Source organism: Notechis scutatus, chromosome 4 (assembly GCF_049901735.1).
Source record: "Notechis scutatus isolate UNSWTSFEM ecotype Mainland chromosome 4, rNotScu1.2, whole genome shotgun sequence".
Taxonomy (NCBI): Eukaryota; Metazoa; Chordata; class Lepidosauria; order Squamata; family Elapidae; genus Notechis; species Notechis scutatus.
Genome location: NC_142012.1, coordinates 24871713 through 25015891, shown reverse-complemented (window position 1 = coordinate 25015891; position 144179 = coordinate 24871713). Strand labels below are relative to the sequence as shown.

The 144179-nt window shown below is 38.4% G+C and overlaps 1 protein-coding gene and 1 long non-coding RNA gene across 2 annotated transcripts; one reads left to right on the top strand and one right to left on the bottom strand.

Moving 5' to 3' along the window:
- The first annotated feature begins 73454 nt into the window (after positions 1-73454).
- Positions 73455-143792, top strand: ELOVL6 (ELOVL fatty acid elongase 6). Its single transcript, XM_026668690.2, has 4 exons — positions 73455-73899; positions 122985-123116; positions 132946-133097; positions 136492-143792. Exons 1-4 carry the CDS (start codon positions 73811-73813, stop codon positions 136914-136916), a joined length of 798 nt encoding a protein of 265 aa, XP_026524475.1. The 5' UTR covers positions 73455-73810; the 3' UTR covers positions 136917-143792.
- LOC113412841 (uncharacterized) lies at positions 94792-102505 on the bottom strand. The gene is made up of 3 exons (XR_003370977.2): positions 102323-102505; positions 102078-102149; positions 94792-96988 (listed from the first exon to the last, which is right to left on the bottom strand). It is a non-coding gene; the product is annotated as an uncharacterized LOC113412841 (long non-coding RNA).
- Positions 143793-144179: the final 387 nt, after the last annotated feature.

Genomic DNA, 144179 nt, shown 5'->3' with positions numbered 1-144179 from the left:
TTATAATGCCTTGGTAAGGCTACACTTGGAATACTGCATTCAGTTTTGGTCACCACGATGTAAAAAAGATGTTGAGATTCTAGAAAGAGTTCAGAGAAGAGCAACAAAGATGATTAGGGGACTGGAGGCTAAAACATAGGAAGAACCGTTGATGGAACTGGGATGTCTAGTTTAATGAAAAGAAGGACTAGGGGAGACATGATAGCAGACTTCCAGTATCTCAGGGGCTGCCACAAAGAAGAGGGAGTCAAGCTATTCTCCAAAGCACCTGAGGGCAGGAAAAGAAGCAATGGGTGGAAACTAATCAAGGAGAGAAGCAACTTAGAACTAAGGAGAAAGTTCCTGAAAGAACAATTAATCAGTGGAAGAACTTGCCTCCAGAAATTGTAAATGCACTGGAATGCACAAAACGCTGGAAGTTTTTTAAAAGGTGTTGGATAACCATTTGTCTGAAGTGGTGTAGGGCAGGGGTCCCCAACCACCGGGCCGCGGACCGGTACCAGTCCGTGGAGCACTCTGTACCGGGCCGCAAAGAAAAAAAAATTTAAAAAATGGCGGCTTTCTTTGCCTTCGGTGAATGCTGCTGGGATCAGGGATCAAGGACACAAATGAAAGAAGGGGAGGGAGGAAGCAACCAAAGCCTGTCCTGCTCTCCGGCTCAGCAGCTTCGGTTTCCTCCCGCCTCGTTCCTCTCTCAGTCGCTCTCTCGCTCCTCCACCAGCCCAGGAAGAAACTGCTTCAAAGAAGCCGGGGGGTGGTGGCTTTTCCTGTCGCCGCAGCTCCTCCGAAGCGCCCGTTCACCCCCACCCCGCCCGCCCGCGCGCGGTTCAATCCAGTGCTCCGTTCTGCCTGCCTGCCTGCCTTCGTTTCTGGTTGATTCGGAGCAGCTTCGGCTGAGAATAATAACTATTCGCCTCTTTTTATCAGCCGAAGCTGCTCCGAAACAACCAGAAACGCAGGCAGGCAGGCAGGCAGGCAGAATGGAGCACTGGATTGAACTTTGGGCGGGCGGGTGGGGGTGAACGGGCGCTTCGGAGGAGGTGCGGTGACAGGAAAAGCCACACACCCCTGGCTTCTTTGAAGCAGTTTCTTCCTGGGCTGGATGTTAGAGGTCCATCGTAGCTCTGAATGATCCCTAAACAAGGACTACAGGAGCTTCCTAGGGAAAACACACTGACTAAATGCTCCTCATTCAATTCCTGTTTTCACCAAACAGAGATAAGAGAAACATCTGCATGAAATTTTGTAGCTACACAGCTGGGCAAGACCTAGAACTAGAGAGACTGCAGTCAGGTGTCTTTAATGCTAGTTGTAGGATAAACATAAAGTTTTGGAAATGGAAAATAGAATCCTCCCCCTCCTTGAAAAAGTGTTTCTGCTTGAAACTGGTCCCTGGTACAAAAAAGGTTGGGGACCACTGGTGTAGGGTTTCCTGCCTAGGCGGAGGTTGGATTATAAGCTCTCCAAGGTCCCTTCCAACTCTGTTATTCTATTCTATTCTAAATGGCTGTCCAAATGTCAATCTATTCTTCAGTTTGGGATAGATATTCTGTCTGCACAGCAGTTATTTATGGATTCTGCTTGGTTGATTCCTCTGGAATTTTTACTCCTTCCACTTCTATGAAGAAAGCAAATGTGATTGCTTTTCATGAGTGAAGGATCTGCCATTAAGAAAAATGTTTTTACCCATTCTCCCTTTATCTACATGTCATATTCTCCATCTCTTCTGAAAGAAAATATTAGTTATAAAGTAGTTCATGGGAATGAAAGACCTATTTCGGAATAAATGATGAGTGAACCACTCAAGGACTAAGATTTACTGCTCTCTGACAGGGGGAAAAATTCCTGCATTTTTTTCCTGCTACGACTTCTTATTCAGTTGGATGAAAGAGTATTTGCTTTAAAAATTATTCAAAAAAGTCAGGGACGTTTCCCTGTGTGGGTCATGGTTCGCTCAAAATTTATGATGAGGTAGCCCAGCTGCGTGTGTGAACATCCCATCTTTCATTGCTTTCATTGCATTCCTCTCTCACGGCCTGCAGTCTTTTTGCTTTCAACTCTTCCCCAAAGTTGCAAGAGAAACTTTCATGAGGAAATCTTCCAGTCAGGCTCTTTTCAACCAGAGAAGCTTCAAAGTGAGAAAAGGCCATTAACAGAAGAACCAAGTACCACTTCCAACATGAGGATAAACTTAAAAGCACAGCTAACAGAAATATTTTTTTAAAAAAAAATCCTGTACATCAAGAGGCTAACAAAGCCAAATAGAAAAAGAAGAGATCTGAGAAGCTGCAAGGTAATATATGTTACTAGGAGTCAAAGTTAAAATGAGAGAGACATTCCTTTACCAAGACACAATGAAAGATCCTTGAAGGATTTCATTGGTATTCATTTAGTGGAGTTATTTTAGATTCTTGGGACATCTTAACATTTGTTACTTTTTTTTTTTCCAAAAATTGCATTTTTTTAATCCACCAAAAAGATTTGATGGATTCATATAAGATTTCTTTTTTTTAAAAAAAGGACTTTTCTAAAAAAATAGAAATTTAACAAAAACAGAAAGATATGAATTTCTGCTATATTTCTGGCGAGCTTTGGGTTTTCTGTTTTTCCTGCTTGCCAGTTGAGTTACATCTATGAATCTTTGAAAGGCTGATCACTTAGCTGGAAAGAAATATGCTTTTTTCCCCTTCCTTTCTTTTTTTGCACAATTTTATTTATTTTATTTGTCAAGCGATTATAAGATAACAGGTATAAGTATAAACATAGTTACGAATACATGAAATGAATACATTGAGGGAAGGAGTTGAAACAGTTTATGTCCGGGATGTGAGGGGTCTGTAAATATTTTCACAGACCTCTTTTTGACTCCTGCAGTATACAGGTCCTTGATTAAAGGCAGGTGGGTAGTAATTGTTTTTCTGCAGTCCTAATTATCCTCTGAAGTCTGTGTCTGTCCTGTTGGGTTGCAGAACCAAACCAGACAGTTATAGAGGTGCAGATGATAGACTCAATAATTCCTCTGTAGAACTGGATCAGCAGCTCCTTGGGCAGTTTGAGCTTTGTGAGTTGGCGCAGAAAGAACATTCTTTGTTGTGCTTTTTTGATGATGTTTTTGATGTTAGGTGTCCTTTTTAGGTCATGTGATATAGTAGAACCTAGAAATTTGAAGGTCTCTACTGTGATACTGTGTTGTCTAGAGGTGGTAGTATGGGAGGGTTTCTTCTAAAGTCTACCACCATTTCTACAGTTTTGAGTGTGTTCAGTTCCAGATTGTTCCGGTTACACCACGAGGTAAGTTGTATAACCTCCTGTCTGTGTGCAGATTCACCGTTGTCTCGAATAAGACCAATCACTGTTGTGTCATCAGCAAACTTCAGTATTTTAACAGATGGATCATTTGAGATGCAGTCATTGGTATATAAGGGAGAAGAGAAGTGGAGATAGCACACAGCCTTGGGGGGCCTCTGTGCTGATTGTACAGGTATCGTATGTGATTCCGCCTAGCTTCACCTGCTGCTTCCTGTCTGTTAGGAAGCCAATGATCCACTTACAAGTGTGTTCAGGTACCGCTAGTTGGTTTAATTTACTTAGAAGAGCGTCTGGAATGATGGTATTGAATGCTGAACTGAAGTCTACAAAGAGGACCCTTGTGTAGGTATTTGGAGATTCAAGGTGTTGTAGGATGTAATGCAAAGCCATGTTAACAGCATCATCTGTCAATCTATTTGCTCGGTATGCAAACTGCATGGGATCTAACAGCAGATGCGTGATGGTTTTCAGGTGGGACAGAACAAGCCTTTCAAAGATTTTCATAACTACAGAGCAACTGGTCTGTAGTCATTCAGTTCCTTGATGGAGGGCTTCTTTGGCACTGGGGTGATGGTAGAACATTTGAAGCAGGAAGGAACATAGCACATCTCTAGTGATCTATTGAAGATTCTGGTGAAGATGGGGCCAATTGGTCAGCACAGACTTTTAAGCAAGAAGGAGTTATCTTGTCTGGCCCTGGTGCTTTTCCTGGCTTCTGTCTGTGTAATAGATCTTGCACTTCTTTTTCTGTGATCACCAGAGACTGTAAGCCCAATGGATTGGGGACAGTTGTAGGAGGTTTGGCTGTTGTTGGTGTGTTTGAAATGTGGGTTGTGGAGATAGGTGGCTGTAGTTTCTTTTCAAACCTGCAGTAAAACACATTCAGGTCATCTACTAGTTGTTGATTTCCTTCTGCCTGGGAAGGAGGTTTGCTGAAGCCAGTGATGTTTTTAAGAGTTTTCCACATGTTTGCTGGTTCATTTGTTGATAATTGATTCTTTAACTTTTCAGAGTAGCTTCTTTTTTCTGCTCTGATCTTTCTTATTAATATGTTTCTGGCCTGGTTGTATAGCATTCTGTCACCTTTTCTGTAGGCTTCCTCTTTGGAATGACACAGCTGCTTAAGTTTAGCTATGAACCAAGATTTATTGTTACTATATATTTGCAGGTTTCTTGTTGGTACACATAAGTCTTCGCAGAAGCTAACATATGATGTTACAGTATCTGTGAGCTCATCTAGGTCTGGAGAGGCATTTTCAAAAACATTCCAATCAGTGCAATCAAGGCAGGCCTGGAGTTTCAGCTTTGCCTCATCCAACCAAGTCTTCACTGATTTAATTGTTTAACGGTTTTAAGTCTTTGTCTGTAGGCAGGTACAAGGTGAATCATGCAGTGGTCAGAGTGTCCCACAGCTGCTCATGGTAAAGACCTATAAGCACCTTTTACTGTTGTGTAGCAGTGGTCTAAAGTATATGAAATGGATACATAGAAGAAGAAAAAACCAATAGGACAGGGGGAAAAACAATGTAATGGTATTTCCCATTTCATTTGGAAAAAAAAAACCCTTTAGGAAAAATGCACACTGGGATATTTATACTGGTTTTTGCTGTTCTCCCTTTGGCCTTTGCATTCCCAATTTATTACCCTTCATTACAAATTTATTTCCATCCATAACAGTATAATTATGTTTAGTGGCAAATGATGATAATGTTCTTCAGGATGTATAAACATGATTGCCAGGGGGCAAAGCCACAAACATAACATGGAATTAATCTAAAGAACAACACATGGTTTTCTTGGCTGTCTTTTTGATATAAATAATATTGGCATTTTATCCAAAGATCTGGTTGTCTTAATAACTTAATCATTTACATGTTCTCATCTTTTCATTCCATTTTTTTCTTTCATGATACTGAATATTTCATTCCATTATGTATTAATATTTTATTCCATTATGTATCTCATGATAACATGCAGCTGCTTTTTGCATACTTCTTTATTTGCTGAATTTGTGTGCAATCTCAGGACTCTCAGGATTCTCAGAAGCATACAGAATATAAATTAAATCAGCCATGATAAGGTTTAAACACAAACAATAGGAAGACAAAATAAAATTGAAAAAAATAATGTAAATAACAAGTAAAAAAAACACGGTAGGTTAAAAAAAGCCACTGGAATGTTCTTCCAAACAACTCAGTTTTGAAGACCCATCATAAAAGCCATCAGGGACTTAACAATGTCCTGGACTCCAGCGGGAGTTCAATACAGAAGTGTGAGATCACTAGGAGTTTGTTCTAGCTGTAGTAGATCAGGCCAATACCAGTTGGAGGAAGGAGCCAAGAAAGGGTGTGAATCCTGACCATGGGTGGTGGAGCTCAAAGTAGCAAGGACTCCTGTCTACTTACTCATGTTTGACCAACTTTAACTCCTTCCAGATAATCAAGCTAGAATGTACTTCACTCACTTCCATTGTATCTACCAGTCATAGTGAAACCTGGAACAAAATTGAGCAACTCTGTGTAACAGATGCCTAGAAAAGTCTTCACAGTGATTCTGTAAAATGACCTTCCTTTACCCAGTGACCTTCCTTTACCCAGGAGGACCTTGGGCACCCAAAATGGGGCCACTGGCCAGTACCTACAGATATAATAAGGGCAGAGAAGAAAGTATCCTTTATTGTTCTTACCACTACAAAGAAACTCTTGCTAAAGGCTTTGACCTGTGTCCAGTCAACCATCTTTTGTCTTTCTGCTATAGTACTGTAGATGTTTCCTTCATCTCCCAAAGCTCCTATGTAAGCCAGGGTGCTCTTTTCTACAAAAAGAGGACAACTGACTGTTTAAATATTTAAAAGATTTATATAGGGCTAAACGTATATAGTTACTAAAATAATTTATTTATTTATTTATTTGATTTGCCAATTGTTTACAAGATAATAAGTATAAGTGTATACATAGTTGTGAATACATGAAATGGGTACATATAAGAAAAATAAAAGAAGAATAAGAGAAACAATAGGACAGGGACGGTAGGCACGTTGGTGCGCTTATGCACGCCCCCTACAGACCTCTTAGGAAAGGGGTGAGGTCAATAGTAGACAGTCTAAGGTTAAAGTTTTTGGGATTTGGGGAAGAAACTACAGAGTCGGGTAGAGTATTCCAGACATTGACCACTCTATTGCTGAAGTCGTATTTCCTGCAATCAAGTTTGGTGCGGTTAACTTTGAGTTTGTATCTATTGTGTGCTCTAGTGTTGTTATGTTGAAGCTGAAGTATTCATTGACAGGTAGGACATTGCAATGTATGATTTTATATACCATGCTTAAATCAGACCGAAGACGGCGTAATTCAAGGTTTTCTAGTTCTAGAATATTCTAGTTCTAGTTCTAGAATACATAGGATTAGGTTAACAACTCTTAATGCCTTTTTGGCTATGTAGTTGCAGTGGGCTCTAGCACTTAGATCATTAGAGGTGAGTATTCCAAGGTCCTTTACAGAGCTTGGGTCATCAACAAGATCTTGACTATTCAGCTTGTATTTTATTTTCTGATTTTTTTTGCCAATATGTAAGACAGATATGTAAGACAATATGTAAGACAATTGATCCCATTGGAGGTGAATAGAGGATCTACTGAAGAGGTTAGAAGAACTAACACACCCCTTATCTATAATGCAAAATTTCTTCATTTCATTTGGTTTCTATACTCTCATAAGTGACTGCAAAATCAGGAGTCCTATGAGGGTTCCTCCAGTGTCTGATAAGTTCCTCAAATCTGCTGTCTTTATAAAAATCTAAGCGCATCTCCTGGAGATGTGAGCTAAGCCTTGCAGAATACAAGTAGTCCTCATTTAACGTCCACTTGTTGAGTGATTGTTCAAGTTGCAGCAGTACTGAATTCAGGGTACAACTTCATTGTTGTGGCTGCTGCAGCACCCTGGCAGTCATGTGATCCCCATTTGCGAACTTCACTGCCAGCTTCTGAAAAGCAAAAGTCAATGGGGAAGGCAGCAGGAGATTGTAAATGGTGATCGCATGACCACAGAATGCTGTGACTGCAGAGGATTCACCTAACAAGGGCAAATTGTAAATTGGTGCAGTCATGTGACATCATTCCTTACAACCATGTTGCTTAGCAATGGAGTTCCCAGTCCTAATTACCATTGGTAAATGAGAGCTACCTGTATAGAAACTTACATATGTCTTACATATTGGCAAAAAAAATCAGAAAATAAAATACAAGCTGAATAGTCAAGAACTTGTTGATGACCCAAGCTCTGTAAAGGACCTTGGAATACTCATCTCTAATGATCTAAGTGCTAGAGCCCACTGCAACTACATAGCCAAAAAGGCATTAAGAGTTGTTAACCTAATCCTACGTAGCTTTTTCTCTGGTAATATCACACTACTAACCAGAGCATACAAAACATTTGCTAGACCAATACTCGAATACAGTTCATCAGTCTGGAACCCTCATTACGTATCTGATATTAGCACAATTGAGAAAGTCCAGAAATATTTCACAAGGAGAGTTCTCCACTCTTCTACTCGTTGTAGAATACCTTATGCCACCAGACTTGAAATTCTAGAACTAGAAAACCTTGAATTACGCCGTCTTCAGTCTGACTTAAGCATGGTATATAAAATCATACATTGCAATGTCCTACCTGTCAATGAATACTTCAGCTTCAACCATAACAACACAAGAGCACACAATAGATACAAACTCAAAGTTAACCGCACCAAACTTGATTGCAGGAAATACGACTTCAGCAATAGAGTGGTCAATGTCTGGAATACTCTACCCGACTCTGTAGTTTCTTCCCCAAACCCCAAAAACTTTAACCTTAGACTGTCTACTATTGACCTCACCCCCCTTCCTAAGAGGTCTGTAGGGGGCGTAATAAGTGCACCAACGTGCCTACCGTCCCTGTCCTATTGTTTCTCTTATTCTTTTATTTTTCTTATATGTACCCATTTCATGTATTCACAACTATGTATACGCTTATACTTATTATCTTGTAAACAATTGGCAAATCAAATAAATAAATAAATAAAAATAAATAAACTGTGGGAAAGTGCCTGCAATCCTCCATCTTGGCTTTTTCAAGGGCCACGCTACTATCTGGTGTAGACTTCCCCAATGTAAAAGATTAAAGTGCAGGAGCTATGGGCTGTAATAGACCCAAAGTTTCCTTGGATGGATCATATTTGCCTGTTCAAACCAAATAACTTAACTAGTGATCATCCTGTTATTATATCCTGGAATACTGAAAAGAGGAAGGTCTGAAGTAAGGATCTATTATTTCTGGCATACTTCTCTATGGTAAATTCCCCACCCCCCAGGAAGCAAGACGGGTACATGAATTGACCTTACAGGGGTTTAAGACAACCATATTAGCTGTGCCTGAAGTAGTCAAGGAAGATATCTGAGGTTTTAGGCACTTTAATTTTCACCTCTCTACAGGCTCGAATAGATAAAAGAACTTTAGATCATTTATCAATTACTGTGATTATGAGATATTAATAATATATTTGCATTCCAAATATGGTACTTTGGTGGAAAGCAGAAGTCAATAAACTTAAATCCAATCTTTGGGTAAATACTGGCTGAAACTACTCCACAACTCTGTTTGATTCGTTCAACCTATTCTGGCAGAAAATTTCAAATTTTCTTGGGAAAAAGCAAACTAAAAGAAATTGAGGCATTATGGCTTTTCCAATTATGCTATTTTACTATCAAGGCACATCAAGTTAAGCTAGGCTGAAGAGAAAGGATTTTAGATAGAGAAGGTTAGATAGAAAGTGCTGCCTTCCCACAAGATATATTTATAAATATGTGAATTTTAATTCTCAGATTACCTTCATACCTCAGATTACCTTCATATCCACACCCTATTTCAAACTCTAAATGCAGGAGAGCTTAACTCTTCCCCATTTTAATGTTGTTCCCACAGCTGTTTTGGAAGGGAGATGTAAGAGAAATCCTTTTGAAGCAAGATAGCACTCATGTAGCTGGACCACACTCTGGTTCATTGTCAGATTTACAGGGATATTTGTCATCAACTGAACATTCCTCTTTTAAATTTCCTAGACATTCTGGTTGTTATATTCTGGGCATGGGTGCAAGGAACAGAGATGAGGCTGTGAACAGTGAACTTCAACTCTTTATTAACGATCAGGAACAGAGCAAAAACCCTGGGCAGCAGCAGCTCTTTTATAGGGCTGGCTGCTGTCCCATTAACCAATGACTTACGTTAAAACGTTTAAATTGTACCCAATGAGAGACGTTCCGCTAATAGCCAATCAGGTTGCTCCGTAAGGACCAATCCCAGCTCGCTATCCACGGACCAATCAAAAGTGCAGGATTGCGAGCCTGCTTTTCTATCAAGGTTGTTAAGCTTTATTAAAATACGTTTATGTTAGTTCATAACACTGGTAATTTCTATTTACATTATCTCTTATTTATCAAGATGTCTATTGCATCTACAGGTAGTCTTCAACTTATGACAAGTCCAAAATTTCTGTTGCTAAGTGAGACATTTATTAAGTGAGTTTTGCCCCTTTTATGACCTTTCTCGTCACAGTTGTTAAGTGAATCTCTGTGTTTGTTAAATTAGTAACACAGTTGTTAAGTGAATCTGGCTTCTCCATTGACCTTGCTTGTCAGAAGGCAGCAAAAGGTGATTTATCACATGACTCAGGGACTCTGCAATCATCCTAAATATGAGTAGTTGTCAAGTGTTTGAATTTTGATCACATGACCATAGGGATGCTGTAATGATCATGAGAAAACCAGTGCTGTTTTTCTCTTTTTTTCCTAGTGCTGTTCTAACACTAACACTAACAATCACTAAATGAACTGTTGTAAGTCGAGGTCTACCTGTTTTTAAAAATAGTAAAATATTATTATGTTGGCCAATAACAGCTATTGACATATTTAGGTGCTATTTTTCCTTTAAAATACATTAAATGTACTTTTAAAAATTCTGTATATGCTATTATGTCTATGGACATAATAACATTTTAATTTGATTTGATTTGAAGCTGATAAACTTTGGAAACGAGAACACATATACAATGTTCTCAGAAATGTCAAACAACTCTACCAGATCTCAAGTACTGGCATTTTATAATGTCAGCCAATGTGCTATTTCAGATGTTCATGTTAGCATCACTGGAATCAGGCAGTGTATTGCTTCAAGGTCACAAAGAAGAGATGAAGTCAATAACCTAGTGTTTAAAAATATTTAGCAATCCAGAAATATGGTGTGCCTGAACTGAGAAAGAATGTAGGAACAATTCTTAAAGTATCTGTAAAAATGGGAATCTTATCAACTGAATACAGCCTGCAGTTATTGCCTGCCCTGATACACTGCAAATACATAGAACAGATACCTAGTCTACTCTTCTAGAAACTATCCTCGTGCTGAATATTACCCAGGAAAAACAATGTTGATGATTTGCCTCCCAACATCCAGTAAAATATCTTGGTTCAGATTCAATTTGACTTTTAGAAATAGTCTTATTTCATGCTCCAATATTTATATCTGATTGCTTTCTACACTGTTCACTATACTGCTTTTGACTCAATGCTGAACTTTATACAATATGACCAACTATTGCATGCATTCGTTCAGCTTTGGTGGCGCAGCGGTTAGAGTGCAGTACTGCAAGATACTCCTACCGCAATTTGGCAGATCAAATCCCACCAGGCTCAAGGTTGACTCAGACTTCCATCCTTCCAAGGTGGGTAAAATGAGGACCCAAATTGCTGGGGGCAATAGGCTGACTCTGTAAACTGCTTAGAGCATGGATCGTCAACATTTGGACCTCGGGAACCACCAAACTCATAATTTTAAATCCCGCGGAACAGAGACCCTGGGAAAATCCCCAAAAAAGGCTGCAGGAAAATTCCCCACCCCATTTTCCTACCGATCGACCGTTCTTTATTTGGGATCACAGGACACCATTTCCAGCTTCGTTCTCAGGGGGAGAGAGAGAAAAAAAAAGACTTTTGGTTTCATGCAAGGAAAGCAGCAGAAGCAGCAGAAGTCTTTCTTTCTCTCCCCCAAACTCCACCAAAAATGAGTCTTTGCCAGCGCAGCCTCTTGGAGCAGGATGCCTTGCAGGGTCCCAAAGACTCATTTCTGGCAGAGTTTGGGGGAGAGAAAGAAAGACTTTTGCTGCTTTCCTTGTGTGCAGTCAAAAGCAGAAGAAGAAAGAAGTGGAAAGAAGCAGCCCAGTAGCCAGACAAGGTGCATGGGGCAAGTGGGGCAGGTTCCCCCAATCCGCTGTTTCCCCCCCTTCCCTCACTACCTCATGTTGTTCGCAATGCAAGAGATGCAAGCCTTGTATTCCCCTGGGCCATATGGGCGGTGCAGCCTTGTGGTCCCGCGCAGCCTGGATTAATTGCTTTGGGGGTGGCATTGCTCTGTGGACCACCAAACTTTTCTCACAGACCACCAGTGGTCCCCGGCCCACTGGTTGGTGACCACTGGCTTAGAGAGGGCTGTAAAGCACTATAAAGCGGTATATAAGTCTAAGTGCTATTGCTATTCAACATTATTTGCAGAAAAAAGAAGACTTATCAAAGGGATAAGATCTTTAGGCTGACAGAATTGTTCTTCCAGCTCAGATGAGATTAAATGGTACAAGAAGTACCGGAAACACCTAAATTTGGTATATCTTCCTTTTCTTTTCTTTTCCTATCTTTTTACTTTTTTACTTTTTATATTATTTTTAAGTTTTTATTAGTTTTTTTCTTTGTATTTGTAAACTTTAATAACAATTATTGAAAAATTTACATGGCTATCAAAAATTATTTTTTCTAGCAGTTGAAAACATAGCCAATCAATTCAGATCAGCTGCTATGAAGCACTTTGAAAACATGAGTTAGATAGACATATCCTGATAAACCAATAATGTCAGGGCTGTCAAAATCAAGGCCCAATGGCCAGATCTGGCCCACAGAGTGCTTAGATCTGGCCCAAGGGGCCACCGTGGAAAGAATGGACTGGCCTGTGGTGCCTCTGCCAGCGAAAACAGAGCTTGTTTTCCCATTTTCTCCAGAGCTCCGTTTTCGCTGGTAGAGGGTTGTAGGAGGCCATTCCAGCCGAAAGCAGAGCTTGGGAGTCAATTTTCGCTGGCAGAGCACTCAGGCCACCACAGGTGCTCCCCCACACATGATGTCAAGCTGGCCACACCCATCCTGACCACGCCCGCCCCAGACCCTCAAGGTCAAACACTATCCTGATGCGGCTCTCAGTGAAATTGAGTTTGACAGCCCTGATCTAAGTTCACACAAAAAGATCCCAATGATCACATATTTATTTATTTATTTATTTGATTTGCCAATTGTTTACAAGATAATAAGTATAAGTGTATACATAGTTGTGAATACATGAAATGGGTACATATAAGAAAAATAAAAGAAGAATAAGAGAAACAATAGGACAGGGACGGTAGGCACGTTGGTGCGCTTATGCACGCCCCCTACAGACCTCTTAGGAAAGGGGTGAGGTCAATAGTAGACAGTCTAAGGTTAAAGTTTTTGGGGTTTGGGGAAGAAACTACAGAGTCGGGTAGAGTATTCCAGACATTGACCACTCTATTGCTGAAGTCGTATTTCCTGCAATCAAGTTTGGTGCGGTTAACTTTGAGTTTGTATCTATTGTGTGCTCTTGTGTTGTTATGGTTGAAGCTGAAGTATTCATTGACAGGTAGGACATTGCAATGTATGATTTTATATACCATGCTTAAATCAGACCGAAGACGGCGTAATTCAAGGTTTTCTAGTTCTAGAATTTCAAGTCTGGTGGCATAAGGTATTCTACAACGAGTAGAGGAGTGGAGAACTCTTCTTGTGAAATATTTCTGGACTTTCTCAATTGTGCTAATATCAGATACGTAATGTGGGTTCCAGACTGATGAACTGTATTCGAGTATTGGTCTAGCAAATGTTTTGTATGCTCTGGTTAGTAGTGTGATATTACCAGAGAAAAAGATACGTAGGATTAGGTTAACAACACTTAATGCCTTTTTGGCTATGTAGTTGCAGTGGGCTCTAGCACTTAGATCATTAGAGGTGAGTATTCCAAGGTCCTTTACAGAGGTTGGGTCATCAACAAGATCTTGACTATTCAGCTTGTATTTTATTTTCTGATTTTTTTTTGCCAATATGTAAGACAGAGCATTTATTTGTTGAGATTTGAAGTTGCCATTTGTTTGACCATTCTGATACATAGTCAAGATCTTTTTGTAGGGTAGCAGTATTGTCTGTGGTATTGAACAGCTTTACATCATCAACGAAAAGAACGCAATTGCTCTTAATATGATCACAGAGGTCATTTATGTAGAGTATGAAGAGAGTTGGTCCTAGAACACTGCCTTGGGGGACATCACTATTGACAGGTACAGAATTTGATAGGACGCTCCCAATTTTGACCATTTGTTGTCTGTTTGCCAGGAATGCTTCTATCCAGTTATTCAGTTGTCCAGAGATACCATAGGATTTTATTTTTAGGAGTAGTTTGTCGTGTACCACTGAATCAAAGGCTTTACAGAAGTCTATGTAGATTGCGTCTATTGCTTTGCCCTGGTCGAGTTGTGTCGTCCATATGTTTTTGCAGTGTAAGAGTTGCAGATTACAGGATAGTTTTTTTCTGAAACCAAATTGTTTATTGGAGAGTAGGTTGTTTGTCTCTAAGTGGAGGATGATGGATTGGTTAATAATTGATTCCATGACTTTACAGGTGACGCAGCATAAGGAGATTGGTCTGTAATTTTCAACTAGGCTTGGGTCTCCCTTTTTGAAGATGGGGATGACTGTGGCTTGTGACCATAGGTTAGGCAAGGAGCTGGTCCTGAAAGATTTTTCAAAGATTATGCTTAGAGGTTTGGCTATGGCAGTGGATAGCTTTTTTAAGAAGTAGGCACATATTCCATCCAGTCCAGTAGATAGAGATGGTTTTAGATTGCATAGTGCTTTTTCAACATTGTCTTCTGTAAAATCGATATGTATTAGATCATTGTTGTTATCTGTGGTACGGCTAGGAAATACTGGGCATGATCCATTGCTGTTTACAAATACTGAGCCGAAGAATGTGTTAAAGATGTTGGCTTTAATGGTGTCGTCGTTGCAGTCTTTACCATCAGGTCCTATCAAGGGTGGGATAGACCTTGATCAAGGGTGGGATAGACCTTGATCAAGGGTGGGATAGACCTTGATCAAGGGTGGGATAGACCTTGATAGACCTTGATAGACATATAGTTCTAGCCACATGCTATCTGCTCTTGATCAAAGGGAATGATGCTTTAAATCAGATGCTGATACTATTTACTTAGACTTTGGTTTGAAGCATAAAGTTTAACTTCTATGTAGTCATTGCCAATTGTTTTTAATGGCATTGGTCTTTAATTAGAGAGTGCAAAGATTTGTCCTGTGACTCAAGAATCATCCATTAGTAAGCATCTAAGAAATATTTCACAGTATTGGATGAACAACAGAAATATTTTCTGTCCAAAACAATGGCTACACATGACTTCATGGTAGGTTCATGTCCACACAGCTTATGGTAACTACTGCACCTGTTGAAGGTCCCAAAGGTGACTTCCCTCCCAACAAAAGGCAACTGCACTTTCTTGGTTTGTTTCTTTAAAAACATTTCAATGTTTCTCATGGAAGAAGTTAAAAGTTAAGTTAGAACAGGAGAAGCTTCTTGGATGAAAAGTGAAATGTTTTCTTACAGAAAAAAAACACAAGAAAGTGCAGTTGCCCTTTGGTCGGGGGGGAAGCATGTTTGGAAGAACCATGTCCTGGATGATTGAAAATCTCCACAGATACATGTTGAAGGATAACTCAACGACTTGATATTGTTCAAACTGGGTGAGTGCCACACCCAAACTTCCATACAAGAACAAAGCTGTGCAGGTGAGATTCATGAAGTGACAAGGTGTTTCCTTTTTCCTTCATAGTCCTAGGAAATGACAGCATCAAAATACTTTCTGATAAATTTGTAGGTACTGCAAAAGCAGATTTCTTTTACAAGGAGAATGACATTCTTTCTTTATACTTTTGAATACTATTTTTTGGCAGGCAACAATAATTCTGTAGGCAGCCAGAGAGAAAGTTGTCAGCTGGAATAAGTCTTGGAGATGGGCTGTTTCTCCACTTGGAACAATCTTCTTTTCACCTCCAGTTTTGTACATTAAATTATAGCCAACCCAATCACTGGGGACATTTTTTTCACATAGTCTGTTTTGGATTATGTCCATGGAATTGTCACATTCCTTAATGCTGTCATTAGCCAAAAATAAACTTCATAACCATCAAGCTTTGGAACAATTCTTATCCAGAAAAGGTAAATAAACTCTTCGGGTGGGAAATTCTGCAATTCAGCAGATCTCAGAGTTAATTATATTTAGAATATTAATTTCATTAGGTGTACTGTTAATATTATTTATGTTTATGCCTGAAAAGTACATAATGGTCTTATTACAGGATATAGCTTGCCTCATATAAAAAGAGCTGATGCTATGATGCAATTATTTCAAAAGAGTGTGGTAATGTGTGTAGTCCATTCTTCAGCCTTGTTTTTGCATAATAGGAAATGGTCACAGGTCACAAATCTGTACTTTCCCATGTATAAGTAGTCCCCAACTTATGATCACCATTGAACCTTAATTTTATGTTGCTAAGTGAGTTGTTAAGTAAATTTTGCCTCACTTTATGACCTTTCTTGTCACAATTGTTAGGTGAATCAGTGCAGTTGTTAAGTTAGCAACAGAGTTGGTATTACTTTTGGAGGCTTTTAGACCATTGTATTGATATTGCTTTGACTGAATGAGTTATAGCTGAACTTTATATTCTTTATTTATTTAATGGTGCTGTCACCCTCACTCACTCACGTGTGAACACCCACCCACCCACAATGGTGGTTTAGTAGTTTTCTTAATATTCCCCAGCAATTCCCTTCACCAAACACTCAGAACCATCGCAGCTGAATCCAGGCAAAAGCAAACCAACATTAATCTACAGAGCAATAATGAGTCCACAAGGCACATGAAAGTTCCCAACAAGATAAATCCACCAGACAAATTAAATCCACAACACAATAGGGTTGAAAAGGCAAGAAGACTCCAGAGTTCTGAGGCATGATCTGAAGTGAAGGCACAGTGTCAGTCCAAAGTGTTCCGTATTAGCAGGCTTGTAGACCTGCATTCCTATTGGTCCAGAAAAGCCGGGCCGTGATTGGACGTTGTAAAGCACTCTTGATTGGCTCGTATGGGGTCTGCCGCGATTGGGCAAAACCAAGCGCAGCAAGCTCAAAAACCTGTCATTGGCTGCCAAAGCCACGGCCAGCTCTATAAAAAGAGCTGCCGCAGCTAGGGCGGTTGTCTCAGAATCTATTGGCTAAATAAAGAGCTGTTGTTCACTACTCGAGCCTCATCTTGCTATGGGACCCACCGACCATACTTAACACTGGCGACGAGGGTGGGATTCTGAGACAACAAGTGTGGTCAGCACGTGGCAAACAGCACAGAGACGACCAGCGAAATGGCCAGCAGCGCCGCGCCACCCGCACCATTCAATCCAGCCAGCGAGGACTGGGAGTCCTACATTGATCGTTTCCAAATGTTTTTGGAATCCAACAACTTAAAAAACGCTACCGGCAGCAAAAAGCGAGCGGTCTTTTTAACGCACTGCGGGCCCGCTGTTTTTAAAATGGCCAAGGCACTAGCAAAGTCAGCAGATGTCAAGACAATGGATTGGGACAACCTAGCTCCCATCCTCTGAAACCACTATGCTCCGGCTGTACTGACTCTTATCCAAAGGCATGATTTCTATCAGCGAGATCAGCGCGAGGGTGAGAGCATCGGTGAGTTCGTAGCCGACCTGAGGGACCTAGGGGGTTTGTGCGGATTCGCTAACTTGGACGAGGCCATGCGTGACCGGGTCGTCCTCAGCCTAAAAGACCCAGCACTCCAAAGCAGGTTGATGGCCAAGGGTGACATCTCCCTCACCGACGCCATAGCTGAAGCCACCGCAGCCGAAGCTACCCGTAAATCAACGGCGCGAATGCGACGTTCAAATGGAACTGATCGCCAATCAACCAGCGAGGCGACTACCACACCGGAAAAACTCGCAGCCTCCACCCACCACAGTGACATCGAATCCCCTTCTGACAGTGAAGAAGAAGAAATTCACAGATTTCAGTCAGAACGTGATCGGTGAGACCGGCGAGGTCGTAAGTTGGGGTACCAATGTGCTGGCTGTGGAGGAAATCACCCGCGATCCAAATGCAAGTTCCTGGATGCTATTTGCCATTTTTGCGAGAAGCGAGGGCATATCGCAAAAGTATGCCGCAATAAGAGAAATTTCAGCCCCCGGCGTCAGGGAAACAGCCCGAGAAGGCAAGATGGCACCCCCACCAAAAACCGGGACCGCCAGACTGACAGCCGATGGAGCCAGGACAGCCGAGCCAAGAAGTTCAACGATGCACCATGAAGAGAAGAAACGCACCAAACAGTTATCATCGGTCACGCTTCATCAATAGACGCATGGAAGATACACATTGAGGTCGGTATCGAAAACCAACCATGCACCATGGAAGTAGATTCTGGCTCCTACCTCTCTATGGTCTCCTGGGAGACCATAAGCGTCTAATACCCAGCATATGCGCCAAGAACTAAGCGACCAGAAATTGATTTTGAGAGATTATCAAGGGAACCGTATCCCAGTCGCTGGTATAGGACACTTCAAGATCTCTTTCAAAAACCGTACCACCATTCTACCACTCACAATCATTGATAAGGACCGCCCCAGCCTACTCGGGTTGCAATGGTTCACACCGCTGGGAATCGAGATGGCAGGCATCAACCACACAGATGATGATGACTGGGAAGCAACGCTCATACGGGACTTCCAAGAGGTCTTCGATGACACCTTAGGCAAGTACAGGGGGTCCCCAATCTCCTTTAATCTTAGCCCTGACATCGCTCCCATCCGTCTCAAACCACGCCGAGTGCCATTTGCACTCAAGTCTAAAATAGATGAGCAATTAAATAAGCTCATAGCGCAAGGCGTATTAGAACCTATTGTTAGGAATAACATAGGTTACCTAACTTAGTTTGGGTAAAAATAATATATATAGACTATGATTGTGTTTGTCACTTTAAATGCAAAGCAATATGTAAATTTTGGGTGCGGCTGTAAATCGCCATAAGAGGGAGCAAGAGAACCTTGCTAGCTTACTGTTTGCTGGTTTACTGGATTCCTTGCTGACGATGATGGATTGTTAACTGCGTGTTATCTACTGTTGCTGAAAGGAGAAAAGAGTTTTTACTTCTTCTTATCTCATACTGCGAAGAGATAAAATACTGAACTGATATTGTAAGTTTAATGAACTCTTTTTTGACACTGGACTTTGCAACTGATTAATCCCTGGACGGACTGAACTAAGTGTATGATATATGGACTGTTTGACTATGCTAATAATCTTACTGGAATAAACTATTTAACTAGCACTGTGTATCTGTTTTACTGAGTGTAAACTACAACAACGTTTATCTCATATATTTGCCTGCCTGACTGACTGCCGTGCGGATTCTGCTAGGGTGTATATCCCTAACACTGGTTATGGGTCCAGCTGCACAGTCAGACTAACCAGGATATAACAGGCTTATATAAAGTGAGAGTTTTGTGTAGTTACACAATACTGTAAACAGACAGCTGTGTTTTATTAATTATAGTTTAATATCCAGAAAAAGATGGCACAAGTCAATTTACAAAGTTTGTCTCTAATATCCAAACTGGATGGAACAAACTATGTTTCATGGTCTATGAAATGCAGCCTACTTCTACGCAGAGAAGGTTTGTGGAGTATAATTCAAGACCCACCAGAGGTAGATGCATGGGATCCGTAAGATGAGGATGATGCCCAGAAAATACAGGAATATAAACAGAAGAATGAGCAAGCTCTCTGTATAATAGGACTGACACTTATTTATTTATTTATTTATTTGATTTGCCAATTGTTTACAAGATAATAAGTATAAGTGTATACATAGTTGTGAATACATGAAATGGGTACATATAAGAAAAATAAAAGAATAAGAGAAACAATAGGACAGGGACGGTAGGCACGTTGGTGCGCCTATGCACGCCTTGTCCATATTCGTGGAGAAGAAACAGCTGTGAAATGTTGGGAGAATTTAAAGAAGATTTATGTTCGAGACAGTGTAGGAGCACATATAAATCTTACACGTAAACTGCTCAGAACACATCTTCAAAAGAATGGAGACATGCTGACTCATATAAACACAATGAAGAGAATTTTTCAGGAACTGCATGAAAAATAACTTATCTTCACAGAACTGCATCAGGTTTATATAATTTTGTCTTCGTTAGATGAGAGTTATGATGACTATGTAACTTCACTTGAAGTATTGCCAAAAGATAACCTCACATTAACTGACATTACTGGCAGATTAATTGAAGAAGCCAGGAGAAGGCTTGAAAGGGATCAACTCAGAAGGGAACAACCTCAAGAAGATAAAGAATCTACGACAGCCTATATAATTAGAAAATGTTTTAATTGTGGAGGAAAAGGCCATTTGGCTAGATTCTGCAAGAAAGCAAAACGCCACAATGCCAGCCAGAATGCTAAAAGGCATCAAAAGGATGAAAAATGCATAGAGTTAGCCATGTATAGCAACGAAACTGTGAATAATAATTTATGGGTTGTAGATAGTGGAGCATCGCACTGCATAACGAAAGATAAGAAAAGATTTGTTAAGATGTCCACGAGTTCAGAGCAGATATCGTTAACTAATGGATGGAAAATGAAAGCAAAAGGTGAAGGTATTGCACATTGTTCTTGCATAAAAGAAAATGTAAAAATGTTACATGTACCACAACTTAAGTTTAATTTGCTTTCGGTTAGAGTTTTGGTTAAACTAGGTTATGTAATTACCTTTAGGGGAGAAAACTGCATAATAGAAAAGGAAGGTAAAAAAGTGACTGCAACTTTAAAAGGTGAATTGTATGTGTTAAATGATAATTCATTAGAGGTAGCTAACACAGTTTATAATAACGTTAAACCTCATGATAAATGCATACATTTGTTACACAGACGTTTAGGGCATATAAATTTTAAAATGCTCAAGCAAACGGTTGAACTGTCTGAAGGTATAAAACTAAAGACTTGCAGTAAGTATTTGCACTGCAATGCTTGCAGTCAAGAAAAAAGCAAGGTAGGACTTCCGGTTTGTCAGCTTCACGAGCGGCAGGGATTTGCGAAGCTGCGCGATCCCTGCCGCGCTAGCCGTTTTTGGGGCTCCGACCCAGACGGGTACGGAGCTAGCCACCCTGCAGGGGCAGCTGAAGGTAGGGGGATCCGGAGAAGGGTTTGGGGTTTTGCAGACCCCCCCGGCCGGCAGAACCCCTTTCCCAGGACGGTGCAGCGGCAAATCCGTAATGGCCGCCACAAAGAAGCTGGCAGCCGGGTAAGAATGCGCAGGAGGAAGTGGAGAAAGTGCTTGAAAGGAGAAAGTTTTTCTTGGCTCCTAGGACTCTAAGACATATTTAACAAAATTCCTGAAAAGTATGACTTTCTGAATGATACCTTCGAGAAGAGGAAAAAGCGGCAGTTTAATGGTGCTGAAAGGATAGCTTACCCTCTTTTCTACGGAATAAAAAGTGAATATTAAGAAATCTATTTTTTTAGGTGAAAACTGGCTTTAAGCGATGAGTGGGAAAAGAGAGGACTAAAAAAAATATTTGTATGCTAAGACTTTGTTGGAGGAGATGCCTTAAGGATTGAAAGACTAAAATATATTGCAATAAGATTTTAAGAAACAGATTTGGACTTTCTTTTTCTCTGATTGATACTACCCTAGGAGGAGAGAGTGGAACTCTGTCTTGGTTTGGACTGACTGATAACTTTGGGATTGTCTTATTTTTCCTTTGGAATATTCTGACTGTTGTAAGAGAAAAGAAAAGAAAAGATTTATAATGGCTCCTTCTTTGAGGAACTGAGAAAAGATTATGAGCAAGCAAAAAAAAATGGTAAAGCTGGTTTGAAAGAAGCCTTCCTTTTTTTAGAAATGGCGCTTATTAACTATCAACAAACATTGCAGCAGATGAAGACAGCAGAAGAAGAAGAAGGAGAGGAAACCATCTTTAATAAATCTCAGAACTCGACCAAGAGGGAAGGAAGAGGGAAGAGAAGAGAAATAAAGGACTTAAGATTTAAAAACATTTCAGAAAGGGAAAAACAAGGTGCAAAATCAATATAAGGATGGTAAACAAAAGGGAAGAGGAATACGACAGAGAAGGGAAGCCAGTAAGGCAGAGGCTAGAAGAAGGGGGGTAGAAAGGTTTGTTGGGAGAAGAAAGAAAGGGAAAAGGTGGAGAAAAGCTACAAAGTTTTGAAATTAAATGGGAAAAAGGAATTTTTTTAGGATAAAGGATAAGTATAATTTCTTCAAAGAGATTTTGCAAGGTACATAAGATGATATGGTAGTATTGTATTAGAAATAGAAAACTTAAATGGCTTAAGAGTTGATAAGAGATTAAAATGTTGAAATGTTAATAATGATTGGTTTTAAAATATAATATGAGGGGAGATTTAGAATATTGAGCTTTAATTAAAGAGTTTAATAAGATTATGGGATTGATGTTATTATAAAATTTTCATTATAGTATTTGTTTTTAATATTTAGATCTATTGTTTAACTATGTATTTAATTATTTTGGATGTATTATTCAGTTAGAATGTACCAAGCAAAATCGGATTGGGTATTCTAAAGATTAATTTGATTAATTTAGTCGGGAGATAGAAAGGCATCATACTCTGATTAGTGATTTCAGGAGAAATTTCTTTTTTTTTTTATAAGGAATGAGACAAAGGTACAATAAAGAATGGACAAAAGATACAAATATAATGACTCAAATTAAGATGATTAATTAAGATAGAATTAAAAAGAGTGAAATATGGGGAGAAGTTAATATAGAAGATTTAGAATGGTAAATAAAATAAGTAATGATATGTAAGATGAGTATGAATACAGTTGAAGTCCATGAAGAAAGAAATACCTGGGTCCAAGTTACTTTCCAAAAAGATCTTTTTTATGTTTTGTGTGTTGTGTATATATGTTTTTTTTGGGGGAGAATTAATGAAATCTTGCAGAAATATAGAATGAGAATAATGGTAACTAAGTCAGAAAGAAATAGATGAAATAATAATAATAAAATGGAATAAGAGTAAAGAGAAAGAAAGAGAAAATGGATAAGAGGTTTTTGTATGTTTATATGGAAATGGTTTAAAACAGAATTATAGTTTATCTGACTTGTTAAATTTATAATGGAAAAAGGTTTAAATATGTAATGGATAATGATGACTTGTGTGTTTTGAAAAAAATTAATAAAACTTGTTTAAAAAAAAGAAAGAAAGAAAAAAGCAAGGTAATACCAGCAAATAGAATAAATGGATTTAAGACAAAGGAACCTCTAGAGGTCATATTTGCTGATATTATAGGTCCTAAAAAACCAAGTGTGGGAGGTGCTCGTTATATACTAAGCATAATGGATCATTATTCTAGATATGGTTTCTGTTATTTAATGAAGAGTAAAACGGAAACATATCAGAATTTCTTTAATTGGTTGAAGTTTGCAGAAAGAAAAACTAAAAGGAAACTAGTAACTCTTGTAACTGATAATGGTACGGAATTTATAAACAATAAATTCCAAAATAGACTGAAGATGGCAGGTGTTGAACATAAAAAGTCTGCACCATATAGGCCACAACATAATTCCTTTATAGAAAGACGAGGCCAAACAATACAAGCAATGGCTCATACTATGCTGTCAGATTCAGGATTACCTGAAACTTTGTGGGGAGAAGCAATAATGTGTGGTAATCATATATTGAATAATGTTGTTAACTTAACAAAAGGTGAATTACCATTCACACGGTGGCATGGTAGAAAACCTGACCTAAGCTACATGCACACATTTGGAGCACCAGCATGGGTGCATATTCCTACACAACTGAGACACAAGGGGCAGCATAGGGCTAAGAAGTTATTCTTTGTAGGTTATGAATCTAATCACAAATCATACAGATTCTGGGGAAAAGGTACACCTAGAGTTTACTGTAGTGCTAGTGCACAATTCCTAGAACATGTAGGATGGGAAAAACTGGAACAAGATTCAAATAAGGAAGTAATCATAGAAACCTACAAAAGACCAAAAACACATATCAGTAATAAGAAGAGTACAATTAAAGAGGAAGTACAGGAAGAGCCAATAGGACCAGAACAGGAAGAAATAGGTGAACAGGAAGAAATAGATAACCAGGAACAGGTAGTACATGAAAGTCCACCTGTAAGCCCTGTAATACCTAGACGGTCAACACGTGAAACCAGACCACCTGACAGGTACCAAGCAAGTGTAGTTTGCCAAGTTAGTAAAGTTCCAACTACTGTTGAAGAACTTAGAATGTATCCAGAAAAGGAACAGGAAAATTGGCATAGAGCAATGGAGAAAGAATTAAATTCATTAAAACAAATGGATGTTTATGAGAATGTTAAATTACCTCCAGGTGAAAAGTCCATTGGCTGTAAATGGATATTTAAATTAAAAATAGGTAAAAATGGGACTGCTACCCATAAGGCTAGGTTGGTAGCTCAAGGATTTAATCAAACTGCATATGATTATGATGAAGTATTTGCACCGAGTTTAAAAGCAACAATCTTAAGAGCAGCTTTAGTGTGGGCAGCTAAGAAGAATTATATTATAAATCACTTAGATGTAGAAACTGCCTATCTGCATGCACCATTGCAGCACACTATATATTTAAAGAAACCTATAGGAATCAAGGATGGCAAAAATAATAATGACTGTTGGAAACTTAAAAAGAGTCTCTATGGATTAAAACAATCTGGTTACGAATGGAACCAATATATTGTTAAGGAATTAAACAATATAGGGTTTAAAGCAGGTTTAGCTGATCCATGTGTATTTAAAAGAGAGAAAAATGGAATAGTGTCATTATTATTGTTGTTTACAGATGATATTGCCTTAATTACAAAAACTAATAATGAAGCTACTGAAATAATATCATTATTAGGTAAAAGGATAAAATTAAAGCAATTAGGAGAGATAAAACAGTATCTCGGATTGACAATAAACAAAACCAAAAGTGGCTATAAGATATCTCAAGAAGATAAAATATATCAATTACTAAAAACATACAAAATGGAACTTTGTAAGCCGGCTAAAACTCCAATGAGTCAGGAATTTGGCCACACTGATGCTCAAAGTCCAAAATTTGATAAGACTATTTATCAATCATTAATTGGTAGTTTATCGTATATTAGTAATTGGTCAAGGCCTGATATTGCCTATGGAGTTAATCAATTGGCAAGATTCAACACTGAACCCACTGAACAACACTGGCAAGCAACAAAATGAATATTAAGATATCTTAAAAGGACAATGCACTATGCATTGTATTTAGAGCCAAAAGATGATCTGATTTTAAGTGCATATGCTGATGCAAGTTTTGCAACAGACATAAACACTAGGAAATCAACTTCAGGTACGGCTATACTATTAGGAAAAGCACTGATTGGTTGGAGGTCAATTAGACAGCAACATATAAGTATGTCCACAATGGAAGCAGAATTTTCATGTCTATCTTTATTATGTACTGATTTAATTCTGTATAAACAGTTGTTATTAGATATGGGAATAACTGTTAATGATTCTATTGTAGTTTATGAGGACAATCAAGCAGCCATACGGTTGGCTACAAATATTGCTGTGAAAATGAGATCTAAGCATACAGATCTTAGATATCTGAATGTAAGACAATCTGTAAAAAAATGGTTTGATAAGATTGGAATATTGCATGACTGAAGAAAATATTGCTGATCAGTTTACAAAAGCCCAAGGTGCAGTCAAACACAAAGAAAGTTGTGACAACTATGGTTTGAAGATGTAAATAGATATATATATATATTATTATATTACCCAAAAGGGGAGAATGTTAGGAATAACATAGGTTACCTAACTTAGTTTGGGTAAAAATAATATATATAGACTATGATTGTGTTTGTCACTTTAAATGCAAAGCAGTATGTAAATTTTGGGTGCAGCTGTAAATCGCCATAAGAGGGAGCAAGAGAACCTTGCTAGCTTACTGTTTGCTGGTTTACTGGATTCCTTGCTGACGATGATGGATTGTTAACTGCGTGTTATCTACTGTTGCTGAAAGGAGAAAAGAGTTTTTACTTCTTCTTATCTCATACTGCGAAGAGATAAAATACTGGACTGATATTGTAAGTTTAATGAACTCTTTTTCGACACTGGGCTTTGCAACTGATTAATCCCTGGACGGACTGAACTAAGTGTATGATATATGGACTGTTTGACTATGCTAATAATCTTACTGGAATAAACTATTTAACTAGCACTGTGTATCTGTTTTACTGAGTGTAAACTACAACAACGTTTATCTCATATATTTGCCTGCCTGCCTGACTACCGTGCGGATTCTGCTAGGGTGTATATCCCTAACACCTATCGACCATGCCCGATGGGAAACACCAATTGTCACCCCCATCAAACCAGATGGCTCCCTGAGAATTTGTGGAGACTACAAGGCCACCATCAACCATGCCTTGCAGCAGAGTGCCTACCCTGTGCCAGTAGTCCAGCATCTCCTACACTCACTAGGGGTTGGCAGAATCTTTGCAAAGCTCGACCTGGCACAAGCCTATCAACAACTGCCGGTCGATGCTGAAACCTCTGAGGCTCAAACAATCGTGACACATCGAGGGGCATTTAAATGCAACCGACTCCAATTTGGAGTCAGCGTCACACCTGGGGTTTTCCAAAGTCTAATGGAAAGACTGCTGCATTGAATTAAAGGAGTCGTACCCTATTTCGACGACATTTTAGTAGTGGCCTCCAATAAAAAACAATTGGAGAAACGACTGAGAGCAGTCCTACAAAAATTTAAAGACTCCGGCCTCAAAGTAAAAAAAGAGAAGTGCCAATTATGTACTGAAAGGGTTGAATTCCTCGGATACCTCCTTGACAAACAGGGAATTCACCCTACCGACAAAAAATTAAAAGCCATCAAAGAAGCCCCCAGGCCGAAAAATAAAACAGACCTCCAAGCATTCCTTGGACTCATTAATTTCTATAATATTTTCCTACCCCAGAAAGTGACTGTCGCGGAGCCCTTGCATAGACTCCTGGATAAAAAGGCATCCTGGATATGGGGACGGCGAGAGGAACATGCGTTTCAACAAATAAAAAACCTTTTGACTTCAGACGCAGTCCTCATTCAGTATAACGAAACCCTACCGCTGACTGTTATATGTGACGCATCTCCTTTCGGTGTTGGGGCAATCCTAAGCCACACCTTGCCGAATGGCACAGAGGCTCCCGTTGCATTTTTTTCCAGAACCCTGTCCAAGCCGGAGAGGAACTACAGCCAGCTGGACAAAGAAGCCCTCGCCATCGTCTCCGCAGTAAAAAGATTCCACGAATACATTTATGGTAGGACATTTTCAATTATTATGGACCACAAACCCCTACTTGGCATATTGGCTGGTAACAAACCCACTCCACACATCCTGTCACCTAGAATGACAAGATGGTCTGAATTTCTTGCCGCTTATAATTACCAATTAATTCATCGACCTGGCAAATATATCTCACACGCCTATGCTTTAAGCTGATCCCCACTACCAGACGTGCAAGATGACCCAGCACCCACATTATCAATTTTACAAATAGAAACAGTATCCACGCTACCATTGACCACGCAAGACATTGCCCGTGAAACAAGAAGGGACAAACGCTTGGCGCGAGTTCTCAGCTGGGTGGACAGGGGTTGGCCAGAAAGCGAGAAAAATGAACTCTTTAAACCATTTAAAAACCGACAAACTGAACTTTTTTCACAAAGGGGGTGTATCCTATGGGGGGACCGGGTGGTAATACCGGAAACGTTACAGAAAACAGTTTTAGATATGCTGCACGTCGGGCACCCAGGCATTGTACGCATGAAAGCCTTGGCCAGGAGCTATGTTTGGTGGCCTGGCATGGACAAGCAAATTGAAACCTGGGTCGCCGCATGTAGCAGATGCCAAGAGACTCGCTCGGCTCCCCCAAAAGCTCCACTGTTAGAATGGGAGACTCCCAGAGGCCCTTGGTCGCACATCCATATTGACTTCGCAGGCATAAAGGCATACCTTTTTGATCACTGTTGAGGCTTACTCGAATTGGCTCGAAGTGAGCAAAATGAAAACAACCACCGCGGAAGCTGTCATCAAGAAATTAAACAAACTTTTCACCACGCATGGTCTGCCAGATGTGATAGTATCTGACAATGGACCCCAGTTTACCGCAGTGGCCTTCGAGCAATACTTGGCAGACCGTGGCATCCGACACGCATTAACATCGCCCGCTCACCCGGAGGCGAATGGAAGAGCTGAATGCATGGTTCAATTTACAAAAAAAACTCTCCAAAGGATTGAACATGGCAACATCCATGAAAAAATCACCAAAATGCTTCTAATACAACACATCACGCCCAACACCACTACCAACAAAACCCCAGCAGAATTGCTCATGGTCAGAAGACTCCAGTCACCCCTAGATCGTCTGCACCCTGCTTACACTCCAGAGAAACCACCAGGCTCCACTAGCAAACACCGCGCCTTCAACGTAGGAGAAACTGTTTTCGCAAAAAACTTTACTGGGGACCCACTATGGCTTCCTGCAAAAATCACCCAAATCACTGGCCCTCATTCCTACCGGCTCGAGACCACCGATGGTAGGTGCTGGAAACGTCATATTGACCAGCTAAGGTCCAGGCTGGCCACCCTTCCCCTAAAAGACTCTAACCAAGAAATCAGAGGGGGGGGAACCTCAAGCTTAGAAAAAGAACCGGTATCTGCGCAAGCAGAACACCCCACACACACATTAAATAAAAACCAAACATTAAACCAACAATACTTACCAGCTAACAGGGAACCGTGGCAGACGGGTGCTTAGCCTGGAAGCAGCAGCCAGACAAGCTCTACCAGCCCAGAAAACCCAGGCAGGAGCAACAGAGCGAATGACTCGACCGACCCGGATTCACCAGGTGGGAGTCGCAGCTATAGGCCTGGCTCACCCTTCCAGGCGGTTCCATCGAGGAGCTTGAGAGCGACGCGGAGCCCGTCCAAACCTGACGACGACCAGAGACATTATGAACCGCGCAAGTCAAGTAGGCAGGTCCAAAGACCCGCCTACTTACGTAACTATGTAACCCTGCCCCTTGGACGAAACCAAGAGGGGAGGGGTGTTCCGTATTAGCAGGCTTGTAGACCTGCATTCCTATTGGTCCAGAAAATCTGGGCCGTGATTGGACGTTGTAAAGCACTCTTGATTGGCTCGTATGGGGTCTGCCGCGATTGGGCAAAACCAAGCGCGGCAAGCTCAAAAACCTGTCATTGGCTGCCTAAGCCGCGGCCAGCTCTATAAAAAGAGCTGCCGCAGCTAGGGCGGTTGTCTCAGAATCTATTGGCTAAATAAAGAGCTGTTGTTCACTACTCGAGCCTCGTCTTTCTATGGGACCCACCGACCATACTTAACACAAAGCAAGGTAGGAATCACGATGATCAGGAAACACATTGTTCCCAGCGTCAACTCCATCTGTTTATTGTGCTAAGTAGCCAGCTTCCAAAACAGCCCATCAAGAGGGATGAGGCTATTGCCTCACAAGTAGTTGGACTGACCTTTCACTGCTCCTTGTCTTTTCTTTGCCCTACATGTTCTTGGATCAGGTGCAGAAGGCAGTTCCTCTTCCTCATCATTGACCAGCTGCTGCTGTGTGCTTTCTCCACCAAAGCCTCAGGGGCTGTCCTGCTGCTGCTGTGCCCCAGCCAAATCATTCTCAGCCATCTGGTTACTCTGCTATCGACTGCTCCACTCGCTTGGACTCACAGCCCCCTGCCTCAGAGCCATCAGCTGCCTCCCCTCCTGATGTGCCCAGGACTGGCACATCTTCCTCTGAATTAACATCCAGAGAGGCATCTTGTGGAAGCATCTGGGGAAATGATCATATTAACTTTCTGGAGGAATTCCTGGTATGAATATGCTTTCTTTTTCAAGCTCTGTAAAAGTTGAGTGACATAAAAATCATGTCACAATTTCTAAAGACATACATTTTCAGAATTAGGAATGCCATAAACCTTGTTGACAGCTCAGCCAAGCTTACCATATGGGTAATTGCGTTGATCTTGAAGCTGTTGCCATAAATGTTTACAGATCTCTGCCATTCATCAAGTCTGAAAGAAAATCATAGGTAACTTTTAACTGAATGAATCTTTCACTCTTTCCTTTTCTTTCATTTTCTCCCTCTTGGCAGTTATAAATTCAATTCTGATTTTGTATCCACAGACAATTGGTTCGGGAGAGTTTTGTCTTTATTTTTCATCAAGGGCTGAAAGTCAATTAATTTGTTTAGACATTATCTGTCACGACAAAAATGCTCACTGGAATAAAAAGCTGTTTATGAGGATGTCTTGACTATGGGCAATTGTGTAGTACAGAAAAATGAATAAGCATACAGCTGGGAGAATAAATTAGATTGTACAGTACGTGCTTTAGGTTAATTATTACCAATTATTTTAACATTTCAAACCTGAAAAACAGCATCACAGCAAACCAATAGTACTAAATTATATGAACTATGCTAAATTAAGCCCAAAGTTTCTTTAGTTTTGCCATCTGTTTCTAGATGTAGTCAGTCATAAATGTTATAGATATCTGAAATACTGTACTGTAGATATGATGGGCTAGATCTGAAGTAAATTAATAATTAAAGTGAAAGTAACATGAAATGTTAATCATTACCAACAAATCCATGGATTTTTAATAGTATACTGGCACAATTAACTTAATAAAAATCCAAGACAATAGTGATAGTTAAGATTGCTTGTTTGTTCCCAGCATCTAGTAACATCATAATGTACTTCTGCTGCATTTATAGTTTAAACTGAACCAATTAAATAATTAATGGCTATAAACTAAAGCAAACTGCATGAAGCTACTAACCCTATTTCAAACAACTAGAGACAGACCTTGCATTAATACCTTTCATAAATTAAATTGGAAAAAGAATATCCTGTCTTAAAATGAAAAGCTGTATCAATCTGAATAACAAAAATGGTACAATTTTGTCACCCGATTTGCCCAATAAGCATGTCTTTTCTAGTCTATCTTTAGATCTGAGAGAGGCAATATATAATACACACGGATCAGAAAGTAGAGAACTTATTTTCATTTCAAGTCTGCTGAAGTAAAGCAATTAGTATTTTAAAATATATTTCAACAAATCTGAAAAGGCTTGGTTTTATGTTCCTTTTAGAATGAGGAATATTTTTAACCTCTTATACAGTTCTTATCTAGCATATTCTTCTCTGATTCCTTTGCTCATCATAAAGTTCACTGTAGAAGCTACTATCTGAGCCTATATAAACGTTTAGATATATGAATGTCTCAAAGTTCTTCCCCAAAACAACTGTATTTGGTATTTTGCAAGACCTGGATTCAAAGTGTTAAAGAGAATGATATGTTCTGGAAAAGTGAAGTGTGAAGCTATAAACAGAAGAATTGTGATCTGTGTGAATACAGAGTGATAGTTGTCCTCTAGCTGTTAAGAACATTTGTAATGCAATTCAGATACAGGTAAATGCTTTATCTTTTTACTTAATACTTTTATTTGGGTACACCAAAGCTATTTTTTTTTAAAAAAAATGTGGATCATGGAATCTTTTCTTGCAATAAGTTGTACAAATGCAATGTTGCTGGTTTTTTCCATAACACTAACACACACACACACACACACACACACACACACACACACACACACACACACACACACTGCAACAACAGAGATCCATGGCAATCTGGCTTCAGACGTGAGCAAAGGCATATAAACTGTGTTGGGTTCTACCATGGATGACTTGGGGCAAGACTTGAATCATATCCTGCCATTACCATCCTTGTCTTCCAATAGTTTCAGAATCCTGAATATATTCACTTTCATCAATAACAGGGGTGTCAAACTCAATTTCATTGAGAGCCACATTACGATTGTTTAACTCACGGGGGGCATGGCCAGCATGATGTTACTCTGTGGGGGGGGGGCACCTGTGGAGGCCCGAGTAGTGTGCCAGCAAAAACGAGCTTCTGAGCTCTGTTTTCGGCTGCGATGGCCTCCTACAACCCTCTGCCATGCACAGCCCTTGTGAGCTCCATTTTTGCTGGCAGAGGCGCAGCGAGCCAGTCCTTCACTGTTTCCAGGACAGGCTTGAGGGCCAGATCTAAACATCCTGCAGCCCGGATCTGGCCCCCGGTCCTTCTGATCTATAGGATTATGATTTAGCAATATTTTAGAAGGCTCTTTTTCCTAACCAATACATGGTTAAATGAAAAGAGGTTGGGCCTACAGGCACTCTTTAACATCTTCATGAAGCCATTGGAAGAGGTCATACACTGTACATCAGCTTGGATAATAGTTATACATCTTCATCCCGGCCCCAATGAAAGATGTGGTGGAAGTTCTGACTCAATAAGGGTCTAGATTGGGAAGAACAGTTCAGACTCAACCCTAGTCAAACAGTTGTTAGGTTGGCTGAATTAAAAGGAGGTTCAAAAAGATCAAGCTATGTTTCCTCCAAAAGCACATTATTTAGTTGAAATATTTCAATAATAGATGCTCTAACACAGGGTGGTCAAACTCACGTCATCACAGCAGTATCACGTGACATATTGGGACTTTCCCCCCTTTGTTAAACTGGGTGGGGACGGGGCCAGCACTTGACACATCCGGCCCACAGGTTGTGAGTTTGACCCCCCCCCTCACTCTAACAGAACACTTAATTCCTATCAGGAAATGTACCATTACAATGGAAAAATTACTAAATTTCCTCTAATTAGTGGACTTCTCCCTGCTGAACCATAAACAAACTAATTATACAATCAGCAGAAATTCTTATGAAATGCATTGCAGATATGATGCTCAAAATAGATGCATTGTTAGCCTAAGGAAACAAAAGAAAACAAGGTAGAATACCTATCAGCCCTGAGTTCAGGGCTGGGATTCTACTGGTTCTGACCGGTTCTATAGAGCCCCTTGTTAATGTTCTAAACAGTTCAGAGAACCGGTAGTTAGAAGAAATCTCCTTTTGTTTTTTCCACCCTTATTACATTCTTGGCAGTATGCCTAGACTTACTATCTCCAAAGGAGTTTTGTTTTTTGTTTTTACTTTCTTAAAGGGGAAGGGTTATTTTAAGCTTTTTATACTGCTGTTGGGAGGACACACTCCCCTGGATATACTTCCAGCCACATGCAACAATCAGCACTTTGAAGAAATAATTGAATAACCGGAAAGGAGCTTTTAATGACAAGGAACCAAGATGAGTGACATTCAGCAAGGCTTCTTGGCTAGGTAGAAAGATTGACATTCAAATGTGAGTTTACAAACCCTTTCTGAGTTTTGGTCTAAAACTGTTTTTTGGTGAAGTTTAATTCTGTCCTTGGTGACGTTTAATCCTGTGTTTATTGATTGGATAATTTTCCCTATTCAGCTTTGTTTGGAAGGAAAAAGGTTCCTGAAAATAAGCTGGGTTGAGAAATCTGGCTAGTTCCTGTGTCTATTTGTTCTGGTAATTGGTTTAACAAGCAACAACTACTATTGTGATTTAATTATTTGTATTGTGTTTGAATTTTTTCCTGCCTCATGGTTTCTTTTTCTATCTGGGGAGGGGGTCTTCCTTCACTGCTTTAGTGGTACCTGGAGTTGTCCTTTTGGGGTGTACTTCCAAGAGGCAGGATGCAAGCTTGGCACTTATTTTTTTTACTGCCTTTCTGGGGGGCATGTTTCCTTAAATCTGGATGATTTCCTTAGGATATCTTGTGAGGTGAGACCAGCTAGTATCTTTAAGTGGTGCAAATGGTTCTAAGGATTGCTTTTCCTGGGTGTGCTCTTTCTGTAGAGTTTAAATGACCTCTGGGTTTCACTTTATCAGCAAGAGTTGGCTGCTGATAGTTATCATTGCATTTTAACTATTTTAATTTCTCAAGGTGCTCTGGCACCTGCCTGATTTGTAACTCCGGCTTGCAGGTATTTGTAATCTAATGATTGGTATTTAGGGCAGCGTTTTGCAAGCAAAGCAGCTTTTGTATTTTTGTACAGGTAATCCTTGACTTACAACAGTTCATTTAGTGACCATTCAAAGTGACAATGGCACTGAAAGAAGTGACTTATGTCCATTTTTCACACTTACGACCATTGCAGCATCCCCACAGTCACAAGAAGCCAGGCGAGGAGAAGTACCCCTCGACGTGAGTGACAACAAGTTGGCCACACCCACCCAGTCACATGACCATCAAGCCACACCCACCAACTAAGCCATGCCCACAGAACCATTTGTTAAAAAAATTGAATCCCACCCCTGCCTGAGTTCCATATAGGATATTCTTAGACAGTGCTCTATGCTTTTGTTTGCCCTTCCTTTTTAGGCACAATCTAAACTAACACAGAACGAAAGGGCAAACGTTCTGTTTCTGGTTCACTTTCGTCCAGGCTAGAACAGTGGTCCCCAACCTTTTTGTACCAGGGACCGGTTTCAAGCAGAAACATTTTTTCAAGGACCGGAGGGGGAAAAGAATCCAAGTTTGGTAGTTTGCTTGCAGTCGTTTCATTACCTGACTAGGTAACATCTGATGTTGTTACCTAGTCGGGTAATAAAACGCGTCTGCCAGCAAACCACCAAGTTCAGGAGCGCCTCGGCCCTGCCTCCCCAGCCCCATCCCTCAGGTGTCTCCCTCCCTCCCTCCCTCAGGTGTCTGCCTCGTTCCTCTCTCAGTCACTCTATCGCTCCTACAGCAGCCCAGGGAAGAAACTGCTTCAAAGAAGCCGGGGTGGGGGTGGGGTGGCTTTTCCTGTCGCCACAGCTTCCCCAAAGCGCCCGTTTCACCCCCACCCGCCCGCCCGCTCACGGTTCAATCCACAGTGCTCCGTTCTACCTGCCTGCCTGCCTGCCTTCTTCGTTTCGGAGCAGCTTCCGGCTGATAAAAGGAGGCGAATAGTTATTATTCTCAGCCGAAGCTGCTCCCAAACAACCAGACAGGCAGGCAGGCAGGCGGAGCTTTACTGTGGATTGAACCGCTGAAAGCTGGCGGCGACCCAGGGTGGGGGTGAAACGGGCGCTTCGGGAAGCTGCGGCGACAGGGAAAGCCACCCCGCTTCTTTGAAGCAGTTTCTTCCTGGGCTGGTGGAGAAAGCGAGCGACTGAGAGAGCTGAGCCAGAGAGCAGGACAGGCTTCGGTTGCTTCCCTCCCTCCCCTTCTTTCATTGTGTCCTTGATCCCGATCCCAGCAGCATTCACCGAAGCGAAAAAGCCGCCATTTTTTTTCTTTTTTTTTTCTGTGCTGCCCGGTAAAAAGTGCTCACGGCCAGTTCGGCACGTCCGCGGCTCCCGGTGGTTAGGGACCCTGGGCTAGAAGACTTCAAGTTTTGGCAATTGCTGACTCCTAATGCAAGCCATAGTAATTGTTGGCTTCTAATGTGAGCCTTTTGTATATTAAAGGTGCAAACCTTAAATAACAACTTTAAGGACTGAAGAATAATTTTGGATCATCGTGGATCTTTTTAGTGTTTTTTTCCTGTCTTTTTTGTGTCTTGGATTCAGATTCAGCTTCTTTAAGCTTCAGTCAAATGTTTTGACTGTTTTGTTTTTCTGCCAAATGCAAAATTGATTCTTCATTTATAGCTGTGCTAATAATCATTTGTTCCTTTTTGTTTATTGCTTCCACAGTTGAGAATTGTGTGCTTTGTGGCCTGCCTCACAATTTGTTCGATTTATCTTCCTGTAACTTCACAAACTTTGGGAAAGAGTTTCAGATCAGCTTATTGTTAGCCTCAATATTGTGAAATTGAAAATACATTAAAATCCACATAAAAAGTCTGGTTGCTATTTAGAACATCTTAGCATTTGCAAAAAGAGGGTTGCAAAATTTTAATGTAATTAAATTGTATTTAAAAACTAGGGAAACAATACTGAGCTGGTGTTATTTAACCTGTGCAGGTAATAAGGACAGCCTGGAAGCCAAAATACAAGATAATGCAAAAAATTCTCTGCTCATGGGAAAACGGCCTTTTGCAAAGATTTGCAGAGCTCCGGCATTTCTACTTGTAAATCAGTGCAATGCATTTCCTGTAGAACTGCAGCCAAATTGCAATAAATCATCTGAACTGAGACTTATCAAAGGAGAACATGGATATAGCAAAAGTGTTATATATGCAGGTGCCTTAAATGTTATTATTTCAAATCATTGTCAAGCGAATGGTTGTAAGTCAAGAACTAGCTGTAGCATATTTAATACAGCAAATTTTGGTAAGTGATATTTCTGATAAGATTTTAAAAATAATAAGTGATATTGAATAGAAACAGAATTAATAAATTCAAAAGCTTTAATGTAAATACCACTATTTAACTTGTCCAAGAAATGCAAAAATTCTCAAAGTGAGATATCTTCATATTTTCCACCTTAAAGAACTGATTGTCTAGTTATTCTTGTTTTATGAAAAAAATAATCCATGTAAATAAATTGGAGAAGATAAAATACACGAAATCTTCAGTATGTTACTCATTTGGGGCGGGGGGGGAATGATGTCTACAATAAATTGTGTTGTGTAATAAAACTGCAGCTTATTTGGTTAATGATGTTTGAAAAGGAAAAGATAAAAAAGCTCTGCATGTACTACAAGGTTAATCAAAGTAAATTACTTATGTTTTTAAATCAGTCATCTACAATACATAAAATGTTCTGGTCTTTGTTCAAATTCCTCCTATTCCATAATTCTTGACTTTTCTCCAGCTTCTCATTAAATATTTCAAAGTTCACTTGGTATCTCATGGATATCTGCAAGAATTTAAAAGCAAAAGACACATAAACAAAAATGCTGAGCACATCAGTCAATAAAGCCTTCTTAATAGAGACATATTTTGTTTTGCCAAAGTACTGGAGAAATTGCACTTGATTTTCTCGGAAAAAACAGTGATGTGCAACTTTATTATCATTTCTGAGGTCTGCTTGTACTGGAAATGCCAGACTTCTTTAAAAAAAAATCAAGCAATATGGTGGCTTTGCTTCACTCTTGTGGATGAGAGTGAGCGTTGCTGCATGAAGCAGCTTTAAAAATTGATTTGAGAAAGTACAAGTTGAAATGAAGCAATCGTTTGAAACGGCACAGCCCTACGGTAAAAACAATTCTTTCATTTTTCCACTAGGTGGCCTTGCATAATCAGCTGACCTCAGAAACTCCTGTGTTGATTTTTTTTCCAATAGCAAGACAACTGCAAGAAAGCCATATTAAATATTTTCTGAAATACTCAATATACACAAAAATACTTCCAGCTGTATCATTTTTTTATAAGATTGAAATAGTCTAATTCAATGGCTTAAAAAAACATGTCCACCTTTATATAGGAATATCACATATACCTAATCAGAAGAGAATTACTGTGTGTCATATGCAGATTTAAAATTGGTATGGAGTGTTCAATCAGTTTAAATAATTTATATATCAAACACCAAAGAAGAAAAAGAAAACATATTTGTGAGACTTATAAAACAGATTAAGAGAGGGAACAGATGATATAAAATAAGAGGTAAAATAAGATAAATTCAATAGGATAAAGTATTTTATATATATTTATAGCTACAAGAGTAAATAGCATGAAATTATTTTTATGGTACCGCCAAACACCCAATGCTTAAGACCCAAAGAAGTTTGAACTCATTAGCTTCTGATATCAATTGCACAAGAGCAGGGGTGTCAAACTCAAGGCCCATGGGTCAGATCTGGCCTGCGGAGTTCTTAGATCTGGCTCACGGGACCACCCTAGAAACAGTGGACTGGCCCACGGGACCACCCTGAGTTCTTAGATCTGGCCCATGGGACCACCCTGGAAACAGTGGACTGGCCCACGTGGCCTCTGCCAGTGAAAACGGAGCTTGGGAGGGCCACGTACGGCTGTCCCGAGCTCTGTTTTCGCTGGCAGTGGGTTGCAGGAAGCCGTTGCAGCCAAAAACAGAGCTCAGGAACCTGCTTTCGTTGGCAGAGCACTTGGGCCACCACAATAGCCCCTGACACGAGTGATGTCGAGCTGGCCACACCCACCCTGGTCAAACAGAATCCTGATGCGGCTCTCAATGAAATGAGTTTGACAGTAAAATCCAGCAGCTCTGTCATAATGCACTCAAGGGTTGAGAGAGGTGGGAGTCATAACAGCAGCAGCAATAATGGACATCCCCATCCCTTTTCATCCATGTGTGATGTCAAGTGGGGCTTCATTTTCAGGGGTGTCAAACTCGCATCGTCACTGCGTTGTCACATGACATATCGTGACTTTTCCCCTTTGCTGAACTGGGCATGGGCATAGCCAGCATGTGACAAATCCAGCCTGCAGGCCACAAGTTTGACAGCCCTGATTTACATTGTCTTGACCACTATCTGAACACTTCCTGCCAGGTGTCTTCCAGAGTTAAAATAAATGTATATACATAAATTATTGCTTTAATTTCAACAAGCATATTCCAACTTTTCTTTTCATTCTTTATGACTTCTTTCTACTAACTTACACCTTTAAAATATACTTGTAGTTCTTTTTTTTTCTTACTTACTCTTATACATTAGTAGAAAAAGCTTCTAGTATCCTCAAGCTAGGGATCCTCTAAAGCCATGATGGAGAACCTATGGCACGCGGGGTTTACAAGAATGCTAATTAACTGTACAGAACAATGGCGAACCTATGGCACGCGTGCCACTGGTGGCATGCAGAGCCATTTGTGCAGGCACGTGAGCCCCAGTCAAACTTACCTGTATTGCACATGCGCATGCCTCCCAGCTGATTTTTGGCCTGTTTGAGGCCATTTTCACCCTCCCGAAGGCTTGAAGAAACCCTCAGCAGATTCGGGAGGCCGAAAAATGGGCCAAAATGGGCCCGTTTTCAGCCTCCTGGGGCTCCAGAGGCTTCCCTCGAACCTCCAGGAGGGCAAAAACGGCCTTCCCCAAGCTCCAAAGGCCCTCCAGAGGCTGAAAATGGGCACTTCTGGTATTTCCGGAAGGACTGTTTTTTTTTGGCCTCCTGTGGCTGCAGAGGCTTCCCTCAAGCCTCCGGGAGGGTGAAAACAATCTCAAACAGGCCGAAAATCAGCTGGGATTGCACTGTGCAGATAAGGGGGCAGGCGGGGGTGTTGCGCATGCATGCGCCGGGGGACAGGGTGCATTGCATTGTGGGTGCCAGCATGTGCACACTTTCGGCACATAACAAAAAGGTTCGCCATCACTGCTCTAAAGGAATCAGCACATGTTATCGGTATGTCTTCTGCAAGTGGCTATATTGTATATAAGGATGGAATATAACATCATCATTCTGGATAAAGCATAAAGTTTTACTGTGAGTTTTACTTTTAATCAGTGAGAAATGTAGTAAGATTGATGGGTGGTGGGTAGCATTTGGCAAATGTATGTAGCCACTCACAACAGTTTTTGAAATTGGAATTTTGAGCCAAAATCATAGCTGGGCACAATTGCTTAAAAGTTAAGACTTATTGCTTAAAATAAGTCTTAGAATATTTTCAAATGACCACAGGTCTGTAATTCATTTTTATATGGTTACTATTCATCAGCTTTTAAATTCTCCTTAGGATCAAAATTAGCAAGAAGACATATTTTAAAGCAGGATGTCCATCCTTTCCCCATTAATGTGATGTCCATTGTTACCCCATTGTACCCCAAATTAAATTAAGACTTTAATATTTTTGAAAAGTTAATACCCATAATTGTATGAAATCACCATATCTCATGAGTTCTTATCTAGGAATATTAAAGTTTTGGGAGGATTTTTCTGGCATTCTTTCATGAGACTTTCTTGTGAGATTACAAGAAATAAACAAGACATAGCAAGCATGTGAGATTTCACACAATGTTTTGCAAAGTAAGATTATTTTTAAAGCCTGCGGCCTAAAGACTTAACCAACACCTACTTTGAGCTACATTTCTTCATGAGTTCTGCTACTTTAAAAAAGTGGTTCAACAACTCCATAAATCTACATTATATGAACACCATTGGTGAGATGGGTGACTATATAAAATTTAAAAACATATGTTTAAAGAAAGACTGTTATTTCCTAGATAATGATTTGTTGCTGTCACTGAAATCTGTATTTATGTTGCTTTGAGGGTAGAATGAAGAATGGATTTGGTTTCTAGGTTTTGAAAGGATATACAGTCCTAATAGAAGTTTAAAAATTTGAGAAATATAGAAATTTCTTAGCGTAGCTAAAATCTCTAAAAATTCATTTTAGGAAAGAAAGGAAAATAGAATTCTGTGTGAGTGAAAACTACCATAATTTTTTTGGTACAACTGTAATTGTTACTGTTGTTAAAAAGAAGAATAATCATAACTGAAAGCAAATACTGTATATTATACCATATTTCGACATATTCTGTTTGAGAATGATTCCATTTTAACTCCGCTGGAAAAATGAAGAGGTGCATCATTAACCTTATTAACAAGAAAAAAGCCCAGGGATAAATAGGCAGCTTGGGGGAAATGAAATAGTAATTTAGAAAATATTACCTCAGGTTACAAACCAGCAAACCTATTTTTACAAGTGAAATATTACATCCATTGGGCCATTAGAACATTCTTGATAAAGATAACTCCGGAAGAAATTATAGACCATCATTAATTGACTTAATTTGAGAATGAGTACAAAGTTTCTCCATTCCTGTCTCCCAAAAATAATTCTGATGCTAGAACAACTGTACCCATGGATAAGCACTATGAAGTGAATATGAATATGGATAAGCACTATGAAGTGATAGAATAAACTCAGTATGTTTAATTTTAAGAAAGTGAACTAGTTGGCTTACTTCAAAGATATCACACAAAAGACAAGATTCATTTCCTATTATTCTAGAACGCAGAACAATAAATAAGGAAGTTACAGGAATACATTCCAATGAATATTAGGAAAAAAAACATTGTAGCAAAAATAGTTCAACAATGGAACTAGTTATCCAGGGAAGTAGGGTGAGGGTCTCTTTCATTGGATATGTTGAAGTAAAGACCAAGCTGTTGTGAATATTTTAAGTTGGATTTCCTCAGTGTGCAGTACACAATGGCTTAAACAGCTCCTTCTGTCAAAGAATACTAGGGGTCTACCTCAGTATCCTTGCTTTCTAATGTCAAGCTGTAGGAATGGTTGCAGTCAGGAATCAATGTTGAGTAATATGGGTTCTTATGCAACAGAAGATATGGAACCATGAACAAGCAGCAAATGTTTATGACTTATTTAAGCAGTTTCAATGATTAATTCTCCCTCATTCATGCACAATATCATGTACTGTTCCATGAACAACTCGATTATAATTTGATCTGGGGAAGGCAGGCAAGAGGAGATGAACAAAATGGGTCCCAAGTCTTATACCAAGTTTCTTGATTCCATCTTCCTTTAATAACATTCTTTTTATTGCTTCCTCCATAGTGGCATGCACTGTTTACAGACTTTGGGATACTTCCTTTTCCATGTACTTGCTAGTCTCAAAAGAATTGGTTTTCTGCTCCTATTATGAATTCTTACTTTCCTTGTGGTGACAAAGAATTCAAACTAGCTCTCTATTCGTTCTTCCCCTAGCCTGTTTTTAATACTTTGAGCTTTGTGATTCTACAATTGTATAACATGGGAAGAACTGCTTAGATTCTGATATATATGCAACTTGAGTGTTACAGGAAGCTACAGGAAGCTACATCCACTACAGGAAGCTGCTACAGCTCTGGACAAGTCTAGTTAAGACCAAGATTCATTCGAGAACATTAAAGTACATCTATTTATCACTCCCACAGGTGAAGACCTCTAATGTTCAGTTTAACTTAAATGATAGTATGGAGAAAGTTCTCTTAGAGCTGCAAAAATGTGAACAATCTCCAAGATTGCTGCTTAAAAGAAATAAAAGAAGAACTTAAAATATAAATAATTAAAGTCAGGAACATGTAAAGCCCAAGGATCCCTATAAGTGTTTTATTTTAATGGAAACCATCAGATTAGATTGCAATGATATGAAAAAAACTGTAAAATAAATATGTACACAATTTGCATTTGAAAGAAATAATTCCCATTCAGTTTGTATCTTTCTAGCACTTCGTAGACAATAAATGGCAGAGGCTTGGTTAAGGAAATACCTATTAGTAATGGAATAATGGAGAAATCATATTTTCCCCATTAATTTCTCTAAAGGCTCAGTGTGAAAATGATCTGTTTATAGGCCTGTTTGTCAGTTGAATACATTGTGTAAATAATCCATAAAGAAGCAAACAAATTAGCATGTAACCAAGTATGGTACTACTAACTTCTAGTTAAGTATTTAAGATGAGGGAACAACAATTACCTTGGAGTAGTTTTTGCTGTTACTACATAAATCCCACAAGGTGCACAACTAGTTGCTTATATGTCTGTTTCCAAGATGTGAAATTGTTTTAATTCTATGCCATTATCTTCAATGTAATCTGTGTTAATAGTGCAAAGAATGGTTTGGAGGCTGTGTAAAACAAACTGCCTATTCCAGGAACACCTTTGGGATTAACATATATTGATACCGTCAGCAGATTTAAAGTGAAGTCCATTGAAATAAACCACACCTAAATTGTTACTTTGTTTTTAGACATTAAAATCATTACCTAATACAATCCTTTGAGTTAGCTTCAATAAAGAGCATATTGAAGCAATCTAATTATAGAATATATTTTATCAATTATCTTCTAATCTTTCCCACTGCAAATGCCAGAGAAATGTCTCTGCATCTTCCAATTGTCATTCATTTTGATAAAAAAAATTTAGGCGTTTTTTTTTTAACAAGAGAATGCCAGATAGTTTCTCCTAGGCCAAATCATATTCTTACACATACCAGTCCTTGGTTATGACGTAGCCAAAGGAAGGTATAAAAATAGCCTTTTTAATTGTCTTTCTTCTAGTGAAATGTTAGTCTGCTTTGCCATATACATAGTCCGCAGCTTATGACCATAATAAGCGTAAGACAGTCCTGAAAAAAGCAACTTACCACCAGTCCTCAATTTATGACTGCTGTAGTGCCTTGAGGTCATGCGATTGCCATTTGTGACTTTCCTTGGGGCTTCCAACAAGCAAAGTCAATTGGGGAAGCTGAGTCACTCAATGGCCATGTCAAAAAAGGTCATAAAATCAGGTCTGACTCACCTAACGACCACATTGCTTAGTGATGGAGGTTCCAGTACTGATTGTGGTTGTGTGTCAAGACTATCTCTACTTCAGTCAAGTCCCAAAGCAAAGAATGAGGGATTTCCTTTCAGAGTGGGCTCTGTTATGACAGTGGTAATTGTCACTGGCGCAGGTGATGATTTTCTTGCCCAAGAAATAGTTGAAGAATTTCTCCTTTCCCTGGAGATACTATCCATCCAGTTTCTTTGCACACAGTTGTCGATGATAGAATGAGTCTGGCTTATAATAAGTACCTTGTTTCCCCGAAAATACGGCTTGCCTTGAAAATAAGTCCTAGCTTGATTTTTTACATGTGCAACCAATATAAGCCCTACCCCCAAAATAAGCTCTAATTTAGATCTCGCCCACTGGGTAAAAATTAAGCTAGGGTGGAGATGGGGGTGATGGAGTTGCCCTACTACTTACTTTTGGACAGTTGTAGCCAGGCCTCGTACAACCCGACACCTGCCTTGCTGGCCCATTTCTTCTGCATCTGGGAAGGCTGGGAAGGTTTTCCTGAAGGCCTCTGTGGCTGATAACAAAGCTTCGGATTGATCCAGAGCTCTGTTTCAGAAAAGACTTGACAGCCGCAGAAGAAGTTCCAGAAGACCTCTGACAGCGAAAAGGAGGTCAGGGGCAACACACGCAAGTGAGGTTAGTTAGTGGGTGACATCCCCCCAAAATAAGACCTGGTGCCCTTTTTTGGTGGCAAAAAATATAAGACAGGATCTTATTTTTGGAGAAACACAGTATCTAGTTTTAGCCTATGGTTAATCATCTTGTACCATGAGACACAGAGTACTACCTTTAAAATTGCATAATTATGCCTTTAAAATTGCATAATTGTTTATAAACAGATTGTCCTCATTGACAAATAGAAACCAACCAATCCGGTATAATTTACCCCAAAGGACAGAGAAAGAAAAGTCTTTGCTAAAAAAAAAAAAAAAAATCTGCTACATAGCAGTGTGATATGTTACTACTCCATGGATACATACCGCAGGCAAGGCATTTCTGCTATGCCCCGCCAGATAATATACTTATTAAGCAAAATATTAACATCGTGCCCTTCTAGTGCATATACACATCACTTAGAGAAGCCACCAGGAGTAATTAAAATCATTCAAAGGAAGAAAAGGAAGAATTAAGAAACAAGCAGATCTGATAGCTAAAAAGTTATGTGTTCAATATAAACTATGTTTTATCACATGGTGAAAAAACTACCATGGGATAAAAGAGGTGCAATATTCAGATTGCTATCTCTGAGAAGGTATTTGTCCTCTTTTCCTCAACCAGGCTTCTCACATTAAGAACAAATGAACTGTTTGTGCATCTGGTTATGGGCACCCACTTCTACATTCACATCCACTTGAGATAATTTTCTTGGTCACAGGAATACAAATTAATAGGAAGATATTCACGTCCTGGGTGGATGGATAGCCATCTTAAGATAAGGCCACAAGTAAATCTTATCTTTCATTGTGAGTCATTCAATGGCCCAGTAGATATACCAAATAAACAAAAACAGGGAGGCAATTATCTTATTCCACTGTTGCACCCCAGTAAATTATTTAGGGCATGCTCCCTTATGTTGGAAATAATGTAGAGCAATCACAAAACTTCTATTAATTTGGCCAACCCCTTTTCAAAACCTTCCAAATCAACGACTACTGCCATATTTGATGAGCAGGACATTCTGTTTTTATTATTTATAACTAATGCTTCCTTTTGTGAACTACAATGGAATTCTCTGTCATTCTAAACAAAGGAGCCTTCTTTTGTTTATACATTTCCCTTACAAGCCCCAGGCATTTTTTAAAACTCATTTTTAATGATGCAAAAACACTTGGGACATCCAGTGAAACTAAACAGGTGGAGTCACAATATTTCTAGAATTGTGTTTCTCAACCTTGGCAACTTTTACAACAGGAAGATTTCAATGTCTAATATTCCCAAGTCAACAAATTCTGGAATTGGAATAAATACATCTCGCGGTTGCCAAGGTTGAGCAATAGTTCCAGAATGCCCTCAGCCCAGCAGGTCTAATTGGGTGTATCTTTTTCTCCAGGAGATTCTCAATCGCCCAGATCATGGCTGCCTCAAAGGTGCTTTTCAAAAGGCAACTAGATTTTATTGGGGTTTTTTTTTTCCTTGAAAACTTTTTGCTTCCTTGAAAATGTTTTGCTTAATTTTTTTCTTTGAAAACCTTTTGTTTCTCATCCAAGAAGCTTCTTCAGTTCTAACTTAAAACTTCAGCTAGAATTGAAGAAGCTTCTTGGATAAGAAGTGAAATATTTTCAAACAAAAAAAACCCCAAGAAAGTCCAGTTGCCTTTTGGAAAAGCACCTTTGGGACAAGTCTACACCTATAGTTTCCCTAATGATCTTTGGATTCCCTTTCTTTTCTATTTTTCTTGTAATTCTGTTAAAGCTTACAAGGACAAAGTTAAAAGACTAATGTAAACTAAGGAAAACAGAAAAAGAAAAGAGAATAGAGAGAAATAGAAAGAAGAAATATAAAAGATGATTCCTTTTTCTCTCCAGAGAAGCATAAACAATTTTGGTAATAACACCTTCTCTGGTATTTCAATGGGAAAAAAAATATCCCAACTCATCCCTTACCAATAATCACATTTTTTAAAAAATCATTCAATCCTAATCAGCAATGTTCCAATCTGTTCTCTTCTCTTCTATTCACATTCTTTTTTTTAATATTTTTTTTTAATTTTACTATATAAAGAAAGAGCAACAGTTTCAATGTCTATATGACCAGTGTGTTGTCTGGTTGCAATTAATTTGAGCAATGATCATCATCATATTAGCATTCTATTCTAACATTCTATTAAGAGCTATCAAACATAGTAATAGTTATTCTTTAATTTGTGTTTTGCTTAACACAATCAAATGAATCTATTTTGTAATACAATTTATCATTTACTCTAAAAAAATAAAGCAAAAAATAAGTATCTCCCTACTTATCAACCAATCTTTAAAACCTTCATTCAGTTCTGGTCAAAAAGAAATCCCATTAATATCTATCAGAAACCACAACATATATAATTTATCTGGTAAATTCACATGGTAAATGTTAAGTATGGAGAATAACGGAGACCAGACATCTGACCAGTGACTTCAACTCTTTAATAAAGTGATAGAACATAACAGAGCAATGCTATGGGCAGCAGTAACCCTTTTATAGGGTTAGCTGTTGCCTTATTAACCAATGAAATGTGCAACAGGTTCCCACTACTGACCAATAAGGACAGTCCCAAAAGTGGCCAACCAGGGACTGGTTCTGGCCCAATCCCAAGTTGTTGTATAAGGACCAATCAAGTGTGCAGGTTTTCAACCCCTAATTTGCATTTAGGTTATACACTTTTATTGATTCACAACAGTAAACCTATTTACTTTTTAAAAGTTTGATCCTTGTTTCCATCAAATAATGACCCATAAATTGATTTATTATCAAATTCTCTTTGTCTCCTTCCAGGGACAGCTTCATTAGTTTTAACACATTCCTTCTGAAAATTCAAGAAAGAATGTTTTCCACATCACGCTCTTGATTTATTATTTGTATGACTCAGAGGTGGTATTCAGCAGGTTCTGACCAGTTCTGGAGAACCGGCAGCAGAAATTTTGAGTAATTTGGAGAATCGGCAAATACCACCTCTGACTGGAGATTTTACAGTATCCTTCCCCTGCCACAGTCATCAAGCCATGCCCACAGAACCGGTAGTAAAAAAAAAATTGAATCGCTCCACTGGTATGACTCCTTTAACTATTAAGACATCAGCTGATTTCATTTGTAAATGATGCCATTTTGACATTATTTTGTATATCATTCTTATATTCTGGCATTTTAAAATCCATTTTCAGATGCACAACATCTTTTTCCATATCATTTTTGTTATTCAGCATTTTTTTAAAAATCCACATTCAAATCAATCTCTGTCTCTGTTTTATCCAATACTCTTACAGTATTAGACAATCTTGTATGTAATTTCTGTTCTCAAACAGCCTTAATTTCTTCTATAGTTAAATAGTATTGCTCTATATTGTATAGATGGATTTCTTCTCCTTTATTTGTAGCCTTTTTTTTCCCCTCTGGTTCCATTTCCCTGGCACTCAATAAAAATTAAACTTTGAATTGAGATAGATACCTGCAACAATTGGAATTAAAGTTAAGGTTGAAACACTGACAAATTTAGACTGGTTAACCAAAAGAAAAGCTTAAAACAATTTATTATGAAAAACTACATCAGTGTTAAATATTATGAAGATGCAAGTAACTTTAGTCAGCATGTTTAATTAATTAAAAGATGATAATGGAGAATGTTGGTGGTAGAAAATAGATAAAAATAGGCCATGTGCTCGAGAAGCAATGGATTAATCCTAAGGAAGAAAGCAATGACAGACAGAATTGCAAAGAATAAGAATATTCCAAGGATAACCAACTTCAAAATAGTACAGCAGTGTTTTTTCTGGTGTCAGTGTATGGCTTGGAAAGTTGAGCCTTGAGAAAGAGTGATGAAAGATAATCTGCCTTCAAATTATAGATCTGAAATCCACAAGACTGGACTGCCAGAACAACCAATTAACTGTGGTCAAAACAGATTTACAGCTCCCTTGATGCAAAGATTGACAAACAGAAACTCATATATTTTGAATATGTGGTGCAAGTGGATGATGGATTAAAAAACTTTGATGGGAACAGCGGAGGAAGGAGAGTGAATGTTCTTTAGTCGTTCAGTCTCTTTGGACCGTGACCCAGAGGATATCCTGTCAAAAGGATTGTCTCAGTAATTGACGGGATTTGGAAAAAGGGGGACACCGGAAGAGCTACAAATTATTATTATTAAATTCACTGTATGTTTTTAAGTCTGTGTACTTGTAGTATATATAAAAACCAGCACTACTTTGTTTAGATGTGACAGTAGCACAAGTTGTTCCAGAAAGGAATTTACCATTACCCTTCTATATGAAGCTATTCATCCACTCTGACTAGTATTAAACTGTGCAAACTGAAAAATATCCCATTATAATTGGATTAGCACACAAAAAATTAAATATGCTGCATCAAACTTATGAAATGTATCAATTGGCATTTTTGAAGTTCTTTGAATCACGTTTAGTGAATGGTTAATTATTAAAATCTATGTGTACTTTAACAACATTGAGCTTCTAATATGTTTACACTGATTATTTTATTTGAATTGTGGAAGATTACATTTGTGGAAGATTTGATCTACAAAGTGGTTAAAGACATGGGGGATTCTGGATAGAAAGTTCTTAGTGCTATCATTCTAATGGAAATTTGAAGCTATTCCATCTTTTTATATATTTTTAACAAAAAGAAAAATTTGAAATGGTACAGTAGTAGAAACACATGGGAGTAATAAAGTAGGTAATAATTCCCTAGACCTAACACAAATAAAGAATTACAGGCCAATATCCCCATTAAATGCAGATTAAAAAATAATTGCTTCAATAATTGCTGAAAAATTAAAAAGATTTTTGATTAAGTTTATACATTCTGATCAAAATGGGTTTTTACCTAAGAAGCAAATTAGAAACAATGTTAGAATAACTTTAGACACATTGGAGTATTATTAAGTACATAATGAAAAACAACTAGCATTAAACTTTTTGGATGCCCAGAAAGCATTTGATAATGTAAATTGGCAATTTATGATGCAACAATTAAAATGCATGGACTTTGGTGAAAAAATATGATAAAGGCAGTTTACACGCACCAGAGAGCTAAAGTGATGGTGAATGGAGATGTGATAGAAAATCTTTATATAAACAAAGATACGAGACAAGGCTGTCCATTATCCTCATTATTATACATATTAACATTAGAAGTTTTAACTAGAAATATTAGACAAGAGCCAGAAATAAAAAGGAATGGAGATCAAAAAAGAAAAATATAAATTACAAGCATTTGCAGATGATTTAGTTTTTATATTAGAAGAACCATTAGAAACTGGTTCTTAATTGATAGGGAAAATTGATGAATATGGAGAAGTGGCAGGGTTGAAAATAAATAAATAAAAAACTAAAATAATAGTTAAAAACCTTACAAATAAACAGAAAAAAGAATTGACAGAAAAATAGATCTTCAGATAGTAAAGAAAGTTAAATATTGAGGCATCTATTTAACAGAAAGATGAGCAACAATTAAAGATGATAACTATATAAAACTAATGCAACAAATTAAGGTGGACTTGGAGAAATGGAAGAATCCTTAATAAGGAGAATAGCCACTATAAAAATGAATATATTACCGAAAATACTTTTTTTATTCCAAATGATACTGATAAAAATTGAGAAAAAATATTTTGAAGAATTAAATAGAACAATCTTGAAGTATATCTGGCAAAGGAAAAAAGCAAGAATAAAACTGAAAATGTTACAGGAATCTAAAAACAACGGGGGTTTTGGACTACCAGATTGGGAGCCATATTATCAGGCATCAGTACTTACATGGGTAAAAGAATGGATAAATTTGAAACATAGAAGATTATTATTATGGGAGGGACATGATCTCTTTTTTATAGTATGGAAGGAGTATGATATATAGATATTTTCAAAGACACTATGTGATGAATGCTTTGCTTCAGGTATGGGAAAAAATAAACTATAAAACTATATGAAAATGTGGCTCTCCACAACGGAAGCATTGATACACACAAATCTTATTAATTTGGAAAAACAATATTGTATAACGACATTTTAAATGAGAATGGTGAGCTCAAAACTAGACAACAACTACAAAACCAATGGGTGGACTTAGCTTGGTGGCCGCATCTGCAAATACAATCGAGATACGAGAAAGATGCAAAAACATGGGGTTTTTACAAAGAACCAATAACACTTATTAAGATATTATTAGGAACAGATGAAAAACTGATCAAAAAATATAATTACTTATTAAGTTATAAAATGGAAAAGGAACAAGTCAAACAAACAACGATTGTATGGGCAATTTTTTTTGGTTATACTATAGAATTAGATAAATGGCAAAAACTATGGGATAGGAGCTATAAACTGACAATGACTACAGCATACAAGGAAAATCTCTATAAAATGTTTTATAGGTGGCACTTATAAAGAATGTTTAGCAATATGTCCACCAAATGTTGGAAGTGTAATCAGACCCCCAGGTACTTATTATCATATGTTGTGGACTTGTATGAAAGCAAGAAAATATTGGACGAAAATACATACATGGTTAGAAAAGGTTATCAAGCATCATATAGATCTGAAACCAGAAATATTTTTGTTGGGTATAATGCCAGAGGGCTGTGATAAAGGGTATCACCTTTTGTTGGGTATAATGCCAGAGGGCTGTGATATATCTAGTTTTTCATGTATTGACAGCAGCAAGGATTGTATTTGCACAATACTGGAAAAATGAGAACACTCCATCAGATGAGGATGTAATTTGGAAAATATTAGACTGTGCAGAAATGGATAGATTGACATTAAAGGACAAAGAAGATACAGAATATTACTTAACATGGAATAGATTTTACGAGTAGTTAGAGATAAGAGGTAGAAATAAGATGAAGTAAGATTATTGCTATGTATGAACTAAATATAAAGCTGGTTTATAAATATGCCTATATAATTAACAGAACTACAAATAAGCTAACATGAAGAGAAATCTAGTTTAAAACTATTTTGTTACGCTATTACTATTGTTACTAGTATATATGTTAATATTCCTTTTTGTTCTTTCTTTGCTTTTCTGTAAATGATGTGCCCTGACAATACACTCAGTGGTGGGATTCAAAAAATTTTACTACCGGTTCTGTGGGCATTACTTGGTGGGCGTGGCATGGCTTGGTGGGCGTGGCAGCAGAAGGTTACTGCAAAATCCCATTCCATCCCCATCCCACTAACCTGCTTTCCACTCTGTTCTCCTGTGCAGGGCAACAGAAGAAGACACAGTTGATCTGGGACTCAGGAGGCAGAGAATAAATGGGGGTGGGGCCAGTCAGAGGTGAAATTGGCTAGTTCTCCGAACTACTTAAAATTTCTGCTACCGGTTCTCCAGAACTGGTCAGAACCTGCTGAATACCACCTCTGAATACACTGTATTCAAAATGTTTATGAATAAAGAAAAAGGTAGGTAATAATTCATGTAATGCACAATTAAGGCAGGCTAAGTATATAAGGAAAGCTTGTGTAACATTCTAGAAATGTTACTCATATCCTTATGAAACCAATGTCATATATTGTTACCAATCAGAACATTAAAATATGTGATTCAAAAGTAATTATAGACCTTCCACAAATCTTATATCAATTAATGAAGACCAATACATCTATTGTAAACAGCTATTGGCTGTTTATTGGGTCAGATTGATAGGCGTATTATGAGCTATTCACATATGGCTTAGCACAGGGGTCCCCAACCGCCGGTCCGCGGACCGGTACCGGTCCGTGGAACAAGTCTTACCGGGCCGCTGGTTGCTGGGCGCCGTCATCTTTTTGTAAAAAGTGCTTCCGGTGAGCTTTTCCGGGTAGAAAGCTCACCGGGCTTTTCATCAAAAGATGGCGGCGCCAGCGCTCGGTGAGTTTTTCCGGGTAGAAAGCCATTTCTACCGAAAAAGCTCACCGGAGTGCTACGCCGCCATCTTTTTCGTCAAAAAAAGATGGCGGCGCCCAGTTGATGCCGGTACCGGGCCGAGGCGCCCAGCTGATGCCGGTACCGGGCCGCGGCGTCAAAAAGGTTGGGGATCACTGGCTTAGCAGACAATAACAACTAAATTCCATGGGAGTAACTGTTTATTCATTTCTATATGATTTTATATCTTATTAATTTTACTGGTGAAGGACTTTTTAGGGACAAGTCCAACACTTACTTACATGTACTTTAAAATAATCCGTTGATCTTAAACAGAACAAATTACTTGTTGGATCTATCCCTTTTAATTTTAAGAAATAAATACACTGAGGTTTTTCCAACCTATGGCCTTTTAGGAAATTTCAGAAGATCCATAGTGTACGTAGCAAAATAAATTAAAATGGCGAAAAGTTTGCAAAATTACCAAATTTCACAAGGCTTTGATACTCTTTCTTGATATCTTACAGAATTTGGCATTTAAAGAGGTTCTGCACTTTCATGCAATTTGGTGAGCTCACCTGATTTCAGCCATCACAACACATGCCTGTGTGTACGTACACATATATATAATTTACATTTCATTTTAGAATGCTACCTATAGGACATTACTTATGACATGATATTGAAAAGCCCTATACTCCCACACTTGGTTTTATATGGTGGATCCCAAAAACCTTTCAGTGTACTGATTTAAAGAACCGTACTGCTGGTTTCATTACAGATGCCAACAGTTTTTTTTTAAAGTAAAATAGTTTCACAACAGAATCTCTTATCATTCTAGTTTTGTTACATAGCAAGAGAGCTTTGTGAAAATCAGAAATGGCATGTATTATATTTGTAGAAGAACTCCGTATGTTCCATCAATTCACAAATGATTCAAAGTTTCAATTAAGATATATAATCAAGCTGTTATTCAGAGAATCCTGCAGTTCCAAGGACACTTAACTTGATTCCTCTCGGTAAGAAATAACAATAGATGCTTTCTTTTTCTAAGATAAAATATGGGCCTAGTTAAAAATCTAAGTTTAATGAAATCAAGTTGTAATAAAGCTTAATGATGATCAAATGGTTGTACGATGACGCCAAAGCATTTGTATCGTATTTTATTATAACCTGGAGAAACCCAAAGGCAACTGGGCTTTCTTGGGTTTTTCATTTTGGTAGTTCATACGATACATCTAACCATAAACTACGAACTAATGGCAAAATATTCATTAATGATTAGTATTATAATGTGTTTGGATGATAGTTTTTGGTCCTGAGAATTATACAAATCTGGGTATCCATTTGCTTTGCCAGATGCAAAAGGCAGCACCTGATCAAATTTTGATGTTTATTTCTAGTCAGCTTTCAGATGGTGTAAACAGAATGAATGAATCTGTGATTCTGTACTACCAAATGCAAAGCAAACACCCCAAAAGACGGATGGATGGATGGATGGATGAATAATCTAGATAGATAATATACTAATGTATTGCTCTTATGACCATAATATAAAAATGTTCTGTAATACTGAGGAAAATTTTTGTTTCTCATTAATAACTTTCTCTAAAATTACTACATAGTTTAATCCTCATTTTTTTATTTTCCTTTTACTCTTTCAATACAGAACAGCCAACTTCTTTTACCATATAACCAATGTGTTACCCAGCCAACTAGAACACATTTCATAAAAGACATTCTAAAGATTAGCAATTAACTTTTTCTGGAATCTTTGAGGCAACATTTAGTGTATATTGTGTGTATGCATTTAAAGAATCTTATACATGTGTATATAGTGTAAGATCCTCTCTTTAAATTTCCCACTATATCTGACCACTCTCCTCTCCTCACCCCACCCTGTCACACTCACCTAAAGTCTACACATCACACCCACATTTACCCTGGTACCACAGCAGACTAACAGTACTGCTGTAGTCATATATTATGTTATTGATGCATTGGCACTGACTGTTGTTCTGTACACTGTTTAAAGTTATCTAACTGAAGAGCGTATATAAATTCATAAATAAATACACTAACTTAAGCCTATGTCACAAATGGGTTATGAATTAGATGACGGCAATGTCATGGACAGATGGCAAAACAAGGGGCTAATATATTTATATATTTGGTTAGTTACAAATTGGGACACAGCCTTACTGAGCCTGCAAGAACAGATTTAATGTTTAGAATAAACCTGAATAAGTAAATTCTAAGAAACCCAAATAAAACGGAGCTACCAAACTGTTCACATTTCACGAGTTACTTCCCTTGGGATATTCTTCTCATGAAGGCACTCGACAAAGTCGCAAAATACTTCTTGGTAAGCTGGAAAAAAGTGGGATGATAGCATCACCATCAGATGGATTTGTAACTGGCTGACAAACCATACTCAATGAGTAGTCCTTAATGGTACTACGTCTACATGGAGGGAAATAAGTAGTTGGGTACCACAAGGTTCCTTCTTAGGCCCAGTACTCTTCAATATCTTCATAACAACTTAGATGAGGGAATAGAAGAGGACCTTACCAAATTTGCAGATGATACTAAATTGGCAGGAATAACTGTTACGAACTAAGCTAACACGTTCATTAACAACCCTAATAGTTTTACTTCAATAGCAGGCTCGTAATCCTGCACTTCTGATTGGCCCGCGAATAGCGAGTCGTGATTGGTCGTTTCTGGCCGATCTGATTGGCTGACAGCGGGTCGACTCTAATTGGACATTTCTTAGAGCGGTAAACTCAAATCATTGGTTGTTTTGACAGCAGCCAGCTCTATAAAAGAGCTGCTGCTGCCCAAGTATTTTGCTCTGTTCTGAAGTCACTAATAAAGAGTTGAAGTCACAGTTCAATGCCTCGTCTCCGTTCCTTGCGCCCATGCTCAGGACTTAACACTGGCGATGAGGATGGGATACGGAGAAGATAGAGCTGACTGAGCACTCATTGAACAATACAGAGCACGTGGCTGAGGGCGCAAACAACAAACGGCAGGATGACCAGCGGCGCCATACCACCCGCTCCATTTGACCCAGCAAACGAAGACTGGGACTCGTATATGGACCATTTCCAGATGTTCCTGGAGACCAACAATCTGAAAGACGCTACGCCTGGCAAGAAACGAGCGGTATTCCTGACCTATTGCGGGCCCGCCGTTTTTAAAATGGCTAAGGCGCTTGCAAAACCCGCGGAGGTGAAGACAATGGATTGGGATACCCTCGCGCCGATCCTCCGGGCCCATTATGCACCCGCGGTGCCAACACTCATACAAAGACACGAGTTTTACCAGAGGGACCAACGGAAAAACGAGAGCGTTGGAGACTTCATCGCGGACCTCCGGAACCTGGGACGACTCTGTGGTTTCGCAAACCTCGAGGAAGCCATGAGAGACCGAATAGTTCTGGGATTAGATGACCACACGGTACAGAGCAAGATTATGGTGAAGGGAGACATCAGCCTCACAGATGTCATTGCCGACGCTACTGCAGCAGAAGCAACCAGGAAGTCAGCTGCTCGAATGCGCCGAGCGAACGCACCGCACCGCCAACTCGCGAGGGACAGTACACCTTCCTCTGAGAGGCACACTACTACCGCCCATCATGAAGACCTCGAATCCTCATCAGACAGTGAGCAAGAGGAGGTCAACTGACTCTGGTCTGAACGTGACCAACGAGACCAACGGAACCAAAGACTGCCACGCCAATGCGCTGGTTGCGGGGCAAACCACCCGCGATCAGACTGCAAATTCCTCGACGCACTCTGCCGCTCCTGTGGAAAGAGAGGCCACATCGCAAAGGTCTGTAGAAGCAAGCGAGGGTCCAGTCCAATCAGGAGGGAGAATAATCTCCGCCAGGCTACATGCAACCCACCTGTAAATCGGGACCGCCTGAACCACCAATGGAACAACCACTACTACAGAAATCGAGCACCTGCCGCTTCAACTAGACGAGAAGAGGCACACCAAACCATCACTATCGGCCACGCTTCGTCCCTGGATGCAAGGAAGATCCGAGTAAAGGTCGCTATTGAGAATCGACCTTGCGTGATGGAAGTCTACTCGGGGTCGTCCCTATCGATGGTCTCCTGGAAAACCCTCAAACAGCTGATCCCTGCCATCCATCGCCAGGACCTCAGCACTCAAAAAATCATACTAAAGGACTACCAAGGAAACAGAATTCCGGTTGTCGGCTCCAGCCACGTCCAAGTATCCTTCAAAGGCCGCACCGCATCGCTACCTCTGACCATCATCGATCGTGACCGGTTTGCTAGGGTTACAGTGGTTTGCCCCACTCGGAATTGAACTAGCTGGCATCCACCAAACTGGAAGCGATGACTGGGAAGAGGCCCTCGTCCAGGAATTCCAGGACGTTTTCACAGAGAAGCTAGGCAAGTACAAGGGGACCCCTATATCATTTAACCTCAGCCCTGATGTAGCTCCTATCCGCCTTAAGCCTCGTCGGGTGCCCTTTGCACTCAAGCCAAAGATTGATGAGCAACTGGACAAATTAATAGCCCAGGGTGTGTTGGAACCGATTAACCACGCCCGATGGGAGACCCCAATAGTAACACCCATAAAGCCAGATGGATCGTTAAGAATTTGTGGGGATTACCGGGCCACCCTAAATCACGTGCTTCAGCAGAGCGCTTACCCGGTACCTGTGGTTCAACACCTTCTTCACTCCCTGGGTGGCGGAAAAATATTTGCGAAATTGGACTTAGCTCAGGCATACCAACAGCTACCTGTAGATGCGAAGACTGCAGAAGCCCAGACTATAGTCACACACAGAGGTGCCTTTAAGTGCAATAGACTCCAATTCGGAGTAAGCGTGGCACCGGGCATTTTCCAAAGTCTGATGGAGAGACTATTACAAGGCATAAAAGGGGTCGTGCCTTATTTTGATGACGTCTTAATAGCTGCCCCGACTAGAGAAGTATTAGAAAAATGACTCAGAATGGTTCTCCAAAAATTTAAAGACGCTGGCCTGAAGGTAAAAAAAGACAAGTGTCAACTTTGTACGGAGAGGGTGGAGTTCCTTGGATACCTTCTTGACAGACAGGGAATCCACCCCACCGAAAAAAAACTAACTGCAATCAAAAACGCCCCAAGACCTAGAAATAAGACAGACCTCCAAGCCTTCCTGGGACTCATTAACTTTTATAACATCTTCTTGCCCCAGAAGGCGACTGTAGCTGAGCCCCTACACAGGCTACTCGACAAGAAGGCTTCCTGGGTCTGGGGACATTGGGAAGAACGAGCATTCCAACAAGTAAAAGACCTCTTAACCTCAGATGCTGTATTAATACAGTATAACGAGACTTTGCCTTTAACTGTCACCTGCGACGCTTCACCGTTTGGAGTGGGAGCCATCTTAAGCCACGTCCTGCCAAATGGCAATGAGGCACCTATTGCATTTTTCTCAAGGACCTTATCAAAAACTGAAAGAAACTATAGCCAACTCGATAAAGAGGCTCTCGCTATTGTGTCTGCCATTAAGCGTTTCCATGAGTATGTATATGGCAGACCATTTGCTATAATCACCGATCACAAACCATTGCTTGGCATTTTAGCGGAAGACAAACCAACTCCCCATATTTTATCGCCAAGAATGACACGTTGGTCAGAGTTTCTAGCCGCATACGATTATCAACTGCGACACCGCCCGGGGAAAGCCATTCCCCACGCTGACGCCTTGAGTCGTTCCCTGCTACCTGAAGCCATCAACGATCCAGCTCCAACCCTGACTGCACTCCAAATTGAAACTCTTCCCTCACCACCGCTGACTGCACGAGACATCGCCACAGAAACAAAACGGGATCCTGTCTTGGCACGAGTCCTCAGCTGGGTGGAACGAGGTTGGCCTGACAACGAGTTCAACGACACCTTTGCGCCTTTCAAACATCGGCAGATGAAGCTGGCTGAGGAATTCTGGGAGTTGAAGTCCACAAGTCTTAAAGTTGCCAAGGTTGGACACCCCTGTCTTAGAGTCTTACAAAACTGTAGCTCCCCTAGAAGCAGTCTGGTTTAGCCTTAAACCAGATTAGATTATTTCTCTATGTAAACCCTTTTTTTGTAGTCATTCATATTGGGAACAGACATCCAGATGAATCTTATATCAGAGATAGAGAATCTTCCCTCTTCAGAGGAGGACTAATGCCGGTTCTGACTGGTTCACCTGTACCTGTATTCCGATCACTGGCTGGGCCCGCCCACTTGCCCTGATCCTATCCCATCCTATATATCTCACTCTCTGGCTCAGTTATCCTGCCCACGCAGGCCAGCTGATTTCCATGTCTTGCCTGCCCTACTCATTGTGGCTGCTTGAGGGGTGCTGGAAGCCATGCACATGAAATCGTTGTGTGTTTGAAGCCGCACGCAAGCACAGAAGGCCCAGGCATGCACTCACATTTTTGGTTCTGCACTAGGCAAACCAGTTGTTAAATTATGTGAAGCCCACCTCTGCCCCTGTTTAGGGAGTTCTCCCTTTATCTAGAGAATAAGTTCTATATCAAGAAAGTTAGTTTTATAGCTAGAACATGGACTATTAGTCACTTAGAGACAACAAAGCCAATTTGACGTCCTGTTGTTATTTATTTGTTCAATATATAACCTGTATTATACAACAAACTAAAGCAATAAAACTGTAAGAAACCACGTACACACACCTTCTCTCCCTGTCTCTCTTGAATTCTTTTTTAGGACTTTAAACGTCGGGCATTAAGGGGAACCAGAAGAAACTAAACATTACAATTAAAGGTGAAGAACTCTTAAATTTGAAAAGCTTATTTTGCATAGCTAAAACCTAACTAAGTCCCCGCAAAAAAAAACTCATGTTGAATTAATAAACTGATTTGTCTTCAGCACACACCGTGGTCAACACAGTAACAAAATACTGTACACTTTTCTGACTATTGCTTTGAGGCTTCTTAATATACCTACAGATTAAAACTGGCAATCTATCTGCCAAGTGCAAGCAAGAAACCAAAATATTCTGGCAATTTAAAAGCTTGACTGGAAAGATACACTGTCTGTAGTGCATCCATGTATTCCTCGTTTACTGACTGCGTTTAATGATCATTCAAAATTATGATGGAATAAACTAAAAGCTTTGTTTTATTTATTTATTTATTTATTTATTTATTTATTTGATTTGTCAATTGCTTACAAGATAATAGAAATAAGTAAAAACATAGTTATGAATACATGGATACATATAAGAAAAATAAAAAAATAAAAGAAACAATAGGACAGGGACGGTAGGCGCTTATGCACGCCCCCTACAGACCTCTTAGGAAAGGGGTGAGGTCAATAGTAGACAGTCTAAGTTAAAGTTTTTGTCAGGTAGAGTATTCCAGACATTGACCACTCTGGTGCTGAAGTCGTATTTCCTGCAATCAAGTTTGGTGCAATTAACCTTGAGTTTGTATCTATTGTTTGCTCTTGTGTTGTTATGGTTGAAGCTGAAGTATTCATTAACATGTAGGATATTGCAATGTATGATTTTATATACTATACTTAGATCGGACTGAAGGTGGCGTAGTTCTAGGTTTTCTAGGTCTAGAATTTCAAGTCTGGTGGCATAAGGTATTCTGCAACGAGCAGAGGAGTGGAGAACTCTTCTTGTGAAATATTTCTGGACTTTCTCAACTGTGTTAATATCAGATATGTAATGTGGGTTCCAGACTGATAAGCTGTATTTGAGTATTGGTCTAGCAAATGTTTTGTATGCTCTAGTTAGTAGTGTGATCACTCCATTATTGCTATTAGGGTGTTTCACAAATGGCACACATTTATGTCTGTTTCCTATTGACCATCCCCGTTTGTGTGCTTTACAACCAGCTTCATAAAGCAGAGTTAACATGGGAAATAAAACTGCAGGTTGCAGTCAGGTGCAATAAGTGTGGTGACTCGCTTAACAACTGAATGGAAAGTGACACTGTAAGTCTGGTGCAGTCATGTGATTTTTGCTCACCAACATGGTGATTACTTAGCAATCAAGTTGCTGGTCCCAATTGTGATTACTAAGCAAAGACTATCTTTTGCATTTCTTAACCTTCACGAAAGAAAACAAAACTCATCGACTACAAGATTTACTTCTTGTAATCAAACCAAACAAGATTTACTTGTTGCAATCAAATAAAAAGATCAATAAAGTTATCTACAGGGCAGGCAGAAATATACACTCATCTGGTTCATCCTCTCTGCCTGTTAACTCAATCCATCCAATGAAAACAGAGGGAGAACCCACAGATTTCAATCTTTTTTTAAAAAAAAAAAAAGCTAACCACAGAGCATTTCATGTTCGCATTGTCAAGGTTACATAGTTATCTTATATTCTTCCCTTTTTAATATTAATTGAATTCTTGAATTATACTCCGCTCTGAGACAAATCCTTATTTAAAAATATATATGTCAGTAATTGAAAACATACATTATTTCATTTCTGTGTCTAATTATTTTTTTCCAAAACAACATAAAATCACATGCATTATATTTTTCATCTTTGAATTAGAGCTATGGTGGTGCAGTAGTTAAAATGCAGTATTGCAGGCTAACTCTGCCCACTGCCGGGAGTTCAATCTTGACCAGCTCAAATATGATGCAGCTTTCCATCCTTCCAAGATTTGTAAAATGAGGCCTGGGATTGTTAGGACAATATGTTGACTCTGTAAAATGCTTAGAGGAGGCTGTACAGCAGTATGAAGCAGTATATAAGCTATTGAAGAGAAATAGAAGGACATGCACCAAACAAAACAGTAAGTCAACATACACTTGTTAGAAAACCTTAATGCTAGTACACAGGTAGTCCTCAATTTACAACAATTTGTTTAATGACCATTTGAATTTACAACAGCACTGAAAAAAGTGATTTATGACCGTTTTTCACACTTACAACAATTGCAGCATCCCCACAGTCATGTCATCAAAATTTGGATGCTTGGCAACTGGCACATATTTATGACGGTTGCAGCATCCTGGGGTCATGTCATCCCCTTTTGCGACCTTCTAGCAAGCAAAGTCAACAGGGAAGCCACATTCACTTAAGAACCGTGTTACTAACTTTTAACAACAGCAGTAATTCACCTAACAACTGTGGCCAAAAATAATAATAATCATAAACTGGGACAAAACTCACCTAACAACTGTTCCATTTACCAATAAAAATTTTGAGTTCAATTATGGTCATAAGTCAAGGACTACCTGTACTTTGAAGAAAAAAATACCTTCGTCAGGGGTTTATGAATGACAGAAATGTCCTTTTAGGATAAATACTTTGAAGTAATAGTTTCAGATAAAATATGCATAAGGGACACATTGACCAGCACAAGACCAGATCAGCGTAAGCTTTTATATGTACAGTTTCTGTCATTTATCTGTGCCCACAGCTGAGTTTCAGGAAGGATGCTTAATCACATCTTGTACTTTCAAAGCATAGTTCTGACCACAGAACTTAATAGTAACCATGCTGAACAAAGAATACTTTTTCTCCTTACTAAGATGACAATAGTTTTGTCACATACCTGCCAAGATACTACGTATAATTTGATTGGTAAATTATTTATCCTGCTTGATCACACTACTTCAGATGCTAAATAGCATTAGCAATAAGACTTAGACTTATATACCGCTCCATAGTGCTTTATAGCACTCTCTGAGTAGTCTACAAATGTCAGCATATTGCCCCCAACAATCTGGGTCCTCATTTTATCTCACTTTATTCACAAGTTTAAAGAAAGTTTTCTAATCCTTTTTTATTAAGGATAAAATCAAAATAATTCATTAATTTTACATGCTTGACATTACACTAGATCTGTTAAACAAGCATTTTTGGGGCACAGTTTATTGACTGTTCAAAGGGAGCTCAAGTAACATTAAAGGATTGAAATTCAGCCTGTATACTGATGAGAATGCAGACTATCCACTCACTTGTCCGCAATCTAGTTTCTCTGTTGGGCTGGTTTCTGGATCACAACCTCAACTCGAAAAAGCTAGTAACACAAATACAATCTACCAATACCTTGTGGATAATTATACAACAGGGTATAATAATAGACAAATTTGTGGATCTGCACTGACCATTTATTGTGGCTATTCCTTTAACAAAAGGTTGCTATGCACATGCGGGTAGGTGTACAGTCATTTCTTTCAGAACACAAAGGTATCATTGGTTAATGTTAACTATTATTAAAGAGCAAACATAGCGTAGGTACTGGCAATGCCCAGGACACTGAAGGTCATTTTCGCCTACCCGGAGTCTTCCAAATAGGTCAGAGGTCTCCAATCTTGGCCACTTTCAAACCTGGTGGACTTCAACTCCAGGCTTAAAGTAGCCAAGGTTGGAGACCCCTTAAAATAGACTGAATGGACAACTCTGGCCATTTGGCCTCGTTGGCTGAGAATTTAGATTGGGGAGGGGGGTCTTCAAACTCGACAGCTGTAAGACTTGTGGACTTCAACTCCCAGAATTCCTCCTCCAGTCGTATTAGCTTAGGAATTCTGGGAGTTGAAGTCCACAAGTCTTAAACTTGCCAAGTTTGAAGGCTCTTGATTTAAATAACTGCACTCCCAGAAGACTTGGGAGGCCCCCAAATTGAATTCATTTTAAGAGACGATCTGCTGTGTACAGTAAACTCCTAAGGCAAAATAATACTAATACTAATAATAATAATAGGAGCAAGGTGCGCTAAACCCAGCGAAGACCATTTTACCACAAAAACAAAAACAAAACCACCTTACAAAGCACGTGGGCGCTGTTACAACTTTTACCCACTCCACCCCCTGAAAAATTGGCTCCAGCTAGCTGGGAAATATAGCAACTGTAGCGTGTGACTTAAGCCCCGCCCCTCGCCCGTATCCGAACTGCGCCCTTTGATCCTTCGGCTGGTGGCGTTTCTCCTCTGTGTGACGTCATTTCATTCATTCTCAGGCCGAAGAGGAAGAGGGAGCCGTTTGAACCGAGACGAAACGGGGAGCCTACCTACGTCGCCTTGATAGCTAGCTACCCCAGCTTTCGGTTAAAAGGAATCAATGCCAGAAGTAGATTAAAAACGGTTTTACTTTTTTAAAATCGTTTTTCAGTACCAAGATTTCTACATATCGAGTATTCTTCCGACCGATTGCTCAATAGATCAGGGGTCTCCAACCTTGGCCACGTTAAGCCTAGAGGACTTCAATTCCCAGAATTCCTCAGCCAGCTTTGCTGGGCTTTCCCCAGCTTTGCTGGCTGGGGAATTCTGGGAGTTGAAGTCCACCAGGCTTGGAGTTGCCATGGTCAATATACGTATAATAGCTCGCTTTCCTCCTACCCCGCCCCGTTTTTTCCTGAATCTTAGTGGTGCAGTCCCTTTTGATATTCCGCTAGGAATCTGTCTGCTTCAGGGGACTGCGAGAAGCGTGGATGCTTCTGGGTCTTAAAGTCCATTGATTTTAAGTACGATCTTTCTTTCCCAGGGGCAGGAGTTGAGACAGAGAATGATTGTTTTATTGCATACATATGGCCCTTAAATATTTATCTATAGACAACCAAAGGGCATTGTTGTTCTGATCCTACTCCATCTTAGATATTACCAGTCGAAACTTTCGTGAACAGAGTTCACTTCATCAAAAGGAGTGAGGAAGGTAGCTGCTACTCAGGAAACTATCTATATGCATTTAATAAAAGTTGTTAGTCTGAAAGGTGTTATCAGGCTTCTGATTTTTCTAAGGTACATCAAAAGGTTTCAGGCTATGTCAAAAGGTCTCTATAAACCCCAATGGGTGCTTAACACATGACCGTTTTTAATGCATTTATTATGAAATATTTTAGGAATGACTACACAAAAGGAAAAAAAAATACATAGTGGAAGGAAAATAAAATATTAAATAAACAGATTTGCAATTGTCACAACATTTAAAATGTTATTATTTCATGGATTAAATAAACATTTCTTTTACAATTTTGTCTTAAATTATACCTTGGGTAAATATTATTGAATTTTTCCATCAGTCTTCCAATTGTTGCAGTGTATGTGTTTAAAATGTTGAATCCAAGAGCCTTTATTTCGTCTGTCTCTATCATATTTAACAGCAATTTGCATATATGCAGTATAGATAGTCCTTGATTTACAACCATTCATTTAGTGACTGCTTGAAGTTACAACAGCACTGAAAAAGTGACCTATCCTCAGTTTTCACACTTATGATTGTTGCAGCATCTCCACTGCCATGTGATCAAAATTTGGACATTGGCAACTGGCATGTATTTATGACAGTCCCACTGTCCTGGGGTCATGTGATAATCATTTGTAACCTTCCCAATTGGCTTCTGACAAGCCAAGTCAATGGGGTAAGCCAGATCTGCTGAATGACCCCATGATTTGCTTAACAACTGCAGTGATTCGCTTAACAACTGTGCTAAAAATGTCATAAAATGGAGCACAACTCACTTAACCTTGCTTAGCCACAGAAATTTTGGGTTCAATTGTGGTGTAAATCAAGAACTACCTGTATCCCAATTTATCTGCTCGCCTATCCTACTTGACATAATGCCACACTGCACTTTCCAAATTTTGCTCATTGTCCCTTCTCATAGCTTTCAATCAGAATTCTGACAAACGTTCCCAGACATATTCAACAGAGTAATCCTCCTGTAGCTTTGGCATTCATTCTTGCTTATTTCCCCTTTGTACTATTGAATTGGCATCCTTCAGTGTCAAGATACTATGATATCGTGCTATGAAACTGGTAACTGCCACTTCCCGTATTGTTTCTATGCTGTATGCAAAGATGAAGTGTCCTCTCCAAAGCACGAGGCCTGGGTAATTTAATATGGAGGATAAACTGTTACCCAAGCAGCAGATCCCCCTTCTCCACGTCACTGAAATAGTCTAATGGAACCGCAGAGCCGATATGATTAGTTCCAGATGCATCGCAGGAGTTACCAGAACGTGATTGTACACAGTCACGAACTGCTTCCGGGATTCCGGCTCTCGATTTGTACTACAGGGCAACAGTAATGGCATTCCACCAGTCCTCAGGCACAGATGCATAATTTACCCATACATTAAATAACCCACATAGCCATTCCATATGCAGCCCATATCTGTATTTTAACCTTTCTTCAGTTACAATTGTACTTTACAATTGCTCAACAGTCTTACATCATTTTTCTGATATTTTTTTTTAACACTAGTATTGATTATATGCCATCCAGCAGCGTCAGCAGTGTTAGCAATCACACAGATAGACCTTCTCCAGAGTAAGGGTCTGGCATTAATAGCATTTGATTCAGTTTGACACATCAACATATCACTTTCATACAAATCTCTAAAATGGGGCATTGGCCTTCTGTCATTTTAGTTTTATCCCAAGTAACTTCATCAGTTTTATTTTATTTACGTTCATAAGAATCCTTCTTGTCCATTCTTTTATCTTCTTCCAAAACATTAATGTTCATCAAAATTGCCCTGCATTTTCCAACCCAAATGAATTTTTATTCTGACTCAACATATTGCTTTTATCTAGGCTTCCTTTCTCGCTGCCACAATACTACCATTAGTGGCAACAATAATAATCTGCAAAGAATTCTACAACAGATAACAGATAATCAGAGTTGGAAGGGACCTTGTAGGTCATCTAGTCCAACCCGCCGCCCAAGCGGGAGACCCTATACCATTTCTGACCAATGGCAGTCCAATCTCTTCTTTAAAGTCTCAAGTGATGGTGCTCCCACAACTTCCGAGGGCAAGCTGTTCCATTGGTTGATTTTTCTCACTGTCAGAAAGTTTCTCCTTATTTCCAGGTTAAACTCTCCTTGTTCAGTTTCCATCCATTATTCCTTGTCTGGCCTACAGGCGCTTTAGAAAATAGCTTGACCCCTTCCTCCCTGTGGCAGCCCCTCAAATATTGGAAGACTGCTATCATGTCTCCCCTGGTCCTTCTCTTTACTAGACTAGCTAAGCCCAGTTCCTGCAACCGTTCATTGTATGTTTTAGCCGCCAGTCCCCTAATCATCCTGGTTGCTCTTCTCTGTACTTTTTCTAGAGTCTCAACATCTTTTTTATAATGCGGTGAACAAAACTGGATGCAGTGCTCTAGGTGTGGTCTTACTAAGGCTTTATAGAGTGGTATGAGTGCTTCCCTTGATCTTGATTATATCCCTCTGTTAATACAATTTAGGATTGCATTAGCTTTTTTGGCTGCTGCTGCACACTGCTGGCTCATATTTAGCTGGTTGTCCACTAAGACTCCAAGATCCCTCTCACAGTTACTGCTTTGAGCCTGGTTTCATCCAGTCTATATGTGTACTTTTGGTTTTCCTTGCCTAAGTGTAGGACTTTACTTTTCTCTACATTGAATTTCATTTTGTTAGATATGGCCGTGTTCTAGTCTGTCAAGATCCATCTGGATCTTGAGCCTATCATGTTGGGTGCTAGCTATTCCTGCCAGCTGAGTATCATCTGCAAATTTGGTTAGTTCCCTTTCTATTCCCTCATCTAAGTCGTTAATGAAGACATTGAAGAATAATGGGCCTAAGACGGAACCTTGTGGCACCCCACTGCTTACTTCCCTCCATGTAGACTTAGACCCATTAAGGACTACTCATTGAGTACGGTTTGCTAGCCAGCTTCAAGTCCATCTAGTGCGGTGCTCTCTATTCCACTTTTTTCTAGCCTACTAAGAAGTAGGTTGTGGTCTACTTTGTCGAATGCCTTGCTGAAATCTAAATATATTATGTCCACAGTATTTTGCTGGTCTACTAATTTAGTCACTGTGTTGAAGAATGAAATAAGATTGGTTTGGCATGATCTGTTCTTAACAAACCCGTGCTGACTGTTAGTTGTTACTTTACTTGTTTCTAGATGTTGGCAGATCTGTTTTTTTATTATCTTTTCCAGTATCTTCCCGTGTATTGATGTTAGGCTGATTGGTCTATAGTTTCCTGGGTCTGTTTTTTTTTCCTTTTTTGAAGATGGGAACCATACCTGTTCTTTTCCAGTCCTCTGGTACTTCTCCGGTGCTCCAGGATTTTTGAAAGATATGGTGCAGTGGTTCTGAGATGACCTCTGCCAGCTCCTTTAAAACTCTGGGATGTAATCCATTGGGCCCCGGTGATTTGTTTTCATCAAGATCAGACAGGTGTTCTCTTACTATTTTTTTGCTTATTTTAACTTTTATTTCTGGTTTGTCTTTTACAGTTACGTTTTTGGTGGGGTTGAGCTATAGTTTCTTTTTGCGTGAAGACGGATGCAAAGAATGAGTTAAGCAGTTCTGCTTTCTCTCTGTTGCCTATTACTTCCTTGCCATCTTCTCTCTTTAGTGGACTGACTGTTTCCTTGATTTTTTTCTTGTTATTTATATGTCGGAAGAAGCTTTTTTTTATTATCTTTGACTTTTGTTGCAAGTCTTTGTTTGTTCTGAGCCTTTGCTATCCTGACTTCGTCTTTGCAGATTCTGGCTATCTGCTGATATTCTGCCTTAGTTCTATGTCCTTCTTTCCATTTTTCATACTTGTCCTTTTTTTCTTTCAATTTGCCAGAGAGATCTTTGTGCAGCCATGCTGGTTTCTTCTTGGATTTCTTGTCTTTCTTTCTCAGTGGTATTGTGCTGGTCTGGGCTTCTATGATCATATTTTTCAGAGTTTCCCAAGATTCTTGAGTTGTTTTCCCCTTTAGGTTTTTCATCCATGGTATCTTTCCCAAGTTCTCTCTGAGTTATTGAAATCAGCTCTTTTAAAATCCAAGACTCTGGTGTCATTATGTTCTGTTGCTTGTGTTTGTGTTATGTTGAATTCTAGTATGACATGGTCACTCTCACCCAAGGTTCCTGCAGTTTCAACTCCCTCTATCGCTTCTTCTCTGTTTGTAAGAATTAAGTCCAGTATGGCTGTCCCTCTAGTTTCACCCTCTACCTTTTGGACAACAAAGTTGTCAGCTAGGTTGGTTATTTGATTTCTCACTTGGTGCAGAATTAGTTTTCCAATTGATATCAGGATAATTGAAGTCTCTCGTTACAAGCCAAGGTACTTGATTAATCTTAGGTATTTCTGGTTCTTTGAACTTCATTTGTAGCAGTGTCTGTCTTTCTTATATACCTTACACGGTGTCTTTCTCTCAGCTTCAGTTTTGTAGTCCTCACTCTCTGATATATATCTGTTCTCATTTACAGCCTACTTTATCATTTAACCAAGAATTATTTTTCATATTTCTGATTTGTTTGTGGCATTCCATTATGTAATTATATTCTTATCTTCTACTTTCTTCTGCCCACCTTCCACCCATTCCATTAGAAGAATCAAGTATTTTATTTGCATGTACTTTTCTTTGTGCAGTTGTTCTACTTACAGTCTATTTTCTCCTTCTCCTTTTTTCCTTCTCTTTCATGTGCAACCCCCGCTCCTTATAATAGTTTGTGTCACATTTAGGACCTTTCATCATACTTACATCCTTCACAAATGTGACACAAACTATTATAAGGGGGGGAGCGGGTTTGCACATGAAAGAGAAGGAAAAATTAGTTCAGTCTTCATCAAAAACTATCAAATTAAGCTCGAATGCCACAAGTATAACCAAACTCAGTTTACTCCAGGCATGCTCATGTTAACCTGCATATCCACATACAACCTTACCCAACATCTCACATCCATCTAACTATTAATAATATACATGGCATTGTCATGCAGATTTAGGGTATGTCATTTTAAAAACATTCTAAAAAGCTCTCTCTCTCCCACACCCCTGCTTAAATCAGTGTTGATTCCTGGTGACTTCCTAAAAAAGTCCCTATATTTTTCTTGGCAGATGTCTGGAAGTGATTTGCCATTGCCTCCTTCCTAGAGCTGAAAGAGAACAACTGCCCCAAGTCACCCAGGTGCCTTCGTGCCCAAGGCATGACTAGAGCTTAGATTCCCAGTTTCTAGCCTGGAGCCCTGGCCATTCACCAAATTTCCTCTCAAGAAAGATCTCATTGGGATTTAACAAAATAAATAGTTAGAAAACAGTCCAAACCCATTATATCTAAAAACTAAAATGTCTTCCTACAGTTCAATGAAATTTTATTAATTTATTAATATATATCTAGAATGCAGCACTTGTTTGGCTTTTGGTGAGGAAATAAAAATGCATACCTAACCTAGCTCACAAAAAAAAAAAAAAAAAAATTCCAGAAAGAAGTTAATGAGAAAAAAAAAAAAGTAAAGAGCAAGACTTTAGAGGCATAAGTGCGCTAGAGTTTAAGCCATTCCTATCATCAGGAAATTCAGGTGTGCATTGTGACACTTTAACACAAACTTTCAAGGTATTCGTTTGTCTGGGAAGGCGCGCGTGTGTGTGTGTGTGTTTATTATTCTTTTTATCCAAGTTAATGTCCTAATCGTTGATGCCAAAGAAGAAAAAGTTGACAATATTCATAGTTGCATTGGTTGAAATAGACAAAATATGCAAGCAAAATATGCTTCATGTAGTTGGGAGATTGTAATGCAAAAGTTGGAAATAGTAAGGAGGAAAATACAGTTGGGCTATATGGGCTAGGAAATAGAAATAAAGCAGAATTGCATATCGGAACAGAGTAGAGACTGTGAAGGGAAGGAGAGGGGGAGAGGAGAGGAGAGGGGAAGGTAAAAAAGCCAATGTTCTCATGAAAGAGCTTAACAAAGGATGGGATGGGATAGGATAGCTTTATTTGGCCAAATGTGATTAGACAAACAAGAATTTTGTCTCTGGTGTAGAAGTTCTCGGCACACATGAAAAACAACATAATAATCATAATCATAATAATGATACCAATAAGTGGGGTAGTAAAAAAATGAGAATAATAATAATAATAATCTAAAGCCATAGACATGAGTTAAAAGAGACAAAGAAGTTGTACTAAGTAATAGTAGTACAATGACATCTGTAAGGACATCAGTGATGGAAACAGACACCTTTCTGAGATTGTCTTTGAGGAAGCTTTCCAGCCTCAGAAAGTTAGAATGCTAATGGACAGATAGTAACCAATTAAAAGAAGATTGAAATTCTGTAAGTAAAATATCTAAAATGCCCTAGAACAGGAGTGTCAAATGGCTTGTGGGCTGGATGCGTCACGTGCTGGCCCCGCCCCCCACCCGGTTTAGCAAGGCGGGGGAGAGTCCCGATACGTTACATGATGCCGCCATGACACCGCAAGTTTGACACTCCTGCCCTAGAAGATGGGTTTGATAAAACCCATTATATAAAAAACTATAATACTAGAAAATGAAATTGTATCAATTCTCTGATCATCACATTAAAGCTACAGGGACTGCTAGAATATCTACAGAAATATGGCAAGGAACAGAAAAATCAGTAAAGGTTCTAACAAAATTATGTCAGCAAATTGGGAGTATGACACAATGGCAACAGATTGGAAGAGGTCAATTTATATTACCAATACAGAAGAAAGATAATACTTTTAATTTCACATGCTAATAAAATAATGCTTAGGATCATTCAATGCCTTACATGGACAGGGAGATGTCAGATATTTAAGATGGTTTTAGAAAAACTTGAGGTACGAAAGATATTACTGATAATGTATCCTAGATAACTGACAAATCCAAACAAGTTTAAAGACATGTGCTTCATGTCAACCTGTGCAATTATCTGAATAAAATGGGAATAGCAGAACATCTAATTGTCTTCATGAGAAACCTATACATAGGAAGCCATAGTCCGGTAGAAACATGGTGAAACAAATTAGCTCCATGTCAACAAAGTATGGTGGTGAGTGGAAAACTTATTATGTTCTCCAGAAATTGTTTCCTGTTTTTTTCCAGCAACTGAATAATGGGGATGCATGCTGAGGAGACATATATTGAAGTCATATTTTAAATATTAAAATGCAAATACAAAATGAAAGGGGGTATTTTAAAATGGAGTTCCTTTTCTAAAAACCAAATAGCTACTAGAAGTAGCTTTGAAAGTGTTTTCAAAATTCTAAATATCACTTAGTTTATTTCCATCTAATTGGTACAGTGAAATAATTGTACAATTGTTTGCTCAACTAAAAATAATGTATACGTTCTTTGTTTTTGTTTCATTTTTAAGAAAATGTTTTGTATTTTGTATTTATCCTTTTAACATTTAATAAGGTTTTTCTAAAAATAAAAATGTTTTCCATATTGTTGAAAGCTGCAGGAAGCTTTCAATGATGACACTCATTACAGCACTTTTAAAAATATAGGTCTATTATCCAATTAAAAAAGTAACTGAGGCTTTTATTACACCAAGCTGGGAGTGAACCACCTAAACACAAAGTAATTTGAACTTCTCAGTAAACATATATATCTTTGTACTAATGTTTAGTGGAATGTGTGTTAAATAATAACTTTTGCATTTGCATGTGAGAGAAATAATTGGCTTGAGAGAAATATGTCATTTGTTTTTAGGAGGTTAATGCATGCTATAATTTGCAGCAATTTGTGCCATGGTAAGGCTAACTGTAGAAAGACCCCAGAGGAAGGAAACGTATCCCTAGCCATTTTCATTCTTGCATTAAATTTAATTTTTGTAATCTGTAATCCTCCTATGGATGATTGGCACATGTGTTCAAAATTGTCCATGTCTCTGGAGTGAGCAAGCTGAACTGGGATGCATTGCTTTGAGGGACAGAGCTCAATGCCATTTTTCCACATACTTTCCTTCCTTCCGGCAAGACAATCCAAAGGATGTCATGACCAAACATATCAAAGAGTGCCAGGAGATTTTAAAAAGAAACAGAACTGTTCCTCCTACAAGAATCAACCAAGGCAATCAAGGATCAAGGCAATAATTATTTGGTTCTGATCTGTTCTAATCAAGTTCCTTAGGCTCAAATCATCTAATTATACAATAAATTATTTGTTCCTGGCCAATGATAAAGCTATTCAGGCTACTATTTTCTCAGCCTCAGATGTTATATAATATCACATAGTTGTTTTACATTCCTTCTGTGATTCTATTTTTATACTCCTTATATACTTATGGAAAGTTTTCTTTATTTAGATTATACTAATTTTAAATATCATATTTTGTTTTTCCAATGTAAGATGTTCTGGGCTTGGAAAATAAATAAATAAATCTGAGTTTATATCCAAGTACACAATAAGGTGTTTTATGGCATAAATTAACTTTCTGACACTTTCTTTTTTCACTAGTTAGCATAGAGTAATAGTTGTGAGAATACAGCAGGAACATTATATTGCCCCTTTTCCATGTCAGCTGGCTAACAAAGGGAAATCCAGAGAGAAAATATTTTGAGAATGCTGATTGACATTTGCTCCAGAAATGTATCAATGATAATCAAGGCAAGGTTCCTTGCCTGAACACACCTTCTCAAATGGGTAGGTGGAGTCAGATAAAATTTAGACCCTTTGGCTCTCTGACTGATGAAGCAGGAAAAACTGGTTATTCACTGGAACTGGAAGAATTAGCAGAAGACTTTACAATACTGCATGGGCTGGGAACAAGATGGGTCATCACATTCTTCTACTGCGTGTACAGACTATTGGTGAGGAGTGACCTTATGTTCCCTAATTTCCAACCACCGAGCACTTTAAATATCACCATTTTGAACTGGCTTTAAAAATATGCTGTGTTCTGTCATCAGATTTAAACATGTCGGGTGAAGATCCAATCGCTGACTTCACACAACATATTATGCTTACTAAATATTAATTTAGTTAATATCAATTTTTATTTCCTTAGCATGCTGCACGAGTATAGACCACTTGGTTAGTTTGATTCAGTGAATTGTACAACTGTCCTTCCAAATGGACTAATTCAGTCATCATATTAAATATATTGGTGAACATGGTCATTGTTTAGTGTAGCTGGTGCTAAAATGAATAGCTGACTGTTCAGACTCTCTGATACCTTTTACCCTTTAGTTAGTTATGTTTTGAATGCAATTTAACTTAATTTAAAGCTTGTTACAATGGTCCAATCAAGAGATTATTGCAGTTCCAGTTTGGAGCTATCACTAGTACTAGATTGCAGGTTTAACAGATTTACTCGGAGACGCTGCTGTAGTGCTCTTCTGTGATAACCAAACTGAGACCAACAGGAACAAGAGTGCCAGCTGATGCCCCCTGATGCTGTATAGATTGTATAGAGACCCCAAAGTCAAGGGATTATAATCCTTGATTATAATGAAAGAGGCAGCACATGGTAGGGACTATTTGGCAAGAAACAATCTCTATTATGTTATGTATCTGATTCTAAAAAAAGGTTTAAGTACTGTAGGAACAAGTAATCAAGGTATTATACAAGTCTATTTCTACACTTGACATCCCTGTAAGAAAATTGGCAAGGCATGGATAAGTATTACAGAGCAGAAATCATTCCCTTTACAAAACATTGATTTTGTCAGATCATTAACCACTCTAGATCTATGTTGTTATACTACTAGTTGTTTAGCCAAGTGATATCCATTAGGTTCAGGCACTTATTGGGTCTCTCAATTTACCCTGCGTGCTGGTCTGGAGAAGCCAGAAGTGAATGAATGCCATGGAATGGAAAAGAAGTGAAATAATGCAATTCACACACCAGGCTAAATCAACATACCATAATAAACCATATTAGGACTTAGCATAATAAATCAGACTATAATTTCTAAATACAAATAATTTATGTAAAGCAACTTGGCCTCTATCAGTTTAAATTATGCACTACTAAAAAACAGTGTGTTCCACTTGAATTCCACGATTCTTTACTAAAGTGTGCAGGGCAACCCCTTTCTTAAAACATTTTATATCAGCAACATGTACTCAGATAAAGTTTAGTGATCAGTTGGCTTTTCATTTTCTTTTCCTCTTCATTCCCTCATAAGATTTGCTTCGTTCCTGATCATTGTCACCTTGTTTTTTTGTTTGTTTTTTTAAAGGAGTTTTCGAAGCAAAAGACAGAGCATTAAAATATTATCTTCAATTCGGCACATTCGTCGCTTGCGTTCTTCTGCGATACGACTATCCTCTTGTTGTTTCTTTTCCCGTGATCCTTTCTTTATTACTCTCCTGATGAGTATCCCACCTAACAAGCCAACCCTTCCGAAGAACTCAGGCAGACGGGGGCATCTTACTGACCGGGGTTACCTATAAAAGACTGACGCTGTTTTTCGGACCGCTGCAAGCTCCGCCTTCTCAACGCCGATTGGAGCGCGGCCCAAAACTAATTCCTCGCTTAAAAGAGAGAATGAATGGCTCTGGGAGGACTAAGGCGGCAGTTGAGCACTAAGACCGCAACGGCTCCCTTCCTGCCCAGGCGAGATTGCAGAGACGAGGAGGTCTCCAGACACGAGAGGAGGAGGAGGAGGAGGAGGAGAGGCTCTAGGAAGAGCAGAAAGGCAATGCTACGACAAGCCCAGCGCTGAAAGGGAGAAGGGCACCAGAAGAGGAGACACCTGACGAGACGCTCCGAAAGGAGGAGAGAGAGGGGTAAAAAAAACAATAAACCCCAAGGGAAGCGAAAAACAGGGTCTATCGCAGACGCGGTCCTTCCAGTTAGGCGTAGCGAAGCGTTCTCTTCAAGACCGCTCCAATGAACATGTCAGGGTTGACTTTGCAGGAATACGAATTCGAGAAGCAGTTCAACGAGAATGAAGCCATTCAATGGATGCAAGAAAACTGGTAAGGGGATTAGGAGGAAGGAGGCTCGCGGCGCCCGATTGGCCGCTTCTGCCCCTACGGAGCCCGTGTGCCTTCCCCGGGGCGAGATGGCGGTGCCCGTCCGCGTCTGGCGATCTCCATGGCATGGATTAAAAGGGAGCGAAGGGGAGGGGGCGGGTGGATGCGTGGCGGTAAAACCCGAGAGCCGTGAAGTGACCGGCAGCGAAGGGGGAGCGCCGTGGCCGGCGCGCCTCTGTGATGCGTACGTGGGTAGGGATGGATGCATGGCTAAGTGGGTGCCCTAATTGGGGGGGGGGGTGTCTGCAGATCGAGGGAAGAAACGTGGGGAAGGTCGTGTTTTTGCGTGGCTGGCTGTAGTGTTCGGGCTGAAGAGGAACATACCATTGCCGGGGAACGAGCCTCCTAGATTCCCCCCCCCTCCTCCTCCTCCGGTGCAGAATAAATTATATAATATACTATATTTTCAAGTGATGGATTCAGTAGGCTGCTTTCCGCCTTAAAAAAAAAAAACAAATTGGCTCGGGCCTTTGATCTTCCTCCTCCATCACGTGGAGTACCTCCGTACCCTCGTCTTACAAAAAACTCCGGTTGGTACTACTAGTAGTCCACTTGCCCTCCCCCCTCCTACTATTTCCGCCCCCTAATCCATTGGCGGGCATGTTTCCTCTCCACTTCCTTCTGGGGTATACGGAGAACCCATAAAATTGATTTATTGGGCGGATATAGTAAAATGTCCCTCCTTTTATGTCGGGGGTTCAGATATGGATGGGGAGGGACCGAAGAGTGCCTGAAGCCTCAAGAGGGCCGGGAAGTTAGAGAGAGTAGGGTAGCCCATCTTCGGTGCGTCCCTGAAGTTATCCATAGCAAAGGTGAGGCGTTAGCCTGATATTTCATGCCCTCCTACCAGGGTGCTTTGGAAAGTTATTTGTTTAAAATATTATTTATTCAAAATATTGTGGCGAGCTATAACCGTGCCTTTTGGTTTATTGGGAGTGTTCCTTCCTCTCACCGCTGACTTAAGACAGACAGAAACCTGTGCGGCTTGGAATGACCTTGACTTAAGTGTTATTTATTTTTTAAAAGCTGAGGCAATCTCTACGAGGCGCAGTGGTAGATAGAAGTACCCATCATCGATATATTGGAAAGCCCGAAAAGATAAACATTGGAGGATTTTTATTTTTTATTTTTTTTTAGGCTTAGTGGGATAACCGGGGTGGGGGAAGAGGGTCGGTGTGGTCGTTCCAGACTTCTCCTTTCCCCAAGCGCATCCCTTCACCAACCGCCGGCGGCTCGCTCAGGCCGGCCCGCGAGGCTCCCGGTATGCGCGCGCGCGCCTTTCTCAAAGCAAACACACGCCTGGAGTGGCGAATGAATGGTAGGCGGAGGTGCGCGCCGGGAGTCGGCTGAGTCTTGACGGGGCTTCTCATGGTTAGCTCAGGTTCTTCTATCCCGGAAACTTGTAACGTTAATTTTTCGGCGCATGGGCAGAGTGAGTTTGCTTCAAGGGAGGAGAGGGGCTTGACTCGCCGGCTGGGGCACGGTCTGCGTTGGAAGAAACGGGCGGCAAACGTTGGGGGCGGGGGCGGGGGAAATAAACGAAAGAACCTGCCGGGGCAGGTGGAGCCTCAGTATGGGTTGAGCCTCCGTATTGCTTTAAGAACTGAAGCTCCAGGGATTGGGGAAGAAGGGAAGAGCTCCAATAGACGAGTGTCTCTTAGTCGTGGGTATCCAGGTTTTATTTTTTTCCTTATCCATCACCACCTACACCCACCTACAAGATGTCAGCATCTTTTGCTGAAGTGGCAGGGCGCAGACTTAGGCTGGCTTCTAGCCACTCGATGCGGGCCTTCAGGTCTGATGCTTCCTTGAGCAGGCCCGGACTGCTGCTGCTTTGGCGGGTTTTTTGACCGAGTATCGGCCTCCACACGACGAGTCTAGCAGGACCGTCCCCCGACTTCCCTTCCTCCCTCGCTTTGCAGCCTCGGCGTGAGGTCGGAGTTGTCCCTTGGACCAGGGGTCCCCAACCTTGGCCACTTTAAGCCTGGTAGACAAAGCTGGCTGGGGAATTCTGGGAGTTGAAGTAGTGTTGGAGGCAACTTCCCTCCCTCTTGACCAGAGGCAGGTTGGCCTGCAGCTACCCTGAGCAGACAGAAAAACTTGGCCCAGAGTGTGAATTTGGAATGGGCTGAAGGGAAGGCTGCCAGGTGCCCTAGAAAAGAAAAAGCAAGTTAGTTTTTTTTCCCCCTTGGCTTACTTCTGCCTATTCTTAAATAGGTCGACATTAGTAAATGTGGCTTTGGCACTCGAGATGGTCTGTTCACAGTGACTGCACACCACGCAGCTCCCAGAGTGGCAAAAGCCAGCTCAGAAGAAACGCAGGAGCAACCTGGAGTTCCCTCAGTGTAAATAAAAGGACCCACATCAGTTTCAGTCTCCAATGATGATTTTCTGCTTGGATTCTGTGGATTCCCCCCCCCCCTTCACCAAATGAAAAAGGGGAGTCATAGGCAAAGTGACTGATGAAGAACTGGACTGGTTTCTGCTTCAGGATTCTGCCCATCTTCTTTTGTCTGTCCCACCACCCTCATCCCATTAAAATTCCATGAAATAAAGGAAAATGCTGTATAGAAAGACTAAGGGGTGGTTTGGTACAGTGGTTAAGGCATCAGGCTAGAAACTGGGAGACTGTGAAATCTAGACTTTCCTGAGGCAGAAAGCCAACTGGGTGACCTGGGGGCGGTCATTCTCTTCCTGCCTAGGAAGAAGTCAGTGCCAAAACACTCCTGCAATCTTGCCAATAAAACTGAGGCGAGTGTTCAGGCACTGACTAGAACTCTGATTCAGAATCCCCCTTCTTTCCCCAAACCAGGGTAAACATCCAAACAGGTGAGTTAAAACCAACCAGCTGCTATGAAGGGAAAAGAAAATACTTGAAACTACAGGAAACTAGCCAATAAGCCTAAATATGCCCTTTTCCCTAACAAAATAAGGAAGGTTTGTTTCTTCTACTTTGTTGGAAACCAGGTGTCAAAAACAGTATCGTGAGGAAGGACGGCTGTGAGAGGAACTCAAGAAGCCAACTGCTAACCCAGAAGATAAATGCTAGGAAAGAAGTGGCTGGGCTGGAAGCTAGCTAGTGATCAGAAGGCAGTTGGCACTACACTTCCTAAAATCCCAAACACATTTCTACCCACAGTCAGTACAGGTCATTTAACTTCATTGTAAAGGAATGGCAAAGATTGTATACACTTAGAGGCTGTTGTTGAGATGCACTGAAATAAGGGGGAAGAATATTACTTTTGTAATGTTTAGGCTGGTCTGACTGATGGCTGGGGATAAAACAAAAGCAACCTCATGAAGATAATGGGGAAATTGCTGAAACTGATGTTGTCAGGGCAAGATTGTGGCATGATTACAGTAAATGTAAGTAAGGATTATGCTGATGTGTTTGAAAAAATTCCTTTTTTCCACAGTTTTTTCCTCACATAAGATCTGCTCTAGCCTGGTCAATATGATTGATTAATATATTAAGCCATATTAGATTTTGTTTCGTTTGGGCTTAGTGTGTTGTGTGAATCCAACAACTGCAATTTATAAATCATGATTTATAATAGTGCATTATAGAATCCAGACAGTAGTGTTTCATTCAAATCATGATTAAAATCAGTTGACCGTGATATACAAACTGTAAGTTTTATATTTCCTTTTCTTCTGCTTACAATTGAATAACTGTCTTTATTCCAAAATAATGGCTTGTTCTGGACAATATGCCAAGAACAAGAAACAAACCACTTTTAAAACTAATAAGGATAGCATATTAGATAAAAAAGTGATTTTATGTCTCTTGATGTGACCATACACAAGTCAAGGTAGATCTTTTAGTAAAAAAAAAAAAAACCCACTTGATTAACTCTATAGAGCCTTGTACATAATACACATTAATTTCTAAAATGTCTCAAGTTTTTTTCTTCTTATATCACATTAACTAGTTAAACAGCCTGCTGAGCTCCTCCCTTCTCTATATTCTTCCACAAAGAAACAGAAAAAAAAAATCATCACTTTATCTAGTAGTGCTGCCCACAAGATAAAAGAAGAAAAGTATTTCCTTTCTCACGCACACTATTTGGTGTTTGTTTGTTTTTTTTTTTTTGGAAGAGAAATGTTGCATAAACATTGAAATAAATATGCTCACTTGATTTTGCAAACAATGTATGAAGTAATAATGACAATGATTTAAAATGAGGAACAATTATAATAAATTACAAAAAGTAATTATACTGGAGGATCAAATTGTCCTGTCCTGAGAACCACACAAAATTTTGAAATCATTTTTCTGTAATTTAAAATATAGGCAAGAAGCTTGGTTACTCAATGCGCGAATCAAAGGATCTTTCTAGATATTAGGAAATTATGTGTACATTTTGGCATATTAATATCCTCAAATGACTAATACTTAACTACATGTCAGATCTACAATTTTATAGAGAATGGCTATTATGATGGGTTTAAATATATATATGTATGTATGTATGTATGTATATAAAGTTTTATTGAGTTTTAACAAAACAAATAAAACATCTTATTTGAGTACAGCATCGTTCCGGGTTATCACATTTCCATACAGACACAATTTCATATGCATATTCATCTTATGTATTCAACTTCATATCTTATTACTCTTTTTCCAACTTCTCACTATTTCTCCCTTCTCTTAATTTTCTTTTATGGTTATCTCATTTTCCTCTTATTCAATTGTATTTATTTTACCTAAATTTCTGTATCTTTTTATTCATTGTACTTATATTTTCATCTGTCTTGTTTACAATTTCATATGTTCTTTTCCAACATTCTTAAAAAGCAAAATTCCCCCTATGATTGCCAATCGAAGTGCAACACCTTTAAATGTTATTGTTATTATCATATGAAATCTCATTAAACATTGAATTTGTGCATTCTAAAATTATAACATTCAAATTTCTAATATCTATTTTATATCGTGCAGATCTCATCATTCAGACTCTGCTTGGTACTTCCCCTTGAAAATGTAAAAAGAAAAATTCTAAATACATAGCAATATATATATATATATATATATATATATATATATATATATATATGTATGTATGTATGTATGTATGTATGTATATGTATATGTATGTATGTATATGTATATGTATATGTATATACACACACACACATATACATACATACACATTAGTAAACAAAATAGTTATTCAAAATCATTCTGGTACTGGTATGAACCTTGTAAATCTTTCATGTTTCTTTTCAATATCTATCAATCTTTGAGAACAATTGAAATGTTTCCCTCCCTTCTTCATTATTACGTTAATTGTTAATAAGCATACCATTGGATAGTCATACAGTTTTATCTTATAAATTATTTACTATTAATAAGCAAAATAATTATTCAAATTCATTCTAATAACTGGTATAAATTTCCCTATAAATCATTCACATTTCTTTTCAATATTTTATCAATCTTTAGAAACAATTACAATGTTTCCCTCCCTTCTTTATTATTGCATTAATTATAAATAAACATACCATTACATAGTACAGTTTTATCTCATAGATTATTTACTTATTTCATTTCTAACTCATTACAGTATTCTACTGTCACAACACTATCTTTTGTACCTTTGCAGAATCCTCACTTTTAACTTAATTTAACCAGTCTCTGTATTTTCTAGCTGAGCAAATACCTTTAATCCTAGTACGTTTCCCCTTTTTCTTTATTTCCTGTTTTTGTCCCTCATAAATTCTTTCCCTTTCTATCTTCCCCCGTTTTTCTCATCCCCTTTTTATACCCTCCTCTCTCTAATTTTCCCTTCTGTCATTTTCTTTTCTGCTTCTCCTTGCTGTGATACTTCTTTTTCAGACTATTTTTCTTTTTGGCTGTTCCCTTTGATCTCAAACTTTTAACTCCTTCCCCCCCTTTTCCCCTTATTACCACACTTTGCATTATTTGATCATTGAAAATGGCTTCTTCTTTGTCCCGCCCTTCTTGCTCTTGAAGCTTTTCCTTTTGCTTTTCATAGTTCAGGATCTCCATTTCAAGAAATTCAAATACGAAGCCAAAGGATCTTCCTCCCCTTTCTGCATCTTCTTTCTGTTTTTTAAGACTCATCTTCAATTCCTCCAGGAATGATGACATTTTAAACACTTTTGAACAACCACCCGATTGACTTTAAGTAAAAACAGAAAAAGAAAGAGAAAACCATTGCTAAAAACTTTTTTTAAATCACCAAATGATCCCAGACTGTTCCTTCTTGTATTTTTCCTTTCCGTGGGTTACTGTATCTTTTAATAAGGTTTCAGTTACAATGTATCCTCAGGAGTCTTTTCAAAGTTTCACTGTTAATCCTCTTTATTTTTCCAGGTGGCACTCCATTTTTCCATGATTTGAAGTCCCACCCTTTTGCCTCCACTCTTCTCCTTTTTAGGGCTTTAAAATGACCAAAGAAAAAATCTTTATTCTCCTTTCGACACTTAAATTTCAGCTTAAAGTTGCCTATTAGTGTCAAGGTAAATTAGTACAGATTTCTTTCCATATCATTTGTAATTGTCAATATAAAGGTTTTTTAAAAAGGGGGTTTTAACCTCCTTTTCTCTCTCCTTTGCCACTTAAAGATCTTCTTTCAGAAGTATCCCTCTAAGTACTTTTAGATTCAGGGTACCTTGTTTATATGTTCTCTGTTGTTTAGCCCGGTCTGTCCTGCTTTCCTCTTTGTCTTCCTCCTGCACAATCTTATCCAGTCGGGTTCTTCTTTGAGGTGGCCATTTCTGACCACCGCTGCAACCGTCTTTGGGAAAGGGAGTTTAGATCAGCCAAGGAGGAGAGATGCGGCTCCCCTCCACTCGGCTAGCAATCTCCCCCATCTTCACCACCTCTGCGGGGTGGCTTCAGCCCTGAATCCAAAGGATCGGGGCACTCCAGCAGCGAGCACAGATCGAAACCGTGCACAATCACGGATTTCGGTCTGTCGCTGAAGAGACCCCATGATGGGTTTAATTATATTATTAGAGATCAGGATAACCTCTGTGAATGTTAATTGCATAAAAGGTACTTCTGAGTTGAACATTTTACTTGTTTGCCTTTGATTTATATAAGAGGATAATAATGTCTTCCCCAGAAATTCCATGCAAGGAAAAATGTCACTTTTCATTATTGCCTGCAGATATTAAGAACAAAAGAATGCCATTCCACTATCCATTGTCTCTACAACAGTGTTTTTCACAATAGTGTCAATGTCTCTACTGTGAAGGTTTGGCTGTACTGTAACATAGGATTTTAGAAGCCTTTCACTTACAGGTGAAACTCAAAAAATTAGAATATCATGCAAAAGTTCATTTATTTCAGTAATTCAACTTAAAAGCTGAAACTAATATATGAGATAGACTCATTACATGCAAAGCAAGACAGTTCAAGCCGTGATTTGACATAATTGTGATGATTATGGCTTACAGCTCATGAAAACCCCAAATCCACAATCTCAGAAAATTAGAATATTACATGAAATCAATAAAACAAGGATTGTACATAGAACAATATCAGACCTCTGAAAAGTATAAGCAAGTACTCAGTACTTGGTTTGGGCCCCTTTTTCAGCAAGTACCGCCTCAATGCGGCGTGGCAAGGAAGCTGTCAGCATGTGGCACTGCTAAGGCACTGCTAAGGATGCTTCAATAGTGGCCTTCAGCTCTTCTGCATTGTTCGGTCTCATGTCTCTCATCTTTCTCTTGGCAATGCCCCATAGATTCTCTATGGGGTTCAGGTCAGGCAAGTTTGCTGGCCAATCAAGCACAGTAATCCCACGGTCATTGAACCAGGTTTTGGTGCTTTTGGCAGTGTGGGCAGGTGCCAAGTCCTGCTGGAAAATGAAGTCAGCATCCCCATAAACCTCGTCTGTGGAAGGAAGCATGAAGTGCTCCAAAATCTCCTGGTAGACGGCTGCATTGACCCTGGACTTATTGAAGCACATTGGACCAACACCAGCAGATGACATGGCTCCCCAAATCAACACAGACTGTGGAAACTTCACACTGGACTTCAAGCATCTTGCAGTGTGTGCCTCTCCATTCTTCCTCCAGACTCTGGGTCCTTGGTTTCCAAATGAGATACAAAAGTTGCTCTCATCAGAAAAGAGGACTTTGGACCACTGAGCAACAGACCAGTTCTGTTTTTCTTTAGCCCAGGTAAGACACTTCTGACATTGTTGTTCAGGAGCGGTTTGACAAGAGGAATATGACATTTGAAGCCCATGTCCAGGATCCGTCTGTGTGTGGTGGCTCTTGATGCTCTGACTCCAGCCTCAGTCCACTCCTTGTGAAAGGCCCCAACACTTTTGAATGGCCTTTTCCTGACAATCCTCTCCAGGCTGCGGTCATCCCTGCTGCTTGTGCACCTTTTTCTTCCACACTTTTCCCTTCCACATAACTTTCTATTAATGTGCTTTGATACAGCACTTTGGGAACATCCAACTTCTTTTGCAATTACCTTTTGAGGCTTTCCCTCCTCATGGGGCGTGTCAATGATGGTTTTCTGCACAACTGTCAGATCAGCGGTCTTTCCCATGATTGTGATTCCTACTGAACCAGACTGAGAGACCATTTAAAGGCTCAGGAACCCTTTGCAGGTGTTATGGCTTAATTAGCTGATTAGAGTGGGACACTTTGAGCCTAGAATATTGAACCTTTTCACAATATTCTAATTTTCTGAGATTGTGGATTTGGGGTTTTCATGAGATGTAAGCCATAATCATCTCAATTATGACACATCACGGCTTGAACTGTCTTGCTTTGCATGTAATGAGTCTATCTCATATATTAGTTTCACCTTTTAAGCTGCATTACTGAAATAAATGAACTTCTGCACGATATTCTAATTTTTCGAGTTTCACCTGTACCTGCCTGCCTTCATTGAGGACCTGTATGCCGCACGGGTCAGGAAGGCTGAGAAAATATCTACAGACCCCTTTTATTCTGGACCCAAACTGTTTCACTCTTCCTCTCAGAACGCTGCTGTAGGCATTGCATACCAAACAATCGGACACAAAAGACAGTTTTTTCCCCCTAGTACCATCATTCAGCTTAACACTTAATTACCAGAGTACTTATTATGTTTAAGGATATTTACCAGTGTACTATGGCTATACTACTATTATCCTTTTCATCTTTTCTACTATCTTGTTCTATTGGTATATTGGTATATTATGATTATATACCCCGAGAGCTTATGCAAATTTCTTGTGTCTCCAATCACATTTGGCCAATTATTCTACCCTATCCTATCCTTATCCTACTCTACCTTACCCTACCCTACCCTTCCCTATTATTTCACTCACCAGACAGACTTTTTCTTTAGTGAGTGTATGCTCCTGGACTTGGGTGTAGTGAACCTCCTTTGACAAACAGAAAACACATTTTGTATATATTATAAGAGATTTGAGCAATTTAACATAGCAGATAAAAAGTTCTACCGTAAAGCAGATTTGAGCCCTCTGTTGAAAAGCACAGCTTGATGTTGCAGGTTTTACATTTCAGAAAATCTTAGTAGAAATTTGTTTAAAGGAGGCAGGTTTGTGTGTGTGTGTCTGTGTGTTTAAAGGACACACAAAAATGATATTAATTTTACAGTCTGCATAATACAATGACCCTCCAAACAGTACTATTCTGTGTTCCAATGTTATCTCTGGAAAAATAGCTCTGTCGTGTAGGATGAATGTTAGTGCATGGTCCAAAGTTGCTAAGCAAACTTTTGTGAGTGAGGTGGATTTGAGCTTCAGATTCCTTGAGTTCAGAAATCTCAATTTCTGTTGATGAATTACAATTGTACATCATAAGATTATTATTTTTTTACTTTTACATACTGTTTTATTATTTCTTAGTTTTTTTCCAGCAGCAGAATTATTGCTGGCTAAACTTGTTATGTTCAATTATCTTGGGAACTCAATTAAAAGATTATATATTGGTACAATCCAAATTATAGCTAATTAGAGAATGTCATTGCACCACAGCTACTGAGCAATGTATCTGATATTGCAAAAATAATGTGTCACCATATAAATATCAGAATGAAGGTGAAACAGCAATATTCAATCACTACAAAGATGAATTTTAATCTTTTTAGTAGTATATTCCACATTTTCAGCTAGATTATATTGTGAATATATACTAAGTTTTTAACTTTCAAGGACTATATAGCTCCTCTCTCTATTTCTTCAACTATAATATCAGGATACATTTATCTGAAATAGATTTTTTTTAATTTCCGAAATGCTCTATGAAAATGTGAAATACAGAATATGGTGTATTGCACAGTCATAACTATATATTTCACAGACCTAATTATAGTATCCCTGGAGTATGCTAATTTGTTGCACAATGTTACCTGCTGGATATCTCACACAGTAATGTTCATCACATGCTGTTCAGTTCCATAGGGGAATTAACTGTGTTAGCTTTAATGTTAAATAACTACATATTGGTGTCACATTTTTAAGACTGTATTTTGTGAATGAACTGGAGTGAAATGCCACCTCATGTTTAACTGCATATTGTTTCAGAAAATTATGGAGAAGGTTACAAATCCTTTGGATGTATTTATCTAGAATATGTGAATGTTTGCTCATACAGAATTATATTATTGGTCCATCTACCTCTATCTTACTTATAGTGAGTTAGCAGTGGATCTCTAGGGTTTTTTCAAAAAGGTATTTAATCTTTTCTTAGTTCTATTTGGACTATAACTGCAGCTTGTTCAGTAAAACTATTGTACTTTCTAATTAAATTATAGCTTTTCCAATAAAAAAGATTGCTTCTTTGTAGAAGATCCTTAACTAGTTGATTCTAGAGACCCTCTTATATGTGTTTAGTTTTTTGTTGTGGCTTTGTTAAACTGTATAACAGATAAGAGCAACTTGTATTCTCTTACAGATTCTTTTTCAATAAGTCATACTCCTGACTTTCATTGCAATAAAATGCCATACAAATATGTCTGCCTATAGCAGGGGTCCCCAAACTTGGGAACTTTAAGACTTGTGGACTTCAATTCTCAGAATTCTTCAGCCAGCAAAGCTGTATGATGGGACGATCTCCTGTTCCTGCGCTAGCTCCTGCCAACCTAGCAGTTCAAAAGCATGCAAATCCAAATAGATAAATAGATACCACTTCAGTAAGAAGATAACAAGAGTTCCCTGTACCTCAGCATACAATCCTGCTGGTCACATGACCTTATAAAGAGTCTTCAGATAATACTGGCTCCCTTAGGTAAGAAATGGAGATGAGCACCAACCCTTAGAGTCAGACACAACTGGGCAGGGAAATTTTTTTACTTTTTTATATAGACTGGGTTACCAGTCAAATTCTTTGTTGTGCTACATGTTGCATTCCCTTATAGTTACAGATTCAGTGCTAGTCATTGGGTATAATTTAGTTTTGTCACAAGCAAAAGATAAAGTCAAGTTTATCACAAGCATTTTCATGTTATACTATATTCTCTAATAAGAGACTTTTCTGTAGGCCAACGAACTGTTCCCCATATTCTGCCAATTTGGAGGTACATGCAGTATATAGATACACATTCTTTGGGGATTGGTAAGTATATTCTAATAAGAATAGAATAGAATAGAATACCTTTATTGTCACTGCATTCAAAATACAATGAAATTTGAAAGCTACTCCAGCACAGTGCTCCAAACACCATATCACAATCACACTACACAGTATTTAAAAGTAAAATAATTAAAGTAATAATAATAAAAAACCTAGCCTAAAACCTATTTAAAACATATATTAAGTTAGATAGTTTAAAAATGCCACTTTATACATAAAACTAAATCACAAATGTACTGTTTGATTCAAGACAATTATTGCCTTGGAAAAGAAACTGTTTCTCAGTCTATTAGTCCTCATTTTAAGAAACCTATAACGCCTCCCTGATGGTAACAATTCAAAATATGAATGACCAGGATGAGAACAGTCTGTGGAGATTTTTTGTGCTCTAGAGAGGAGTCTGGTCTTCGCAATCTCTTCCAAAGAAGAAAGAGAGCAACCGATGATTTTTTTGTACTGTGTTTATAACTCTGGAGCATCATCTTATCCACTACAGAGCATCCAGCATACTACACCGTTACACAGTATGCCAAAATGCTTTCGATGGTAGAACAGTAAAAAGTAACCAGCAACTTCTCACCCAGACCACTCTGTATGAGGGGATAAAACATGACTCCCATCACAACTCTTAGTATGCCAGTAGTGACATAAAAGGGAGGAAATGTTTGAGGCACAATGGCGTTTACCTCAGCCCCACTCTAAATGTACCCCCCAATAGATTACTCTCAAGGGAATGCAATTCTACACAAAAAGTTTTCTACCATTGGTTTTCTCTCATCTAAGGAAATTGAAACCTAATTACTTACTCTTTGCAAAACACAAGGTTTGCATAGCAGCAGAGATTTTATAATCTCAAGGAATTATAAAAGTAGTAACTATTTTGGCAGGGGAAAATTTCAAGCTCAGCGTTGTGTAACAGGATAGTAACTAGGTCATAGTCTTAAATTTATAGTAAGTTCTTCGATTTTAAATATTTTTTCTGGATCAGAAATAATTGTGTTTTGAATCTCTATTTCAAATGCACAAAAGCCTTTTTTTAACACATTTTTTAAATAAACACAACAGTGAACTCTTCTGGAGCATTAATCCAATGGCAAAAGAGCTGTATGGTTTGCCAAAATGTGTTTTAAAATCATGCTTCTGATCCAATATTTCATCCAGCTACACCCAACTAGTTTAGTTTAAACTGATACAGTCTATATTGACTGTCGGAGTCAAACAGTTTTAAAAGCTGTTGTTCCTAACTTGCAGCTGCAGTTTGTGGAAATTAAAATTAAAAGGGGGGGGGAGAGAACACTCCACCGAACATGCCATAACACCCCATTTCCTCTTTGCTTTGATTTGCATAGCCTGCTGGGCTTAGCAGCATTGAAAGACAGTAACCGTCCTTGTGTGCACTCAGCCAATAGCGTTCACCTTCTGATGTCTGCTGATAGGGAACAGACCAATAGGAATTTGGGAAGGTTGTGCTGACTGTTAGAGAATATAAGGTTCATAACATTAGAAGAGTTGGCTTTTTGTTTGGGGTTTTTTCGGTGTGTGTGTGTGAGTGAGAGAGAATGTGCGCGTGAGAGTGTGTGTGAGAAAGAGAGGTGCCATCAAAATTCTTTCCTTAGAATCACATACCATGCATCACAGCATGTATCAGTTGTGTGTTTTTTTTAGCTTCCTTGCAGAGTGGTCTTTTCTGACAGGACAAGACTTTTGTTTTAGACAAAATTAGAGGGACTGAGAACAAAACATCTTTATGCATGCATGTGTTTTAAGTTAATAAACCACAGAGCACGTTTTTCAGAAAAGGCTATTTCATAGTGTCATCAAAAAGAAGTTGCTTTTAAGTGCCTGAAATATTTACTTCAGTAGCTGAGCCTAATCTAGGACACTAATATTGTACATAATAATATTAGGGAAAATTGTAGACCATAATAGAGTCCTGTAACATTCTAAACCTTATGATATGATCTGTGTGAGGCTGTTTAAAATGTAAGTACAACTGAATTATACCACTGTCAGGATCACTTTAATAGAAGGTATAAATATTAAAAAGAAGACAATTTAATTCATTGTATATGCGTAGATGGGAAATAACACACAAACCAAATAGATGTTTTTATGAAATATTCAGGTACTTTTTTTCCTATGCAGCATAAAGCAATCTTTTATTTTCTTCCATTCTGGGCTGTTAGCAGAAATATCAGAAATATGTACATAGAAAGAAAAGTTAAAACAAGCTGCCGGAAAGATATTTTTTTTAAAAGCAGCAAAATAAATGATTAATATTATGTGGGAGGAATATGGTTTTTTTAGCTGTATAATCAGATAACAACTCATCAAGAACATAAATTACAATTTGAAGAGAGATTTAATTCATTGCTATTTTTTTTTTACCTTATACTCAGAACAGCTCACCACATCAAAGTGAAATGTTTTCCACAGTCCTATATTTTTGACAATAGATATTTTGATTTTGATTTTTTTTTTGCAAATTGTGGAGTTAGGATTTGCATTGATGTTTCTTCCAGAAAGAAATAATTCTCATATGTAGAGGTAAACATGGATGATAAAAAGTGATTTGCAAAGTATTTATTCCAAGTTCAGAACTTAGAAGACAACAATAATGTGATCAGAATTTCTCCAAAATAAATAATATGTTTTTAAATATTGGTAATATAAGGCAATATCTGTCAAAGGCACTTCTCGTTTCTGTGCATGTAATGTAATTTCCTCCAATGAAACATATGATATAGGTCAGGACCTGAATTCAGCATAGAGCACCTCAGATTTTCTGCTGTTTTACTAAAAGCAAGCCAAATATATTTTATGTTTGTGTATTACTGAGCATTTGTGTTTTGTTTTGTTGCGGTTGAGTCAGTCTCGATTCCTGGCAGCTGCCTAGACAAGACCCTGTAGTTTTCTTGGCAAGATTTATTGAAGTGACCTGCCATTGCCTTCTTCCCAGGGCTGAAAGAAAATGACTGTCCCAAGTCACCCAACTGGCTTTGTCCCTTAGGGTGTCCTGTTTGTAGCCTGGTACTTTGAAGCAGGCTTTTTCAACCTTGGCAACTTTCAGATGGATGGGACTTCAGCTTCCACGGTTGAGAAACACTGCCTTAAACCATTTCACCAAGGTAGCTCCTACTTCTGAGCATATATACAGAGAATGCGAGAGAGATATTTTGAATATTTTTTTGAATATCGTGTTCTGAATCTATGAGCAAGTAGGACACAGCTTGCATTTCCCAGCTTGCTTTCTTCTTTCTTTGTCTTCAAAAGAAAGCTCTAGGATGCTAATTGTCTGCTCTCAGATGCTAATTTTCTAATTCATTGCTATAACTAGATGTCAACTGTAGCTTGAGGTTAGTTCTAACAGTCACTGCCTAGTTTCAATAACTTTGGTTAAATATGATTAGAGGAACATAAAAGTTAAGGTAGTAGTTGGCCCATAGAAAAATAGTACAAAGTTTGTGATCTTATGATACCTTTTTTGACAAAGGAATCTGAAGGAGTTCTTGAAATGAACCTTCACATCCCCCCCTCCCATTTTGGCTAATCATTTCCTACTACATGATGTAGTTATGAGGATTAACTTAAATGTTATTAAGGAGTGCTTATCCAGAATGTATTACAGATTATCAGTAAATGCTTTAAAATAGTATTTTGAATTAAACTGACAGAGTGAAAGCAGGAATCATTTACTGTATTTGCCGGCGTATAAGACGACTTTTTTGCCCTAAAAAACATGCCTCCAAGTGGGGGTCGTCTTATACGCCGGTAAATACATTGTCACTCGGTGCAAGAGCGACGGGCGGAGCTCTGCAACTTGCGAAGCCCTTCAAGCCCAGCCGGAGTCTCTCTTCCTCCTCCTCCCACCCACCCACCCACCCTCCGCCCGGCTCGGGCGCTGCGGAGGCCAATCTGGAGGTGGGGTGGGGGTGGAGCGGAGGGTCTCTGGCGGGCCGCTTCACCCAGCCAGCCCGAGCCGCGTAATGGCCCGGGGAGTGGGGGGAGAAGGTGGTGGGGGTGGACTGTGGCGCCCCTCCTTCTGGGCAGCAGGGCGGGGTGGCAATTTGCTCCTCCCGCTTCTCCCTCCCTCTTTGAAAGACCGGGAGGGCTGTGCTTGGGGCGGGGGTGTCCTCAGGAAGTTCCTGATGGGACCCGCTGGGCAGGGCCACCCGGCTCCCGAGCTGCTTTCCAGGGTCCCCTTGGGAAGAAAAGGGTCCGGTGGGCGGTGGAAGAAGGCGAGCGCCCTCCTCCCGCCCCTGTCCCGTCCCGTCCCTCCTCTTGTCCCCTCCTCCCTCCCGCTTAAGAGAAAAGATCTGCCTCCCCTGCACCGAGCTTCCACCCGGCGCCGCGTCTCCCGACCAGCGCGCGCTTGCGACTTGGGAACCGGCCAAGCGACTTTAAAACCGAGCGGAGGCCAGAGATAGCCGAATTACCCTCCACACCACACACACACACACACACACACACACACACACAGAGAGAGAGAGAGAGAGTGAGTTGGCAGCTGTCCATTCCCCACCCTTGGAGTCCCGATGGCACGCACGCGGGGGCTGTCACAAAGAAAGGGAGAGGAATTGAGTGCCAGCCTGAGAAAGGCGAAGCTGCCTCTCTAAAGCATTTTGGTGGCTTTGTAAGTTTGGAGGAAAGGGGTTGGGGGTGTCAATCAAGAATTATATCCAGAATACCCCAAGTGTTACAACTTACCATATTTGCTGGCGTATGAGATGACTTTTTTGCCTTGAAAAGCATGCCTCCAAGTGGGGGGGGTCGTCTTATACGGCGAGTATATAACAAAAACTATATTTTGAGTGGAAATGTTGGGGGCTCGTCTTATACGCCCAGTCGTCTTATACGCCGGCAAATACGGTATCTTTTCCTGAAAAAAAGCTGTCCATGCAAAGTATTTTATTCCAAAAGATCTTGCTGTCATCCTTTTTAATACAGGGATTAGGTCAAGTAGCTTCAGCCTCCTTAAGAAAGCTAAACAGCCCCACCAGACTTCTGGATAAATGCCCCACTTCCCTGTGGGTCTGTTTTGTCTCTAGCGTGGTCATTGTAGCATGGGATGGATTCAATTAGAGCCAATGACAGGGTCATCTAGTCCAGCATTATGGTTACACAACTGCCTTTGCAAAGCCATTTCTTTTCTAATAGATGCAGATAGACTGGTTATGTATGTAAGGTTCAGCTATTAAGGTCTATCCTGATTGGCTTTATATTTGTTCCATCATTTTTAAGTTCTCTGGCTTAGGATTGAGATCCTTGGCATTTTCTGAAATGAGTTATTTTAAAATTGTTGTTTATGTTTTGTTTTCTGCACTTCTTGCCTTCCAAAAGCGTTTGAGCTACAAGTTCCAGAAATTCCAACCTGGTTGGTTAAAATGTGGAAAATAAAAGTTTATTTGGATCAGTCCTCTCCTACGTGTTACATTTTGTTCTAGGCACAAAACCAAAGAAGGATTCGGACAAACTATATGTATTTAGAAAGCCTTTGAAGTACAGGAGAAAGTGAAAGTCCATAGTCTATTTGGCTTTGGAAAGAATTGTAGCATTCTTCAAATAGCTGAATAGGTGTCACAGACAATAGTCCATGTGGTGTAGGGTAAACGGAACCTGTTGATGTTTAACTGTGAAGAAGAACCAATGTTAGACAGAGAGTAGTGAGGGACATATTTTGAGGTGACACAGTATGAAGGAACCGGAAGGGAGGAGTTAAGGAAAATAAAGCAGTTTGTGTGCAGAGAACTCACGTGTTAGGAGTATTATTACAAAATACGACATGGTGTCAGAAGTTCTGTAACATGGGTAACTGAACAACGAGGTCTACCCAAAAGAGGAAAATGAGCGGCAGTGGGGATGAGCAGAATGAGGAAGGAGTTAGCAGAATGGCTAGCGAATCCAGCGCTACTTTTAATATCCAACCACCGGAGCCCTTTGATTTTTCCAAACCAAATGAGTGGACAAAATGGATACGGCGATTCAAGAGATTTAGGCAAGCAAGCAATCTCACAATAAGCTCCGAAGAAAATCAGGTGAACACTTTGATTTACTGTATGGGAGACGAAGCAGATGATGTTCTGTGTGGCCTGAAACTCAGTGAAGCTGATCAGCGTCAGTATACTAAGAGACAGCTTTCAGTAATTCTTTGTAGTAAAAAAGAACATTGTGTATGAGCGTGCAAGATTTAATATGCGCAAACAAGAAGCAAATGAGACAGTTGATGCATTTGTCACAGCACTGTATGTATTAGCAGAACACTGTAACAATGGAGCACTACATGAGGAGCTCATCAGAGACAGGATTGTAGTAGGCTTGGTCGATACACGGCTATCGGAACGCATGCAAATGGAAAAAGACCTAGACCTGGATAAAGCTATTAATATGGCAAGACAATTAGAGGAGATTAAAAAAACAGCAAACTACATTGCTACTCGCTGCGGGCGGTTAATTTGACCAGTTGTAGGAGGAACAGTCAGGCTACCATCTGAGAGGATGCCAACTGGAGGTTCTGTGGGAATAGGTGCATAATTAGTACGTGGTGTAGTATCCGAGATGGCATTCAAGGTTGGCACATTAATATGTGCTGCTGAGGATCTTTTGGAGGCAATAAATCTCCTGCCACTCACAAATTGTCGATTACTCAAGAGTGGCTTAATCGACAAAACTTTGAAGACTCTTCTTGGCAAAATGCTGAAGGATCTTAACAGGGATCCTCTTCTGAAAAATAGTTTTGGGGTGTTGGAGTTGTCAAAACTGAGTAGCACTCTAGTGCAGCATTCAGGAGAGGGTAAAAGTTCAACCTTCTTCAAATCATCAGCTTTTAGCCCCAATAACTGTAATATATGGTCCCTCGCCAGCTGTGTTGAACCCCAGTGAGGTAAGTTGCCATTAATGGGATTAATGATGAGGGCCACCTGTTTTGACTGTAAGACCAGGTGACTGTTTGCGTCAAAAGATGTAAAGTTCAAAGTATTGGTAGGATTACATTGGCCAGTGCTTTTGCTGAGGCTTGGCAGGGAGAACCCTGCCGCCACATCAGGCTGCCCAGCGGTCAACCTAGGGCTCCCACTGGTAGTCCAGGAAACTTAAGTAGTTTGAAGTACTTATTATTTTATCCAGCTGGAGCTGAATGCCTGCTGTAGTTTCTGCAACCAAGAAACATTGCTGAGCCAAAAGTTCTGTAAGGGTGGGCTCGTTTAAGGATTGGTTGGGGGCCGTAGTTTTAGATAAGTCTTTGTTCTCAACTCGGGGATGACGCCCTCAACCATCAGAAGATCATGACAACCGGCAGCAGCCAGACAAAAGGGAGCAGGAGCTTTCAAACCGAGAGGGCGAGCTAAAACAAAGTCCTCAATCTTGGATTTCTTCAGAGAAGGATGAGGAACCAGGTCAGTGAAAGATCTGCTCCTTTTCCTTGTCTTCATTATATTAAGTAGCACAATAGAGAGGGAGCTGTGTAATATAGCATAGAGTCTAGTCACTGAAACAAGTCCTAAATCCAGAGGAAAAGGAATCGGAATCGGAAGGTGAGAAGAAATGAGTCCTAATGCAAACAATGGCAGAGCTCCACACAAGTATACCCAGGATTCTGCCCTCCCGACAGAGCAGGGAACATGAGTAAATAAAAATGATAAAATAATAAAAATAGTGGATAAAAATAGAATAAATCAGATAAGAGAAATCACATCAAAGCTAGGCATTGCTAGACTTCCAGCTCAAGGAGTAAGGTCTTTAGAACAGCAACAACAAAGAAGCAGCAGCAAGGCCCTCCTATAGCTGAGGGCCAGCTAGGGCTTTTTAAAAAATACAGCTAAACCATAGCTAAAATATAACTAAAAGTTGGATTAGTGATCACACTGCAAAAATTTCAAAAATGTAAAGGGTTTAAAAATAAAAATTTGAAGACTAAGATATGATAGAAAAATAGCCTTAAAAGCAGGTAATAATTAGAATAGGTTAATTTAATCTTAGTTAAGCAGAGAGACTACTTGCCCGCTGCTCCCATCTCAAAGCAGCCAAGTAAAGGGTTATTTTTGCTCATATGTCTATATTTACATCTATATCTAACTTTTAAAATGATAGCTAAAATGCTCTATATAAGTAGTATTAACACTCAATTTCAAGAAAACAGCATTGCTTATGAAAATATGATGGGAACAAATAGGATACATTCTGGAAAAGGAACTTTTATTACATGGCTGGTGTACTTCTTGTACTTCAGCAAAATGATGGAGTACTATACTGATTGCATGCATTGATTGAATAGGTCAGAAACCTTTGTCAATTTAAGAGGTTGCATTAATCTGCTGAGTCACTGTTGCAACTGCTCTTCAGCCAGGCATGATTTGATTCCACTTAAGGTATCTCTAGAAGCTGTAGTCTAAATTAAATACTACTTCTACAATTTTAGGATGTAATTGGCTCTAGCACTGCATGAAACACAGAATCTCATGATACTTCAATCCCCCCTTTACTCATTGTCAGGATGTGTACAAAATGCCCTGCATATTCCCCAGTACCAGTTTCAAACATCCCTAGATACACCAAATACTCCATTAGCAAGTATTACTGCATAAAACCTACTGTTCTTTTTGACACATGTTTTGAGTAAGAAAAATATTTTAGTATGTTAATTCCAAACAACCTTATCTACTAAATAAACATACAGTCTTGTTCAGAAATGAATAGGTATGATTTGTCATGTAATTCTGCTTGGTCTGTCTTCTTCTGCTTGGTCTATTATTCCCCACATAAGGAACTAGGAACCTGCCACCCTCCAGAAGTTGTATAATTACAATTCCCAGCATCCTTCATTATTGGCCACTGTAATTAAAACTATTGAGAGATAAAGTGACATGATTTAGAAAAATGCATGTTCCATTTGCCCCCAGAAAATACTAGAGACTAAATCATCAAATATGCCTGGATTTCTGCAATATGTTAAACTAAAAGCATACAAAACATGTCAGTTTTGCTTTTTTATGTTTGAAACGGCATTTGACATAGATTGGATCTGCATAACAACAGATGTCATGTGGAGCATGTTAAAAAAATGGACTCCTAGGTGAAATTGCACAGATTCTTCCCTTGTATAGAGGAAGAACTAATTCAAGCTTATACTTTCTCATTAGTCAGAGCATCAGTTCATATCTTGTGATCCATGAAGCCTCTTTCTATACTGTATGCTAGATTCTCCATTCATTTTTGCAATCCCAAAACAAAATGAACAAAATTTAATTTTGATCACAAGCTGTTAGAATCTCAACAATATTTTTTATTTGGGAATCCAAGAGTATTTCAGGAATCTATACTTTATTCACACAGCACAATATTGCTGAATTTAACCCATTTTTTAACTTGGCACAATACACTGAGCCAAAAGTTAAACATCATACTGACACTCTCCTGAAGAACTCAGGGTTAGAAGTAAATACACCTGCAAGTGACCAATATAAGCATACTGTGAACACAGCTGGAAAGTTTGTGATAAATTCTTATTCTGGATCTTAGCCAAGCTATCAAAGGACCTGCATGCATGTTATCATCTGCTAAATTTAGATGCTCAGTATAGAGAGGCCTAGACTTGGAGCCAAAGACCTTCTGTATTTGCATACACAAATTAAAAACTCTGCAATTTTATCTCTGGTGCTCACAACAAATTTGGATTTACAAGTTATGAGTGCTGACAATTTAAAGGGGGAAGCACTTTTTTTCTGAGTCTTCAGCATCAAGCAGCTTTTTACTGCCATTATTGCTCCAGATATGATTATGAATTTTGTAGTGTAACATTTAATACCTTGAACTTCAGCATCCATTTTTAAGTGTTTGAACAACAATGGATCACACATCCATGAGAGTAAGATTGATGGACCAATCATACTCTCATGGATTTTTGTTAATATAATTCAGGAGGGAAGCTTCCCATCCGGGGGATTCAACCAGTGTTACTACCGGTTCGGTAATATATATTTTGTGCACGCACATGCACCAGATGCGCACTGTGCACGTGTGTAAAAAAACCTTTAGGTGTGCCGCTCGAACAACTGAAAAGCACTGTGTGCAGGTGCACAGCATTTGAAAAGCCTCTTTTTCCTTGCCTTTTTCAACCTCGGCTGTGCTGCGCAAAGCAGCTGAGATTGAAAAAGCAGGAAATAAAGGACAGGTAAAGAGCCTAGAAGGGCGGGTGGGCCAAACAGCAGCAAACACAGAACCAGTTTGGTGTCTGCTGCTCTTCAGAGCTACCGGTTCTTTAGAACCAGGCAGAACCGGTAGCATCCCACCCCTGCTTCCCATGTACATGATGACCTCTCAAATGAAAAGGAAAGAAGGAAGGAAGGAAAAATCCTGAGTATATTTTTATAAAACTACTTCCAAACAGATCACTGTGTGTTGCAGAAAAATAAGTCTGGTGTCACCATTTATAAGGTCACTAACAAACCTATTAAGAGCCAGTTTAGTAAGAATGTTAAAGCATCAGACTAGGAACCAGCAGTTTTAGTCCTTTGTTACAAAGCCTGCTAGGTGGGAACAAGGCAAAGGAAGCCACTTCTGCAATCTTGCCAATAACTAGTCCAGGCAGTAAAATAAAAATCAACAAAAAGAATATGGAAATATTTGCCTTTGGCACAGACTAAATGAATTCAGTCTTGCTCCATTGCTTTAATCAGCAGATCTTTAACTTGCCAGCAAAGAAATATAGGCTTCCATTCTGGACTAAGTTCCCATGTGCCAAACATACAGCTGTGTTTCTTAATCTCTGTTGTACTGGTTGAGCCATTTATCAAGAGGTGCATCTGGACATAAGTTTCAGTCTAACTGTTTTAGATATAAAATTGAATCATTTTTTGTCTTTTGTATCATTTTCCAGACCATCACAATGAGATTCTGAACTTGTTTTTTATAAAGATTCTCTTCTGTGAGAGAGTGTAAGTTTTGATGGGCAGAGAAACAGAGTTTCTTATTTTCACTTTGATCGTTCTAGGATGATGCAAGCATAATTTATATTCTTTGTAGGATTTATTTAGCTTTGCACCCTATTAAGTTCCACTACTAATTAGCAGGATGTGTAAGATAAGAGAATTACAGTATGATTTAGAGTTATACTAAGCTTTTATTAAAATGTGATTAAAGTTAAGACTTGGGCTACATTTTTAAAGGAGAGAACACTGTGGATTCAGGAGGATGTCAAACAGACTCACACAATGTGCAGGAAAATACTAAGCTTATCATTTGTCCTGGAGCGGCAGGCAGCTGTATAAAAATACTTTCTTTCATTTATAGCTAAATTAAAACTTGAAACAGTCATATATCTTCTGCATCCTTTGTGTAACGGGGGGTACTTTCTAAAAGCTGAAAAGAAGTGACTGCATGTTCATGCAGAAAATGAAGAAGGCAAACCAGGTCTTATATATTCACATTTCCCTCCTCTATGCCAGCACCCACGCCATTAGACCTAGAGGGAAAAAATAGCACAATCATCTTTAAATACACATTAATATACATTACAATGATGCAATGTAATATTGTTATTGTTTCTAAGTACTTATTTTTGTAAAAGCATGGGAAGATCAAAGCAATCTTGCAGAATTATTTTTCCTCGGAGAAAAGTTTACTGGAGATATATGAATAATCTGCATATTCACATATTAACAAACTGATCTGGGGTTAACTGGGATGCTAATGAAAGCATAGCGGCAGGATCAACAGCAGTCTCAAAATCCAGCTAGCTCAGGATTCTTTACAATTCAACAGTGTGCATTTTTTCTAACACATTTGCAAACTACAGAAGTGGTTCAACTTCCAACTCTACCTTTGCACAATTCTTAGTTAATTCTTAGTTGATTCCTGACAAAGATTTTTATATTAATTTAGCACTTGCTATAATCCCCTTCAAATTATACCAACATTTAAAAAGTGAACTTTTTCACTGTGCATAATAAAACAGTGTTACTCTGAAGAATAAGAAAATCAGTGGACAAATTCACTCTTGCTAAAACTCAGAGAGACAGAGAATTTGATGTAGTGGTTATGGCATCAGGCTAGAAACTGGAAGATTGTGATTTTTAGTCTTACTTTATGCATGAAACCAACTGCGTGACCTTGGACCAGTTACTCTCTTATCAGCCCTAGGAAGGACACGATGGCAAACCATGTCCGAAAAACTTGCCAGGAAAACTATAAGGTTGCCAGAAATTAATGCTGACTTGAAGTCACAAAACAAAAACAAAGAACCCTTAGAACATAATCTTTTGGAAGATTTTCAGGTGCAGGTTTTATTGAAAATAAAAGTGTCTATATTTTAGTGAAGTTGTTATACAGGTCGATGTTCAGAGAAAGGCATTTATATTTTTTGTAGCATTTTAGAGGAATACCAGTTAGAGGACACTGCTATGCTGAGATAGCTCTAGCAAAACATCCACTGGACCTTCCAGGTTCCTCAGATTCTCCACCCACGCTACCACCTACCAGCTTCTTTGTTCCTCTCTGTTTATATTCTTTCTGTTTCTGTCTCTCAATCCTCTTTTTTTTTTTTCCTGTCTCTTGTCAGAAATGGCATCTGCACCATCTCTTTCATGGAGCCACTTAATAACCCACTGAGAAACCAAAGGTTGATCACAACAAAAGCTTCATTTTACAGTAGGTCCCAAAATATAAAAATAACAGAAAAAAATGTGGTGCTGCTGCTTGGGAGGATTTGAAGGAGGAAGAACCATGAAAGGCGATTTTGTTTTTTGTTTCCATTAGTTTGCTACTGAATTTGGAGGCTGCCAAACTGAGAGCCTTCAATGAACATTTAGTAGTTTGGCCATGGAGGTGATATTTTTGTAGTAAATCATAATGTTGACAATGGTGTTGCCTAATCTATTCCAGAACATTGGTACGGCCAATGTGTCTTGTTCCTCCCTCCATAGAAAAACTTTTTCAAAGGCACGACAAGAGAACTTTGTGGCTGATATGTGGATGCTTGAAAAGTCTACATAATTCAGTCATCTTCATAAGTTATTCTTGATTTCATCTTTTTTTTTCTTATTGTGATAGGTGTGAGGACACAGTCCTGACCAATCTTAATTGAAACTTTACTCATTATTTTCCATTTTCCAAGGTGTCTAATAAAATAAATATATATTTTTAAAAAGAATATTTGTAGCTCCAGGTTGAAATGAGGGGTCCTTGCTTCTCCCTGAGTTTGGTTGTTTTCTTGCAGATGCTTTATTACCCAAACTAGGTAAAATCATCAGCACTGATGAAGTTACCTAGATTGAGCAATGAAACATCTGCAAGAAAAGAACCAAGCTCAAAGAGCACAGAGGATCTGTTCAGAGTTTTGCAGCGTGAATTCAGCTCTAGAAAACTTAATACAGATGGCTGGTGCTTCATTTAACGTCGTTATAAACATAATAAGTAAATTTTACAAACCAGTTGTAGATTTCTCCAACATGGAGCAAACTCAGACAGAAACATGTTGCAAGCAACTTACAGCAGCAAGTTAGTTTCTCTTTTACTTTAAGTTCAGTAGGCAAGCAACAGGAGAGAAGCAGTTTCTTTTTCAATAGATAAGACTCAGAGCTCAAGGTAGCTACAGAGCTTAATATAGAGCCAAGCCTAGGCTACTTTTAGTTTCAGTTTCCAGCCTAGGCTAATTCTAGTTTCAGTTTCCAAAACAGTCCTCATTGGCTGACTTAGTTGCTATGCCTGTTCACTGGCTGACCTTTTTACCAAGCTCTGTACCAGTTCATGAATATATTCTGACAGGATCCCTCATAAGGTATATTTTTATCATATGTCTTTTCATAGCTGCTACACAATAATCTTCAGGATACAGTGCAAGGATCTGAAAGTTTAAATCAGGGGTGTCTTGGCAACTTTAAGACATGTGACTTCAACTCCCAGAATTCCTCAGCCAGCAAAGCTGGCTGAGGAATTCTGGGAGTTGAAGTCCACAAGTCTTAAAGTTGCCAAGGTTGGACACCCCTGATTTAAAGCTTGCCATCTGGGCAACAAAAAGATTCGGTTTGCTTCTCACAATGTGGCCCAGTAAGTTCCCTTAATTGCTTTGAATATTGTATCATCTTGCTAACACAGAGATGAGATAGACAGCCAGAAAAGAAATACCGAAAGAGTGTTTATCCCAGGCCTTGCATGTTTTTGTAATAATAGTGATATGATTGGGAATTGCTTCTTCCAAATTTTCAGGTACAACATTAGCAATGCTATATTTTATTTACTCTTTAGATGAAAACATGTGTTTAATTACTCCTTTAAAAAGGAATGTAATATCCAAAAGAAAGTCACAGGATTGTTTTAAGTCATAATTTTATATTGATGAGGTTTGTTGGAATTACAAGGTTATTACCCCAGGAATACAAGGTTTAAGAAATAAATTAGTTGTTGAACATGTGCTGCTGACGAAGCATCCAAGATGTTATAGCATCAGTTTTGAATTATGTATTTGTGTTGTCTCCAAGAAGAAAAATATAGTTGCTTTTATGGCAAGATGGATTACCCACATATCAGTCATGCAGGAAAGGACTTAAATGAATTTCCATCTAAACCAGAACAATAGCTTTCTGTAATAAATCTAGTTGTCACTTTTGCTTCCCATCACTGATATTCTCACAACTTGAATTAATTAGAGGGATAAGATTGGATAGGGATCTAAAAATCAGGCTTCTTATTTCTTAAAATGTTCCTAACCTTCCAATCTGCCTATGCATTGCTCTGCTTTCTAGGTATTTTGCCACATATTTAGTTTTATTCTTTTCCTAATATCACTAATGGGAAAGATAATGTTCCTAATAATAAGGAACCAAAGTTATTGTATACTGTTTCCGTTGCCATGTATTTTGAGAGTCAGGAAAGTCTACAGAGTAGTCTGGCTGCCAACAGTTGTTAGTTCATTTAGTTCACGTTGCCGTGCTATCCAGGGTATACCATGAGGATGTGAATTAGCTTCACACTACAATTGCCATACGCTAAATAAATAAATAATGCATAGCTATATAAAATATTGTTATGTCTCACCTATATTCTCAAGTGAGTATACAGAGTTCCAGAGTTCAAAATATTCAAACAAGAACAAAACCAGACTAAAAAGGGTTAACAGAACTATTTTTCCAGTCCTTGGCAGACTTCCCGGAATCTGTCTGGTAATTCAGAATTGTTCATCAATCACAGAGGCCGCTCCACACGTATCCTTTCGACTCATCTAACACTTTGCTTCCAAGCAAAGTTTGAGAGTCAGCACACCTCCTTAAATCACTTGGATGGGCGTGTCAGTCTCTCTAATCAATGTCTGGCTTGACGCCTCCCATCAGATTGACGTTTCCTAGGTCTCCTGCTTCTAGCGTCAAGCCAAGATCTGTCAGTTTCCTCGCTAGAAGCTTCTGTCTCATTTTGTGGATCATTTGCTGGCATGAGCGAAGTCGAAGGTTCTGGGGAAGATTGTCTCTGCGACAATCTCTCATCCTCCTGGCTCACATCTGTGTCCTCTGATAATTCAGCTAATTCAGACTCCACATTCACAGCAGGTTCCAACCTTCCATCTTCAGAGTCATCAGAGTCAAAACTCCCAGCAGGATCGATCCTTCCAGTCACAACAGGGTATACCATGAGGATGTGAATTAGCTTCACACTACAATTGCCATACGCTAAATAAATAAATAATGCATAGCTATATAAAATATATAATAAGTATTCTTGGCTACCTAGCTTTAAACCAAATCCATAGCAGATTAATTAGTGAATCTTTGCTGAATTGCATAATCCATGTAGCAACAGATAACATTAGCTATATGAAAGAATTTGGTCATGAGCTGTATTACGTATTAGAAGACAAGATGCCAACGTATGTTCTGTCTCTATAGTTTATGACCCTAGTTGCTAGAAAATAATTGAATATAATGTTTTGCAATGAAGCCAGAAATGTTGGCTAAATATATATAAAATCCTAATCCCTAAAAACAAAGCACCTGTCATCCTGACATATATCTTAATACATCCATGTCCAGAAGGGGAGTTCATCCCTGAGCTTTCTGCATTGCAGCTGATTGGTCCAGGTACCAAACATTGTGGCAGATCATCTAACTGGAGCCTTCAGCAATCTGGAAAGCACTCCAAGTCTTCTAGGTCTGTCTCCATTGTCAAACTGTCCAGGCGATACTGGACAATTCCCACACTGGTTTGGTAGCACAATGGACATATCTCTATTCTTAATATGAGAGATTTGTCAATAGAATATTTTTCATTCTGTCTTCATCCTGGCAATCCTTATACTCCGAAATGACACCATCCTTGCTGATCAGCCACCCAGCAATGTAAAGTATATCAAACAGTAATGGCCCTTATCAAAATCCATTGAGACATTTTCAAGGTGATCTTGCATAAAGCAGATTGTGCTTAATTTTTTGCAATAAAAGTGGGAGAGGCAATTCTTTCCTCCTTTTTTAAATGAACCTCCTCTTCTACAACTTTCTGCCCATTTCCCTGCTCCTTCTGTAAAGATCACCAAAGATTTGATCATCTGCATTATAATTGCAGTGTACCTGTTTCAGATGTGCTCAGTCTCAGCTGTTCTGTCTCACCTGCCAGGAATATTTCTGAACTTGACTTTGAGCCTGTAGAGAGGACAAAATAGAGCAGTTTATTTCTTAAAAGTCTTCTGTAAGGGCCAAATGAAAATCCTCTTAAGACTTTACCCAGAAATAACAGTTTACAGTATTCCCTGCAGTATTAGATGCATCATAGTTTGGTATTTCCTCTGCACATGAAACAATGAGATTTCACTTACCCTGTAAGGTTACAGCATGTATTATCTATTTTGTTTCTTCCTACCTCCGTGATAAAAATCATTCATGAAAGGTCCCTGCTATATCTCTTATTTTTGGTCTGGAGCTGCTCACTTGTTTGCTGTAGTGTTAATGTTGAAGCCTTTTCAGTCCATAGATACCCTTTTGATCTTTCTTCCACATATGAAAGGGTTTTTATTTGGGAGCTGGGATATCAGCTCATTAAGCCATTATTTACAAATAAGTAACCAATTCTCTTCCCGCCTCTCAAATTTCCACAATGTGGAAGCAAGTGCACATTACATTGCATTTTTTAAATCAAACTTGTGCCAGCTTGCTTCCAAAGTTCCAGGCAAGGTTCGTGTTCTGGACTAGTAATATTTATTATACAAGTGATGTTAGATACTTTTTTTTGCCCACTTGTTCATCACTTGCTGATTCTTATTTAAACATGTAATGATCATTCTTCCTATGTAAGCATAACCATTGTGGTTTTTTTTAAATAATTCTAAACATAATATGCTTGTGTGACCCAACTTGGCTGTCTCATTACTCACATTAATCACAGAGGCTTTTTTGTATAAGATGAAAAGGGAAGAACTGATTTTTAATGATTTTCCACTTTTGGATTTAGTGTTAAGTATATTTTGTACAAACTTTAAATTTCTCTAGTATTTAATTCCTAGATTCATTCTTCAGCTTGCTTTTAGCATCCTCTATAGCCTTGTTTTGGCTATAGGTGATAATAAATGAAATGAGTAATACTACTCTTTTGCATGGGTGCTTAACTCTTGCTTAAATAGCAGACTAAGTGGCAGTCAATTACATAACGTGTTTAATATAAAAATAAATTGAAATTGTGTATAATGCGGGAAAAGATAAATATTTACATTTTTTCAGTGACTGTAGAAACTCCATTTGTTATTATAGAGTGGCCAGGTATACAAAGATATTTTTACTATGAAAATGGGATTTCTAATGTTCCTAATTTAGATGAAATTGCTACCTCTGTTAGAAATACTTTTCAAGTTATGAGCATACATTTTTATAATACCCATGCATCAAGCATTCTAAGGGGTAAATTAGTCTCTAAATTATAATTAAATACACATCCTGGACAGTGCAGTTAAATTATAAGCAGCGCAGGTGACAAATTTTGAAAGTGACTAAAATAAGCTTGTGATTCTTTTTGTCACATCCTCATTTTTTGTGATCCTGAAAGGAAAACAGATCCTGTCCTATATATTTTCTATTTCCCCTTTATAAAACTGTGATGATGACTGGGCAGATATTGAATTTCAACAGCCAATGGGACTGAACATTGTGATGAGAAATGTTAAGCAAAAACCAAACAGGCACTCCTAGTTTCCCAAACCCCTTACAATTAATTGTTTGCTTTCTTTCTGTCACAAGTTTTTCAGATTAACCCTAATATGTTGACAATGTGGGTGGGGAGTTAGGAGAAAAAAAGATTTCTTCACGTCAGCAATACTAGATTTTCACTTACAAGCTCTCCATAATGTTACTTCTGATCCAGCTGTCTTTCAGCTGAATTTCACCAGATGAAATACTTCAAATACTTCTCAAACAGAATTTGACCATTTAAGCCAGGTAGTTAAGGAAGAACTGCCATACTTAATTGTATTTTAAATTACCTGCAAAGAAGGTAATTTAATACATGAAGATTAGCAGAAGATTATAGTAGTTTTATACTTTATATTTCTTACTGTCTTATTGTTGCTATGAGCCATATATAATTGCTTAAGATGGGCTGCCAAGTAGATCTTTTAAATTGATTAAGTTGTGAATTACCATATTTTTCGCTCCATAAGACTCACTTTTGCCCTCACCAAAAGTGGGTGGAAATGTCTGTATGTCTTATGGAGCGAAAAATACGGGCTGTGGCAGTGGCGGGGTCCTTTTACAGTGCTGAACCCCGCCTCTTCTGTCTTTGTCATTGCTTGTTTTCCTCCTCTAAAACTAGGTGCGTCTTACGGTCAGATACATCTTATAGAGTGAAAAATATAGTATTTGATTGCTGCCTAGGACTGCCTAGAGCACAGGTGTCAGACTCACGTCGTAACAGCAGTGTCATGTGACATATCAGGACTTCCCCCCCCTTTGCTAAACGGGGCATGGGCGTGGCCAGTAAGTGATGCATCTGGCCCGTGAGTTTCACAGCCCTGGCCTAGAGTCAGGTCATGAAACAGTTTATACATTTTTATAGCAAATAAATGTGAATGCATGCATGTATACCAACCTAAAGAAGTTGTGGCCCACCAGCGGCCAGCAGAGCTGGCGGCAGACTCGGACAGTGAGGAGGTTGGGGGAGGAACATGGGCCAGTCCTGGAGTTGGGAAGGCTCTGATGAGTGCTCTGAGGCAGAGATGGGGCCAAAGCTGTCTGACAGTTATCAGCTGCCTTTGGAGTCAGAAATCAGTGGGGCAGAAGAACAGCTGGACCCTGTTTCAGTGTGTGCATGTGCAGAGCTGCCAGGAGAAGGAAACAGTTAAGGAACTAGGGTGGACTTGGGAGTAAAGGCTCAGGTGGATGGTGAATGGCCCCTCCATGGAGAATAAAGAGGAGCGAAAGGGGACTGGTGTTTGCAGGAGACAATTAGTTCAATTCATTAGAGTGACTTCTTGCCAAGTAATTGCTGCTCCAGCTTGGTGTTTGGAAGATATCAGCTTGGCAACTCTCCAAGCCTGATAAAGGCATGCAGTTGTAAAATCTCATGAAAGACTGTTTGCTGGGACTTTGCTGGAGAGAAATTCACTTTAACCTAAATAAAAGGGGTTTATGGGGATGAGGAGTCTGCTTCATGATCTTGGAAAGCCTAGGTCAGAACAAGAAACTTTTAAAGCTTTCATAAGGAATAAGTTGCCCCATTGAGACATATAATTAATCTGAGGATATAAATTAAAGCAAGCAAACATGAACTAATTTTGCAAGAGTGTAGTTAATACTGAAGTTTATATATAGTTTAATATTGAAGTTAATATATAGTTTATGTTGAAGGATGAAAAATGTTCATCTGTTTCAGTTCTACTTTAAGTGTATTTAGGTGCTCAATTCAGCAAGGTCTTGGCTGAGTGATCCTAGCCATTGCAGGATTCTTCCTGTGCAGACAATCTGCTCTATTACTTGCTTCATTTTGATGTAATTCCAGTCTTTAGGAATTTGAAAGTCACCCCTGTGACTTGAGAATGGTAGTTCTCAAAAGATAGTAAAAAATAGTAGTTGTAAATGAGATACTAGCATTTAAGCCTTTTCTTCTTATTTAAATGAAGATACTTATTTCATACGAGAGAGGTGCATGATTCATGAATTAATAGCATGACTATTTTTAAGAGAGGCAAGATATGCATATTTTCTGGGGAAATGTATATATTACTATATTGTCTTGGAAAGAATAGTTTGTGAACTAGTCATAGAATTAAAATGTGGAACTGAGGAGCTGAGATAAAACAAGTTAAGCTACTTACCTTGTATTAAAGTATAAATTAGGAAGAATTCTTCCTTGTTCACAGTTGTTTCAGAAATGTTAGTAGATGGTTAAAGCTTGACTTTTTATTGTGTTCTATTTTAAAGTCAGAAGACAAATGGAGGTATAAAAAGGGGAAGACTTCAAAAAAGATTCATTGTGGCATTTTAGAAGTGCTTAGAAAAGATGAATATTAGATTCAAATCCTCACATATAAAGGGCAACTAGAGTATAATCAGCTGAGATATTGGAACATTCTAAGAGTTATCCACTTTTCAGAATCACTGAGGGTCAGGCAGAAAAGAAGTTTAATAAATTATGGTTAATTGCACAGTCATCCAGGTGTTTAAACAGGATTTAGCATTTTGTCCACTTATCAGATTTTTTGCATAATCAGCCAGATGTTTGGAATGAATTTGGCATTTTTATCACCGGTTGAGTTCTTCCCAAGGACATGAGATAGGTAGATGTTATTGGCCTTGTCCAGGCAGTCATGAGGAATCAAAAAACTGACATGAAGGTATCTTCCCCCCACCAATTTTTTTTTAATTGAGTATTAATGTGTAATTTATCTGTCTAAAATATAAATGTGTTTGTACCTTATAGCAATAATAGTCATAAGCTTCAGAATTGGTATCAAAACCAGGGTGAAGTTTATTGTAAATCAGTATTGCAAATGATGTTTAGTGTTTTTATTTGCAACTTCCCAGACAACTGTATCCTTAGAATTGGATGCTTATTCATTACTGGCATTTGGTATACTACACTACAATATACGTAGTTAATAAGAGTTGTGTCAGTGTGATTTTCAAGGAACACAATATAGGTTCACTGAGAAGGAAAGGAATACAATACTTTGGAGATTTCTTAACACTGCTATTGTAATATTGCATAATATTAATATAGCATAACTTAATTGGAAATGCATAGTTTGTAATTTGGCACATGCAAAGGTTTTAGATCATCAAACCTCTTCGTATTTCTGAAATATGGGTATAAATGTTGAACATGCTCTATTTTTAATACCTTCAGGTTTTTTTATCCTTATTTTCAATTTGGTTCTTCAATTTTTTGAGAATATTATCTTTCTCAAGTCTACTAGGAAAAGAAGACAAAATTCTCTCACTGAGCACTGACCTGCCTTAGTATCTAAACTTCTCTGTTCCAAACTTGTAAATCTTGTAAGCCTCTTCTGTCTCTTTATCTTCTACATGCTTTTTTCAATCCTGCTTAGACTGGTCCAACTGGAAGACACAGTGATATCTCATTTCCAGAACACATAGCAATTCCCAGAATACTAATGTATCAGGAAAGCCTCAGTGGAAAGGAAAATATAACTATTTAGGAGGTTGTGTCTCTTGATTTATTTATCCATGGATTTATTTATAATATTGGTAGATTGCTCCAGTCATGAGACTCTGGGTTGTGTAGAACCACTAGAAAAATCAACACAACAGTGAAAGTAAAGCAATAAAACAAAATGAGAAAAAGAAGGGAATAGGAACTACAATTCAGTGTAATACATCTTCATTTAAGACATAAAGACATACCTTTGTTTAGAGCAGCAGAATGAGAAAAAGAAGGGAATAGGAACTACAATTCAGTGTAATACATCTTCATTTAAGACATAAAGACATACCTTTGTTTAGAGCAGCAGAATATAGGGACAACACAGATGGTCCTCAAGTGATGACCTCAACTGGGCCAGAATTTCTGTTACTAAGCCACGTAGTTGCTATCAACTGAGTAGGACCAGCCTTGGAACATAGAACATAGAAGAATAGAATTGGAAGGGACCTTGGAGGTGTTCTAGTTCAACCCTCTGCTCAGGCAGGAGACCCTATACCACTTCAAATAAACGGTTGTCTACTCCTTACTTCTAGGTTGCTTCTCTCCTTGGTTAGTTTCTATCCATTGTTTCTCATGTTGCTTTTGGGTGACGTCCCTCATCTTTGTAGAAGCCCCTCAAATATCGGAACATGGCTATCATGTCTCCCCTAATCCTTCTTTTCATTAGATGTAAAGGTGAAGGTTCCCCTCGCACATACGCGCTACTCGTTTCCGGCTCTAGGGGGTGGTGCTCCATTATGAAGCTGAAAAGCCTGTTCTGTCTGAAGACATCTCCATGGTCATGTGGCTGGCATGACTAAATGCCGAAGGCTCCTGTAACTGTTCTTTCTTTGTATGTTTCAGCCTCTAACCCCCTAATCATTCTTGTTGCTTTTCTCTGTACTCCTTTCAGAGTCTCAATTTCTTCTTTATATTGTGATCAGAACTGGATGCAGTATTCTAAGTGTGGTTTTACTAAGGCCGTGATGGCGAACCTATGGCACACGTGCCACAGGTGGCACGCAGAGCCATTTGGGCTGGCACATGAGCCCCAGGTAAGTTACCCTGGGGCTCATGTGCATGCTTCCCAACTGATTTTCGGCCTCCGGAGGCTTGAGGGAAGCCTCTGCAGCTTTTGGAGGCTGAAAAACAGGCCCGTTTCATCACTTAAATACTGGAAGTGATGAAACGGGCCCATTTTTCGGTCTTCAAAGGCTGCAGAGGCTTCCCTCGAGCCTCTGGGAGGCCAAAAAAGGCCTCAAACGGGCAGAAAATCAGCTGGGAGGCATGCGCAAGCGCAGTGCAAGCAAAGAGGTGATGTGGGGGGGATCATGTGCACATGCACAGGGGGCGTGGGGTGACCGTACACATTGCCTTCTGGGTGGTGGCACACGAGCGCGTGATAGCGAGCGCAGTTTTCGGCACAGGAGCCCAAAAAGGTTAGCCACCACTATACTAAGGCTTTGTAAAATTTTGTTCAAGTTTTTGGGTATGACACCCAGTGTGCTGATAACCACTAGGACTGCCATGGCTGATTTATGTCATAATCTTCCAGTTTCAGCTTTCAGATCTTCATACTTTGAAGATTGGTCTTCTCCAATTCTTTGCCTTCTATTCTACTACTTCCTGGTATTGCAACATCAATTATTCCCCACTTTCTTCTTTTCAGCCACAGTCATATCTGGTATATTATGAACCAAGACTTTATCAGTTGATATTTGGTAATCCTACAATATTTTAATCATTTTTTTACTACCTTTCACTCTATGTTCCTCCTATTTTTCCATTACTGCTAATTGATAATTTTTTACAGATGTTCCTGTGAATCATTCTGGTGACTATGTTATGTCGTTAATAACAGGGGTGGGATTCAAATTTCTTAACAACAGGTTCTGTGGGCGTGGCTTAATTTGTGGGTGTGGCTTGGTGGTCATGCTGGGTGTGGCTTGTCTGGGTGTGGCTTGTCACATGACTGGCTGGGCGTGGCTTGGTGGTCATGTGACTGTGGGCATGACCAACTCAATGTCATTCATGTCAAGGGGTGCCTCACCTGGCCCCTCCCCTCCCAGCCATTCCTTGTGACACCCAGCCTCAACTTATCTATAGTTCTGTAAAAATGTTGTTCACCTTTTTTTTACTTTATTATCTACGTACTATAGACCACTTCATGGACCACTGAAAGGAGGAAATGACTCACATGCTTTGCCCAAGAATGTGATTGGCAACAGGCTTTTAAGAGGCTGCCAGAAAGAGGGGGGGAAATGTATTTTCCAAAGCACCAGAAGGCAAACAAGAAGCAATTCATGGAAACTGAACAAAAAGAGAAGCAAACTAAGACTAAGGAGAAACTTCCTGACAGTGAGAACAATTAACCAGTGGAACTGCTTGCCACCAGAAGCTCTGAGTGCTCCAACACTGGAGGTTTTTAAGAAAAGACTGGACAGCCATTTCTCTGAAATGGTATAGGGTTCCCCCAAGGTCCCTTCTAAGTGATTCTGTTATTCTGACACCTTTCCCAGGACCTTGAGCAACCCCTTCCCCAGGCTGCAGCCCTCCCAAAACACCTCCATGGGTGGCAGAGGCGATGGCCCTGGCTGCCTCCTGTAAGCCGCCCTGGCCTGCAAGGGAAGCAAGCAAGCACAGGGAAGGGCTCCAGTTGGTGCCACGATCTTCCACTTGCTTCCCAAGCCACCCTGACCTGTGAGCGGGAGAGCGCAGCACTGGAGACTTTTCCCGTGCTTGCTTGCTTCCCAAGCCAAAGTACCTCCGCATGCAACAACGGCAGTGGCCATGGCTGCCTCCTGTAAGCAGCGCCATTGCCACAGCACCTCCGCCCACTACCTTTCATTTTGTCCCCGGGAGAAGCAGGTAGAGGTGCTGTGGCGATACCCTGCTTATAGGAGGCAGCCGGGTCCGCCACCGCTGCTGTATGTGGAGGCACATTGGGAGGGCCGGGGTCTGCTCAAGGCCCCCGCAGGACACTGCACCACAGCCACCACATGATAAGGAAAGCATTGCATGGCAGCTTAGACAGCCAGCCGAGTCTGAGGATAGGGGTGCAGGTAGGTAGGCCCCAGACAGTGCCGCTGGCAGGATGGGTCTCCATTGGTGTGGAAGCCAGCCAGCCGAACCCGGGGATGGGGGATGCAGGTAGGTAGGCTGGGCGAGGCCTGGGGAGGCCTGGAGATGGCTGCAAGATGCCTGGAGAGCCCCAGAGATGGTGGCAGGAGTCCTGGGGAGTCCTGGAGATGGCCGCGGGAGGCCTGGGGAGTCCTGGAGATGGCCGCGGGAGGCCTGGGGAGTCCTGGAGATGGCGCGGAGGCCTGGGAGGTCTGGAGATGGCCGCGGAGGCCTGGGGAGTCCTGGAGATGGCCGTGGGAGGCCTGGGGAGCCCGAGAAGGCCGTGGGAGGCCTGGGGACAGTGGGGGAGGGGCTAGTGCAACTCGCAGACTTACCTCTGAGCAGACAGGAGCTGTTTCCCGAAGGGAGGGGGACTTGCAAGCTTTTCGCCCTGCCATAGCAAAAGCAGTGGCTGGCCCGGTGGGCAGGCAAAAGCAGGTTGCAGGCATGTCACGCATGCGCACAATGTTGCGCATGTGTGATAGGGACTGACTGGGCAGGGAGCAGAGAAGTAGGCAGAGAAGGGTGGGACCAGCCAGAGGCCTGATTTACTGGTTCTCCGAACTACTGGGAACCATAACAACTGGTTCTATCGAACCGGTGCAAACCGGTAGAATCCCACCCCTGGTTAATAATCAGTTTTGTGAACTTCTTGCATGAACTAAATATATGATCTGCTTTTTTTGCACAATCTGGACTTTGAATGATTTGAAGATTTTTCAGTTACGTCCTTGATTTTATTAGTTCAATAGTGTGCACTTGCACAGCCAAAATCTTTGGGGTTTTTTTCTTTTTAATGTTCACAATGTAAGCCATTGGTAGGTTTATCTTTATCTACTTTACCCTTAATCTTTTTAGATATTGACCATGCAATACTTTTCCTTGCTAGCATTCTGTTTGTGTTTTTATGACATTATTTTGATACTCACTTTTTGTTTCCTGTATATTTAGTAAGTTCCATTTTTAACATGCATCATTGCTTGTTCTTGGCTGTCTTTTATATAATCAACCAATGTATGCTTTTCTTGTTTAGCAGTTTATTTGACCTGAAGTACACCTCTGCCTCCATTTTTGCGAGGCAGATATAATCTATCAATATCAGTATGGGAGCATAATGCATAGTGAATAATCATCAGTTTTCTTGTTTTTTTAATCCAAATTGCTAGTTCAGATTGAGTTCATTTAATAACTCCAACAGTGTGTTGTATTATTGTTGTTGTTGTTATTGTTAAGTTTTAATCTTCAATTTGATTCACAGTCTGGAACTGGTAAAAACTTAACAGTTCAAGTCTTAACTCAGGATCTAAGACCTGTTAAGATAGCGTCTGAGTATATTGGCAGTTCCAAGTAGGGTGGTTTCTAACAAAGTCAGGATATTCAGATCTAATAAGTTCAAAATTTCCATGTATCTAGGCATCCTTTTGGGTATTGCTCCAAGGGCTCCTATTCTTATTGGTACAACCATTGAATTATTTCTCCACAATCGCTCAACTTCAATTTGCAAGTCACGATATTTTGATATTTTTTCTAGCTGTTTCTCTTCAATTTGTGCATCACCTGGTATTGCTATATCACTGAACCAGACTTTTTTCTTTTCTACAAGCATGTTGTAGACCTAATATCTGTCAATTTAGATCTGAAAGTTCCTCAGGATCTTGACTATCATTTTCAAGATCTTTGTCCCTGTGATTTTTACTGCATTTAAACCCAAACATCTGGCAAAGTATAATTTTGGCAGCTCGATCATGACATTTTGCTTCAGCCACTGATAAGCACTGTTTCATCTTTCTTGTTGCATTAGCGACATTTGCTGTTAGTGATATGTTGAAATTTTTGCTTTCCTGGAGTTAGTTTGCAAGCTTACTGTGAAGCAGCCAAAATGAAACCTTCAGTTTCTTTCTTCGGCACCCTTGATCTCAACCAGCTCCATGCTAGCTTTGTATCTGCCTTTCTTTCAATGTCCTTCAGATATTGACTGTGCATAGGCTTTTTTTCCAGTTAAAAATGCAGTGCTCAATTGTTTCCTTTCGATGTTCTGCTTTCAATCTTATTGTTTTCAAGAGGTTTCCCTTGTTCACATCTTTCAACAGAGGCTCTTTTGCTTTTTTAATGTAGTCATTTAAGCCGTGTTTTTCTTCTTCCACAGTTTGATTCACCTGTAAGAATTCTCTGCAACCTTGAGATCTTGCGAAGTACAATCGATCAATATCACTTTTTGGGTGCAGAGCATGGTAGACTGTCATTAGCTTTCTTGTATTTTGATCCAAGTTATCAAGTTCTAGCTGAGTCCAATCAATTATTCCAGTTGAGTATCATATTACAGGCACTGCCCTGGTGTTAATTGCTTTTATGATATTTCTTCCACTTAGCTTTGATCTCAAGATTTTATGGACTTGCTTTATTATTTTGTTGAAGTAGGACTCGCTTTATGTATTTTGTGGGGGGGGGGGTTCCAATTGTTGTTGTTGTTAATGTTAATCTTCAGTTCGATTCATAGTCTGGGACTAGTAAAAACTTAACAGTTCAACCCAGGACCTTAGAGCTGTTAAGGTAGCATTTGAATATATAAGCAGTTCCAAGTAGCGTGGTTGTTTGCAAAGTCAGGATAAATTCAAATTTTCATGTATCTAGGCAGCCCTTTGGGTATTGCTCCAGGAGCTCCTATTTTCTTCCTTCATAATCACTCCATTTCAATTTGCAAATCACAATATTTTGTTATTTTTTCTAGCTGTTTCTCTTTAATTCATGCCTCACTTGGTATTGTAATATCACTGAACCAGACTTTTTTCTTTTCCACAATAGTGATACCCAGTGTATTATTACTATTCATTCTTTTGGTCAAGTTGACAAACATACCCAAGGCTTCTATCTCCTGTTTTTGTTGCAACAATGCAATAACATAGTCTAAGAATGCAGGATGGCAGATTCCAGCGAAGGTTTGAAAAGCTTAATTGTAAAAGTGACAGTAGGATCCAAGAGAAGTGATGAATTTCATTGAACATGTTTAAGCAAAAACTGGACAATCATCTATGGATCCCTGCTTCTTTCTTTCATTCTTCTTGAATTTAGCAAGATTGGACTCATTGGCCTATGTGGTTCAAAAGATCCTTATAAGGGCTCTGTTCCCTCCAAGGTTTCCTCTTTGTAACTTTGATTGTTATTGTGGGAAAGGAGCCAGCATATACTAAATACATTGCTGAAAGTTGCTTGTTGCCTTCTAACAACAGAAGGGTTGTCAGTAGAAAGGGACACTTTCTGATATTGCCGTTGCCCACCCTCCCACTTAAAAATCTCATTTTATTCATTTTTCCATATATATTGCATGAGTTGGCACGTCGGGGGAGGTGTTGTACATATGTAAATAAACATATCTGCATTTAGTCATAAGCAGGATCAGTTGTGACATGGTTAATATACTACTTTTCACTATGATGGATGGTGACACAGTGTGGTTGTTCTTTAAACTCATTGTTCTTTTTCCAAATTTAGATAAAAGAACCTGTCAAGCAAGAACATATTCAAATTCAGAATACAAATGAATGCATATATAGCAGATTTAAAGTTTTGGTATTTAATTTATATATTCTAAATAACTTGGAGGCAGAATATATCATAGAACACATTCTTTCATCTAGGTTTATTGAATAGAGAGCATCTTTGTCAAATGTTCTCTTGATTGTAGCACAATCTTGGCATTGAAAGGAAGGATAACATTTTTCTTGAGGAGGTCATTTCTGGAGTCCTCTTCTCACTAAACATAGTTCAGGCACAAAATATTAAAATGTTAAAAAATTAAAGTTCTTATACACTGTCTCATATCGCCTATGTTTTGCAGTTATAACAGTCTTAAATAATAATACCACAATAGAAATGCTGAACATGTGTCTTACTCATCCACAGTAAATTTATTTAATTTTTTCATCATGTATGATTTATCTTTTATTAATTCAAAATTTCTCTCTCTGGGGTTTAATTTAATCATATGAAATTACTGGAAAATTTAAAAGATGACTTTGCTCCCCCCACCTTCCCCAACAGCCTTTATAGGATGCCTATATTACTAACTCAACAACAATTATTTTTAGGTTTGATGATAATTGAACTTAAGAACTCTGCTTGAGTTTCTATTCTAGTATAGTGTCAATCCGACAAGATACATCAAACCAGGAAATCATCTCCACAGGAAGGTTAAAACTACTTTTATTGAAATTTGCTATAATAACAGAAACCTGCAAGCCTGATTTATTGTACTGCCTTCTCTTTCTTATAGTTTCGTAAATTAAGGAGGTATCTGTTTGAGTCATTTCCAAAAATTATTTGCTGTATTTTTCTTTATTCTGTACACATAGTGTGCCTAGTAATCTACTAAAATCTTTGGTATAATTTAGTACCGGTAGTCCTTGCCAACTTCAACAACCAAAAGTAGAAGTTAACACTATGTTAGAATTTTACAGTTTGCACAGGATTTATACAAAAATTAATTAAATGTAACCCCTAATTCAGAAGTCACCAACATAGTAAAGGAATTAGAATTACCTCTTGTTAACAATTGCCCAACTTATAAATCACTGTTTTTCTCTCCCACAAATATATTTTTTTGCTAGCAAGTAATTAAATGACAGTTGTATTTATGTTAATCACAGCCAGAAAATCATGTACTGCCTAATGTGTAAGAATAAGCAAGAAAGCAAGAAACTCACGTATAGAAATAATTCAGTAGAAATGGGAATAATTAGAGTGAAAGGATATGCCTCAAGTTCAGGTTGAAACTAAAAACATCCTTGAAATTCTTATTTCTTATGTTATCTATTTCTGATTTTCCTATCATGAATGCAACTTCTATGATACCTAAGAACATGTCACTAAACAAAGAACAATGCCTGTTTAGTCTTTCATAAAATAGTTCATTTTTGTTTAATGTTAATGGTTCAAAGAATGTCAGGCTGAATGGTCGGTCCCACACATTTTCACCTAACCAAATCTGGCCCTCCTAGCAAAAAATTTGGACACCCCTGCTGTAAACAAATGGAAATAAAAATAACAAAGGAATAACTTCATACAATTTTAGGAGCTCTATACAAAAAGTTTAATCAGAAGCAAAAAAAAACAGTGTGTACCATGGAATTGTTGTTGAGAATCCAACGTTAACATGCTGTCCTAATGTGAAGGAAGTAATATTCATAAGTACAATGAAAATATTGTCTTGCCTTTTTTGAAAAAAATGATGAAATTCTGCACAACACATGTTATCTGTAGTACAGCTGAAACGTTAAAGCACTAATATATCCAGTACTAGTGTAATATGGCAAAAAATGTAGGGGAGGTACAGAAGCCTTGTGAGTGGAACCACTTCCTCTTTGCAAATTGTTATCTTCCCTTTCCCTATGCTTCTTTACCTGAAAAATAACAGTTTAATGATAATTAGGCATCCATTTCCATCCTAAAGGCTAGTAACTTTTATTCTTTTTTAATTTTGAAAGCATTATTGAACCTTAAGAGAAATAGTATCATACTGTTTGTCTGTCTGTCTGTCTGTCAGATATCCTATGTTCTTTTTATGGAATCCAGGAGCAAATGCACCCAAAGAGCATTGATAATGCAATATTGGGCATATTTAATGGAGCTTCCTCCATGGAAGCAGTGATAGCAGAGTAGAAGAATTAAATGTTGAATCAATTTAATTTGAGAAAAGATCCAAGCCAGTGTCTCTGAATAAATGAGGAATTGTGCAGTAATTCCCTAAATAATAGAATCATAGAGCTGGAAAAGGTCCCTTAGGTGTTGAAGTTCATTTCTGCTCAGTGCAGAGATCCAAATTAAAGTATCTCCAGTGGGAAGGAGCTCGTAACCCCCTTACTTGTTCCATCCTCAAACTGCTCATATGGTTAGGAAATATTTTCAACTGAAATCTGTTTTTCTGTAGTTTAAAATTATTATTCTACATCTTGTATTCTGAGTTTTGATTTTCCGCTTTATGCCATTTTTTTTCAGCTCTTGTATAAAGCATTAGGTTATCCTAGGATTACTTACTCTTTTCTTCCCAAGGCTTAACATCTCCAGTTTCTAAATCTCTTGTCATAGGATTTACTTGATTTTGAAACTCAAGTTGAGGAAATCAAATACACCCGAGTGAAGAAATGTATTTGTTCCTGTTAAATTTTATTCTATTATTTTCAGTATGATTGTGTTTAAGAATATAATGATCATGCACAAAAGTCCTGGTTTGATGTTCACGTAGGGTTCATATCTACCCGCAATAGTGCCAAATTAATGCAATCTGCAAGTTAATAAGAAATCTCCATAAAGTTCAATGAGTCCTGGAATAAGGACATGCAACCTTAAGAATAAGTTGAAAAACTCTTTGCATAATTTTTCTTCTGTTGTAATTAAAGGAATAGCTTCACATAGTAATCTTCAGGTTGTGGTGATTTGTTGATAAATTAATACTATATAACAAAACAGGCAACTGGATTTATAGTATTAGCTTGCATGACTGGTAACCTAGTAAGCAAAAAATCTTGATTCTAACTGACACTATGGTTATTAAGCGTATTACTGTGGTTTAAGCTGGACAGTCTCAGATGGTTATCATATAACCACAGGATTCTGTAAAGGTCCAAATAAGTACCAAATGCCAAATGTCCAAATTGCAATCACATGACCATGGGCATGTTGCAACAACCACAGCATTAAGGACTGTCATGAATCTCCATTTTTCAAGCCATAAAAACTTTGAACAATTACTGAATGAGCAGGTCACTAAGTGAGAACTACCTCTATGTATTGCTACAGATACCAAACCTTGAAATCAAATTGAGAAAGACTAAGACTATCCAACAGAAGATGCAGATCTCCATATAGCTAGCAGATGCAGCAAAGAGTTGACTTGTTTTTCCTTTGTTTCCCAGCTAGCGATTCTTTAAATTTTTGCAAATAGGATGAGGCTGCATTGCAGAATCCAAAGGTACTAGCAACAAAGAATCAAATCTAAATGAGGACCAAAAAAGGACCCCCAAAAAAAAAAACTTGACTATTTTTGTTTCCTTTTCATTTCTTTCATATCAACTTTGTTTAATAACATCAATTTTTTCAAGCATATTATTGTTGTGTTTTCGTGTCCTTACTTTATGCCAGATGTGTGACAGAAAATGTGTGAACCCAAAATTGGGAAGCAAAGATAGCGTACCAGCACCCATTTATTCTAGTTTTCAAATTGGCAAACTCTAAGGCAGGGTTCTTCAAGCTTGACAGCTTTAAGACTTGTGGACTTCAACTCCCAGAATTATCCAGTCATGTTAGCTCAGGAATTCTGAGAGTTGAAGTCTACAAGTCTTAAACTTGCCAAGTTTGAAGACCCTTGCTCTAAGGCTTAATGGTTCACTCAACACCCATCAAGAAGGCTACAAAAATAGGAGTTTTTATCAAGCTGTGAGTGAAAATAGTATGTAAAAGTCAATGCAATATGCATGGACTTATTGTTTATTTCTCTTGCTTTGTTAGTGACTGTTATTTTCAAAATAACTTGTGGTTTAAATTTAAACATTTTACACATGAGGGATTTTCCTTCATCTGTAATCATTGCAAAATGATACTTATTTTCTCCCTTTGAAGGACAGAGAACCAAAGGATTGAACTGGAATAGGAATCTTGAAAATTCTTAATATTGGTTGATATACTGTAGTTCTGCCCATTGTACTGAACACAGTTACATTTAAGGTTAGTTTGGTTTTCATTGGTATTTTCCAGTCTGCAATTGGTTCAAGAATTATCCCTAACTTCTCAGATTAAGCTAGGCATTTTAACATGTTCATTATTGAAAACTTTTTTGATCATTGATACATGTAGTTATTTAGGATATTGATAAATGCCTTAATAAGTTACCCATCTATGCCAGAAATCACACTGTTCCTGTAAGTAAAACTGTGAAAGGCACTCAGCTGCCATACATCTATCCACCCCAACAATAGACTGAATAGAATGCTTTCAATAGCTGACAATGCATTGAGACCAATTCTTGATCAATCTTTTCCTACTCCATTCTGAGTGTTGAGCTTTTACTCCATCCTAAAATAAAAAGCAAGTGTTTTGTGTGATACTTTGTCAGGCATGCTACACTTATGCCTTAGTCTTTTACAGTCCATCTATAGACTCAATTCCAATAGACCTAACCTGTGAAGAAAGAGTCCATTTACTGACTCCTTACGTAGATACAGAGAATATGCAGATAATTTGGCATTTATGACCTTTAAAAATCAGAAATAAGGAGCTAATTAAAAAGTTGTGAAATGACCCGACATGTATAAATATAGTTGTTGACCTACTTAAGATAATTTGAATTAATGTCATGGATAATTTAGACGTCATTTTTGCCTAGCTGTAGTTTGCTTATAAGGAATGAAAAAATGGAAAAAGATCCAAGATTCAAGCATTCTCTCAAATGGAGAAGTCCCATGGTGCTCAGCTGTGCTTAAAATATATCTGTCTATATACATACACATACACACAGTGAGACAAATTATCTTCATAATTCTGTAATGTTTAATATAAATTTACAATAGGGACAATTATTTAAAGAGCTACTTAGCTACTTCAAAGAATTTGGGTCCAAGCTGCACCATTATGAATATTTATGAAAGTTATAAGACTCCCTTAAAAATCACTGGACTTGAGGCAGCTTAAAGAAGCTACATTATAAAAGCAAAAGACATTCTCAAAATAAAATGTACTAATTTATTAAAACTATTTAATTAACTAATCAATAGTTAATTAAGTATTAATCAACAGCAGTGATTAAAATGCCAACAAAAAGGAAAGAGTTAAAATTATAGAATTGTAAAAATAAGCGCAAAAATGCCAAGATGAAACTGAATTTATCTGAGCTGGGAAACAATAATTTTTTATTTGAACTGCTTTGTGATGCAATGCGATCAGATTGAAACCCAAAGTCAGTCAGTTAGTCATTGGTTGGTTGTCTGTCTGTCTGTCTACCTATCTCCAAAGCACCTGAAGGCAGGACAAGAAGTAATGGATGGAAACTAATCAAGGAGAGAACCAACCTAGAAATAAGGAAAAATTTCCTGACAATTAGAACAATCATTGAAATGGCTTGCCTTCAGAAGTTGTGGGTGTTTCATCATTGGCGGTTATCAAGAAGAGATTGGATAACAATTGTTTAAAATGTCTCTTGCTTGAGCAGGGGGTTGGATTAGAAAACCTCCAAGACATTGGTCTGTCTGTCTATCTCCTTCATAAGCATGGTAGAGGAGAATGCTATTCTATTTATTTATTTATTTATTTGATTTGCCAATTGTTTACAAGATAATAAGTATAAGTGTATACATAGTTGTGAATACATGAAATGGGTACATATAAGAAAAATAAAAGAATAAGAGAAACAATAGGACAGGGACGGTAGGCACGATGGTGCGCTTATGCACGCCCCCTACAGACCTCTTAGGAAAGGGGTGAGGTCAATAGTAGACAGTCTAAGGTTAAAGTTTTTGGGGTTTGGGGTAGAGTATTCCAGACATTGACCACTCTATTGCTGAAGTCGTATTTCCTGCAATCAAGTTTGGTGCGGTTTACTTTGAGTTTGTATCTATTGTGTGCTCTTGTGTTGTTATGGTTGAAGCTGAAGTATTCATTGACAGGTAGGACATTGCAATGTATGATTTTATATACCATGCTTAAGTCAGACCGAAGACGGCGTAATTCAAGGTTTTCTAGTTTTAGAATTTTGAGTCTGGTGGCATAAGGTATTCTACAATGAGTAGAAGAGTGGAGAACTCTTCTTGTGAAATATTTCTGGACTTTCTCAATTGTGCTAATATCAGATACGTAATGAGGGTTCCAGACTGATGAACTGTATTCGAGTATTGGTCTAGCAAATGTTTTGTATGCTCTGGTTAGTAGTGTGATATTACCAGAGAAAAAACTACGTAGGATTAGGTTAACAACTCTTAATGCCTTTTTGGCTATGTAGTTGCAGTGGGCTCTAGCACTTAGATCATTAGAGGTGAGTATTCCAAGGTCCTTTACAGAGCTTGGGTCATCAACAAGATCTTGACTATTCAGCTTGTATTTTATTTTCTGATTTTTTTGCCAATATGTAAGACAGAGCATTTCTTTGTTGAGATTTGAAGTTGCCATTTGTTTGACCATTCAGATACATAGTCAAGATCTTTTTGTAGGGTAGCAGTATTGTCTGTGGTATTGAACAGCTTTACATCATCAGCGAAGAGAACGCAATTGCTCTTAATATGATCACAGAGGTCGTTTATGTAGAGTATGAAGAGAGTTGGTCCTAGAACACTGCCCTGGGGACACCACTATTGACAGGTACTGGATTTGATAGAACGCTCCCGATTTTGACCATTTGTTGTCTGTTTGACAGGAATGCTTCTATCCAGTTATTCAGTTGTCCAGAGATACCATAGGATTTTATTTTTAGGAGTAGTTTGTCGTGTACCACTGAATCAAAGGCTTTACAGAAGTCTATGTAGATTACGTCAATTGCTTTGCCCTGGTCGAGTTGTGTCGTCCATATGTTTTTGCAGTGTAAGAGTTGCAGATTACAGGATAGTTTTTTTCTGAAACCAAATTGTTTATTGGAGAGTAGGTTGTTTGTCTCTAAGTGGAGGATGATGGATTGGTTAATAATTGATTCCATGACTTTACAGGTAACGCAGCATAAGGAGATTGGCCTGTAATTTTCAACTAGGCTTGGGTCTCCTTTTTGAAGATGGGGATGACTGTGGCTTGTGACCATAGGTTAGGCAAGGAGCTGGTCCTGAAAGATTTTTCAAAGATTATGCTTAGAGGTTTGGCTATGGCAGTGGATAGCTTTCTTAAGAAGTAGGCACATATTCCATCCGGTCCAATAGATAGAGATGGTTTTAGATTGCGTAGTGATTTTTCGACATTGTCTTCTGTGAAATCGATATGTATTAGATCATTGTTGTTATCTGTGGTACAGCTAGGAAATACTGGGCATGATCCATTGCTGTTTACAAATACTGAGCCAAGAATGTGTTAAAGATGTTGGCTTTAATGGTGTCGTCGTTGCAGTCTTTACCGTCAGGTCCTATCAAGGGAGGGATGGACCTTGAGTCTTTTAGTTTGTTGTTTACAAAATTGTAAAAAGCTTGGGTGGAATTGGTGCTTAGAAGGTTTTCCTCTTGTTTAATGTGATAATTGGTGCATTCAGTCTTTATCTGGTGGCATAAATTTTTGTATCGGTTTTTGAAATTTTTGAAATTCTACCAATGTAGACCTGAGAAAGATAAACACTGCTGGATTTGATTAGTATTTTGATGGGAGACCATTAAAATTTCCCGGACTATAGATTATATGGGGGAGAGGATAAAAAGATAATGAGAAACTAGTTCTGTGTTATTGCCAAAAACCCTACAGAGACATGTCCCTGTAGTCAGCAGCAGAAGCCAAGCTCAGTGTGAAAGAAACTATTTTTACTTGTCCTTCATAAGTGATGTGTAAAATAACCATGGAGAAAGGAAAACATAAGGTTAAAATGCACCTTGGCAGTTCAGCAAGGCATTTGCTTCTTCTGGATTCACTGTTCTGTTGAAGGATTTCATCTATGAAACTGTTTACCTGTTCTGTAAGGTGACAGCTAGATAACTTTCTGTCTTCCAACTGCACTAAATCATTTGGGAATATGTCACTGGAAATTTCTGAATTGTTGCTGAAGCTGCGGTGCCTTATGCTTATGTTTCAATTCTAATTTGAGGTCAGTGCAAGACACACATATTTATTATGCTAGTGAAACACTCTTATGTATCTGCTGCTATGTTACAGGCTAATCCAGCATTTGAAGTCACCATTATAATTTTAGGAGTATCTGGAAGCACTGAAATGCCAAGAGTAGTATTCAAAATCCCAATTAATGCTTGTAGGCTATTTCCTGGTATAGATATAGGTCAGGGGTCCCCAACTCCTGGGCCGCAGCTCATTACTGGTCCTTGAGCCATGTGGAAGGTAGGCAAGCATGCACATTTCCACTTGCATGAGCAGCAGATGAGCATGTGCACATGCACACTATTTGTGCAAGTGGTAGGTGGGCATGACCGCTGCATGTGCACGCTTGCACACCACTTGTGTGGAATCATCCCTCCCCTCTGCTCCGCTGGAAATATTGGAGAACTCTGATATAGGTGATATAGATATAGATAGGTATAGGCTGGTCTAGTATCTTCTATTAATACTCATTGAAAATCCCATATCATTCAAACATGCACACTTTCACTGAAAATGCCAGTCCAGTTCAGATGTAGCATGGTGATATGCTTTAGTTTGTTTTTCTATATTTATTAAATCACAATTAACCACATGCAAGTTCACACAGCATGTTGAACCATTATTTAATCATGATTGGCTGAGTTTACACAATGTGCTTAATCCAAACCAAAGAATTATATTATGTCTTGAAGCAGCCTTAAGTCAGAATACTGGATTATTGCTTGGAACACAAGATCGCAAAGTAATTTTAACTGGGTTGCACTTTATAATTATATTTGGAGTTTATTACACATAGTGCTTAATTTGAATTCAATATTCTCTGTTTTGATTGACTGAAAGAAAACTCATATATGAGTAGCAATAACAATGCTTTTTTGTGTCACATACCTTCAAACATAGGTGGAAGATTTGCACACTAATGGCTGATCAAATAGCATTTTGTGATTGAGGTTTATTTCATTTTTCTTTTTTAGGAAAAAATCTTTCCTGTTTTCTGCTCTATATGCTGCCTTTATATTCGGTGGTCGGCATCTAATGAACAAAAGAGCAAAATTTGAACTAAGAAAACCATTAGTTTTGTGGTCTTTGAGTCTCGCAGTTTTCAGGTAAGCTACTTTTTGGAAGAAGCTATTCCTATTTAAATATTCTTATTTAACTGATTTAAATAAGGAAAATATTTTGAAAGTTAATTCTTTAAAAACATCAGGTTCCTTACATTTTATAACTGCCTTCCCCAAGCAGGAGACCTTGGAGATAGAGAAATTTCAACTCTCAGAATTCCCAGCCAATGTATTTTATAATATATATGTACCACAACTGCATGGTGTGAACTGCTTTTTCTGTAGTGTTCCATACCCTGTGAGGCATCCCTTTCCCAGTTATCTGGCCACTTATTCCCCCAAGTGCTAGGCTGGAGTGAAATGGGAGCCTGTGGATGGCATGTTAGGGGCATCACAGGGCAATCGGTAGGGCACGAGGGGTTTCTTTGTTTTATGGGTGTTTTATTTTACTGCTTTGTGCCTTAATGCTCTAAAGTTATGCTCAAAACGGGTGCATCTAAAGTTAGGCTTTAAAATGGGCGGCTATACAATTTTTTTAGATAAATAAAAATAAACTGTACTCCTGAAAGATGTATGTCCTTTCAAGCTTCATTAAAGCATATGAGGATTGGCTCAGGATTAAGAAACATCTAAGGAAGTAAGTACAATATTATTTTCACCATCTTTAAATTGTGGGTTTAATCTGTTTACCACAGCTTTATTGTGATTCTACCTTGCAATCTTGTACTTGTCTACTCAAATTAACTCACATTGGAAGCAATACTGCTTAATCCCACAGGAATGCACTGTATGAGAGATTGTTAGTAGTTGAAAATAAGAAGAGTCTGGTAGCACTTTTCCAGCCTAACAAATTATATGAAAAGGCATAAGGTTTCATGAGCTAGAGTTTACTAGTCATGTGCATGGAAATGTAGGGTGCAGCCTAGGTTTCTGCTACATGTTGAAAAGTTTTCTGACAGTTGTAATGTGTATGAGAATCATTTTGGTGCGCCAGTCTTAAGGGAAAAAGTAAAGGCAAACCACTTCTAAAAATTCTTGTTCAGGATTGGCTCATAGACAATTATCATCATCATCATTGTAAATATTTTGATTAGAATAATGATAAGTAGATAGATAACAGATTTCAGTGTTGGATACTCTATTTTCTCCAACAACCGGATACCTCTGGTTTTTTTTTTTTATAACCTTAAGAATATCCTGTAGAAATAGGCCTTCTTCCTTTTTAGACTGCTGTTCAAATCTTCATAAATATCTCAAGATACTTTCGGGACCTAAGATTTACTACCATTACCACTATGATCATAATATAACAGCCTGTTTTCTGAAAAAAATCATTGGGGATTATTTAAATGTTATCCCATATTTATGTATGTCTTTTGAAATGTGTTAAAGTTTATTAAGTAACTCCTTTAATTACAAGGAGATTATTTGCCAAGTAGAGAATTTAAACTGAAAACATCTACAATGAGAAGCTGCTTCATTTTGCTCCAGTCATGTATGATGTCTTTAATAACATAATTTTATCCCAATGGGTAGTTCTAATATATTTATTTAGGGTTCTGTAAATAATATATACATTTATTTTCTTGGGTTACATAATATTTTGTGTCATCTATTGAATCTGAAATAATATTAACATGTCACAGTATTTCAGGAACTTTTTTCCACACTTAGAATATCCACTTCTCCCTGAGAAGGGCATGTGTTTATTTTTAAATCTACTCCTATCAAATTTTACTAATTTTTATTGAATACTTTCCTAAGAAATTATACTTGACCCTGTTTGGGGGAATAAATAGAAGCAATAGCAACTAGCAATTTGTCTAATTCTCCCTAAATAAGTATATTTACAGTATTTATAAATGCTGATTTATCTAACAAAATTTAACAAAACAAATAAATATTTTTTAAAAAAAATCTAATGTTCATTCCATCTTTTATAATAAAAGAAGATAAATATTTATATCAATTTCTAAGAGGTGCTTATTGATTGGAAATGTTAAAGAAAAGATAAAACACTGCAATCCGTTATAGATTATACTGGCTAGAGTCTTATGCCAGTTTGGCACACTCTACATTTACTGGAATTGCCATCTTAAAAGCTCTTCATTCCTTCAGCCATACTGACTGGAATCTCTGGGAACAGTTCAGTCAATATATTTGAAGAGTCTAATCTGATTCCAGCTTTGGGTCTCCAGATGGAAGGAGGGCAATTATAGTTGGAAGCCACTGGAAGAGCTAAATCAGAAGCAGTAATGGAGATGAGTAGTGGGAAACATCTGCAAGTGTTCATGACAGATAACTAAAAGAAAGAATCATCTAGCCTCAATTACACTTCGCTTGTTATTGAAAAAAGTGTAAGATTGATTGAAGTAATATAAGAACTCGTCAAATGAATAAATAAGCAAGCAAGCAAACTCACAGGATCCCAACATAGCTACAAACATTTCTTATTATCCACGAGGCTACATGTTCCATCTGATTTTATGTCTCTGCAATGTTTTTAAGTAGAAAATGAGGCATAAGACTGTCCTGGTATAAAGAAAAGCTTCAAATATTTCTTCTTAATAGTGCTTCTGAGTCACACCAAGCACTTTCAAAAAAAATTAAATGGGGGGGGGGACTGGTTTTTTTTTTTTTAATGCACCTATCTACTCAGAAAAAGAACTTGAGGTAGTATAGATCTGTCTGCGAAATTAAAGGGTGTTGGCAGGAAACAACTTAGGCAGTTTAACTTCTCACAATTATATGTTTGGCCATGCATATAAATGTAGAGATTTTGAGAGCATCCCATTAACATGCTTCTCAGCTCAGATGTTTGGAGCCATTTGCCTTCCTTGAATACCCATATACCTCAACGAATCCTTTATCAGAGCTCTCAATCACTCAATGACTGGCATTGTGCTCCAATTGTGTTACTGCTACTTGGTTTTTGTGATATCTTTTTCTCTGATAGGATCACAGAAAACAAGAACGGGTGATCCTTGCTTACTGACCACTCATTCAGTGATGGTTCAGTTACGGTGCTGCTGAATAAGATCTATAACCAGTCCTTGAAGTTGCAGATGCTGCAGTGTCTGTGTGATCACGTGATTGCGATTCAGTCGCTTGGCAACTGGCAAACATTTGTGACAGTTGCAACATTCTGCAGCCACATGATTATCATTTGCAACCTTCACAATCAGCTTCCACCCCCCAAAAAAAAGTCAATGAGGAAGCCTTCAGGAAGCCACAAGTCATAGTCATATGACATCATGCTTAACAAGCATAGGTGATTAGCTAATGACCACAGCTGGAATTGCCATAGTAAGTTGGGTACAATCATGTAACTTCCTATTTTATGATTAAATCACTTAACATCAGAGTTGTTGATCTAATTGAGTTCTGTCAGTGAGGATTACCTGTAGACCAGAGGTGTGCCAAACTAAATTTCATTGAGGACTATATCAGGGTTGTGTTTGACCTTGGGGGGCTGGGGAGGACATGGCCAGGGTAGGTATGGCCAGCTCAACGTCACTCGTGTTGGGGCGCCTGTGAGGGCCAGAACGCTCTGCCAGCAAAAACAGGCTCCCGAGCTCCATTTTTGGCTGTGACAGCCTCCTGTAACCCTCTGTCAGCTAAAACAGAGCTCGGGAGGGACCACCTGTGGCCCTCACATGCTCCGTTTTCAGCTGGGATGGCCTCCTGCAACCCTCTGCCAGCAAAAATGGAGCTCAGGAGGGCCACCCACAGCCCTCCTAAGCTCCATTTTCACTGGCAGAGGCACCCCGCCGGCTGGATTTGGCATGGGCCTTGAGTTTGACACCCCTGCTGTAGATCAAACTGATATCCTAAAAGTAAAAAAAAATAAAAATCAATCATCAAGGTTGGTCATTAGTAGTGATATTTGGAACATAATTTCTTGCTGTCCCTTAATTAGAAATGTTATTTGCAGTCTTTTATTTATCTGTTTGTTTGTTTTCATATATTCCTCTTGGAATCTAAAGTGGCATGCAGTGGTATCTCAGCCCAGTTTTATTCCTACAAAGCAGATTAGACCAAGAGTTAGTGAGTCTGCCAAAATACTAATGAAGCTGCACTTTAATGTAGTCATGCTGACATAATCCCTGATGTTACACTGGTCTGATCCCTATTGAAGATATCCTTGCCCAGTTCTCTGGAGATAGCATCAGATGATCCTAAGAATAAGCTCTTTATTTGGAACATTGCCTTGTAATTGTAGTAGCTATTTCAATCTTTTGTTACAATTTGTTTTTTGGCCAAATAGATGAAGAGGAATGACTTGATTGAGATGTTGCTTGCACTCACAAGGTGCTCTCAACCAACTGTTGTTTTGGCAGCAAATCATTTAGAGATCCACACTTTTCAGATTCTTTCGAGGTTGTTTTCACTATGAACCTTTAGTTTGAAAAGAAATGAGCTATTTCTTAGTCTTCCAAGTGACTATTAGAACAGGAATATGCTTGATTATTTTTAGTTTTTAACTTTTTTACTACTGTCTTTTTTTCTTTTGTTTATTCATTGTGACATTTATTAGATTTCCTATCATTTTTAACCAAACTAAGACTTAGGTCAGTTGAGGCAAATACTGTATAAATAAGTATATTTACATTTTACTTTATAAACAAAATGCATTCAAGCTCATAGACAGATAGCAACAGCCTGAATGCATTTTACTCTGTAGATTATAGGTGTCATTATTGAGAACATAGGTACTTAAATAGGAACTTATTAATTTGCTTTTTTAAAAATAGCATTTCCATCAAATCCAGGACATAACTCAGCTTGAAAAACAAATAGGGTCCTTTTTAGCACTTTGTAAATATGAAACCAGTATTATATAAGCTTCAGGTTTACCCTAAATGCAGCATACAATTGGTGCATTTAGAATGTAGCAAATTCTTCACTTATTATGGAGTCCTTGGTATTCTCTTGCAGACATTTTGGGTAACACCATCAGTACTACTAGTGCTAATGGTATTTGCTCCCTGTTTATATGTGTAGCTTGTTCTGCAAGTATTGGTGAGTGTGTAGTTTTCTCCTTGGTAGTTCTTTGATTAGGGCATTATGTTCCCAGCTTATCTGGGTGTAGGCTGCTGGAAAGGACATGCTCTGGTCTTTTTGTTTCTTCCTTGGTTATGTTGGCAGGAAAATTGAAAAATGAGGCCCTTTCAATTTCCATGTTTTAATGTCTATAAAGTTTTATAAGTTCTGCTAAAATACCCTGTATTCATGTGGTCATATATCCCGTGCTATGTGGTAACAGTTAGCAGCTGCTTCAGATTTTAAGTAAGCTGCCTATAAGAAACTGGAAACCAACATGGTTGTGAAATTTTCAAGTGATGTTATAAAACAACTCACATTTCACATCTTCTACATTCCAAGGTGAAGATTATCATGACATGTATAACTGAGGCCGAATTATATTTGAAAGCACAGTGCTATAATTAGTCTGATCTTTGATAATAAAAAGTGCTATGTGTCACCAGGACTATGTGCAAAGGTAGATATGTTTTCTATAGGTACACAGCATCTGAGTAAAATAAATATCAACAGAGTATCTGGAGAGCAAGTTAGATATAGGAACAGTGCACATACTGATGTTTTTATAGCCACAGTGCAGTGTTTTATAAAAAATATTGTAGATAAATTTATTTTCTCTTTTGAGCTTTTGTTAATGGAATAGAAATTTTATTAATATACACTTATATCATCTTCTCAAACATTTTTGTTCCACGAAAGGTATGATCATATAAAGATATGTTTTTACCACATGGAAGAGATGTGATCCATTTAAACATTTGTATTACATTCAAATGAAAAAATAGAGCATATAAACATAACATTGTTCAAAGGGACCTTTGAGGTCTTCTAGTCCAACCCCCAGCTCAGACAGAAACCCCTATACCATTTCAGACAAATGGTTATCCAATCTCTTCTTTAAAACTTCCAATGTTGGAGCATTTGCAACTTCTGGAAGCAAGTTGATTAATTGTTCTAACTGTCAGGAAATTCCTCCTTTGTTCTAGGTTGCTACTCTCCTTGATTAGTTTCCACCCATTGCTTCTAGTCCTACCTTCAGCTGCTTTGGAGAATAGCTTGACTCCCTCTTCTTTGTGGCAATTCCTGAAATATTGGAACACTGCTATCATGTCACCCCTAAGTTCTTCTTTTCATCAAACTAGACATACTAGACAACTGTTCTTTATATGCTTTAGCCTCCAGTCCCCTAATCATCTTTGTTGCTCTTCTCTGCACTAGAGTCTCAACGTCTTTTTTACATCGTGACGACCAAAACTGGATACAGTATTCCAAGCATGGCCATACCAAGGCATTATAAAAGTGGTATTAACCCTTAACGTGATCCTGATTCTATCCCTCTGTTTATGCAGCCTAGAACTACATATATCTACGAGATATGTATGTTTCCCCATGTATAACGTAATAATTAGAGTCCAGAAGCTGATACTTTCGTTTCTTGCTAATTGACCAGGTAGTCTGGATCTCAGATAATATAACCTGGGTTTGTGTAAGAGATATAATTAATCCTGAACACATCCTCTAAGTGAAACAATGCTGAAACTTAAGTAGACTTCTATAATTCAATATATTTTCCCTTTTATCCCCCATTCCTTTTCCCTCTCCCCATTTTTCTCTTCTGCTTTTAAATATACACATACTATTTGTATATTTATATGTCTTATTTTGCTATTTCCTTGTTTTCATTGGTTGGACTATAATCCCATCAAAACCTGGAAAGGGTTCAGCAAGTATTAGTCTTAATACAATTTAGCATAGATTTACATTCTTGTATTGTTTCATAAATTCTAATAGTACTTAGATTATTCATTGTAAAATTAATTGTAGCTTTATAAGATTCTTTTCCATTTTAATTCCTATACACTAATTTTACATTAATGATTTTATCTTTACCTGATTTTATTTTACCAATGTGACTTTTATTTCTATTTTAATGTAATTGTTACATTATAATTTCTATGTAGGTCCATGAGCAATATAAATTTGAATGATTGACTTATTTAAAATATGCTTACATAAATGCAATGTAGTCTCCAAAGAATTCATACAGGCCACATATATGCTATGAAATTTTGAAATTTAATTAATGATTACCAAATAGTAAATTAAATGCAAGTTATTACCATGCCCTGCAATCTTGGATGAAACGAAATGTTGCAGGGCTCAGATTCTTGCTGCAGGGCTCAGATTAATAGCTTTGGATGATGGATAGTTCTTATTAAGAAAAGAAAAAAGGGGAGTGTAAAGTTATTGATTCTTTTTTATCATTGCAACAATAAGATTAAGAGACATAGTTTCATTTATAATTCTGGATTCATTACAGAAATTGCATTGAAATTGTACAGAAATGGTATATGTGCTTCATTTCATTTGCTCTTTCACAACTCAATGTATACAGTAAAATTGCTTGGAATATTGTTAATAGTCTGCCATTGATAAGAATTCTCTCTTTTTTTTCTAAGGTTGTTTAATCAGGGTATTGATTCTTATATAAATATAATAACAAGTTGGTGAGGCCTTACTTGTGGAAAAAGAGCAGCCAGGACTATGGCAGGGGAGTTAAGTGTATCATCAGCTTAGAGTTGTTGCATTCTCACAAGCACTCCAAGTCCAACCACTCCTGAATTGCTTTGACCCTTATCTGGCACCAATTTAGTGTTGAACTTTAGTTGACCAGATTCTTAGACTTGAATAAATCTTCTATGCTGCAACCAGGGGTGGGATTCAGATATTTTAACAACTGGTTCTGTGGGCGTGGCTTAGTTGGTGGGTGTGGCTTGGTGGTCATGTGACTGGGTGGGTGTGGCCAACTCGACATCACTCATGTCAAGTGGCGCTTCTCCTTGCCTGGCCTCTCATGACAGTGGGGATGCTGCAACGGTCGTAAATGTGAAAAACAGTCATAAGTCACTTTTTTCAATGCCATGGTAACTTTGAATGGTCACAAAATTAACTGTTTTAAGTCAAGGATTACATGTACAAAAATACAAAAAGCTTCTTTGCTTGCAAAAAGCTGCCCTAAATACCAATCATTAGATTAAAAATACCTGCAAGCTGGAGGTACAAATCAGGCAGGGTGCCAGAGCACCTTGAGAAATTAAAATAGTTAAAATGCAGTGATAACTATCAGCAGCCAACTCTTGCTCATAAAGTGAAACCCTTTAGCAGAGAGGTCATTTAAGCTCTCCAGAAAGAGAACACCCAGGAAAAGCAATCCTTAGATCCATTTGCACCACTTAAAGATACCAGCTGGTCTCACTCATCTCACAAGATATCCTAAGGAAATCATCCAGATTTAAGGAAAGGTCACATGCCCCCCAGAAAGGCAGTAAAAAAATCAGTGCCAAGTTTGAATCCTGCCTCTTGGAAGTACACCCCAAAAGGACAGTGCCAGATACCACAAAAGCAGTGAAGGAAGATCCCCCTCCCCAGATAGAAAAAGAAACCATGAGGCAGGAAAAAATTCAAACACAATAAAAATAATTAAATCACAACAGTAGCTGTTGCTTGTTAAACCAATTACCAGAACAAATAGACACAGGAACTAGCCAGATTTATCAAACCAGTTTCTTTTCAGGAACAAAGATTAATCTTTTTCCTTCCAAACAAAGCTGAATAGGGAAAAATATCCCATCAATAAACACAGGATTAAACATCACCAAGCACAACATCACCAAAAACCAGTTTTAGACCAAAACTCAGAAAGGTTAAGTAAACTCACGTTTGAATGTCAATCTTTCTAACTAGCCAAGAAGAAGTATTTCCAGGGGAGTATTTCCTCCCAACAACAGTGTAAAAAGCTTAAAACAACCCTTCCCCTTTAAGAAAGTATCAAGAAAAACAAAACCTCCTTCAGAGACAGCAAGTCTAGGCATACTGCCAAGAATGTAATAAGGGTGGAAAAAAACAAAAGGAGCAAAGTTAGAAGAAATTTCTAACTACAGTTCTTCGAACTCCTTAGAAAGTTAACAAGGGGTTCTATAGAACCGGTCAGAACCGGTAGAATCCCACCCCTGGCTGCAACCTTACTGATGGTCCTAATTCTTTGCACTTGACTTCACTACACTGAAACCGAATCCTGACCAAATTAAAAAAAACTATGGTTGATGATTTATGGGTATATATATTTAGGTCTAAGTTTCCTCAACAACTTTGGGTCCTACCTCCCCCAAGTTTTGGTTGGGGATTTTCCTTAATTCATTATTGTCCTTGGAGACTCAGATAGAGTACCACAGGGGTCTCCAACCTTGGCAACTTTAAGACTTGTGGACTTCAACTCCCAGAATTCCTCAGCCAGCTTTGCTGGCTGAGGAACTCTGGGAGTTGAAGTCCACAAGTCTTAAAGTTGCCAAGGTTGGAGACCCCTGGAGTACCATATCTGGATTGCAAAATCAGGACAGCTACTACAGGTTTTCAGTATCACTTTGCTGCCAACTAGATGTCATCTAAATTAGCCTGGATATAGAGTAGTAGGCTCAGGGAAGGTTATATTTGTTAACCCAAAATATCCAGCAACAAAAAAATTGGGGAATTGTTTCTCTCATAGAAGTAACATAGAACTAACTTTGTATAATACCACAAGGAAAAAATCATAACAGTTCATAAGGTGGGTGTTCTCTGTTCTTGCTTGTTTCCTCAATTAGTGGTTCAGTTAATGTTACTTTTATATAGGTAATGTTTAAGTGTTCTGTTTGTTCCTCATTCTTTCATATAGTGAAATTTTTTAAAAGAAAAAACATGACCAACTCTGCACGTTAATAGTGTCTGTAAATTTGCCTCCATTGCTTCTTACAGTTAATGACTATTGTTTGTTTTTCTCTTTATGGTCACAAAGTATATTTGGTGCTGTTCGAACGGGTGCTTATATGGTGTATATATTGATGGCCAAAGGACTGAAGCAATCAGTTTGCGACCAGAGTTTTTACAATGGACCAGTCAGCAAATTCTGGGCATATGCATTTGTGCTAAGTAAAGCACCAGAATTAGGTGAGTGGCTTTTTAAAATAAAAATAAAAACTTTATGGGACATAATGAAAACAAAAAACTGCAAAATAATTTACATGGTATTTTAAATGGTTTTAAAATATTGCTCTGCATCCTATGACTTTCATATCTGTAAGTTTCTTTCAAACTTACACATCACTTTCTCTCCTGAGTCAAATTGTAAAATGAATAGTATATCAAAAAACTTGAGGAAATTCTTAATCCATGCAGTTTTGATTTGAATTATAAAATTTCTGAATTCTGTTCTTTATTCCACTCTCCATCTCTACCTTTGCACTAGAAAGTAGCATTTCCTCCATACAATAAATTCTGCACTAACCCAGAGAATGATTAACAAATTCATACTGTCTTAGTGCTGTGGAAAGAGCCAGGTGGAAGGGTCAATTCGTTAATTGGTTAAAATTTTATAGACTAGAAGAAACAAAAAAAAAAAACCCTCTGTTTTGATAATGTGACGTGCATTAAGATGCTTTGATATTATTCAACATGGTGTGGTTTAAAAAACTCTAAGCTCTTTTGAGCAGTCTTTTCTCTTAAATTCTTTTAGAGGCATAATCTGATTGAAAGCTTAATAAAAAATATCTGGTAATTGTGCTTCAGGATGAATTGTGATTATTGTAGATATGAAGATTATGACAAGTTAAATGAAAGCAATCCTTTATGAAGTTGGAAGATTCTGTGGGGATGAATATAACCATATGTCTGGAAGATACCAATACAGGATGGACAATTAAGCCCTGTTTCCAGAAAATCTGGTTGTGAATCACTTTGAGAACATATCCAAGCACTTCCCCAATCCTATAACTAAGTTCATTGCAAGCATAGTACAGGTAGTCCTTGGTTTATGTCTATTTGTTCAGTGACCATTCAAAATTGTGGCAGCACTGAAAAAAATGGATGTAAATTTGTAAAACATATCCTTGAAATTTCAGCCCTTGCATGTCCCAGAGGAGGTCTATTCCATTTCTCTAAGGGACAGGCAGAAGTAGACCCTGTGTTTTTAGAATATTCCTCATCCTGAAATCTGTATTGTTCCTTGTTCCTGTCTTTGGTAGAATAACAAAGTCCTGTCTGTTTAACAGAGCATAAGAATAAAGACTGGGATTGTTTTAATCCTTTTTCTGCAATTCATTTTCAGTCCCCACCCCCCCTATTATTATAGTTAAGTCACTCTTACATTTTGCTACATGAATATTATTGCTCACTTTTCAGTGCACATAATGCATATTTTCATTTATGACAAAGAGAATTCTATATAGTACTTTTTATTCATCTTAAAATGAAAACCGACATGATAGTGCTAGTTTCTTTCAGCTTTTGTTTCTTTGTCCTTAAATTTGTCTGTTACATGATTTTAATTCCAGCAGTCGGAAGTCACTGAAAACAGGATAGAAAAAAATAATTGGAATTAATATTTGAGAACACTTTTCTACATAGAAATATGAAAGATATCCAACAGGTCAAATGTTAGTTTATCATAAACTGTATGACATTTTGTTTATAAATTTATCCTTGCATATTCTACAACAGAACAGTGGTGAAAAGTGATATGTAAAATTTAAAAAATTGCTTTACAGCACATTCACTAGATATAAGTGTTCTTTTTTTTTCAAATACATATCAAAGAGCTGCTGGCCAGAATGGTTCATCACTCCTTACAGCAAACCCTTACATAATTCTGTTTATCAACCATTTATAGAAATATTTGATTATTTCTGTTTTGATCTGCCCAAAAATCTTTGTTTATATTTAGACTCATTAGAATGCTCCCAATCCCAAATTCCATATTTGCTATCGAACTTCTGTAGTAGTTGCACTTGATAGTGTTTAAGACTGGAATATTACTGGTGAAAATACAGCATCTAACTTGTCTTTTGCTATCATTCTTTATTTGAGTTTTGAAGCACTTTGCCTGCATATAAGTATAGCTTCTGTGTCTGAAAGGTAACTCTCAGATAAAATACAGTAATAAAAATACAATTTTAAAAGTTAAAAGAAACAATTGAATTAAGGAGGAAAGAAATCAGCATAGAAAATTTAAAAAAATAAGTAAGAGTTGCAGTTCACCTACTAGGAGAAGAAAAAAAAATCACACCTACTCAGTCCCTGGAAAGAAATCTATAGATTTTGCTACTTAGCTTACAGCTTTATTTTACTTGTTGCCACAAACCAAAATACAATGAAACACTGAAAGCCATATCTAGGAGTTAAACAAACTTTTTGGTTTTTCTCTAAAAATGCTATGGTAGATCTTGAGCCAAAGTCAAAGCAGTTCTCTGGATCTTTTGAATATGTTGAACATGTATATATTTGCAATTTTGACAGCCTGAAAAACATGACATATTTTTTTAAAAAATTTTTTATTGAACTTAGATTGTAGAATTGAGTTTTGGGAGAAAACAGAGGTAGTGTATGTATTATTTATGATACATCAGCTATGATTTAAAAATTCCAGCATATACTCTCTTAAGCAGTATTGCACACTCGGGACTAAACCATTGCAATTCACTGAACTATATTTTTCATTATCACCACCTTTAAAATATCCTTTGCAATAAAATCAGGTCTGTGTTACAATTTACAATATGAAAAGCAGATTTGTGTAGATCTTAGCCATTTTTAATGTTTCTAGGGTGCACTGGCCACAATTCAGCTCGGAATATGAGGTGTTTAATCCAAAGAGAGGGTTGAATCAACTGCCCCTTAGATTAAAAGTTTCCTTATAATTCATATTAATACTGCCTTAATATACACTAATGTCTTGCAACTAAAATTATTTTCCCCTTACTGTTTTGGGTATTTTTTTCTATAAAAAATATTTTTCATTCTAAAGATCTGAAGAGAAGAAACAAGGTTAATCTGGGTTGAAGCACATAACCATGATCTCAGAAAGCATATTGTAATTTAGAACATAAGTATTTTCTTCATTGCTATATGTGTTCTTTTGATTATGCTGATATTACAGGCATAAATATTATCTATTCTAGAAGTATAACAGATTATCAAAGATATATTTATCTGATATTTAATAATTTATAGAGATTGTCTTAATTATTTCTTGTGCTTCTTTCCTTATTAAGAAATAACAATTGAATCTAAAATTAGGGCATGGCAGAGATTTTTTTTATGATGTCATTATACAAACATACAAATGGTCGCAATTAGAGATTCTAAAGCCAATTTTAAGATGATATTGCATTCAAAATATTTCTGTAGAAAATCCTTATTTCTGTGATTAAAGAACACATGGATGTTTAAACTTATATAATGTTTCGTAGTATTTCAAAGGGTTCTTTTAGTATCTTCTTTTTTTCTAAAACCATGTTGTACAATATACATATTTATTCTATTCTTTTTTTTTTTCTTCTCCCTGCAGGAGATACGATATTTATTATTCTTAGGAAACAGAAGCTCATCTTCCTCCATTGGTATCACCATATTACAGTACTACTTTATTCTTGGTACTCTTACAAGGACATGGTGGCCGGTGGTGGCTGGTTTATGACCATGAACTATGGAGTACATGCAGTCATGTACACATATTATGCCTTGAGGGCTGCGGGCTTTAGAGTATCACGCAAATTTGCCATGTTTATTACCTTGTCACAGATTACACAGATGTTTGTTGGCTGCATAATCAACTACCTGGTCTTCGCCTGGATGCAACAAGGCCAATGCCACTCACATGTTTACAACGTTGTTTGGTGTTCCCTCATGTACCTCAGCTACTTTGTGCTCTTTTGTCATTTCTTCTTTGAGGCATACATTGGCAAAGCAAGGAAAGCAAGGAAGGCTGAGTAACGCTAGGAATACTGCTAAGGCACCACTCAGCTCATCGACCAAACACAAAGCAAAACAAAATGGCACAACAAAAACCATTTATACATGGTGCAAGTAAAACTCAGATAGGTTTGTTCAAACCAATGAATTTATGATCATGTTATGGTAAGTACTCAAGGAATGATCTTACATCTTAGCAGGCTGCTGTAAGACACCTTCTTTCTTGCATCTCTTAAAAGAAGCAATCTTGCATTTAGAAAATAAAAGAGAAGAAGATCAGAATTTTGCAAAATAAAATATTAAAATATATGGTTTCCCCGATCATAGATAACATTTATTTTAAATGAAATTTATTATATTCTTTCTAACTTTTGTTTTCAAATATGTAAAACTTGAACAAAATTTAAGAAGAGGAAACAAATCGTCTGTATCCTATGAATATACAAAGCTGCCTTATACTGTCAGAGTATGCTTCTTTGGAGTTCCATCTTCTCTACTCTGACTGGCAGCAGTTCCACTAATCTTGAGAAATGCCCTACAAGTAAAGATCCTGGTGTGTTTTTTTATATATGTATATACACCCAAGAATCCAAGGATTAAACCTTGGACGTTTCTGCAGGCAAAGTATTTGCTCTCCAATTGAGTTAAGGATCCTTCCTATACAATGCCAGTATTTCTGTAAAGTGGGGAAAAGCTCCTTGAAAAGGTCTCACTCTAGGAAGCCAAATTATAAAAATTAAAGGTACCTATCAAAGCTCTTATCAGGGCAGCCATTTAAATTCCACTGAAGCACCACATGAAAAAATGGTAACTGTAGGTGCACAAGAGAGCATGGATGTCTGTGTTCATATATATTGTGTATTACGCTGTCAGAGGATCTGGTATGACAGTTAAATAAGATTTAAAATTAGAATAATCTGAAGATTGATTGCTTTCTTCAGAAATGCATTAGAAGGCATTGATTCAAGTGTATTTTGAGTCTAAAACACGGCCAAGAATAGTTGTAATATTGAGTCAATTTGCTGGAACTATTGATAATGGAGAGCAGGAGAAGGAGAGAGAAAAAGGGGATAGGGAAATGGCCCTACACAATAGGCCAATTTGCAGAGATCTTTTCAGCTACTGTGCTGTAATGCTGTCCTACTGTTTCAGATACAGAGGATATTGTTCACTCTTCATCTAGTTGGTATATGTCACCTGAATCACTTTATCCAAAGTTATTTCTAGAGTTGTTCAAAATAAGGGAATGCAAATGTTACAGTAAGGCTGGTTTTTGAAACAAAGTTTCCTGCTTCCAATGTCTTCTCTTTCTTCTGGTTGATTCCAGTGATGGCTCACAGCTCATGACCACAAGTCATTAAGAGAACTTGTAATTTCTTTATCATAGATCATAAACAGAGGTACAGTTTTAATTGGTGTGTGCAAATTGCTGCTCCTACCAAACAAGTCTAAGGCTCCAAAACTGAGGTGGAACCATCATAGGTAGAAGAAAATGGAACTTCTCCTAAGATGATAGAGCCCAAAAATACATCATTAAGTGCAATTGGAATGAAAGGTACAAAGACGAATAAAACTTAGCTTTGGAGATATATTAGTATTAGAGAGATCAGGAAACAAATACTGTGGTATGGTACATATTTTATATTTTTATGAACTTCAAAGAATAGATATCTGCAACTTTAAATAGTATTTTACAGACTGTATATGACTTTAGCTAACACTGTGCTTCTGTATTTGCTTCACAAGCAATGCAAAGATGTTTAAAGTGCCCTCTGGCGGTCACTTAGAGATACTACTCTAGAAGGCAGGCCATGCAATCATACTGCAAGCTTTGAAGAGGGCAAATCCTGAATGGAGTGGTTGTGCTGCAACAAATTAATGTATAGAAAAACTTCACGCTCACTTTAAAAAAAAATCCATAGGAAAACTATACTGTAGCATCCTTGATTGCTTAAAAAGACATCTGGTTCTTCAGTCAGCTGCAGATAAAAAGATGCCACTCTGAACCTCAGAGAAATAGCTGAAAAGAGCCATATTTTCTACAAAGAAAAAGTAGATTGTTTTATCTGTAAGATTTCAGACCTTACAAAGCCAAATAAAATATATAACATTCCTAATACTTCAAAGAAACAAGTATGTAAATTTAATGTTACAAGTGTATTAGCATAGTGTTTTCTCATTTCTATGTTTAACAATTAGAAGAACTAGAGAAACAATGGAAAGCTGCTGCTCTATGTATGGAATCAAACGTACATGTAACTACATATATAATCCTTACATGACTTGTCCCCCCAAAAATGAATGGGGCCAGGCAGAATCACCTTTTTTTAATGGAAAATGATGTCAACTTTCTTACTTTAACCTCAGACTACATAGTAATCTTACCTTGATTTAGCTTCAACTGTGCTGTCTGTTATTCAAGACTCAATGTAATAACCCTGTTAGACATAAAGGGCTTTCAATGTTTCATGATGTCCAGGAAAACTGCTACATATATGACTGTATGTGAACTGTATTTGGGGGGAGAGGGCTGTGGGATTGAGAAGAAGCTCTCTAAGGCTTAATCATAACTGTGAAAACCTAAAAAAAAGTTTGTAACTGTGTCATTTAAGTTATTGATGTTCCAACATTGTTATATACTACAAGAATAACAAAATATATTAAGTAGAACATAAAGATATAATAGTAAATTATAGGACTTATAGGGTACATGGGCATTACATTAAAATGTAGACAATGTTATTTGGGGTTAGGAGGGCAAGAATTATATTCCACAGAAAAGCCTTCCTTTGCTTTCTGCTCCCACAACAAATATTTGAAGCAAAACTAAAGTGTGGAAAAGTTGTGGGCAGTAGTAGTTGGTAATTGGTGCCCTTACCATGTGCATCTCAATTGTTTTCATTATAAGCTGATCTACTCATTCATGGAAAATTTACTTTTTTAAAAGTTGGTATTTCACAAGGGATGCTAAGAATTTTATTCTTTTTGCTCCCTGTAACCAAAGGAATGGACTATATCAGTGAAGATCATTGATTTAAAAGTTTTTTTTTCCTGATTTATTCTAGTGTTAATAATAGTGATAAGCAACCATTTAGATTCTTTCTTCATATGACTTGTGAGAATGCTTTGACAGGGCAGTTCTGAGATAGTTGTTCAAATGCACAATGTCACAGAACTCGAAACAGAGCATTCCAGCCTTATTCCTCTTCCATTAAAGCTGTAGTCGTTTACTTTTGAAAGGGGGAGTTCGTTTATTATTAGAAAGAAAAATGAGAAAAAATAATATTGCACTGTTACAACATTATTATTATGATTATGTTATGATGAAAATTGTTACAAAATGAAACAGAAGAACAGGCCTCTTTTATCCAGAATAGGCATATTCTGTCCAGAACTAAAAAAAATTATATCCCAACTCTCCCATTCAAATAACTGGCTCTGAAAATGCGTGAGGCAATAGCTAGCTGGTACCCTTTTTTTTGTTTTTACAGTATTTATAAATGAACATTTTGCATATGTTTGCAAATATACTGCAATGCATAATGGCCTAACATTTTATCACCTTTGATATTCTTATAAGAATAAATTCAGCTAAGTTACTATTTAGTAACTGGGTTAAATTATTGCAAAATCTGCAAAATATTTTTCCTTATTGGAAAGCTAATTGGAAACCTTGATTCCTGAAGTTCCACAAACAGATTATAATGTTTGCTGAGTTATTTTGTAATCCACAGAATCTCTTGCTTTAACCATTTAGGTCACCAAAATATAGTGAATAAGTTAAATATACTTGCATGATCTATTCTTTAGACCTAAAGAAGCTACAGATTCTACAAATCACCCAAACGTGTGCCAACTAGCTCATCTGGAATACACCCAATCCAGTGCTGATGATCCCATTTTAGACCATAGATTATATTGAGGCAAGTTTTTCATTGTCATGGTAAACTTTTCTTGTTGGGCAAGTGAATTCATTCATTCAGTCTCAGGCTAAGCACTCGCCTTATACAGCCTAAATCTAGAAAGACCTGAGTCATGCTTAAGCATGCTAATGTCAGTAGATTTGTCTATCTTGGCTGAGCTGATATAGAAATAGGAGACACACAAATATAGAGATAGTAGTGCAGTTAAAAAGGAGACACCTAAAGGTGGATCAGTGACTGCATGAACATGAGTGCTCTGCATTGCCTTGAAGAATCTTCCATGCAGAAATATGTCTTAAGATTTTGTATTTCTGAAGAATGGAGGAGTGAATAGTTTGCAAGGCTAACCATGCACTCATATCGTGTTGATTCAAAACCAGGATCATCTTAGTTCAAGGGGGCGGGGCGGGGGGTTATTCCCCAATAAGTTGGGGTAGACCCAACCATGTCCACACTTTAGCATTTTGACTCATACATCAGTCATGCCAAAATTTGTCTCAATTATTTCTCATGGATGGTCAGTTTGCATACCCATATCCACTTACCCATCTTAGAAAGTAATTTTACTCCTTTTTTTTTTTTTTTAGTGAAAGCTTAGTTTATTTGCATCTACTCAGAAATAGAAGAAGTAGCTAAAAAATAAATGATGAAATAGATTACTAAATGGTATGTAACACAGTGCATATGATGCCAGTATTTTGAAATAACATTAAGGTATGCATCTTAATGAAGCAAAAAAAAAAAAAATCCATATCAGTGGTGAGGGTTGGCTTGAGCCAAATAGAGAGGGAAAGCCACAATTAGCATTTTTCTTGCTCTGTGTTTACCAGCAATTGGAAATCTTGATCCTTTTTCTCTCTCTCCCTCATCATAAACTGTCCAGGAACTTTTCTTCGTGCTTAGGGCCAGCATCTTTCAGAGAATTGTGAATATAACCATCTATGAGAAAAGCATGGACCTGACCCTAAAAATTTCCCATAATAAATTGAATTAATTAATTTAATAATTTTCTATAACACATGACACTTAAAATCCTGGAAGCATACCATGAAGGACATTTCATCTGATATTTAGATATTCACCAGGTGAAATTCCCAAATGTTATATTTGCTGGGAGTTTTGACATGTATAGATCCATCATAAGGATGCCAAAGGATACTTCAGAGAATGCTACGCCCCACCCCACCTTGCAGGGAAATACAATTGTAAGAAATTGTTATCATTCATAATTCCTTGACATTGAGGAACAAGGTATTTTTCTACCCTTTGTCTCCCTAATTCAAGATCTCATGATTAAATCCTACTGAAAGCATTCATTTGGAAATTTATTACTAATTTAATGCAATCTAATATCTTTCTGCTGTCATTTTACTCCCTGTGAAAAGATTTTGAAAAACATCCATTCCAGTTTTCAACATGATAGTTTTTATGAAAACGATTTCCCTTCTGAAGAAAAAAAAATAGCAACATGTGTCAGTTTGGTTAAAATGGCCCTGAAATAATCATTGCTAGTTTTGAGTAAGCCTGTAAAAAGAGTGTGTTAGTAAAAAATGAAAAATGAATCTATACTCTGAATTTTTACTATCCACCTTTTAAATAGTTTCTTGCACAATGAGTATAGGGACTCTGTTTTCTATTTTTATATATGTAGATAGGTCATGATTGAGGAGAATATCATTAAATGCTGGTGAGGATCATAGTTCTAACTAGTACCCCTCGGAAAGAAAAGATATAGTAGGCAGGGATGGGGTCTATTTTTTCATAGAGCCATAAGTCATCCATAAGCAAGCAGGAGTCACTAATGCAGAGGTGTCAAACTCGCGGGCCAGATGCGTCACATGCTGGCCCTGCCCAATTTAGCGAAGGGGGGGGGGAAGTACCAATAACGTCATGTGACGACGCAAGCTTGACACCTCTGGTCTAATGCCTAGAACCTTTCCCCCTCCCCTAGCTGTGGGGGAAGGTTCTTCATATTGAAATTTCATAATTGAATTCATTATAGGGGCTGGGATAAGAATCACACTATGATTTGCTTAACCATAGGATTTTGCTTTTTTAAAATAAACCACAATTGGCTGGGATCACATAACATGCAAAGCCACCATCCACAATGGCTATATAATGAGCCATAACCCAACAAAGGATATCGGGGCTCAGCATGTTGTGCAAACCAAGAATGGGTTTTATAAACTGCCAATTCCACTTTTTCAATGCTTTATTCTGCAGATGAACTGAAGTGAACTGCCTTGTGAAAAGTATAGTACTTTGTATTTTTACAGAAACTGCAACTGAGTTACATAATCTCAGTTATATCAGCGTGGTTAAAAGGGACAAGGATTCTCAGCAGTCCTTTCCATCCACTGCTGATATTACACCATAAACCCTCTTTCTTTTGAACCAAAGCAGCTAGAATTTTTTTCTTGGGCAATGGGAGATGCCATAATCTCTCCCCTGATGCTAATCCCTTCCATGGCTTCAGGGACCTTGCTCAAGAAAGCGGTGTGGTTTGATCATCTCATCTGCTTAATAGGATACCAGCAAAATGCATGCCAACACCCAAGCTTGGGTGAGCCCTCACATCATTTTCCAAGAAAATTGCTCATCTCTATGTGTTAACAGCAGTTTAAGTAACTTGCCAAGTATTTTGTTTCTTCTAGAGTCTCACTGTCTAGCCAAAATGAGACCATTTTACACCATATCATTCTTCTAGTGCCCTACTGGTTCCCAGCACGGGATTACAGGCTTCTCACCTGTCTTCATTCTCCAGAGCTATTTCGCTCTTCAGTGTCTTAAAGCTTGAATCAGATGTATGTTCAGATTAAAGTTGTCTGTAAAGTATAATGATTAGGAATAGCTTTATTTTGCCATTTACAAATATGGATGTTTCATTCCATAAAGGGAGAGTTTTTAATTTTAATTTTATTTTGGTATATCAATATTCTAAATAAAATGTGATTTTTTTGGTTTAAAATAATACATTTGTCTGTCTTATTATGGAGAGTATACCTTGTTTCGTCTTTAAAAATATATCAGTATATATCTAGTTGTAAAACATGTAAAATATTCTGAGAGAAAGAAAAATATATTGTCTCCAAAAAGCCTGATGAAACCATTTCTAATCAGCATCCCAAGAATCCTTATAAAATTGTATCCTGAGAATTACCATGGTTTAACACTAAGCCAATTAAATCAGCTGCTAATTGTAACTCTGCATTGCTAGCTTTGTATTCTATTTATTTATGGTGAAAGACACAAAAAATGTCCATGTAAACTCAATCTTCAAAAATCCATATTGTGATCAAACTGTTCCTGGGCACAATTTTAACTATGGACCCTGTTTTCGTTTATCAGTATTATAAGC

What these genes read in the sequence shown, in the direction of transcription:
- ELOVL6 (XM_026668690.2), top strand. Translation starts at nt 73,811, where the DNA reads ATGAACATGTCAGGGTTGACTTTGCAGGAATACGAATTCGAGAAGCAG. An exon ending in TTGAGTCTCGCAGTTTTCAG is followed by an intron (nt 123,117 to 132,945) that starts GTAAGCTACTTT and finishes ATGGTCACAAAG; the next exon opens with TATATTTGGTGCTGTTCGAA. An exon ending in AAGTAAAGCACCAGAATTAG is followed by an intron (nt 133,098 to 136,491) that starts GTGAGTGGCTTT and finishes TTCTCCCTGCAG; the next exon opens with GAGATACGATATTTATTATT.